The 144,179-nt window shown below is 37.7% G+C and overlaps 2 protein-coding genes across 5 annotated transcripts in view; both read right to left on the minus strand.

The window, feature by feature from the left end:
- Positions 1-12,529: 12,529 nt before the first annotated feature.
- Positions 12,530-103,481, minus strand: SYT14 (synaptotagmin 14). 4 transcript variants are annotated; one of them, XM_027714486.2, is made up of 10 exons: positions 103,364-103,475; positions 90,985-91,032; positions 76,430-76,594; positions 74,272-75,554; positions 69,950-70,168; positions 43,793-44,061; positions 41,342-41,791; positions 26,495-26,684; positions 23,354-23,410; positions 12,530-22,203 (listed from the first exon to the last, which is right to left on the minus strand). In XM_027714486.2, the coding sequence occupies exons 4-10, from the start codon at positions 75,215-75,217 to the stop codon at positions 21,890-21,892; spliced, it is 2,445 nt and encodes an 814-aa protein (XP_027570287.2). In that variant the 5' UTR covers positions 75,218-75,554; positions 76,430-76,594; positions 90,985-91,032; positions 103,364-103,475; the 3' UTR covers positions 12,530-21,889. The 4 variants fall into 4 exon arrangements, with proteins under 4 accessions (XP_027570287.2, XP_027570292.1, XP_039242891.1 ...); XM_027714491.2 differs by lacking the exon at positions 74,272-75,554 and having other exon boundaries at positions 103,364-103,480; XM_039386957.1 differs by lacking the exons at positions 23,354-23,410; positions 74,272-75,554 and having other exon boundaries at positions 103,364-103,481.
- Positions 103,482-139,919: 36,438 nt separating this feature from the next.
- The window catches only part of UTP25 (UTP25 small subunit processor component), a 15,492-nt gene continuing 11,232 nt past the window's right edge, over positions 139,920-144,179 (minus strand). The window contains exons 8-12 of the mRNA XM_027714494.2: positions 144,040-144,179; positions 142,669-142,851; positions 141,924-142,036; positions 141,272-141,517; positions 139,920-140,471 (exon numbers count right to left, since the gene is read on the minus strand). The exon at positions 144,040-144,179 is cut by the window's right edge and continues 63 nt beyond it. Of these exons, the coding sequence (XP_027570295.2) occupies positions 140,225-140,471; positions 141,272-141,517; positions 141,924-142,036; positions 142,669-142,851; positions 144,040-144,179 (929 nt within the window). The 3' untranslated portion in view covers positions 139,920-140,224. The remainder of the gene's footprint in view (positions 140,472-141,271; positions 141,518-141,923; positions 142,037-142,668; positions 142,852-144,039) is intronic.

Below are 144,179 nucleotides of genomic sequence, written 5' to 3' on the forward strand. Positions count from 1 at the left end.
GGTGTCTGTGAAGCAGACCTAGAGCAGGTTACTATACTGACAGAAAAGGTGCTTCCTCTCTTATTTCTTTGTAGGTATATGTCACCTATCAGAACCCCTGGTAGACAATATGCAATGAACTTTTAAATGGTAGTTCTAATAGTTAAATTTTGCACCAGAATTTGTGCAAATATATAAAAATACAAGCAGAATTGCTTTTTTTTTTTTTTTTTTTTTGCCACAGGGTTCTGGCAGATAAGAGAAAAGATGCGAATAAGTTTACTGCAGCCATCCTCCAAAGGCTGCTTTGCCTGCCTGGTCTGGGAGAACAATAAAGCTCCATGGTATTCATTTCAGTAAGCATAAATATTTTTTCCAGTGTTCTTAGCCAAAATGTCTCATATGCTCTCTGCCTCCACCCCGCTGGTGGCTGCGTGGCCCTGCTCGACATACAAAGCTCCGTCCAGGATCCACTTAGCTCAGTAGGAGTTTAGTTTGCAAAATGCTTCAACATCCTGAGGGCAAAAGGATCCTATCGCTGTAAACTGTAACAGACAGTATTTCAGATTAGTTAACCTTTGTGATGGGTTTTGACACTGAATAGGTGCTCAGTGTTGTTATTGGGACTGAAGTCAGAGGGAAAAAGGAGTCCCAGCACTCAGACGGGGCTGAGAAAAAGCAAAGCCCTGCTGTTACATAAGACTTCCCAAATCACCAGGCAGTTCTCATCACTTGTTCTGTATGAGAGGTACCAATTAAAACCGCTTCCCCACTTAACTTTAGCTCCGGTACAGCAGCACATGCATGTCACTGGCACTGTAAATGAGATGGTTTATGGAGTTAATTATATTGCCTTCTTCACTTTTTGTCTGCTGAAGAAAGTAAACAAAACTAATACAAAAGTGTTTTGGAACAAAGAGCGAGTTGTCTCCCACTTTGCTGTGTGCTACTTTCCACGAAGAATGAGCGCTATTATTATTCTTTTACAAGTTTCCTTCTAAGGGAAATAAACACCAAAGGTAGGATTCCAAGGAAATGACTCACAAATATTGGCAACAGGCTCTGAAAATTGGAACCAGTCTTTGCAAAAGCCTTTAGCAAAATACTAAACCCTCTTATTGCAAAATAAACTTTTCCCAGATGAGCTGCACATCAGCTCTGCGCGTATGTGTGTGCATGTGAGAGAGAGTGTGTGTATGTGTGTGTGTTAGGACTCAGGAACAGAACCCATTTCTCACGTCTCCCCTTCTTCCCTCTGGGGCACCGCTGCTGATGCCATTTTTAGCTGGAAGCTGGAAATCTTTAATAACCGACTGAGTCATCCTTGGGAGAGGGAGGGAAAGGGATGTGCCTCGCCTTGCTGAGGAGCGTGCTGCCCGCCGGCCGTCCCCACCCGCAGAGACCCCCCGGGAGAGCTGGGCCGGGCAGACGATCTGCTACAAGCCGATCTACAAGAACTGGCAGGAACCTTTATCCTACAGCTCTAAAAATGAAGGGCAGAGTGGAGAAGGGATTTTTTTTCCAATCCCCTGACACTGCATCGAATTCAGCAGGGCAAGATCAGCCTCCAATAATCTGTTTTCAGTCACCGAGTTAGCCTTTCAGATGCACAGAAGGTAACCATGCACCGTGACTCATATTTTATTTCTTAATCAGGAATCCCAGAAACCAGAAATGCAGACATTGAAAAATCAGGCAGCTGAGCAAAATCAGTGCGGCAGGATTACCATCTGCAAACAGAACAATCTACTTTGCATATTTATTTCTCAGCTGTTTAAAATTTTGAATCATAAATGCATATTCTGTTTCACTTGTAATACACACACTCTAAATCGCTCATGCTCTCTCATGTTGGTTTGGGGAATTTGTTTGTTTGTTTTGTTTTTGATGATGTAAATCTGGTTAGACAAGAGTGACAAAAATTGCAAACCTTACACAGAGTTCCTTTGTTGCTTGGTTCTACTTAGACAAGTCTTTTAAATGAAAGAAGCTGGTCCCCTTATTCATTTCCTTTGCAAATTCCTATTTAACCACTCCAAATCGAGATGAAACAAATGGGGATGCTGGTCTGGTCCAGAGTCAGATTTTTTTTTCAGAAAGTCCCTTTACAGTGTGCCTGAAAGCAACTGGCAGCCAAGTACCTACTTAAGACTCTAAAGGTTGCATTAGTGGAAGTTTTGTGTCTGGTTCAAGGTCTCCAGCATTGCCAGGTAGTTTCTAAAGCCTGTAACTCACTAAGTGTCCAACATACACAGCTTCCAACAGGACCTCTAAGTAAGGAAAGATGTTTGTACAGACTGTCTGAGATATTTGAATTGTGCTGAACTCCAGCCATCGCTCAACCAGTTATAACCAGCTGTCAGGGTTGGGAAGGAAACCAGGATAAACCAGTGTGGTGTCGCCTTACCGAATCTGCTGGCAGGGTGGCACAGCAGGCTGGGAGGTAGGAGCTCCTCGAACCCCACCTCACTGCAGTGTTAATGGATGAATTTTAATATTCATAATAGCACGGCTGCTCATTTTAGTGACAGGAAGGAGGGATCAGCTGGGATGTGGCGGCTGCTGCGGGGAAGGAGATGCATAGGGATAAAGCCAAGCACATGATAGAAAACATTTAGAGATCCACAAGTCAAAAATCACTGTAATCACTTTGTCTACACCCTTTCTCAGCCTCCTGTGGTTCTCAGCTTTTCATGCTTTCCAGAATGCTCACAAAGCAGCCAGAGCAGCTGCAGCCTCATGAGCATGGCCAGGATCTGATCCTGCTCAGGCACCACTGCTCTGCAAAACCTGGACAAGGGAAAATAGCCCAACCTGCTGCCTGGGTTGAGGTGTCTGCAGGAAGTACCTTCCAAGGGAGAGATACAGGATACCACTCTCACACATTTTGTAAAGGTTAGGAAGAATAAGTTTAGTTACAGGATAAAGGTCTCCCAGCCACAACAATGTGGCATGACTGTGGTGAAGAGCTGGGAAGAAAAGAGAATGGAGAGAGCCCATCTTTCTATGGGACATGGGGTGTTGATTTTAAACATGTTTAAAAATGTTTTCTTTCCATAATAAATACTCGCAATGCACATAAAATGCCTTAGAAAAAGAGAAATGTTTAAATAATGAAATTATTATAAAATTATGATAACAGTGCTGTTGAGCATCCTTTTTTTTATGCACGATGTAGCTCATGAGGCAACAGGGCAGCACACATGCCCTGTAATCAGTAGGAGATACTTTTGGCACGGATGGATTAGTCATTCCCCTCTGTGCTCCAGCAGTGTCTCCCCAGAGACAGGCTTTCTGGTGTAGCATCATAAGCTACAGTGTTAAGAGACCATATCATATTTTGATGCAGAACTTCATATTTGACTGAAATTTTTGTTGAGAATTTCAGCATTCGGATTAATTCTTACTTACATGACTTTGCCCATTCATTTCTCAGTCTCCTTGCCTGTGTCCCTGTTTTCAGACTTCAACACTTATGATCTATAAGAGGAAGCAAAAAAAAAAAAGATCAATTTTATCAACATTTAAAAGGCTTTATTTATGTTTCAGTTTACAACGCAGACCCTAAAATACTAAGTTTAAAAAAAAATAAAACTATTTAAATTCAGTTTTCAAGTCTAATTATGGATTTAATAGCTAAGGGAAAAGTAATCTCTAAATACTTATATAAAATAATTATGCAATCTCTGTCCTTGGACTGATAATATTCTGCTAAGCTCTGCATTCAGTTATTTAACTGGTGCTACAGAAAGTGATTATTCCTTTTACTTGAACAGTAGTTTAAAAAAGCTTGAGTTGTTCTGAGCATCAGTTTTCAATTAGAGACCTGTGGTGAGATGTGTGTCCTCATGGAGGCTGGGACTCGCAGCTCTCTGATCCACACAAGTGGCTCTTCCTCCACTGGCAGTTGGTTTTTGCTAACATTTCATTTTTCAGGAGTACTTCTACTACCACGAGCAGGGCCTGTTTATAAGGACAGTGCAGTCCAGTGTGGATGACACTCCCAGAGATCAAGAAGAACCATGTTTGCCCTGGCAGAGTCTCCTGTGCATGCTCCCGGCAGGAGGTGCAGCTCAAGGTGTGTGTGGAGAAGAGGAACACACAGGTGTACTTCAGTTAGAGCAACCCAGCTCCCTGCAGGAAATTTCCCCCTCCTCTACACAGGTAAAAGTAGCACAGGTAACAAAATGCTGGGCCCCACACTGATCAGGGCAGGGCCTGTCACAGACCTGGGTAGTCTCCAATGTCCAGAAAGGAAGATAGTGTCATGTGTGGGAGGGACAGCATTTTAAGAGCAGGATCTGGTGCAATGGCAATTACCCAAAGCCATTCCTGCTCGCCTGCTTCAAAACCTCCTCACAGCTACTGACTGCACAGCTGTGTCAACCCTCTTGTTTATCCATATGGTGTTTCCTGGACTATATCTAAGCTCCAGGGACTGGGGAAATGTCTAAGCTAAGTCCTGTGAAGTTTTTTAACTGGTATGAGTAATGGTTGGGGACAGGCAAGTGCTTTAGTTTAAACAAACCTGTGCAGCAAAACTCATGGTTTTGAAGAAATCACTATTCCCCAAATTCCAAAAAGCAGAAAAAGGACTATACAGAGAAGGACTTGTGTATTCCTTTATATTTTCAAGTTTTGTACAGTATATTGAGTGAGCTCCGATGTCCATATCCACCTTCATCTCCAGTAGCAATAGCAAAGACACTGTATAACCAACTCTTCTCAAGCATGCACTCTGGAGTGGAACAGTGAATTTTTTTGATAAAAGGAGAGAGGTTTTTAAACTTCAATATCACTTCATCCATCAAACCACCAAAAAACCCTGAATAATGATCATCTTTGGTTCAATTATTCAGTTGAATAATTTTTGTCATTGCAATAAAATTGCAATTTGAACTCTAAAATAAAATTTAGATCTCATCTTAAATCTCTGGAGTATTTTTTAGCTCCAGCTTAGCTGCTGTTCCATGGTAATGAATCAAAGAGTCTTTTCCTTCCCATGTCTACTTCTGCTTGACACATTCCTGTTCATGGTCCCTCTCAGTTACACATGCTCTCCGCTTTTCACAAAAGGAGGAAAAGACTTTCCTCTCTCTGCTTCCAACGACCAGATGGTGCCAGCCCAGCTCCCATTGAACAGTTCCTCAAGCTCACCTCACTCCATGAATAGTTTCACTGAGCGCAGTGGGACTGCTCAGCCTGAATAAAGCTGGCACAACCTGGCCTTAAGAAGAAAGATCCAATCAGTCCAAAGACAAAAACAAGCTCACAGCAACGGCGCAGGGTACGGCTCTGGGAGGCACCAGCCCAACTTGGGGACAGCCAGAAGCAAGGTGCCAAGTTTCTGGTACAGCCTGGGACAAGTTTGCACAAGGTAACTGGAGGATTACGCAGAACTCTGAGGGAGATTCGCTGGCAACAGTCTGCTTGAGCAATTCATTATTAGGAGCTTGGGAAATCCATCCTAGTCGTCTTTAATAGGAATACATCACAACCTCTGAAGGATATATCATCTTCAAAAAGAAATCCCAACTGCCAGAAATTTGGATGCTGGGAAAAGTATATTCAATTACAAAGCAAATTAAACGGGTCTCCTGTGTGTGGTTCTGCTCTCAGAAAGCATCAGCAGCTTCCTACTACTTTACAACCATGAGAGCAATTCCTTTACTTAGAAAAGCACACAGTAATAAATAAAATCAGAAATAAAAGGTCTTCAAGAAAAATATCTCAGCAGCAACTCCTAATCTGAGGGGCACAAAAGGAGTTAAAAAAACAGCAGAGCATAGCCAACAGTTGAGAAATAAATTGGTAGGAGAAGTTATTCTGGGAGCCAGAGAGGGTCACAGTAAGTTAAACCTTAGACTATGTTTGTTGTCTGAAATTATTCCAAAAGCAAAATTATTCCAAGAGAGAAGGATAAATATTCTTGAATAATCCAAACCAAAAATCAAATATAAAAGCAAGAATAATATTTAATTGGATTCCAAGTCCATGTCATCTTGAAGGAATTAACCACTTGCCCAGGTTTTGCTGTCTCTAAGTATAGAGACTGGAGAGGAAAGCATTAAGGGAATGCAGGGAATCTCAGGCAGGACACTAAAATTGAGTTATTTATTCAGTTTACATACTGTGTATGTTTTTAAATAAAGTTGATTTTACCTCCCAAAATCTAATCCGGTAATACACAACACATATTGTGTTTCAAAGCATGCTTGTGCAGAGGAAGTACTCACTTTAATAGAAGCCCAAAGTTAAATACATACCTTTTAATGGGGATTTTGAATCAGGGTTCACGCTCAGGCCCACTATACTCTGCAGCCTAAGTCTGATTCACCTGGTACCACTTTAGCCATTACACACACACACACACAGGTGTAAATGTTACAGCTTTTAATAATTCCAGAATCCCCAGAGATACCTGGTATGTCAGGTCCTTCTATGTCAGTGTGCTAGGAACTGCACACTCACTGTGAGATTAAAACCAAAAGTAAATGCATACTTAAAGAAGGAAAAAAACAAAGCGTTAGCTCTGCTAGCTTAGCAAGAATTTAGCTTTAACAGGTAGCATTACAAAACCTAAATGAAAGGATTTACTCTTTATTCATTCTCATCAGTGAAAGTGACCAAGATAATTACTTGTCCCTGCTGCTTTTGGGGGCTGTCCTGCTGCAAGGCAGCATAATGCATCACTGTTTCAAATCCCAAGGATTCAACAGTCATATAAAGTTTGACTTGCATATTTTTTCTTTAATCTGAAGTAAATACCTTCATATGCTTCATAATCTGAAGTAAATACCTTCATAGAGGCTGTTGCTTTTAAAGAGACTTCTATGATTCAGCTGATAAAGTATCACCCACTAAAGGTTGTTTAAAATAACAAAATGCAATCCCCTCTGTGCATACAGTAACTTACATTTGGGCTTCAGCTGGCTGACACAACACTTTTCACCTGGAGAGCTTCAAAGGCAAACAATTCCAGCATCTGCAAAGCATCAATTTCCCCTCATCTTTAGATTGCGAAGGACTCTTCCAGTCACATTTCTTTTTCCAACCATTAGCTATATTTAGAAATACATATATGTAAGAAATCCAAAAGAACTTATGGAAATGCAAATAGATATCTATGGAAACCAGCAAGTCTGGAGACCTTCCTGTCGTCCAGCCTATCTGAAGAGCTTAATAAGCTTGTTTGAAATTATTCTGCAAATCATCAGGATTCTTGAGACTAAAAAAAGAGAAAAAAAACAACTTAGCTGAATATAATGTAAGTCAATTCCATTTAGTTACGGATTTCTTTACTTGCTTAGCAGCTATTTCCCAGTACTGATGCGAGAGCTATTACTAAAATACATGAGCCAGCTACTCCTCCTACAGGTCAACACATTGAGATCTTTATGGGTAAGAAACTGGTCCTGGTGTATCAGAAGGTGGCATATTTTTTTCAATGTCCCAGCTCCATTACAGGCAGCAGAGTATTTCTGGAGGCAAACAAGCATTTTTTGCTGCCCCTTGCAGAAGAGAAGAGACTGTGATCTCAATTGTTTGTATTCATTACAACCCTTTAAAACATTTCATAACAGTAGGTTCTTTAACCCCAAGGCTTTGGCCAAATTCCAACTCAATTACTGTCTACCTGAAAATTCTCCCATTAAATTAGGATTGATGTATTTGTCTCCTCCCTTAAACTGGTGAGCAGCAGTGGCTTGAACTGTGAAGAGCTTTCTAGGCTTCATCTTCATCAGCTGGCTCATTTCGGGGTTAGGTTAGGAACATCAATACACTCCCTTGACACAGGACTATATACCAAAATTAGTATCTGTTAAATGTTTCAACATGCACTTACAAAAAGACAGTAATTAAAGTGAAAAGCAGAACTCCACATTGTATCCAGAAAATAATCCAGAAAAGATCACATGGAATAATAACTTGCTGAGAAATCCACTGACAAATGGAGTTAGTGGATACAAGTGAAGGCTGAAGATCTTAACTGCAGACCACCACAATGTGTTAGCATTTTTTCAGATCCACCCCGCACATAAATGACAGCATTTCCACTTTTGTACATGGCAGAAATGTTTGTCATCCAGTGGTTACATGGACTATAAATTCATTTAACCATTTTTGTTCCTTTGATTGCAGTATTTGCTGGGGATGCTTAATTTGGTTTGTCCGGAATGACAATGAACAGCTTAAGTGTATTTTGTATTTCAGGTTGTTGATACAGTAGATCTTACACCACGTCTGCCTTGTGAGAGTGAAATATTATGCATAATTAGAGAGAGTAGGATATGCACTTAGAGAAGAACAATTCCTTGAAACGTTTCTGGAAGGGAAAGGCTTGCCTAAGGGCAGATCGCCCCATTTCACGGAAAAGCCAAGAAGGAAGTGGAGGAGCAGATCTGTGTGCAAGATGTGCAGTGGTTTGGGTACCAGCATCCTTGGATCTTTATTTGTCTGGAAACACCTGTTTCTGAATTCCCTTCAGCAATTGCTCTTTCTCAGTTTCCTACTGGTGCTGATTGTCCCACATGTTCACGCGCAACCACCTTTCCTCTCGAAGGGCTCCCTGGGGTCCAAGAACCAGCAGTGGCAATCCTTCTACAGGGGCTCTTGTGTCAGATGACAAAGACAACCTATGACCTTGAAGGGGGTCCTGCTGTGGGACAAGTGTTCTGAGGGGTGTAAGATGGGAAAAAAAAAGAGGGAATGTGGTTGGGTGTTTAGGAGAACCCCCAAAATAACATCAACTGTATTAAAAGGACAGAATTTTAAATTATTACATTGCTATAAATTTTTCAATAGATTTGCTTAAACGATGAATTATTCCAGAATGAAGTAGTGATTTCTGTCCCACTAAAATGACTGTCCCTGGTGTTTCAAAAGTTTTTAGATTAATTTCTGCCTGCACCTATGGATTTCACATCTAGCAATTTTTAAAATATTTTTTTCAAAATAAGATGAGAAGTGGTTGGTTAGATTCCAACAGGCAACAGTCAGCAATATAAAATGCCTCCATGTTCAGAACAGCTTTCTCAGGTAGTGATTTCAGTGTCATATTTAGCTGAGCTAAGCGCAGATTGCCAGGGGATTGCCAGCTCCAGCTGTGCACTTCCACTCCCCTCCCTGCACTGGCACTCATTTAGCTTCCAATTCAGTCACATGGGGAAACTGATCCCACTGAAAACTTTAAAAAAAAAAAAAAATCTTCTTAGGCTTTATCCTGATCCTTCAGTGACTCTCGCTGATAGCAAGAATCACTGAAGTTCTGCATAACTAAGGTATTCAGCATACATATTTGGCACGTTTAAGCATAAAGAGAAAAGCATTCTTATGCATATAATACCACATATAGCAATTTCTATGTAGTAATGCTTTACAGAGTATTTCATACTATCTTTCAATGAAAGAAAAGATGTGCATCTGTTTTACTGATTAATTTACTAGCATTAATTTACAGGTCATTTAGTGCCTGGGTATATCAATGACGAGGAAGAAAGAGGCTCCCCAGGGAAGCGGTCACAGCACCAAGCCTTACAGAGTTCAAGAAGTGTTTGGGCAATACTCTCAGGCACATGGTGTGACTCTTGGGGATGGTCCTGTGCAGGGCTAAGAGCTGGACTCGATGATCTTGGTGGGTCCCTTCCAACTCAGCATATTCTGTGATTCTGTGAAAATGGAAATTTTGGCAATGAAAATAAGGGCCAAGTAAATCTCCTGGCTACAAAGCCAGTCTGCATCAAACATCCCGATGCCCAGTCCCACGCTTAGACCAACAAACAGCATCACACTCTTGCCTTGCTTTATTACCAAGTATGCTCAGGAGTCTGCAAACACCTGACTGTCATGTCCCAATCAATGCTGCCACTTGGCAGTGAGTGGTGGTGCTGTGGATGAGGGTAGTTTGTACTTGCTGGCAAGCCTTGTGTGAAGAAGTTCAGTCAAAAACCCCAGTGCCTGGAAATGAGGAGCCACATAGAATGACTCTACCCAAACTGCCTGCTTGGCTGTACGTGTAACAGATGGCACAGGCTGAATAGTTAATGCCATTACTTGGTCTACTGGTCTGGCTTGTGTGCTCCTGAGTGTTTTATATGGTCTCAGGAAACAGCAGCAAGCTTGTGTGATGATTTACCACTGAGGTTTACTAAGATCTAGCTACATATTCATGACCTTTAGCCTAGCTGACTGATTGGGAGCTTTTTAAAACAGCTGATTATATGGCTTTTCTTTTTTTTTTTTTAAATATAAATATGAATGAATTCTATATTCTGTATCTCCCTGATTTCCTATGAACGCCAGACATTTTCTGGTGAAGGCATTAATGAGCATAGGTTTGTGTGACTGACAGTTTAGTCTATTGGTACTTTAGGTCTCTGCAGATGAAAATGCTGTGATATCATAGGAAATGTGTACTTTAATAGACAAATAGAGTACAAATCTGGTCTCCTTTGGCATGTTTAAGCCTGCTCCCTTTCTGAACTGTTGAACTACTGCAACAAGAACTGATATGACAGGATATAAATTTAGATTTGATTACTGACTATTATTTTTAATATGCACATTCATTACATTTATAAAGCTCAGTTGGCCCAGTATTCTGAATTTCTGTTTACAGTTAACCTTTCATTGTAAACAGTGGGCTACAGCAATTGAACTATCCTTATCATAGGTCTTAAAACCAGGACTTTCTCAGGCAGGAATGAAAGATGAGTTGAAGTTTTCTAATTTCACAGTAGCAAAATTAAAAGCGGAACATAATTTTTGCATAATGCAATGAAATAATATGAAAGGCTACAATGGGAAATTTTATTCTGCCTCTAAAATATACATATTAGTTCAACATGATCTTACACAATTTGACAAGAGGATTTTCATTATTAATAAGATGAAATGTAAGGCTTCTAATTAAGTGGAAAACAAACCAGTGTAAACTACACTCAGAACACACAAACCTATTAGGTTTTAAATTTAATAATAAATCATTTATCTGATTTGTTGCATGATTTTACTTGACGAGAGTTTATTTCATTTCTGTGGTTTTCTTTCTTTCTTCTATCCTTACTATTCCTGATGCCAATGCAACAGTAAATTTGTTTTTTTGAATCCCTATGCTCAAATGTAGCTACTCTAAATGACTGGCAGGTAACAAAATGCAATGGTCTCATTCAGAATTTACGAGTAAAACGAAACATCTAATATGAACAAAACACTAAATTAGAACTGCACTGTTGGACTGTAAAAACAAAAATACCAGAGAAAAAAATTGCAAATTTCATCAGAAAAAATCTTGAATAGCCCTTACTCATGTGAACCTTTGGAACCAAGTGACTAGCAACTTCAAAATAATTTTAAATACTATTTGATATGTAATTTGCCACATGAAGACAATTCAGAGAAAACCTTTAACAAGTAAAATTGTACCTGCATAAAGGTGATGTAACTTGATTCTACCTGTCTGAAGCTATTACTGTTGCACAACAAACTATTTAACAACTATGAGTATTACACATCATTTTGCTCAGCTACTTGCATGAAACATGGGTGACTTACTGCAAGGTACCACACATGCAGCTGAAGCTGTGTAGTAACTCTTTGCTCTGTGATCTTTCAGTAGAAAATGACTGTTCATAAATGGTGAACAACTATCACCCTACAGATAACATATCTATTTCACTTATTCTGCCATGTTTTCACAATTTCATAAATCTTTAATTTTTAAGCAAATATTTTTCATGTTATCACCTTTTAATAGATTTTATATAATCTGGAGAAAAACATTCCTGGGTTGTTTTTTTTTCTGACAGACAAGGATACCAAATATCTTGCAACCTACTAAAGAATATGGACACAACACAAGTGTTGTATGGAGAAACTCTCAAAGCTTCTCAAATACCAAGTATGTACCAGTCTCCTTATGGAATGCGAGGTTATTTTTAAGTGTATAGCCTTTTGAAAATGCTACCCTTAACAGCAGCAAGTACCATTTCATCTTATTTGCAGAAGTCCTAGGATTTGTACATATGATGATGGGTCCAGATGATCAGGATCGTATAGCAAAGAAATGCACCCCTCTCTCCACTTTCATCTGCTAAAGGTCACTGGGTTATGCTCCTTTCATCTGCAGAAATGGGAAGAAACAATAAAAGCTTTTTACACTAAGTCTTCCTACCTTTAGGATAGGCAAACCTACTTAAATGGTTCTAACAATTCTTTTTTCATGCATGCTAATAGGTATGAAAACAGACACCTCCTGAAACTGAGCTGCCATGAAAGCCCAGAAAGCCTTTTTTCTAATAGGTACCACAAAAATCATCAGAGGATAGCACAGAAGACCTAAGACGGGTCACAGTAAAATTATAATTGTTACTTATAGAAAGTGTTCTTTCATGTTTAAGTCAAACCTCAATTATTTCAGCTTATTCCTTAGAAAGAAGTTAAACATAAGTATGTTAGATGAGATCTTTTCTGATAAATGCATGTGGGACAAAGAAGCGAAGAGAATCACAACAGATGACCCCAAAAGAAAACTGTATCAAGTCAAACAGAATGATCACCTGAGTGTGTCTTTATTTGCCAGTATACACATCATATTTTTTAGAACATTATCACACTGGTTAATTTAAAATTCTCTAAGTAGAAGATGACATCAACAAAGACTGTGAGGAACAAAAAGGGAATTGGGGTAACTTAGGAAATTTGTAAACAGAGCCAAAATGTGTGTAAGGGCTAGGATTAGCTTGCCAAAATTAAAAAAGATTTTATTTTTTTAATGCAGACAGCAGTTCCAATGGTTGAGCAAGCATTACTATCTTCTGAACAGTGAAATCTGTTTTTGTTTACAGTCTAATGAATTCCAAAGGAAAGTGACGACAACCAGTTTTAAAAGTGATTTTTCCTTTTTTTCAAATACTTTTCAGCAATTAAATTCACATGCAAAAAGCCGATTCCACATACAGAAAATACTTTGTAATATCCAAAGTCCTCAAACTGACAAAAATACATTTCACAGAGATAGAAGTAAACAAAATACAAATCCACAGCTGCAAAGTTTCAGATATGCAAAATGACTATTTTAATGCTGTGACAGATCCATGGTTTGAAAATGTACTATAGCATGTTTCACTCAAACTAACATGGGATTAAAGTTACCTGTGCCGTACAGGTAAATATAACTAAAACCAGCTGGTGGCATTCTGGCTCTCCCCAGAATAGGAATGGGATGTGTATGCTGAAAGTCCAGGGTTTCTTTACAGAAAGAGAACTGACAACATTAAACCGTTCTTGCGCACTGGAAACCCTCGAGATTAATATACAGTAGCACGAAAATGATAAAAGTTCTTTTTTGCTAGGTAGTAAGAAAGAAAACAAAACAACAAGAATCTGACAACACACAACTGGAGATACTGTAGATACAATGTGACACTTAATTATAAATCCCTCTGGGGATGTACAGTCTGACACCCAATGTGCAGATCTGCATGTTCATCGCCAGAGCTCCCGTTTTCACCTGCTGTGGACCCAAATGCCATGAAACGTATGTCTTCCTCTGGATTATAATGACAGCTTCAAACAAACTTCTAAGACTCTAATAAGCTGCATAAACAGCTGCAAACAGTCATTTGCTCTAATTATGTTACTGTCAAAATGAAAAAAAAAAAAGGGGGGGGGAAATTTTTTTTTTTTTTAGGGAAATTTTAATTACCACTTATTCAGTTTGAAAAAGGAACGGAGAGGAAAAGCAGCTCAAGGAATACTGAAAATAGGTGTGAATTCAGTCACGGGTATTAGTTAAGGGCACCATGGTTCTGTACAGAAATGGAAGTATGAAAACAAAATAAACAAATTCAAAAAAGGAAATGAGCACTGATATTTTACCTCTAAAACCTTTAGTAAAAATGCCCTTTTTTTTTTAATGCATATAAGTAGGAGCATGGTTGATAAGATGACTGCAATATACCCATTTTCTACAATCTTTGACTGATATATAAAAATAATTCTCTGACTTCTGTGTCAAACAGGACTTGCAAATATAACCTATTCCCATTAAAACTGTGCTTGGTGTCTTAAATATTTAAGGCTATACATGCACTGAAATTTAAGGAATTTCAGGTTGAAACAGTAGTTCAAAACTGTGTTATATTACATAAATTATACAACGAAGGGACACTGGTAGGAAAGGTACATACAATGCAGCATCAGTCTGTTCCTGTAAGACCAGCATACACAAGATAATTATTGTACAATATCAGGACTTCAGACACAGGAAAGCCAAATCTGTTCTCAAAATAGCACACTTCAGATATAACATGGGTAAACCAAGCTAATTTGACAGCACTGACTGACTTACATTTTTGTTTGTAATAGGATTTTGATTAAAATGCACCAAGAAATACAACCCAAACACTTTGCTACTGATACAACAATGCACATCCAGTCAGAAAAGAGGTATCTGGAATTCTCAGCTGGGAGTCACATTTACAGAAGCCTATTTTATATTTGTTAACAGAGATCCATCATATCATTTCTGTCTTTAAGTAATAGCAAGTGCAAACATTATTTGTCCAAATAATTAGAAACAGACTTGGTTCTTTGGTTAACACCATGTGACTTACATCAGACACAGGAATCAATTAAGAATAAACAGTCATATGAGGAAGTTTCTTGGACAGGGGGTGAGGAAGGAAATGGGAAAACTTCAAATTCAAAGAAATATAAAGCACTGTGTTTAACTGAACTGCCCTTTGAAACCTCCTGGACTAGAAATAATCAGTTTAAGACATCTCTTCAGTTGCAGTGACATTGCTTACACACCATAACTTTAGTTTCTCTACGTATTAGTTTTATACAAAAGAAGGAAGGCACCGAGTGCATCGGTGACATACAGGCAGTATAAAAGTATGCAAGAAAATGCTACATACTGTATATCCCATACTTTTTAGAAATGTGGTGAATGTGTGCTATCTCTACGCAATATAATGCTTCAAAATCCTTATATCCCAATGAAAGAATGAATTAAGATGTGAAATACATTTTAATAATCTTGCTGATAACAGCACAATTCAATATTTGTATTCACTAAGATCAGTTACTAGCTTATAGTCACCAGAAAAACAAGTTCAAAATCACTGAAGATCAAGGGAACTATAATCTATGACTACACTTTGGGACAGAGCCAGCAGCCTGTATTCATGACAGATGTCCCACTAAGAATGGAGAGGAGGCTCAGTTTTACCACTGTTATTCATGTTAGTAGTGCCTTTCTCTGAGACATCCCAAGAAATAGATGGAACTACTTACAGGGAAAGGTACCACACAACATGAAATACATCTGGTTAAACCAGGACCTGAGTAAAAGGCAGAAGGTTCAGGCCCTTAGTCGTTATAGTAGCACTTTTGATTGTGTTAACAGTGATATAGCTTGCTCATAGAGCATTTAATTTTACATTGTTAAATCTTATATAAAAATAGGTAAGAAAGCTCTGTAAGAAAGTATATATACTATATAAGGAGAAATCTCTCCTTAAAAAAAGCAAAGAAAGGGAAAAATTGAATAAAAGGTTTCACGAATTACACTTTGTCATGAAAATCACATTAAAAACAGTTATCGTAAACAAAACAGTACTGAGCACTAATGAACCTTGTGGTTTACTGGAAAGGACAGCAAACTAGCTGTATAGTAAAAAAAGATCATTGCTCTATCTCCTTTTTTGTAAATATTCCTTAATGCATTCAACTGCTTAGAAATTTTCTTAAAATGTCATAATAAGCCATTTGCAAAACTGACTATCAAAACTGGTTCAAAGCCCTGCTCCTTGCTTGCACTATGGCCTAGAGATTACATCTCAAAGCTGTGATAATGCTTCTAGTTAATTCTGTAATATCCTTCAAACTCATGCTTTGTAAATAAACCAGAAGTTAAAAAGCAATCCACTTTAGACCCTCAGCATGCAGTGAATGTCCACAGGATTTGCAAAACATAGCAAAAAAATTGTATTGATACAATGGGCAAGACTCTTGTCCTCAGATATAAGAGACAAAAGGATGACATTAATTACATCCCTGAATGTCCATGAGGTATTCCTTCAGTGATATGGTATTACTGCTTCTGCTCTCCTGAGTAGGGTCTTTATGCCAGCTCAACCAGTACATGCTTGCAAGGAAGTGAAATGATTCCTTCTTGCTATAAGCTAGCCTTGCCCATTTTCTGGGCATAGCTGTTTCTTGGTCTTCATTCCTACAGGAGCAATACTACCCACTTTCCTAACTCCTGGCACATTCCTCCACATAAGGATCTTATTTCTATATTGTACCAGTGTAAGCCTGAACAGTAAAACCTGATCCAGCATGTACCAGGCCCATTTATTAATTCAGTCACACCACCTAACGTAAGAACTAAGCTTGCCAGCATTAATATAATTGTGCCATATTCAGGTAGGCATAATATAAGCAGATACATTGGGTGCATAAAATTTCTGCATAGTCTGCAGAAAGGAAAAAACCCTGCTTGAACTTAAGGAGGGGCAGTGATAAGTTCTTAAGGCTAAACTAATCCATGTCACTACAGGCCAGTTGGCACTCGCCCTACTCACCCTGGGCAAAAAAAAAAAAAACCTACCTCTGTAAAATACACTAGTTTAGAAGCCACGTGATGCCCACACAGACCAGCGCTGCTTTGAATGTATGAAATTCCACAATTCCCATGTCACAGTTTCTCTGAGCAGGACCCTCCGAGGGCCACAAGGCTCCAAGAGTGGAATTTGAGTCACTGTCACCGCTACTGCATGAAGATCTCTCTTATTTTAATGCTCTCGCTCTCAGATGACATCTCTTCAACTGGCACTGTTGATTCAGTGACAAGGAAATGCTCCTGTGACTTTCCCCTCAAAATCAATCATCACAACAAAGTAGTCTGAAATCCAGCTGTGATGCACTACAAAATCTAGCAGTTGAGTTAGAGACCAAAACCACAGAACATTCTTGAAGGCTTGTTCTAACAATAAATTTTGCTGAATGTTCCAGTTAAAATCATCAAGATGTTCGGGAACTGCTTTAACATTTTTAATACTAAGTTTTAAAAATATTTCAAAATCTGAGAAAAGGAAGAAACAAATATAAGAGAGAATGATTAAATAACAAGTTTGTGACAATATCTGGACATTTGTTTTTCTACCTTCATTCATAACTGAAATCACATTTGGCTGTGCTGCAGGTTCCATGCTGCACCACTTCTCTAACCTACCAATCCTATTGTTCACACTTTCAGGGTGAGGTCTGCTCTCCTGTTGATGCCCATGGGCTCCTCTCACTAACAGTAACAGTAGGCAGGCAGGCACATCAGTCAGAGAATTAAATGGATGTTTAGTTGTCACTGAGAATTCAGCTTCAGGAGGAAGTCAGTCTGTCTTACAAGTGACAAGCCATAATTTAAAAGACTGTTTTAAACAGGACAGATTTTTTTCCTCCAGAGAAGTATGATAAGGAAGTAAAGGGCTCAGTACAATTATGAGTTCAACGAAAGGGCATTCTGCTGTTAGTTTCGAGTTGAAACAGCTCAGGCCAAAAGGCCTCCCCTCAACCCTCATTCCGATTTTACCTCAGAATTTTTGTTAGAATTGGTACGTGTAATAGTAATCTGTATTCAATTTCTACACTAAAATGTCTCCCTCAAAGAAGTTTTCTTCTTCTGCTTCACTACATTAAAACTGATGGTTTTCATTTCAGAAATCTTTGGGAGTTGGACAGGTCACAGAAATTTTGCACGAGTACCTTAAAGTAAGTGGTGCAGAATGTCCCTGACTTCTAAGGCCCAGTCACTGCCCCAGACAACTTCTCAGGGTGCTGGGGAGTTTGCAGGAGTGAGTCATTGAGGAGAAAAGAGAAAAAATCAACAACACAAATTTTAGACAACAAAAAAATTGCTCCAAAGGTGTGACAAATTGGAAGGTACTGATGCTGACACTACATCTGCCATCAAGAATCATTGCAAAAATTTACAGCGAAAAATATGTCCCACAGTAAATGCAATAAAATCTGTTTTCAGATCAAGCGTTTTCTTGATGAAAAAACAATGTTCAGCTCTAGTAAGAGTACATACATTCATTCTAAGGGCTCACCCATATTTCCATATCTAATTAATAATGAGCTTAGAGGACATTAATTGCATCTAGAAATAGTGTCATGTTTCTCCCGTAGCAGAACTTAACACCTTGCCTAACTTCTGCCTTTGCAGTCAGACCTCACAGTGTGATTACAATGCGGATGTTTTAAGTCCTGAGTGTGAGGAAGCACCACGGTGACAAAGGATTGAATCTTCCCAGTGCTATCCTCCTTCCCTGTGCCACCTGGCTGAACTGGAAGTGCAGCACGACTCTGCTGACTTCTTGCCTCCATGCATGTGGGAGACAGCGATGTCCTGCAGGTGCTGTACAACCTCTCATCTTTCTGCACAGTGATTTCATGCTTGGCTGTCCTGCCCTTCACAACCTTGCCCTTACCATAGAAAGGAACTAACCAACTTTTTCACATTCATAATATTTTAAGATGAGCTATGTGAAATGTTCTAAACATTAAATCAAATAGTTTATACACAGAAAGGATGCAATATTTTCAAGAATAGAATCTGCAAGAACGTCACTGTTCTATAATTATTTAAGGCTACACTGACAGGAAACAGATTCAATTCAAGATCTGCAATCTCTACATGGTATACTGGCACACAGAAAAGTAATTAGTTTGGTAATTTTTTCCAAGTGCTCACTGTACTTTTGAACAAAGGCAAACAACAAAAAGCTATGAAAAAAACCACAGCCAACTCTGAGGAAGACACAAGTGCCTCTAATTTGTTAGTGATACTTGGTTCTTTAGAAATTCTGTTCCAGGCTTATGATCTAACTGAATGCACAAAACCACACTGTATGTGTAAGCCCTTACGCAGGGTTCAAAAAATCCACAATATCTAAAGGCAGACTTCAAATACAAAAGTATAGGTTCACATAAGCAATAAGAAAAACAAAATTACAAACAAATCAAATAGTAAGAATGGATTCTAGGAAGAAAAAACAACATGACAGCTATTGGTACTATAATTAACTCACAAAAATCCCAAGACGAATCCAATTATTGGTGTGACTGGTTTTGCATGGCAAATCCATATTCTACTGCCTCAAAATTAAACATTCATTTACATTCTTTATACATTGAGTTCCTAGGCTTTGTACAGTATAAATCCAAGTAAACCAATCCTGCTTCTGTGAAACACAGACTGGTCCTGGATACTTTAGGAAAAGTCATGTGACCTAGAGAGAAATTCCTCTCCCCTAATGTGCCCAACACAGATGACTATAAATCTCCGCTGTGTCTAAATTAAGATTTCAGTGCCTTAGAAAACTAAAGGATTAGATGGAAAGCTGAAGCAAATCAACCTACAAACAGAAATGCACATCATGACACAGTTTAATTGAGTTTGGTTTTGTAAGAGGTTATTTGCTGCACCTTCCAAACTGACTTCTTCATTTGTTCAATAGTGACATTAAGTACATTCTCCACTAGAATTAACTGGCTCAGTTCTTGCTGTTAAATATTGTACATTATTTTATATAGCAAAACTTGTACAAAGAGACAACCATCAAGAGACAACTTTCAGCTTCGGGAAAGAGCGTCCAAATATACACAAAGAGAATGGATAAAAACACTTCCACATCCACTGAAAAACTGCTTTTGTACAGCTTCTAAGTCATTGTTTCTATTACATGGGAAACTGAAAGGATTGTGAAAATCTGAGCATTTTCCTTATGCATATAAAATTAATGTTGATTTTTTATTAAATTCTACACTCAACATTATATTTCACAAACTGATCAACAAAAAGGACTGAAAGAGTATTGCTGCAAGACCGTTCCTGTTTAAAGAAAGTTTTTTGCATTATTTGTATTTAGTAAATAAAGCTTCTGTAAATGAAGCAGCAGCGCAATATCAGGAGGAGAAAAACCCCAAAAAGGTCTGTAATAGTGTTTAAATCTTTAAATCCATAAAACCCGAAAGCCCGGCTCTGCAAATAAACCCATCAAAAGGCACCAAATAAACCAAGACGTGGAATTACAACATACTTTAAAAAGGACTTAATGCAATTGTGTGAGAATTTGAGAACCACGTGAAATATCTTTATTATAGCATACTCACCTTCACCAATCTCACTGTACTTGACAGTCTGTAAAATGCAAGGTCAGGATTGTTTGGAGACAGTATAAAGAAATTCAAGAGAAAAACATTTGTCCTAATGAGAACGCTCTAGACTAACACTAATTCTTTCAACAAAAGACAATAGTCTTCTACCCACCAGGTGCTACAACAGTCAGTGAGGTCCCGTATTAGTAAGACATCATTTATAAGAAAAAAAAAATCACTTGCTTTTCATACAGCAACAATTAAAAATAAATGGAGCTTATTCATTACTGGCAAAAAGAATATTTGAATTGGGAAGCTTTTTAAAAATAAATATGTTTACTCAATAACCCACAATTTCAGTAATATGAATTAGATTTGGCAGTCAATAAATTAGTGTGAGTCCAGCTAAAGCATTTGGGACAAATAGGAATCTCAGAAGCACTGATATTTCCCCAATTTTGGTGGATGCCACAAGTGTTTACCTGATGGCAAACCTTCTTGTAATACTGTGACTTCTCAACTGCGTCATTAGAAAGCTGCGTTTCCCAGCCTGAACACAAGCAAAGCAAACTTCTATTTTGCATGGGAACATTCATTCAACTGCTGAAAAATCACTAGAAATATAACTTACTGATGTTCTCTTCTTCAAGAAGAAATGTAAAAACTCCTTGTCTGCTCTCTAGTTCCAGCGAACAGCATATGGTAGTTCCTAAAAGAGCTCAGAAGAGACTCAAACGGATACCTGCTTCAAGCAAAGCCATAGTATTTCACATTCATTCAGAGCAGTTCAACTGCTGCCACTTCCTTCACAGTCTTTCAGCCTAACTTCGATCTGATGACATTTTAAAGAAATTTGTATCAATTTGTTTAATGATAATATATTTTAGTAAAGTCGTGCTCTATGAGCTTCCTACATTGGAATACATGAATACTGGAAGTGCTTTCAACAGAAAGTTACATAGTTTTACAGTACAACCTGTCTAAGGAGTTTTGGAAGGGACCAAACCAATGATCTGGTCTCTTTGGATTAGGCAGAAGTACAGGCAAGAGGGAAAAACCCAATTTATGCCATATATAGAGCTTGTTCCTGTCACAGATTGAAGAAACATTAGTTTGATGTCAAAGTTCACCTGACGCCCAAATGCTAGTATTTTTCAAACCAACTGCATATCAAAAAATGAAAACTTACTTGTACTAAGCTCCTGGAAAGAAACTCAGTGTAAAACAACAGTATATTTCTATTTGCTATATTACTAAGTGTTCTTTCACCAGTGGGTTGGTTTTTTTTTGCTTTTGCTAGACAGACCATTAACTTTTTCTCAAAGTGCAAACTGTTGACCTTTAATCTGAATGCAGGCAGGTCAGAAGCTACAGTATTAAAGCAATACAAAAAGTACACAAGGAGGAGCTTACATTAATTCAAAGAACCTTACACAAAATGTTTCTGAATTGAAAACCACAAAACAAACCCAAACAAATACAGCATCAGGTGGATGGGGAAGGGACTGCGAATATATCTGTGTACAGCACGGCTTCTCTGACACCAAGGAAGTTTATGACACTAAGTGAAGATTGTATATTAAGTCCGGCCATTTTGCATCTTGTGCATTCTTTATGATGGAATGTTGACCTCAATTTTTGTTTTTTTTACTCCCATAACAGATCTGTTGATTGTGACCAGGGATGATCATCTTCTCAGGAGAACAAACACCCTTTAAACCATGACCACACTTCCTACCATCCATTACGATTCTAGTAAAGTATGCCATCTACACACTTGCTGTCCTTTAGATTCTTTCATTTCAGTCCAGTGATTGAGTTCGTCTTCTCCTGAGCTGTTGAGACCTAAGGAAATCCACCCTATCATCTCTTTTCGTTTCATGCTGCGCTTATTATATACAGACAGGATGAGTGTCACGTCTGACAGCTGAAACAGAGCCACCTGGAAAACGAAGGTTTCTTTGTACACTGGATTTGGCTGTCCTCGCCGGATGGAAGTTTTGCATTTGGACATCTCTTGCCCCATCGAGTTCAGCAGTGTTAACTTAACATATGTATCTACAAAATAAATCGTATTTGGAATGTCAGATATCTTAGAACAAAAGTTTTGGAGAACAAGATATGTACAAGAAAGAAGGATATGGTGTATACCAGGACGACTGAACACAGCTTAGTTCAGACACATGGAAAGATGACAAGTAAGCAAAATATTACAAACACACTAACAAATTAACTAGCTTCAATACTATGTACATGGGTACATACCAAATTAAAGGTATACCTCATAATCCTCTTCCCGTTGATCCCCCTTATTTAGTCTAAAGAAACTTAAATTGCATTAACACTTAGCAAGCTCCAACTAGGCACAACACTGTAAAGCATACCACTGAATTTTCAAAGAATATGAATAAATGAAGTGGAATAAAGGCAACTAATGAAGAGGAAAAAAAAAATAACATTGATACGCAGTGACTATATCAAAACAGCCAGAATAAAATGCTTAAGAATAATCTCTGCATGGATGCGGTTCTCACTTTGGGCTTTTCAGTTTTATTTATTTTGAAGACCAAAATGTAGCAAAGTTCATTCAAAGATGGAAGTTTACACAATACAAAAACCCTATTAATTCCTAGATTCATGAAGGAATACATTAAATACATGTTTAAAGAGAAACAAGTTTTTGCATAATTCAAGATGATTGTTTAAAATATAGTTTGTACAGTACTCTTAAGCAGCACATTTAAGAAGCTGATGCAAGTAATGTAGGTAGCACAAATTAAGCGTTCACATTTTGGTATAAACCCTTATTTTTAAAGCTCTATTTTCCTTTGACCAGAAGCACCAAACCATGCTCCTGTAGAAGGATGCACATTTCATGAAGTTAACTGATGACAGGCAACATAAAACTGTATAAAACAATCTTGTGTTTCATTCTTTATTCCTATCTCATTCTTGTTAATGGATAACATTAACTAAAGATTGGAGTTTATGTAAAAAGAAACAAATTGAATATTTTCACTTCGCAGGTACACTGAAATCCCAACATCCATAATCAGAGATAAATGCAACTTTTGCATTAGAGATTGCCACAAAAAATAAACACATACATTTATAAACCAATATGCAGGCAGCCGTGGAAATTTTACTGCTGGCACATTTTCTTTTGCATGAAAAAGACAACATCCAATTAGTTTCTACAGGAACTCACCTCGGATTATATAAACCTGTCCACCTATCAAGTGTTTTAGACAACAGAACAGTCCGTCTGACAACAGGGGGTGGAAAGCAGTAAAAGAAATAATGACCAGATGTCAGTAGTTGGGTGAGAGAGGATCAAAGGTTAAAGTTTAAGAGGAAACACTATTCACTGGAGTGGAAGAACACAAAACCTTAGCAGCATAGATCAGAAAAAGGACTGAACAAAAGGATTGTCAGGTAAAATTTAATGAAATGAAAATTTTGTGCAGTTTTTGTGTAATCTTTAACAAAAATTACACCACTTACATAATGGGTTATCTTAGCACTAATAGCCACTGGGTTCTAAAACACACTCAACATAGCAAGAATCATGCAAATGATTAGATTGTAGCAAATTGGGTAAAAATCACTGTATCCTTTTTAACAAAACTTATTCTTTTTCATGCAAACTCCAGCATATTTAGAAAAACTGCACATAGTAATTATACTTCACCTATTAAAAGCAATAAAATGAAAAATCACTCAACTGAAAACTAAGCTGGTTTTGCCCTTAGCTTTTATAGTTACTGATATCTGATTCTTATACTTTAGTTCTTGAGTAGTGATGAACCTGGGCATGAGAATTACTCTGATCTAATCTCTAAAAATAGCTGAGGGACACTTATATCTGAAATTCAACTATGGCTCTCTATTTAGAATGTAAAGATCTCACTTGTTAAAATCCATGTATTTATGGATTTAATGTGTGTGTACATGCATACACACACATGCTTTTAATATGCAAAAGCTCATACCCTGTTTCAACAAAACTTTAAAGAATATTAAGAAGCATCTTTTTCTCACACAAAATATTAATTGTCACACAGAGAAACAAAGACACATTCCAACATCCACTGTTATCAGCTGCAGAATTTGGCCTATTTGCCTGTACTCAGTTGTTAAATTAGCTACTATATAACATATAAATATGCAGCAGAGGAGTTTGTACAACCAAGAAGTAGAAATTTAGTATTCAGTTTATATTTGCTGCAGAAGCACTTCACAAAAATTCACAGGTTCACAACCTTTAGACTACAGAAAGGATCACACGTGGGAAAGAATAATTGCTTCCATTTCTATCATTGTTTCTCCACACGTGAATGAAAACTGAACTGCACATGTACTTTCCAGCACTTCTCAGGATTTTGAACCACTGGTACTCTGAACAACAAATCTGACCAGAACATTTCATCATCATCCCTATGGGCCTTAGTTTTCATTTTGTGGAAATGATGGCACAGACTGAGGCTGGCAGGCGTCCACAATGGATTCAACAAGGAGTTAGGAAAGGGCAGCGGTATGCACCTGGGTCCAGGAGTTTAAAAGCAGGTGGCACCACTACTGGGGTGAGGGGAGAGGGATGGCACAAAACAGCCCACAGGGGAAATCTAGATTCCACAATATCCTCTGCATGGTTTTACCAGACCCAGAAAGTGCATTGGTTTCCAGCTTTCTAAGAAACAACAGAACTCCGAACCCACAGCGGCCTAAACAGAACTGGACTATTACTACTATGAATATCAAAACTTTCCCCTATCCTTCACAGGAGATGGTAAAAGACAACATGAAAAATCTTCCTTCCAAAAAGATTAGACAGAACAGGGCTATGTGCCATATTCTATGCTGCTTTCTTGCAATCTGAAACAGATTTTTGACCCCATTCACACACACAACTATTAGCTACACAGCATGGGCCCACAGAGCATATTTTGGGAATTAACATAGCAGGGAATGAACACCTCTGTTTACAAAACAAGTACTGAACCCCTCCTAACGTGTATATTCTAAATATTAAATAAAAATTGCCTATCTCTGAGATTCCAGAAAGATAAGCATCTGTTTTTGCTTTAAGGAAACACATGATCCCTCTCTCCAGGTCTTCTCTCCTTTTCATTCCTTCTCCCACCCCAGTGTCATAGGATCTCCTTGGCTTTCTCCATCTATTTCCATACCTTATCTCCAAATAGATGACTCTGGGGCAGCTACCTAATTATATAGAAGTGTTAGAGATCCGTCTTTTGCCTTCCTTCTCTGGCCATGCCAACAAAGTCTAGCTCCATCAGTGTGAAAAGTATAGAGAAAGCAAAGCAGAGTAAGGTGAACCCCAATTAATGAATAGAATAAACATGGGTGAAGAAAGCAGGAAAGATGAGTGAGCATCAGTATCAAGTTGTCTGGCTTACTTCCTGAACTCTGGAGACAAAAGGGAGATGTGCAAACCACTTACAAAATGTTGGCAGCCTGCTACATAATCCAGTCATGCCAGAAAATCTGCTAGTGCCATACTAATCTCGGGTTTAAGAAACAGAGTGGCTAAAGCCTGAGCCTCCAGACAAAATCAAAAAGAACAGGTAGCTAAGTCTCATTAGCACTTATGTAAATCAGACTCATCACCTTAAAAATAATAAAAAATATTTTTTAAAGAAATTCGTTACTGAACTTTCTCAAGCTGAAAAGAACTAGAGACAGTAATAACGTTCTCTGTGTGTGACATTCCATCTGGCCCCAGTTTAGAAGTATATAAAGTTCACAGATATTTCAGACAAATGTATTTTTGAGCAAGTGCTTCAACACACAGTTCAAGTCCTTTCTGATGGTGAACATTCCTTCTGTATAGTAAATATGTGAAAGATCTCAAGTGGTTTCTCTGTTGTCTTCACTGACATTCCAAAGTTACATCTATTACTACATATATACAGGCACATAAGCAATTAATGACTGCAGTATCAACCCCTCTAGGAACAGCAATAACTGTTCAGAGTGTTTATATTAATATTAACTGGCATGTACTTTCTCTTAAAACACTGACTTTTTATTCTTGGCCTGTGATGTGAGGCATTAGTAATTTAGCAATTAATCATTATGATAAAGGTAATTTATTAGTCAGTCATCATGAAAAATTAAAACAGGCTTGTCAACTTACAATTAATATTTTGAATTTTAGATTTTTGCTATTTCCCAACTGACTAGAAATATAAAACATGAAACAGATTAGTTGATGATTGCTCTATTTCATTTTGATTGGGTAAGACTAAGTGATAGGATTGAAGTCCTTGCTACCAAGAGCCCCATCAGTACAGAAGCATTAGGATGAAAAAAGATTTTCACTTACTGGGTGGTCTGTTCGCTGCCAAGTTTTTGAAGTGGCTGCCTTTTATCACTTCTGCTGATAATCTTCCAGTTGTAGCATTATAAAGGAGGCCAATGAGGATTTCTGGAGCTGAGCCATGTACCAGAGACTGACAAGAGGAGGTACTTTCACTGCAGGACACTTCTGACATGCTCATTTGAGAGTCACAGCCCTATAAAACAGATAAAAAGTTCTGTGTGCTTTATGGAACAATGTTACTGGGAAGTCAATTTTTAGAATAATGCATAGAAAATTATGAAAGCAACTTACTGACAATAACAGAAGTTCCATTCAATCACCCAATAAGAAATGTACATTCTTAATATATACTTAATTTGCACATGTTAGAGGTAACAAAGACTAAAGCGGTCTGAAACGAAAACAATTCTTCAGTGTTTTCACTGTTTCATAATTCAGGAAAAATAATAGCAGAAGATGAAGAACAGCCTTTATGGTCCCTATTTACTTCAATTGCTAAGGTAAGACCTGTAACATAATTTGTCAGCATCATGGAGAACATTAAACCTTGGATCTTTTACTTTCCAAAAAATGCAAAACACCAGTGGAAGTTTGAAGATAATAAAATGCAGAAAATTCTTATTCATCCTTTGTAAAGGTTTTTCTCTAGACTGAGAATTTATGAGTAGCAAAATGCACTCTGTCTAGAATAAATTACAAGGAATTTAATTGATACAGGGATACAGAACTGCAATAGATCCTTTGTCTTGGGTGGGAAAGGAGGAATGCCATCCAAAACGCAGCAAGTAATGCTTTAATTTCCATCTTGCAAGCTTCCAAAAAACTTGTATCTCTCATGCAGTCTCACCACATTGCATCTTTAAAGGGAGTTTCTAACACCAATTTTTATCACTTTAACCCCTCACTATTGGCTTTAGAAAAAAAAAAGACATACTTTCTTGACGCTGCCATGCTAATCATACCATGGTTGTTCCTACTTTCATTTGCACTGGCACATAGAGTTGTACTATTAAAAACAAGATACTAGATGGAATTTATCCAATAGCATGGCAATTTGCTTGGTAGCCAAGAAGAAACTTTTGGATTATCAGCACATCCCTTTATGATCCTCTCAGAAAAAATGTAAATTGGATCCACAGATTTTTTCAAATATGGCTTGACTCATTTGGGAACCTGGCATCACTGTTTCAAGGAGTCATGATGATTTTGTGAAGCCGATTCTTCCAGATTCCAAATGTCTTTATCATTTCCAGCAACAGCTGACATGGGCGTAAGACCAGATCTAAACCCTAAATAGCACAAATCCTCATCAAGACAAAAGTTAACTTTATAAGCAAGAAACTTCATCTGACATAGGTGAAGCCCAAATGCATACACATATAAATGCATGTAAAGGCCAAACACATTACAGAATCGCAAATTATAGAAGACATGATACCTACAAGAAATTATGAACCTACAATAATATTCTTCTTACTGACATTTTAACTAGTTCTTTTCAACAGAACATTTCCAAGACATCTGACAGAATTTTCAAGTAGCAATCCAATTCCTCATTAATAAACATTCACTGTTGTTAGAAAATGTATTTTTACTACTAAAGAAGGACCTCAACAAAACTTTCCGACTTCCATCTCCCAAACTGCAAATTCAAAATTTTAAATCTTTAGTTATTTCTCCAGAAGTCTTTTATTCAATGTCAAGAATAAATTTCAAATTGATTGCAAATTATAAACTGCTGAAAATTAAATACGAGTACACATTCATTCTCTGATTCTTGTCACTCATAGAAAAGGAAACTTTCGATTCCTAGCTTCAACAGTAGAACACAAAATGAAAAGTTTAAAACAAAGATGACTTGATTCAGCAGTCACAGTATGCACTGCACACTTGAAAGACTCAGCCTGTCACAACTGCAGCTATTACTTAAGTTTTCTGGTATTTTAAAATTGTGACACATTATCCCTATGGATATTATTCATCATATTATTTTGCTGAGCCAGGAATTTAAGTACAGTCAACCTGACACTGTTCACTTAGGTCTCAAATTTAATTGAGATCGTGCTGCAAGTCCACAAAAGAGATACAACACAAAGTGAGCAGCTGGGTAACACTTCCCCCAAATTCTCAAAGGGCTGTGACATACCAAGAGAAGGTGATGACAGCACATTTGTCCTAATTGTGACTTACCAGTTTACTGATGTTCTAAGAGGGACTCAGTCTAAATCAGTTTACAACAGAGTTAAACGGATTACAATGGGTATCAGAGTAAGGTTTAGCTTGTTGGAAATAGTGAATAGTAAATGACTGACAACTGAGTGGGAATAAGTCCTGAAGTACCATGAAAGGGAAAATAAGTAGCTTCTGTGTGGTATAACAGAGAAGGAGGAAAACAACTGAAAAATGAAATGTGTGATATTACAAAGGTACATAAGGATGGACTAGAAATATCATTCCTTTACAGCATAATCCTGAGTGGATGGGTGAAGGACAAGACTGCCTTTGTCAAGGCAAGGCAAAAGGATCTCACCAGCTCAATGCTGGGTTGAGAAGACCCAGGTGAAGTTTTAGATCTGTAAGTGGATGGAAATGCAGCTGACTGTACCTTAGAACTGTTGCATAGGAAGAACTGGTGCTGGATGCAAGCTTGATGAAAATCTGGACAGAGCATCTAACTTGAATGTTTTGCTATGATATTTTCTAAACCAAAATACTTTGCAGGTTTGAGACAAACAAAGGAATGTTGTTTAATCCTTATTATATAATAAACTTATGCATCTACTTCCTACAAAATGCTGTGGGGACATAAGTTTAAAGACATTAAAATAAAGCAACCAAATTCACTTAAGAAAAAAATCTAAACCATATTTTGTTTTCCATTTCACATTAAAAAAAACAAACTTCAAATCGTTTTGCTTCGTGCTGACCCAAACATATTTTTAAGAAATGCTTTTCAGTTACGAACTGGAAAATTCCAATTTAAGAGAAAATGAAATGTTAAGAAGGAAAATGAAGCAGTGAGGTGTGAAGCAGATTAGGAGACAAAATTACGATACTGGGTAAAAACAGTGTTCAACAATGTAAACCAAAATATACCTTCTGTGGCTATAATAAGGGAGAAAACAGAGGATTTGGGGACAACTATGTGAAAGACCTGAGAAGTGAGGAAGATGAGGTTGCATTTCATCAGTTGTCTTTTGAAAGAAGACAGAAAAGCCCTATGAGGAAGAGAAGGAGAAACTGGAATCAAGGATGGTAACAGACAGCTGAGATCGAAAGTAAACTGACTTTGTGTTAAATCCATAAACTGCACTAGAGTCGGAAATAACAGCTTTATTAAAGTTTCTGTTTAGAGGGGTTTTTCCATTTACACAAGTCAGAATTCCAGAAGAGTGCTAGCAAACTCATCAAGAAAAAGCAAGTCAACAAGTTACATATTTAGCTGCTCAAAATATAAGCTTCATGATCAAGTGCAAAACTGTAAAACAGTAACACTGAAATTACTAATTGGCACAACATGAATACAAACTTAGCTACAGTGAAGCTTTCATCTCATGATAACATTAGAATACTACCAGATGCTCTTCATCTCCATCTAGATCTGCATTCAATCTGTCTGTTAATCTATCTGTAGGCCACTTTGACACTGTTCCTTCACTGTGGGAAACTTAAGATTCAGACCAAAAGTTACTATTTGTTTGAAATCTGTCTACGTTAGTTTATTTTCATAACTCTTCTCTCTCTTCCTTTATAAACACTGTGTGTAATTTAACAAGTAGGAAAAAAAGGACTGAGGTTCCATAACAGAAAAGGCTTTTCAAGGTCAGTGAAGCACCAGAATAGCCTAGCAAGAACTGCTTTAAAACCTTATATGCAGATTTTTAAGAACTGAGTTGAACTGTCAAAGTGTTGATGATCTGACCACAGTGCTGGAAACTGTCTCTTGAGATTGAGGACATTAATACTAAATCCCGAACCTATTTTTGTCGCTTTAGCCATAATAAAAATACATTCTTAACAGTAAGCACAAGCAAAAAAATAAATGGCAAAGTCTATTCCAAGTAGTTGGTTCAAAGGTTGGTCTTACTACAGTAAATGAAAAAAATTCAGCTTTTCAATTTTTTAACAGAGAGCTGTGTGCAAAGGACCTAAACCTCTCCCATATACATCACGAAGTATTACTTTATTACAGTTAGTCTGATTTTATTTGACCAAGACTTACAAGAATCACTGCTTTCCACTGGATTGTAACAGTAATATGTGTTATATTCTACAAAAATTTAATTACTAATTCTCCAAACTATTGTCCTTGATGACTTCTTTGCATATATTATCTAGGGAAGAAACATCTCTTTTTAAGAAATATATAATAAAAACATTCCCATTAAGCAGTCTTTGTATTTCACATGTCCCTATTGTACAAAAGTTGTCAATCAAAAAAACCCCACTCTTCTCTCGTGCCAGTGGACATGAACACATATCATGCATTACATCAGACTTCAACCCCTAAGAGGCATTTTCAGTAGTATTTTTCTCTGCCCTCTTACAACAGAGAGAACCATCTATTTGCATCAATGGTAATATAAGTCAAATGTATTTATTTGTCTTCCTGCACCATAATTCCATGGAAACGCAGTATTTGTTACTTACATATTCATCTCCTACTGTTATTTTTCTATACCCTGGAGTTCTGCTTATAAATTTTGTTCTTAAGCCAAATGGAGTTAATGACAGGGAATAATGTGGCCATGCTCTGAAGGCAGTTAAAAGTTCATTTTCCTCAATGCACAGGTTAAAATCATGTCTCTGTAGGCTTACGAAACAAGAACATCTGATTCTCTTGGCTTTTCAAAATATACACAGGAAAGATGAAACCTTGCTGACAATCCTTCAGCAACAAAAATCTGATTCACAGCATGCTACTTGTCAAAATGTCTCTCTCCAATTTTAAATGTTAATGTTATACCACTAATCTCTTAAAGAACTTTTTTGCAACATTACTTTTTCTACCTCTAGGTCAATACAACTGAGAGGCTAGGGAAGGAAATTTGAATCTTAGTAGGCAAAAGAGGAACTCAAGCCAGGTCTCCAACAGTTTTTAGATAAAAGTCTAAAATCTCTCTTAATCACCACCCCAGTGTTGAATCCTGAAGCTACTGTTCCCCTTTGAGGCAAAAGCTTGCTGAGGTGATGAGAGCACCCAAGCACTACACAGGCTCCAGACCAGCTCTTAGGGAGGAGAAAACCAAACCTAGAGGCTCCACATCCTTCATTAGTGGCTGCAGCACCAGGTATTTCATAAAAACATGTTTCAAAGCTAAAATACTTTTGAAAAAAATATCCAGAACGTTCCCGGGAAAGAGAACTTAAACCACCTGAAGAATTCAGCCCTGAAAACACAGGGATGAAAAAGAATTAGGAATGTCGAGGTTTAAAGTCAGTTGTCCTGTACTGTAAAATTAAAAAAACCCAAATAGTTATTTTTGCCTTTAAACTAATAACCTGAACTTGCAAACATTGAAAATATAGTTTTAAGCATTTCACAAAGATTCAAGTTTAGGAAAGCATCATTATCTATGACAGGTAATTATTTTGGTTGTTTTTTTTTTTTAATAGCTTCCTTGAAGCACATTCCAATTAAGTATAATGTGAATTTTTATTTATGCACTTAACACTTTGCAGTATTACTAAATCAACTTAAATCACAAACATGAAAGTAAATATTCTAATATCTCCATTATGTGACCTGATTTTAGGAACAAAAAATACTTATTTTGGATAGAATGGCATGCTTCAAAAATTACCAGGACTTCTTAGTCAACAATTCCAATTTAGGATCTTTAGCAAATAAATACATTCAACATTAATGGTGTTCATGTCAAATATGGGTTGTCTTGTTTATTAAACTACTATTAATGTAGTTGAAAATCAGACTATCTGAAGTGATAATATTCATATTTCTCATCAAAAGCTTCTGTTCTACCCTGTTTTTGACTCTCAAGAGATAAAAGTTTTATGGATGCAGAATTCTACAAACATATTGTTTTCCCACAGATGGGACACTGAAAAATTGAGATCAAAGCAAAATTAATATTTTTTTATTTGCCTGATTCAAGGGACTAAAACCTTAAAAATTCTATGCACAGCTTTAATTTAGCAGAGATATTATAATGCACAGAGCTATCAAACTATCCTTAGCTATCCTTAGACACGACAGCACCCAAAATTCCATTTTAAAATAATTTAAAATTAATTAATTTTAATAAAAAATAAAATCTTTGTGGGTCTTCTAGTAAGAATACTATATTATTAAAATCAGGTTTGGTTTCAAACTTTAAGATACAATAATTTAGTCATAAAATTAAATTAGAATTTATATATTCTTAATAGTGGCAAATCAACATTCAGCTTTTCTGAAAGATTTTGAACAAGTTCACAGGGAGATTTCTATGTTGCTTTTCCTATTTCATGAGAATTTGCTATTAGTACTTTAAGTCTACATGTTTTTAAAATTATCAGCTCTGCAGAACAAAACATTAATTCTCTACCAAAAGGGAAACACTTAGAAATTTTCTATAACTTCTATTAGCTTGAATTTAAATTACACCTTTGGCTTCCTTGCCAGACGACAAAAGGTCACCAAGTTGTTCCACAGACATAATGGGCTTGAAATTTGCAGAGCAAATCGGAGCAGCAGTGGAGGCAACTGGAAATGAACGTACAATGGAATTTACAGCATTTGCAAAGTGCTGTTTTCACACTGCAGAAGTCTACCAGCTTTTTATACAGCCATGGGCTGGGAGGAAAAGAGGCAAAAGGCCTTTTGTTATTGAATTCTGTTTTCTGAGATAAGACACGTAGCATAAAGAAAGATTGAAGCACTAAAAGCTGTCAGATGTTTGTGTTAGCAATTTAGTTTAGAACATCTGACACAAAATGCAGACATTTTACCTGCACTCCTGATGAAGCTATGCTAACAGCTCCTACCCGGGCTCACTCACACCTCCCCCTCTCTTTACTCCTTGTCACACATATAAGAACATGGAGATGTTACTGTGGGACAGCTTCCAAGACTAGAGACTTCTTTAAATGACAATGCTCTGTCCAGATGCAGTTAGTCTATGCTCATTGAGGAGATCAATAGCAAATAATTTCATTTTTCTCTTTTTTTCTCTTGATTACACCCTTCAGACTGGGAAAAGAGAACGATTCAGTGATCAAACATTAAGCACAATTTATGAGTAATCAATCTATGGATTAGTATTTGATTGCATAAACATACATGCAACTGTTTTTCACAATGAACAAATCTGTAACATTACAAGTAAGTGCATTTGTCAGTTATTGTCAGAATTTGCGATTACACAGTTCACCCAGCTCTGATTTAACCTCCTAGTGGTACCCCTTTAGATTTGTTCAGGTCACATTTAATCCCATGATCAGAGGACCACCAGGTGTTTGCAGTTGGAAGGGATGTGCTTCAGTTTTCAGAGCTATCATACACATCACAAAGAAGCAAAGAGATAAGCTGGGTTCTCCCGGGGCCAGCTGACAGCTGATTAAGCCCAACAGAAAAGGCAGGAGCTGTGAAAGACTCAGCTCAAGGTCAAACAATACGGAAGCCAAACCAGACAAGATGTTGACACCCTAAGACTAAAAGGAACCCTCGCTAAAGGCACCCTATGAACAGAAATGCTTATCCGATACCAAATACAGGCTGCTTGAATATACAAAAAAAGTGATTACCTGAAGATGCTCAAGTCTGAAATGAAAAATGCTAATGATGAAGACTTACACTGCAAAGCCCAGGAGAAGAATAAGAATCACTGAGTAAGTAAGCTAAAAACTAAACTTGAAAGTTTCATAAACACATACATCAAGAATTTGCAGGTTAGGTGACTTCATCTGTTTGTGCAACATCTCTGATTAGGATTTCCCTCAATGGAAATAAATTGAAGGAAAACAGCACACGTGCTTTTGCTGAAAGGTACTCGAACCTGCAAAGAGAACTGATTCTGTGCTTTGACTTTTTCTAGTTTTCTTGAAAAACAGCAGCAAAAGTGAGAAGGCATTTGTGTGTACGCATACATGCAAACAAGAGAGAATTAAAATTATAAGAAAACAAAATATTCCAGAAATTCAGTATTTCTAAGGAAAACAAATTTCACTTAGACAGATAGGTTAAAGCGTACCTCCACTGAAAGAGTGGAGTTCTTGAGGAAGATTTAAGCAGCAGCTCCATAGTCTTCAAAAGTGGAAATTTCACGTGAGTGACAACCTTGATAATCTTAACTTGTAACTTCTAAAAAGTCACTTCTGGGAAATTTACAGCACGATTATTTTCCTTACTGCTGTTTGAAATTGCAATCCAGGTTGGAAGACCAGACTTCTGCTAAAGGGAGTGACAGTCTGAGAATCTCAGTTACCTGACTTTTTTAGCTTTATGTATTGATAAGCTTTCTCCATTTTATTTTTTTAAAGATGATCAAATCTACACATAGAATTCTAGATAATATGTTTGTCACTGAACGGACTGGCTTTTCTGAGTAAATAAGAGTATTGCTCAGGAGGATTACTTTGATTTAATCTAGAACAGTCATGCACAGCCTGTCATTTGACTGGGGGCATTTTAGAGGCTGAAAAGCATCATCATGCACTCAAAATAGTAATGCCATATCTGAAACATAGTTTCCATTATTTGCTGATGCAAATATCAAAGACTGTGGGGACCAAACTGAGTATATAACTTTCTTGACACAAGTCATTGATTAAAGGCAAAAGATATCAGTTTTAAAATTATTTTACTCTGTCTGTGACCAACTGATGATTTTGACAACTAGATGAAATTCTTTGCACTGCTGACTTCAAAATATTCTCTCGGTATCCTACATTCAGGGTTATGGTAATAGATCTGGTTACCAATGTAGGAACTTGCTCCCCATCTGGATGACAGTAAGGCAGCTGAAAGTTAACGTTAAATTCAAGTTCTGGTTTTGATAATGTGTTGAAGAAAGCTCCTGGTGTTCCATCAACCTAGCACCACCACCACATTTACCATTAAACCATGTTCTCAAATGCCATATCCACAGATTTCTCGAGCACTTCCAGTGATAGTAACTCCACCACATCCCTGGGCACTCTGTTCGAATGCTCTACAATCCTCTCTGTGAAATTTTTTTCCTAATATCTAATCTAAACCTCCCCCGGTGCAACTCGAGGCCATTTCCTCTTGTCCTGTCACTTGTTCCCTGGTAGGAGAGACTGATTCTCCCCTCACTGCAACCTCCTTTCCTGTAGTTTAGAGAGTGACAAGGTCCCCACTGAGCCTCCTTTTCTGCAGACTAAACAACCCCAGCTCCCTCAGCCACTCCTCATAAGCCTTATGCTCCAGACCCCTCATCAGGATTTCCCTGTTTTAATTAAAAACATATGGAGAATAAGACTAAGACATATTCCTTCACAGTTTTCAGGTACTTGCCAATTTTTTTAACCCTATCCATGACACTGAGAAAACAATAACTGCTGCTTGCTGATACTGCCATGAAATGTTGCACAAGCAGCCAAACACAGGGAGAATGCTTCATTTGCCAAGTACTGTCAAGTTCTCCCGCAGCCTCACTATCATGATAACCATTTTCTCATCACCTAATGACTTTCTTAAAAGAAATCACAAGTAATCTTTCTACTTGTGTCAAAGGATCAATTCTAATCTTCCGTGTTTTACACCAGTAACTCAAATGAATTGAGCAAGTTATTCCTGAGATAAGAATGTGCTCAGAGTTTAAAGATAATTGTCCCTTACTTTGAGGGACACAATTTTTACAAGGTAACTGAAAGCATTTTTCACCATCACATAGTAACTCTTCCTTTTGGGTAGAACTCTAGTTAAAACACTAAGAAGAAAATATTTGGTTTTTTTTTTTCTTTTTCTAGGTAAGTCTTAGTAATTTTTTTTATTACCAGTTTTAAGTATCATACTGGTATTTAATAAAGCTCTGTTTAAACACGTGAATTTTGGTATCTAGCTTTCAAAATACAATCCTGGATAGACTATGCCATAAGAACACAGTAACAGAGTCATCAGTAGTGACTTTTATACTTTTAAGAGTTTGCACAAAGCCTGACAGCTTGACTCTATAATGGACAAGAATTCCCAGGAAAGAAATGCCACTCTGAAAGCTTTTATTCCTGAAAAGATGATGAACTGATAAACATCCATTAAAAAGAATACTGAAGATATGCCACGCATAAAGGGCAACACGAAACATTGTGCCTTAATCATCATGCATAAACCAATGTACACTAGCTGATTAACCACTGTCCTCATAGTGGAGCCAGTGCATGTGTGTGTGCAAGAGCAAGCATCTTTATATGCTGCAAGCATAAATGCCTTCACTCAAAAAACCTGCAATTAAAATAATTATCCAGACGCTCTGGGTATTTATACTAAAGATATACAAAAATAATCTTTTAAGCACATACGATTGCCAACACCATTCATTCTTTGTTATGGAGATCACACCTGGGAGTTCAGTGTTAGAGAAGGCTAGACAGAAAGAAAAATAAACTGAATTCTCCCCAGTAAACACTTTGTAAATTGACGATACATAATGAATAATTACTACATTTGCTTAGCAGGAAGAGGTATGTTTTGGTTGCCCAGATGGTATTTCCCAAATCAATCACAAAATAAAAACCATGATTGATTGTTGTTATTCTACACCAAAAAGCAACCTATGGGATGGATTACGTTTGTTTCTTTGATCTTTTCCAAACAGATTTCACTCAATAAACTGCTTATATGTCTTTATAAGCACATTATACTGGAGGCTGTTGTTTACTGTCAGGAAAATTTTTGGGGGTGAGAAGAATGAAGAGCAACTAAAAACAGGTCCACAGGGATTTCCTGATAAATAAACAAAATTTCTAAACTCCAAGACGGGTCAACACAAATTTGTCTACTGTTGTACTAAAAGGAAAATTTATCTGAAAGCATCAACAAAGATCTTCCTACACAAGCTCTACTCTGACAAAACCACAATGTAAATATTAAACTTTTGATGCAATGGACAATTTCTATCAAATCTGAAAGGGACACAGTTAAGGTAACAGTGACAACTGCACTCTGCCTAGCTCATATTGGTTCCATTGCTTCCTCTTCACTCAAATATATGCTGAACTTGGAAGGAAACGTGATAAATAAGGGGGCTGAGGAGGAACTCCCTGTTACGTGGGAGAACTGCAGCAATACAGGACTGTTAAATGGCAACAGGACTGGGGATAATAGCTGCTAATGCAAGACATACACAATGTAGGAAGATGATGAACAGGGTGAAAACTTGGGTGAAAAAGATATTTTGTGAATATATTTGTAAATTTGGAGTCGTGTAGCTTTGAAACCTATTTAAGGAACATAACAGTATCATGTTCCCACCACGACGTACACTGGTTCACATTTTAACTATAACCAGAGACTTGCAGGCCCCAGTCATGTGAGTGTGTCACTATGTCTGAAGGCACTGAACTTGCTGATCTACCTTTAACCACATTCCCCGGTGTATAGCTTTAAGACATCACTGAAAAAAACCTGAACTTCACAGGATACAAAATGTTCTTACACAATCAGAAGGCAGATGATTAGCTAATAAAATACATTATTGTAATATCAGGCACAGACAGAAGCAAATAAAATACATTTCTGCAGAAGAGATTAGCATAGATGTTTCAATGGATTAGGGAGTTTCAGTGACAGAAGGTATATTTAATATATAAAATCCATATAATGAGAAGCAGTGGAAAAAATAGGACAACTGTCATCTGTCCAAGAAGTATCTTCATAAAAAAAGCTGTCAAACATAAACACTTCTCAGCAACAAAACACTCTGCAACTGAACAAGGCAAATTTAATTCAGAACGTACAATGTACCTCATCATGGATTTTGAAATTACAAATATCCTTGAGCAACTGGATATATCCAAATTGAAACAACCTTCTCCCATTAAATAACTCCTGCCTGACACTTATGATTAGTTGAACATAAATATTGTTGTTTTATTTTAGCAAAAGGACAGTTAAAAAGGAATACGACCAATGTGTATAAATATACCCAGAGGCAAACACCTGAGAAGGGTAAGAACTTACACTGGCATAAGACCAAATGGTAATAACTGAAATGAAATAACCTCATGTTTTCAGATGAAAATTCACAATTTTGTGATCAGGATGACCTGGTTGTTTCGAATAACAAAGGCTTGAAGTCAAGTGACCCAAGGATGTTCCCCATTTCCAGTCATACACCCTAAGAACACAATGAAATTTAACATTCTTGCAAAACAACTCTATGTTAAATCCTGTAAATCTGCTCTCTGGAAAAATATTATACTGGTTATAAATGATAAGAGAAAAATACCTGTAAAGTCAGATGTGAATGAATTTTGAAAGCTTTAAAAATTATTTACACGGTTCCAAAAAACCATGGATCCTCATTCAAGCTATCAAGACTCTGAAGGATCCTTTCCAGCAAGGGGTGGGGCTGCTTAAACCCTGTTAAAGCAACAAACTCTGGAATATACTTTAACTTCCTACCAATATTCCTTATTCCTGTTCCTTCCCGCAAAAACTGAAGAGAGAAAAATGATGACATGGCATGCCTTACCATTACAGAAAATAAATAACAGCCTTATCATCTTTGATGCCTCCTGGAATTTGTTTTAACACTCCCTGTCACAAAAAATCAAGAAAAAAATATTGAAGAATAACTAGTGCACATATGGGATATACTAATCAGTCACAGGCCTGGCTCCTTCATTGGCCTCTGTCACTGACTTTGGTAAATTTTATACAAGAACCTATTGAAAACACACACAAACATAGCAAACACATTTAGAATATTTAATGTTTTGTTTCACGGGGTGTTTTTTTCCAAGCTGTGAAACTAGCAAACTTTGCATTAGGAAAGTTTGCACTAGGTAGGTGAACCACTTCATAGAATCATAGAATCAGCTGGGTTGGAAAAGACCTTCAAGATCATCAAGTCCAACCCTTGATCCAACACCACCGTGGTTACCAGACCATGGCACTAAGTGCCACATTCAGTCTCATCTTAAAAACCTCCAGGGACAGTGAATCCACCACTTCCCTGGGCAGCCCATTCCAATGTCTGATTACCCTCTCTGGAAAGAATTTCTTCCTAATATCCAACCTAAACCTCCCCTGGCACAGCTTAAGATCGTGCCCTCTTGTCCTACTGCTGGTTACCTGGGAGAAAAGACTGATGCCTACCTGGCTGCAACCTCCTTTTTCAGGTTGTTGTAGAGAGTGATGAGGTCTCCCCTGAGCCTCCTCTTTCCCAGGCTGAACAGCCCCAGCTCCCTCAGCCTCTCCTCATAGGACTTGTACTCAAGTCCCTTCACCAGCCTTGTGGCTCTTCTCGGGACCTGCTCCAGCACCTCAATATCCTTCCTGAACTGAGAGGCCCAGAACTGGACACAGTTCTCAAGGTGTGGCCTCACCAGTGCTGAGTACAGGGGAAGAATCACTTCCCTGGTCCTGCTGGCCACACTGTTCCTGATCCAGGCCAGGATGCCATTGGCCTTCTTGGCCACCTGGGCACACTGCTGGCTCCTGTTCAACTTCCTTCATTCTTAGATTAGACTAATTTGTACTTCTTAAGGAATCATAAAAAATCTGTTCTATTGTCAGTTGATGCTCCATCAGGTCCATGTTTTAGTCTCAGCTTTTACTAATTAATATATTTTTAGTCATTAAATACAATGGTCTTTTATTTTGAGTGTCTTTTGCAATACTCATGTTGAACAGAAATAACATTTCAATTGAACCAAAGTTTTTTTCAAAATACAGAAGAAATTAATTGCATTGTTTCACCTGAAAAAATACTTTCTTTCTCTTCTCCTCCTCCTTTTCTTTTATTGATTTTTTAACCCCCCCCCCCCCAAAATACATACAGTGTATCATCTTTTTCCCAAAAAAGCCCATAATTAAGCACATATACAGCTCTTAAACAATGAGCATTCAAGCACTCCTAGTCTAGGAAGCCCAGACCACAACATGACAAACATTCTCTTTCTGGACAAATGCATACTTAAATACTTACAAAAATTAAAAAGAAGATGCTAATCACTGCCAATTTAGTGATCTTCTGTGTTTATTGAAAGTGATACCTAATGTTTACCCTTAATTACTGTTGCTTTGCTTTATTAAACATATTAAATTATTTGGGGGACAAAAAATTTTGTTCATCAGGTAAGTAGTTGTTTTTTCAGAAAAAAATCCTTTTCATTTTGAGCTACTATTCACTATTCCACTTCACATTGAATCAGAAATGAATTATTAACAAGATTCTAATCTGAAGTTATTAAAAATGGCTTTACACTCTCAAAATTCCTCTTTCCTATCTTTCTTTCTTGAAACGAAATAACCTATTGTAAGCAAGACTTAATTGCAACAGATGGAGGGCACTTGCTAGTATAGCTTCTTTTTTTTTTCTTTTTAAATTCAAGTGCTGAGGGTAGTAAGGAACATATATACATATATATATACATACATATATATATATATATTTGCATTTATACATGTATTCACCGCTGTACCCCTATTTGTAGACTGGAAATTTCTAAGTAATTAAAAGGAAAAATATGGGCAGCTTTTGTAGGTGGAGAGTGAATGTACTTATAGAAGCTCCAAGGAAATAATTGTTGTGCTAATACAGTGCTATGGCTGTTCAAAAAAAACAAGTGGATGTGATGACTCTATAAATATACACACTATTCTTACAGAATTCAGGACACTGTATATCACTGCATTCTTATTCTGCCTCATTTAATACTCACAGACAGACTGTAAGAAGGTTCCAGTATCACTGGCACTGACATCTTCCCTTGAAGATTCAATTTTGTTAAGTAAAAAATCTTTTCTCCCACAATCCTCTCTTTTTTCATGCGACGTACGCTGTACAGTCTAAAGCGAACTGCATAATTCCCAATCATCTCAGACTCAACGTGATTAAATTTGAATGTCTCTGTGAAGACAGGGCATGGTCCCCGCTGGATGCTGGTTTTTGCTCTCTGCTTCTTTATAGGGAGAAGAACTAGGTGTACTTGCCACGAGCTTCCACCTGTCCTGCTGTATGTGGGAATGTCTGTGACAGCTGTCACTGTCACCAAAAGCTTCTGTTCCTGTGAGTCATAGTCAAAAGTCACATCCAGTGTGCCATATTTAGCTACTGGCTCAGGATCAAAAGGTTTAGGAAGCTGTGAAGATGATCCTCGAGCTGACATATCCTGAAGAAGAAGAAGAAGAAAAGTCATTTATTTATTTATTTATTGTATTCTATTATTAAATCTAGTGTGGAAATACATAGCTTTCCTGAGACAATATGAAGGCACTATGATCCTTTTGTTCATTTCATAAACAAGGTTATCAAACACCAAAAGCCCAAGGAGAGGGCTGACTAGCAGACAAGAAGAAATCAAAAGACTTCACCTGGTCGATACCACCAAAAGCCAGGAGCCAATCAGACAGAGCTCAGACTGAATTAGGCTGTATTGATGATCTCTTCTTCAGTGCCCACATGTTAAAATGTATATACACATGTTAAAAGACAGAGTTACCTTATTTCAGTGTGAGTATACACACATTTTTAAGGTAATATATTACAGTGTTTGAAGAGCTGGCTAATGACTGAGAGCACAGTGAGATACCAGCAAAGAATATAGGAATTACAAACCTGCTTGCATGTGCAGCTCCTGCTGCAGTCCACAAGAGTTGTATGAATATGCCAAAAATTATCAGAGAATCACAGAACACCTTGGGTTGGAAGGGACCTTAAAGATCATCTAGTTCCAAACCCCCTGCCATGGGCAGGGATGTCACTATCATGGCTTTATTCATGTAATTTTACCGAAACTGTGCAAGATGCATCTCTTTTGAACACAACTTCTGAACTTTCTGTAAACTGCATCAGTCCTAAAACTGTAGTTTAAACTTAAAATTCAGGTTGTTTATTGTCGCTTCAAATTTTGAACAAAATATTGATCTCCTATATTTTTACAACAGTTAGTTTGATAGTGATACTGAAACACAAAATATTTACAAGTACAGAGCGACCTACTGCTCATGCAATAAGTTATCCCAAGTATGTAAAACAAATATATTTCAAGTGTATCTTCATATTATCAAAGATACACTTGTTCACATTAATGAATAGATGCCACAGCAAAGCCTTTTGGATTAAAAAATATCCTTGTTTTAACCTGGTTGCTACATAGCTATGGGAATTCATTCCTCTAAAAGCTTCACTCTTCAAGTTTTGAGTGGCTATAAAAAAAGTTGGCAGCATTCTCAGTTTTTATTGAGTATGCTTACACTAACAACTGGAGTGACACACTGGGAAGAACTAGGATTAGATTTCTTCCAGTATATCCAGGTTCAAGGACTATATGTACACACCATATCTTCATGAGCAATAAAGTTAATACAGATCACAGTTGATCATCAGATACATAAAGACAGCTCACCACTGGAGGACCTTGCAGCTGGGCCTTCCAGATCTAGTACCAACACCCCAGGTATGCAACATCAACTAACTAAAAGGTCTACTAAGGTACATCAGGACTGAGCTCTAATATGTACTTCAATACTTCAGGTAGCAACAAAAGACAAATTTGTACCAAAAGGAGCCTCTTCTGCACATGACATCACTAATTAGACTTACCCATGAATATCAGTGCAGTCTTAAATGTCTTTAACTGGTTGTTAAAGACATTTCAAGGAAATATGTGTCAGAAAAGATGATTTCTTCACAGAAAAAATACACAGATATCATCACAGTTATAGCAGAAAATAGGAAAATGAAGTGGACCAACCACTATACCACATCAACAATTAAAAGAAAAATCTTCATAGTTTTTTTTTTTTTTTTCATAAAAGTTGTTTTATATTATAGGGTGTTCGGTTTGAAAAGCATTTACAAAACTTTTATTTAGGTTGTTTGAAAAATTCTGTGGAAGAATTTTGACTACAGTCCTCATAGTGTGAAGAAGTTTTTTGACTGGTTTAAAAAATAATTCACACTTACTGGGAGCTTGTTTCAAAGTTAAGGTGCCATAAAGATAACTACAGTAATCTGAACAATCTGAAATCCTACCGTAACAAAATATTTTTTTTTAAATTAGTGAGATGCAATATCAGTGTCCATATAACGCTGCACAGATCTTCAGATTAAAAAGCCCTAAAAAGTTGCACTGAATGGCACTTCAGAACACTTAACTGTTTTCATTTACCTCTGGACTAAGAACCGCTGTGCTATCACTTGGCACATCCTCTTCGTATCCCTTGTTATGAAAGCTTTCTATTTCGTGCCCCGTGCTTCCCTCACTTGGGCACTTATATGAACATCTTGGACTGTTGCTACACTGGGAATATTCACATTTACTGTCTCCAACTTCAGAAGGCGTACAGGAAAGATGAGGAGAACCGCTGTCATCCTGGTATGGAGGCGGCTGCAGTTCATCTAGCGGAGGTGTTCTTCTCATCCTCTGTATGCAGTTTGCTGAGAATAAGTGAAAATTCTTTACTTACTTTCTGATTACTTACTGTTGAAACAGTTCTGTGGAAAATGTAAGTCTAAATGTCTGGAAAGAGTTTTTTAAAATCTATGTATGTCTTTTTTTTTACTTTACATTTCAAATCAGATGACGAACACTACAGAAAAAAAAATTGTTAAAAATGGAAATGAATTATCTCAGATGAAAGAAATTTAGATAAAAGCAAAGTTTTAAGTGTATAGTCAGAATGGATTGTGTAAACCATATAGAAATAAATATAGCACAAATATGACATGACAAAAATTCTAGGCTTGGACTTCAGTGATGCTTACCTTGCAAAAACCTTTGGATATCTTAAGTCAGATTCTGTGCAGGTGGAATGTAGACCAATTACAGAAGCAAAATGCACTCCCTAAAGCCACGATATCAAACTGATCACCTCCCATGCAGTTGCCCACCAGGGAGATATCAAATTGAACTCTGAAGACAAATAAGGTACTAATAAAGGCAGCCTTTCACACAAGTAAACTCTGCTCACTGGTGAATTTAAAAAGTGAAGCAGTGTCTCAGATCCTTTATTACTTGATAAGGACAGCTAAAGGGTCTGGAAGTTAGACACTAGATCGAGTGGCTAAAGACAGTGGAAAAAGGATCATGAGCAATCTTGTGCTTGGGATGAATACTTGATACTGACATCTTTGCTTCTCACACTAGATAGATAGATAGAAATGTGGTTATACATCTCCTCAGAAAATAAACCTGATACACGGCTACAGATATAGAAAGCTAATTCAAAATAATTACATTTCAAGTTTTCATCTCATATTTTACTATGCAGCATTACACAGTTGAACAGAATTGGGAAAAGACAGCAAGGTGTGCAGTAGCCGAAATAAAAGGAACATCAAGGATAGGTGATGACCTGTGTCACATTTTGTTTACATCTTCTGTAGAGGTTTTAACGAATATTTCAATGCTCCTCACACATAGAATTACCTTTTCCATAAAAATTTCAAAGCAAAAATGTTTTTTAGTGTCAGAAAATCTACTTTCGCTCACAGAAAAATCTACCACACCAGGAAGTTAACAAAAGTATTAACATTAGAATAACGTAAGCTTTGATTTCAGATTCATCTGAGAAAGAAACTGATCTTTCCCACATAACAAAGGTGGTACGTTTTAGTTTCATCATCAAATTTTTTATCCAGGATTGCCCTGACTGTGTCCTAAATTCTCCAACCTTTTAACTCCTTCAGAGGTAATCACCAGTTGTTCAACATATCATATAAACAGACTGAGTATGCATAAGAGTTACCTTTATGGAAAAGGCCAAGAACATAGTCACGCGGCTCTCCTAGGAAACAAAGAGTCTTAAGCAAAAGGCTCTCTTTAGCTCTCCTTTCCTTTGGAAGGCTGGGTTGCATGTGACTGTGGCATGCTGGAACACTTCACAGCATCTAAGACTTGATGTAAAGCCCAAACCACCATGGTTTGGGTGCACACTGCCCATGGGAAGCACTCCCAGACACACTGGCTACAGGGGAGACAATGTGCACTGCTGGGAACGGACAGGACAGCTCATTATGGAGCACACCTACTGCACATACAAATACAGGCCTCAGAGATAATGGGGGATGCAGGGCTCTTCTCTATTTCAATGGCTCTTAACAGAACACCTCTTAGCTTTAGCTAAGGGAAATGAGTAATTAAAACACTCCAACGAGATGAAACCACTGTCAGGAACCCCCTCTTCTCTGATAAACCCATCAGAGTCAGCCTGCCATTCAGACTGATTCCGAATTGCTGTTACAGTGCTCCTGCTCTTAGTTAGACCAGTGCCACTAACTCTTGAAACCTCAGTCCCATGGGGCTGGAAAGCAAAACAGCCAGCAGGGAATCCTATTCTCGAATTGCAGTCATCTGTCTAGCAGATAAACACAAAATCTTACCTACGAATATCAGATAACTTTTGCCCATGAAACTAGGTTGACATAATATTAGAATCTAAACTGGTGTTTTAATAATAATACAATAATAATACCTATCCATACCATGAAACCAGGGCTTCCTTCTCATAATTTATATAATTAAATATTCTAGCAAAATCAGAGTAACATTTCTGCTCATTGTTGTTAAAAGGCAACAAACAGCATTATATGAAACAGTAATTACCATGCAGCCCTGAATTTGATATCTTTCTTTTCACTTGAAGTCAATTCTGCAAAGACTTTTTACCTCCTAGCTTTTGCACAGTCTAACAATATGAAAGTGTGTCCAGGTAACTATCAACACCATTATTGTCTTACATGAGTAAATAAATGACTGTGTGACTCACTTTTTTCACTTTCATGAACTCCATTACATATCCCTATGGGAAAACTCTACAGGCTGTGTGACAGAAAGAGGTGCTTTTAATGTAGGCAGGAAAGAAGTGAAGAAAAGAAAATTCTTATTAACCAGATGTGATTCAAAAATCTCAGAAAAAACTAAAGCCCTGGGGCAGGTTTTAACTAATACATTTTTGAAAGTTTAGTCTATCAAACTGAAATAGCACATACATTCTTAAAACAAGGATCTGGGATTAAAAATCTAAGGACACCTCTGTCTAAACAGGTACAAACTGGTTTTGAACAAAAGCTTTATCTGCATAAAAAGATATCAAAGTTTACAAATTAATTTTTAAAATGAAAATGTCTCATTTTAAATTATTTTCCCCCTTCCCATAGTAAATGATGCAATAAAATGAATTTTTTGTTACAACTCTCTGTATATAATATATATTATATATATAATAAATATATATAAAAATACTGAAGATTTTAACTACATTAAGATATTCTAATGACTGATGATATCAAAGACAAATGATACCAGTGAATACAGCAACACGAAATATCTGATACTGGGTATTTCCTTAAAAATTACACAGAAGGAGTAACTAATTTCAACAATCAATCTGTCAACACAGTTTTGCATATGCATCAAAGTTTAACACAAAAAATCACTGCTAGTGCCTGCTGGCCTATCACTGATTGTCTGGAGGAAAACTTTTGGAGCCGAAAGAAAAGTATGATCTGAAGTGTTTGCATATTTACCTGTCAAAACCCTGTCTAAAACATACCTCATACCTTTCATTTAAGGCATAAACTTAAGACACAGGTACACTTGTGCATACTTTTGTACTGTGACAAAGCCAAAGAACACCCTCCAAAGACCACTGAGCGTGCCTAATAACATCTGCTAAAGAGTTACTCTTAACAAGCGAATGGTTACACTGAAAATCTAAAATTAATGGTTGAATTGTTTCTTTGCACATTTCCAAAAACACTTTCCGCTCTCAAATCAGATAGAAAATAATTTTTGCCAATTCCCCCAATGAAATAAATAATATTAAATTACCATAGCAGTTTGCACTAGACAGGATGAAAAACAAGCCACCATACATCCCAAAAGTGGAAGAAAGATACAACCACAAAGAAACCAAATCGGGTTTTGAGGTTCCTACCAGAAAATGCCAGAACAGAGAAAAGACAGAAAGAAAGATCTCATATCCAGCTTTCCAGCCAAAGTATGTGAAATGACTTTGCATTCTCATAATATGAGTGAAACTGAATTTGTTTAGTAACAAAGATTCGGTAAATTCTACCTTGAGAATTCAGCATATTGCTGCCAATAGGCAGATTTGAATAATCAATTTTTAAAGGGTTAGTTGCTTTAATAAAAATTTTCTTCCTTCCTTAGTAGGCTGGAAAAACACTCATATAGTGGTAATAGTAAAGGCCTTGCTTAATAGCTAAACAAATCTGAACTGTAAGTGAAACACCTGAGAAACACAGGCAGATTAGCATTTTGCTGGTACACTCAGAAATTGCAGCATGTAAACTGTCATTAGCACATTTAAGTCAAAAGTAAATAAATATCTTCTTTTTAGTGCTGTTTGTTAAACAATGAAGGGTAATCTCTTCCCGCATGTCCCTTCAGGACATACTGCAAGCCATCATACCTAATACATACCCTGCCATCAACCTCAAGAGACTGTCAGTAAAAACTGACACAGCAACAACCTAGGCCAAAGTGAGTATTCCTGGAATAGCTATGAGCCATGAGTCAATAGCTGTGAGAAAATACACAAACTTTTTTGCTGTGTGGAATCGAAGTTTAGAGATGCAAAAGTTTACCAGAAGAAATGCTTTCGGTTTGCAGCTACTATCTGAGCTTGCTAATTCCAAAGCTCCTCATTTCTCGTCTCTATCCTGGTCTCTTGTGGACCATGCTAGGCTGCACAACATTTTGGCACGCAGCTGGTCATGTTCTTTCTTTTCCATGTTTCTAGTGTTTAGTCTTTGCTATCTTAATAATTTTCCCAAAGGCTCTCAGCAGCAGCACAAACTTAGCCCTCCTTAGCCCATATTTCCTGAGTAATTCCAAGAACACCTATCTCTTAACATATGGGTAAAGAAATCATCCTTGTGCCTTTAATTCCCTTGTTTAATAAGCAGTCATTAACTACATTTTTGCAAGTTCGATTTTCTCAGATATATTACTTCTTTAAAAATTCCCACTAATGTGGGAGGCAACGTTACCCCAACAGTTCTTTTGGAATCTGTTTTCCAGTTTCTTTAAAACAAATAAGCACTATATAAATTAGTAATTTTGGCAAGTCAGATTTTGTAATTTTTAGAATATCTTCATATTCCAACAGTATCTTTTCTTTCTCTAATATATTTCCGCATACACTATGCTACATGATTATTTATTTTTTTAATCGAACGTAAATTTCAAGTTTTCAAGCCTTCAAGGGGTTCTATGTAAATGTTAAGACAATTTAAATAAAACATAAAATGAAATACATGTTTAAAAATTAAAGAAACCTTTCTTATTCTGAATGATTAAATACCCTTAGAGATTTCTGATAAGCAGCACAGACAGTCCAAATGGAATTTTCATGTTTGAACTTTTCTACCATCCAAAAAATTATGTTGACTGAATTACCCCATATTACAAGAAGTATAAAATATAAACATTAAATATTGAATAAAACCTCAAGCCTCTCCTTCCTTTAAAATGAAAAGCTTACATGCATCTTTGTGACGACAAACCCCTTATTATTTCACAATATAACAAATTATCTTGGCATTATTCTATTTCTCTTCCAAAACAGTTATGGCATGAGGCTTGCTTAGAGAAAAAAAGGGGAATATAAGAGTGGTATGGGGTCCTTATGGACAACAGAAAAAAATTCTTTATGAGATTTCCTTTTGCATTTGCCACATTTTAGACTTTTATTCACAGTTGAACTATCTTCTACATTAGGCAGGTGTTATCACCAGATAACAAAAAAAATAATCATATCTCTGGTTGGGTGGGGTTTTTTTCAATAAAAGATAATTCTGTTTCCTAATATTTAGAAAATTCCAGACACTATGAGCTTAATTGCTGACCTGTGGAAATCAAAACAACATTGCTGCCATTTACATCTGATGTCATGGGAAGTTCTTAGCACTTTTCCTCACCCTCTAAGGCTAATGCTACTAGTCACTGATGTAAGAAAAATGTTCTCTTTTGCTTTTTATATAAAAGTAATCAAAAAATACAGAATTATCTTTGTGTCCAGTCATTAAAGCTTCAATTTTCTTCCACAGGAAAGGTCTAAGAATGACTGAAATTACTGAAACATGCATAGTTTTTGTTTTGTTTTTTTTAATGTGTCTGTTTACATTTTTAGCCTGCGGAACCAGTTGGTTTTGTTTCCAGACAAAAGAAATTTGCTCTTTTCTGCACTTACTAGAGCACTGCTTATTTGTAAGAATTTATGGTCTGTTTTATAGAGCAATACTGAAAAGCCCTGCACTGGTGAAAAATTCTTTCTCTTTCCCGAATTAGCCCAATTTATAACATTTTAATTATAAATATATTCTTAAAAGCATTATAGTGAACCAGCTGTCAAAGACAGTCTTTTGTTTCCTTCCCAAATATTTTGGTCGGCTTTCAATGAAAATTATATATTAGCAACTATTGAATTAATTTGCTTTCAATTTAAGTATCATTTTCTGAGTCCTTATACAGTATTTCTATTATTTCAATAGGAAGGAGTTCTGCTACCTGATTTTGGATTTATAATTTTCACTTGTCCAAAATAATGCTTAAACCTAACGGTTCAATATTTTAATCTTTTATTGATGTGAATATCAATGCATCAAGCTTTCCAGAACCTCTTGCTTTCTGATACTACATCCAGCTCTTAAAGCTTTGTGATCTTTAAGAAGTGAAACTGTGAATTTGATTGCCTTCTTTTCCATAATTATATTTCCTTTGGTAAAGCATTTGTTCTAAGGATGCTCATGCTGGTAGAAAAACTTATTTTCTGTTCCATTTCAATGCCGGTTTCACTTATACTTTTATAATCAGCCAACTTTCCTTTGCACTACTTTTCAGATCACTACATTGGCTAACTTCTTAAACGAACAGGTGTTTCTGTGCACCTCTGTCCACTGTTCATTTCTTCCAAATTATCAAAATTTTAAGAAAAATATCACTTCTAAAAAGATAAGTTAAATGAATTCATAGAATCTTCCTTTTATTTTTTCTTCTCTCTTTTAGAATACACTAGAAGTCCTGCTTGCTGAGGGTGATTGACAACCGGCTTTGAAATCTTAAGAGTATCTTGGTGACAAGGAAATGCCTTTTATCATCTCTGTGAATTTTCTCCCAAATTTGGCTTTTTCACCAGCATTTACAAATGCTTAAGGGAAATTCAGAGCTTTACAGCTAAAAGCTTTGAAAACTCCACCCGCTGTAAACAATCTCAGGCCCCTGAGAATCCTCCTTTCTCACCAGTGTGTGCACACTGGCATCCCCCTCGTACCCCTAGATGGTAGCAGCTGGATGTGGGCTTCAGAAATATTTTCCTGTCATTGGTATACTTCATTTGAGTGCAATTACCACTTTAAATTATAGCTCAAAATCCAGTCCAGTTTTATACTACTACAGCTGCGGTATTAAGCACTGGAGCTGAGCAGCAGGATAAAGTGCTGAAAAGGTGAAAAAGATCCCACAGAGGTCTAAAATCAATTCCCAGTAAAGAACCGTAACACACAGCTAATATTCCTGTAATGTTCCTGCTCTCATTCATTCGGTCTCAAATGAGGAAACAAAGTGTGATTAGAAAGCAAGATTAATGTGTTGTGAGTATAATTTTCTTTAACATACTAATGTTTTTGTGGCTCATTTCAGGCATGTTCATTTTTATATTTGACAAAAAAAAAACCCCTAAAGTTTTCTAAGTGGTACAGAAAGCCCCTCGAAGACCTCAATAATTATTCATTTGCCAATACAAACAGATCCATTCAGCAGTATATACAGCACTTACATGGGTTCCTTAACCATCAGAATTCCATCACTCTTTTTTCCATACTTTTATTTTAAATAAGATACAACTACTCCCTTTAGTGAGAATTCTTTCTGCAAGTTCAAATGCAATAACTTTGTAGTATCTTAAAAACAGCTTCACCTTAGTATCTGTTTTGTAATTTTAAAAAAAAATCTGTAAAGTTCCTTACTATTCTAGCTTTCTATTTATTACTTAATCCTAACTGGGGAAAACAAACCACGAAAGATATTTTCCATCAAGACCTGCTTCTAGAATAGGAACACAAAGCTTGTTTTGATTGCTTTGCCTTATTTTCACAGCAATTTTGTGTGCAGAGGATGCTCTGCTAGAGAGAGTGCAGCAATACAATAATTCTGCATGAACCATTTCAGTAGAGCATGAGTTATATTTTTTGCCCATCCACTTAAGATACATATATGATCCCAATTTGGCTATCTTGCAGCTGTTAATATATTATGGTGGACAATAGTAGTACTACAATAGTAGAAGTTAACATTTGGCACTTTACAGATGAACAACTAAAGTACAGGGTAAATAAACAGGTAATAAAGATTGCTGTGAATCTAGCTCAGAAGTGCTCCTAATCACAGAAAGTTTCCAGTGAAGCGCAGAATTGAAATCAAATATTTTAAGACTAGTACTCTAGGCATTTATTCTGTTCGTTTTTGTGGTTTTGGTTTGGTTGGTTGTTTTAAAATTTTTATTTATTTTTACTTCAAGCTTTTTAAATTATTATTAATCTAAAGTTCACCTGAAATGTATAACACCAACAAGATGGAAACCTCCAAGCCACCAGCTTTTTAAGAGATATAACCCCCACAGAATTTTCCAATATCATCAGCTTTGTAGTGGGAAAGAAAGAAGAGAAAGGATGAGGAAAAAAGTACAGGGAATAAGAGAAAAAGGCAAAAGGAGAAAGTAGGAGCAAAGATTCAGAAAAAAAAAGTGATAGGTTGTTGGTAAATGAACAAAGAAAAGAAATAAAGGGAGAGAAGTTTAATAGATCTGTACAGAAAATGAGAAAAGGTGCAAAGAGAGAAATAAAAAAGATGATGCAAACAGGAATGAAAAATTACAAACGGGTAAAATAACAAAGCAAAATGACAGAGGAAGAAAGGTGAAGGAATGGGGAAAATAAAACAACATATGACATGCAAAAAAGTGGTTCAGATCTGAGAAAAAAGCAATGTCAACAGAGCAAAGAGATAAAAGAGAAATCAGTGATGTCTGATGGGTGGGAATATCCATATTTGTAGGTGAAAATCTGCACGACCTAAAGAACACAGCTAGTTACATTCCAGGAGCAGCAAGACATTTCCCACAATAAGCACTTATTTTTACATTTATATTTTAGATTTATCATTATTTTTCCTTTTAACTGGGGAGACAGTGGTAATTATTTATTCAGATCCTAAGATTCCAAAGCACCTTGATTTCTCTTATCTATTCAGGCACTTTTTTCCCCTCTCTCTTTGACACACTGGCTCAGTGACTTGCTGTAGTAAAATGGACTGTATTTCCTGCAGTATATCAGAGTATTTCTGTAAAAAGGATTTCAGAAAAAAACAGAATTTTTTTTTTTTTAAACATCTCTCATAACTTTATCAAATAAAAAGCAGCTAGAACCCAGAAGAAAAATCTACTATGATCTCAGTTTGGAGGAGTACCTAACAGGTCAACAACAGAAGAAAACTGTCTATGTATGCTCAAGAACTACTCTAAAACCTTTTACAAATTAGTACCTGTAGAAAGTATGCTTAGGAATGGCACTAGTACCACTTATGAGGCCAACTCTCCAGAAAAAGAAAGGCAAAACAGACACTGTGAAATCATAGGAAATGGAGATGTTTTGAAACCAAGGTATCTTTGCTTCACATACCCAGTAAGAGGGCTAAGAATTCACAGAAAAGGCACAGATTAAGCAGCGGGGAGCACATCAGTCTGTTCTACTCACTCCAGCAAGGCCTCAAACAAGTTTCTCCAGGTATAAAGAAACACAATTATTCAAAACTAAATTTCTTGCACTTTTTTGCGGCGCTTCCGAGACCTCCCACCGTCACAGCTGAGCTGCTTTACCAGGCTTATATGTAATATGTGATGTTGCTATGTTTCCATAGTTGTCATAAAATTCACAAAATCGGTAATTTTCTGCATTTTGACAGGACTAGATGAATATGAGTCTGGCTGGTAAAGATCCTTCCATTCAGGCATAGCACCAGCCATAAGAGGTAAGTAAGAGCTTCTGAGGATGAGAGAAGAGGGGCCAAGCTGCATATTGTGCACAAAGGTCTACTGAACGATGCTTCAGACCTCAGCAAATAGCAGGAGAGGAACAGGTCTTCCATGTCACCAACCCAAAGAAACAACAGAGCTGAACAATCAAGGATCAGTCATTCTCAACCCATTTACCTTCCCAAAACACTATCTGGAAAATTGTGTTGCCATGAATACGGTGGTGTAACTGTAAGTATTTACAACACCAACTTACTAGCCATTGAGACAGAGTGAAAACATGCATCTCCATCAAAACTCATTTCTTACAGATCTTTCTTATACTAGCAAAAAATTTATATACCTAATTTGAAATTACTGTTTGATGCTGCTTGTTGAATAAGAGACTTAAAGGTGGTGCACAGCAGTTAATTAGTAATCAAAGTCTGACAGCTACAGCTGCAAAATGTTTGTATGATAATTTCAAAATTGAAAATTATTTATTTCACTCTACATGAAATTAGTGTACGCTCATTAGAAAGTCAGTGATTATCTTGAAAAGTACTACAGGAACATTTCAGTAGCTTTGATACAACAGCAGAAAATATACAACATATGTCTCCAGACCAATTACTATCACACCCTTCCTCGTAATTTGGTGTCAGCAAAGTTTTTAGATCTCAGCATTACAACTGAAAACTATTCAGCAGAATGATGTTTAACATGGTTAACAATCAGAATGTTACATTGCTGCATCCTGCATTAATTACATATATCTACCAGCACAGTACTTTCATTGTTAGTAACAAACACAAACACCAACTAGCCAAAAACTACACAGAAACCCAAACCCACTGCTACCACCACCAAAAAACCAACCCCAAATCCAGTCCCAAAGAAACAATAATACAAGGAGCAAAAGAGGCTCAGAATACTTTGTTAACTGGTGACATGTTACTGTAGTATACTCGTTTTAGACAATGTAGTAACACTGAAAGTTTTACTTTGATAAAAAGAATATGTCAAGACTTACTTTTACGTTAAAAGCATCCTAACGATAGTTTACACACACAGAGAGACATATATTTAAACATACATATGCGCCCCCTCCTGAATGCCAAGTATCAGTTAAAGGAAAAATTTAAGGTTTATGAAATATTAAATATAATTAAGATTACAGTGAGGAAGTGATATGCATTACAAAATGCTGATGTTAGACAACAAATATTGACCTTTAAAATTTAACAAATTAAAGAGCCTTAATTTGCTTGTTATTCAAACTTTAACAATAAGTATGATAGCTTAGATAGGAAAAAGAAAAAAAATCACAATCCCACAGCATTTGCCGTCACTTTGCATTAACATTTTGACCAGTCAACAATTCAGCAGTGATGAAATGTGCAGTTTGATTCAAAGTAAGACAAGGCTATTTAAATAACTCAAAATAAGAAATGGGTATTGAAACATTAGAATTTTGATAAGCGATCACAGCTGCACTAGAATTAGTTTCTATAGCAACAGAGGAAATAATGTGGAGAATTGCACTGCAATACAAGATGGATCCCTTACAAACACTGCTGTTCAAATAGAAAACTTTGAAATTATTCACTGTATTAAAATATTTTTATTAAAATGATTATTCAAATATCCTATACCTTGTACTTCATATATTGTTCTATTTTTGTTCTCTGGGATTCAATTCTAGACCATTCTTTCAAGTTTTCACACTTTTCCCCACTGCTTACCTTCCTATTTTAAATTAATTAAAGTGACTTACTCTGAAAAATACTGTATCTTTGATCTCAAATTAACCTGTATTTTTAACCATTTTTTATTATCCCTACATAGAAGCACACATTACATTCATTTTTCAGCAGTGCACTTGCAAAACAGGAGAGAATGCTTTGCTTATGCTATTCATAAGAAGCTGCATCACAGCCATGAGAATTAACATCACTATGGAACTTCGGAAACTTACAGTCATACGAGACTTGCTCTAGCTTTTATCAGAGTGCACTCTCATGTCCTAAGCATGATTAAGAAACCACTGCAAGCCTATTAGTATTCATGGACCGAATACCTGTAAGATGGTAAGATAAAAGCCTTTCAGATTTCAAGTGTTGCTCATTTCTAATACTAAGAATTATTGTTTCATTGCATCATCTCTGATTCTAGCTATTTTTGGTAACTAATTAAAAGCATATGCCTGAATCTTTTATGTATTTTGCCCTTATAATGAGACCTATTACTCTGGCTTATTCTATCCTTTTGAGTTCCAAAGTATCTTTCGAGTTACCATGGATACAAGTGATATGCTTTCTCCCACAACTGCTTTGTGTGCCTTATCGAACACCAGAGAACTGGCACAGTAGGAATCTGAGAGATCTATACAGGATGAACATCTAACCACTTGAAGTGTTCCTCTTCCTCTACCCCCCAAAAAAAACCCCTGAGGTACGACATATACTACCATCTGTAATGAAATAAAAAGGCATGTTTGTTTCTATCTGAAATCTAGTACTTTTGCTCAAGGAAAACAAAATGAAAAAAGGTACAGACATAAATAAATTTAGTCTGACCAACACTGAAACAGTGTTAAAATGAAAATGGAAGTACACAGATTCATTCTGAGTTTGCTGTTTATTTTGAGTTGGTAGAGTTCGTGTGTTTCTAGATCAGTATAACCACGGGAGATGTAAACACTGCACATTTCGGCAAGTGTTTCTGAAAGGAGTTGCAGACACATTGTATGCAACTCCGAGATTATGCATAAACTAGAGTAAATAAAACTCCTTTAAACAGAAATTGTTAAGCCTCTTTATACCAATTTATTATGGGCATTTTCAAATGCAGACTGCTTTCCAACAAGCTGGGAATAATTTGTACTAATTCAGTGAGGAAGAGGGCAGTTAAACTGATTTTTCCCATTATGTTTTTGTATTCTGACCTCTTCTTAAAAACAAAAGACTCCCTCCCACTGAGGCAGCAAAATTTACACAGGATTCAAAAACCAAGTTCTGATAACATAATCTGAACTGATGTATGAAAAGTAAAGGGGAATAACCAGAAGGAAAAATAAATTATTGTAATATGAACTCGACATAGATTCAGAACTGTATCCCACCCTTCCATGCATTAAATCATCAGAAAGACATCAACTGCATAAACAAGTGTCATGGAGGCAACTAAGAGCAGGAGAGCCAGTGAAGAATGAGCAAACAACTGCTGCTCTTGTCTCTTTTCCTCAGCTACCTAAACTTCTCTAAGTACTACAACAAAACACTCAACAAAAAATGTATTTGACTTCTTCATATCCACAGGCTAAGATTTGCTTTAAAATACAGACATTTTAAAGTATAATATCTGAGGCAGAGACATTGATGCATAAAAACCAGACTCTTACCCTTGTTTGTAGTAACATTACAAAATAACTGTATCATTCTGTAAGTTTCCAACAATCACATACAGACTAAAGACATATTAAATATTTCCATTCTTCTAACAGTGTAGGTTGGACTTACATTTACCCAGATTTCATAAGATGCACTTATTTTAAGTTTTAAATTTAACTTTGTACTGTCTCAAACTTTCTTTGGGGTATGAAAAAATCCACATAATATTTTTACCATGAACGTTCAACTATAATTAAATCCCATTTCTATTTTTTCCCCTGAAAATGTCTTTTGAAAGTAACCAAAAGCTAGAGAATAAGGAAAATGAATTTAAAACTGACTGCTATATTGTGGCATTTATGCTGTCGCCTGTATTATCAAAATATTACAGTTCTGTAGTTTTATGTCAGAACCACTCAAAACAAAAAAAGAGCATTTGGAACAGTGGAGATATTTACACAATGGCTCTGTATTCAGGCCACTACATTCACTGTTACACATGCTATCATTTTTCCTCCGTATAATGTTCTCTCGCATTATCTTCACTGGGCACAAAAAACACACAGGAGATTCCCCCGTTCTTCTCCGAGAAGAATTAAAGTGCAAACTAGTCTCTTTTAAAGAAATAACTGCCATTGTTACCATCTCTCATAAAAAAGATTCATAAATTCTTCCTTCACAAAATATTGAAGTTGTCTGGAAGTTGCCACTGTTGTTCCCTACACCTCTGTGGCCAACAGATTGCCTTTAACACTAATGACAACTACTATTGCTATTTCAAAACATTTTCTTCTTTAAAAGCCCCTTCTTCTTAACAGGAAGGAAAAGCAGATGATTCAGAGCGGTGGTTCTCATTGACAGTGAAAGGAATTTTGTTCTGGTTACAGTCAAAGATAACAGCTGTTACCAAACAGGATGATGAGTTTCTCAAGTGCTAGTCTCATAACAAATTAACTAGTCCTCAGTTAAAAGGAAAAATGACCATCAATTCAAAACACCTTTTCAAATTTTACCAGTACTACCCAAGATTTATCTACTGGCCAAATTTTGTGTGAATATAAAATTCATGATCCAAGCTTTGAGAGGAAAAGAAAGAAATATATGAGAGCAGTATAATTAACTTCATCATCAGGAAGAGCTTTTAAGTCACACATTTGCTTGCAAATTTCCATGGATTTATTATTATATTAAGCAAATAAATGCTTTAAAGCCCAGGGAAAAGACATCATTATTCTCTCTCAATCTCATAATCTAGAAATAGTTCCAATCTGATATTATGTACAGCATTTAACATAGCCAAATATGAGGCACTCCAAGCAAAACAACTTTGAGAAGGTAGTATTAATTAATGCAAAATCAGACTAGTTTCCTGGTTTGTATCCATCAGATGTTGAAAATAAGTGCAAAAGATTTTTGTGATTTTCATTCAGCTCACCATATTGCGAAAAACTCTCCATATGCAACAGAAACATTTGGAAATATGATAAGTCTTTATAAATGTAACATAGATGACACTGTACTTTTCATTTCAGAGTTGTCTTTTTTTTCCTATTAAAATTCACAGGAACTTGGACAAAATTCTAAAAATATACTATCCGTTTTTAAATCTTACTAACACACTGTTTTTAGTGCTAAGGATTTGAAAACAAAGTTTCAGAAATCATTACTTGTACTTCCAAACTACAGACTGCTAAAATACAAACAAACAACTGATCAGATATAACATAAACAGGAACTATGAGATACTGGAAGCCACAGGAAGTTTGAGCAAAATCAAATAACATTCCAAAGCAGATTCCTTGAAGATACGGTGAAATTAGCCTAATCACTAGAGTTAATCTTGACCAATTTAAACAAGAACAGACACTGCCCCGCTTTTTTTGCCAAAAGTTGCAGGGTTGGCCTTGACCTTTTGGTTACGAGTGTGTTTTCCAGGATGCTTTGCAGCAGATAACAGCAATCGTGTCACCTGTTCAAGTCATATGTACAAGCTGTATTTGTTCAGGCCAAGCAGTTTCAAAGAAAAGAAAATCACACCTGAAGTCAGTCTCTTGAAGACACGACCCTTTTGTCGTTTTATTCTCCAAGATTTGGATTTTTCAGATACACATGCTCTTATCAGCTCTATTTTTAACCTGCCGCTCATATGCTCATATAGGATACTTAAAATTCTGAACATGTTTACATTATCCATCCAGCAGGCTAATGGAACTGCATACCAGACAGTCATGCATAATTCAAATCAATATCCTCAGGCTTGCAACTCTAAGTCAAAGCTGCCTTTAAATAAGCTGGGTGTGACTTTAACATGAATAAAATGTATCTAATTTTTAACCTTTATCTGACAAATTGATATATTTGCAAAGGAATGTCACAAATTTTCTTTTAAAATTAAAACAATTAGAAAATTGTGATAACTGAATATCTTTTGCAAAACACTTTTAAGGACAAAATTTAGAATGGTTCAACAAGACTGAAAGCAAAAAGGTCAAAATAGAGAGCTGGGTCACTTTTTTTTTCTCCCAAGCAAATTGTACAGGTATATACACAAAAACACACGCTGCCAGACTATTAAGTGGTGTGGAAGGTGAATGTAGCAAGATTTCCTATTTACAAATTTAAAGATCAAGCTTTAATTGAATTGGACATAGGTGACTCCACACAGAAAATCTTACACCCAGTTAAGCATGTCTGCTAGCTTCTCTCAAAGGACCAGATCAGAATTTCCATAATAAAATAATTTTCCCTTTGAGTTTTCCTATGTGCTTTCATGAGACCTGATGTGCTGCACTGGAGTGACCAGAAGCACAGCAATTACACTAGCTAAGGATCTATTTCCAGCTTGTCAGTAGAGTGGAGGAAAAGTAATTGCAAACAAACCAACCTCCCTGCCCCCAAAAACTCACCTCAAACCAAAAGGACACAAACAAAAAATATTACTTCAAGTTGTATAACATATCATGCTTTTCCTTTTCCCCGAGGAAAATATTCCAATAATTCCTAAAAGTTGGGGTAACTTTGTAACACAGAAGTGTTGCAAGCAGCACCTAAGAGCTTATTTTGCAAGAAAACAAATTACATATCTTTCCCTCCACACAAGCTACAGAAACAAATTCATATTGTTTAGTCAGATACTAAGTAGTCTCAATAAATAATGTACATAATAAAGTAGCTATGAAAATAGTTATCCTAACAATAAAATACATGTTATTAGATAAAAATGGTAACATTATTCTTCTTGTACAAGGACAAAACATTCATTAAATAATTCCAAGAGAACACTTACAATATAGTTAAAGAATGCCTATGAAATTGATATATATGCATAAGGAAAATAATCTACATTAGGTAACAAAACAAAAACAATAATTCAGTTACAAAAAAACCCCCTGTTGTTCTTCTTTTATCAAAGAGATGTGTTAAATGTAATGTGATCAGATTGTAAAAAAAAGGCCTAATGGTAACCTGTCCTTAACCTAGGGGGAAAAGGTACAACTAGAAGGCAAACATTAGTCTCAGATTAGAGTTAAAAATCTTTGGCTGTTAACCTTTAAAGGTAAGAAGAATGCTCCATTTATCCACACCTGCAACAGAGGAAGAACTCATAAGCCGTTCTTTTGTAATATTCTTATGTAAAGTTCAAGGCCTGGTTGGATGGGGCCCTGGGCAACCTGATCTAGTGGGTGGCATCCCTGCCCATGGCAGGGGTTTGGAACTAGATGATCTTTAAGGTCCCTTCCAACCCAAAACAGTCTATGATTCTATTCCAAAGCTGTAACAATTACTTTAGTTCTCATATTTACGTGAACTGCTTCACTCTGATGACCAAGTAGCATGACTGTTCTCGGCAGGTAAGTAGAGTACAGGGTAAAATCCCTTTTCCCCATGCATCTAATCAATGTCTACATTGGTTTCCGGTCTACTGTTCAATCCTGTTTCTTAGTCACTCTTTCCATGATAGAGCCATGAGATCTTTTGAATTAGGGTTAAGACTAATGAAAACTGTACCTCCTTCTGTCTGGTCCGTGAGAGTCTTTCAGAACAAGACTCATGCCCTGGTATACATGCATAAAGATCAAAGTAACTGCTACCCTATATCGCTGGATATTACCACAACACCAAGAAAAAAAGAATGCCCACTCTCAATAGCTTTTACATATTAGTACAAGAAATACCCAGTTTTCAATGTGAACTCTCAGAATCAGCAAAATCACGTGGTTCATCAAGGAAATGATCTTTTCTGCTGATACAATACTCTTGTGTTTTTATCGCAAAACAGCTCAACATTTTATGAACACAGAACATCTATTTTAAATAGGAACTATTTCAGTCACAAATACATATGTGAACTTTTCCAAGTTAACGACAGATCTTGATCCTTTCATAAATTCCAGATTCGAATAGATGAGAGACTTATTAAAATAATAAGTTTACAATAAAATGAAAACTTTCCTGTTATTATTAATGTATGATTTACATCATTTCAGAGATATCACATTGCTAAGGGTGACTTTCTTCAAAGCCTTCACATCAATGCAAAGGGTGGGTATTTCTTCAAAGACTTCAAAATGCTGGCAGGAGGAACCTAATTTGTGAGATTGCTTTCCTCACTTGTGCACATCAGGAAAAAAAGCCCTTTCCCATTGGTGGACAGTTTTTCCTCCTCTTTGGAGTTGGTCTAGCTGGAAAAGGAATTTTTCTGTTGAAAATCTTATCATCATCCCCGACTGAGTTTTGTTACTAGGTTTCTTCTCTCAGAAGTAGATGACATGCATACTTTAACAGCATCTTTTTTTCCCCAGCATCTCTGCTGCTAATCACAGGGTAAATTCATGGTTTCAGAATTATCCAAATTCATTCTATCCAGCACTTCCATGTGTTTCCTTTGGTTGAAAGACTGCACACAACTTTGATATCATCTATCTGGCTTTTAAACTCTCAAGTTCTCAATGTAAATCTGTTCTCTTCCAAACTGTGTTTCGACTCAGACACAGATCTCCTTTGCACTTAAATCCCATGTTTATATCTTGCCCCCTCCATAATATTCTTCAGGAAAATTACAGTAATAATACTGAATTACACATGTAATTTCTACCTCATCTGTGAATTCTGTCCATTCTAGGACACGAGACTTTCCTTGTCTGCTTTTCCTACAGGTAAAGAGTTGTAACCACAACATGATCATAGCCTAATACATGAATTACTTACATGAAAAGTTCCTTGCTATCAGGAACTTTTCACAAGACAAATGGTAACAGTTTCTTGGGAAGGATAAAAGATCTGAACTCTGTAAAACTGAATAAAAGACAGAGCAAGAGATAATCTTTAAATCACCTTAGTCTCTGCAATGTTCAGTTGAGTTTATTTTGGGGAAACATGCATCATAAATTCAAGTACTTAGGAGAACTATCTTCCAGTATTACAGAAGAATAATAGAGGTCTGTCATAATGCACTAGGAAGCTACTTTGGCATTTAAAATAAACCTAAAAACCCACACCAAAAAAAAACCTCACACCAAAAAAAACCCACAGAGAAGCCCAAAACCCAAAACCGCAGCATCAGAGATAGTAAGTAGAAAATCAAGTTAGTTCTGGACACTATTCTGCAAATCCTCAAATTACAAAAGTATCTTTTCTATGAAAGTATCCCTAAATATTCCCTTGATAGAGCTGATACAGCTATGGATTTAATGGCCACACTCCCCAGAAGCTTCCAAACCACAAAAAATTCGCTGTCTCCAATTTTTAAGGGCTTGAAGCCAATGAGGACTCATTCCAATTAACCAGAGGAGGCAGACACATACGATCAGGCATCAGACCTTTGTATCATTAGTACTGCATCACTGCACTTTCTCCTGTACTACACGAAGATTTTTAATTACTCTTAAAATAAAAAATGTCATGGGTAGATGTCCACATAATAAAAAACAAGCATAAGGAAGCTGTATCAACTAAAAATCAAAAAAAATCTCCAGAAAGTGCAACAAGAATGACTTCAGTTGTTAGTACACAAGCATTATCAGGTAGGATACACGAGTATGAATATCTGGAGTATTCACAGCTGTAACATGACTTGGCCTTCAAAATACACTCTGAAGCATTTATGAAACACTGCTTCGAAGGTTTCTTAAGACTTCTCTTAAATCTCTTGACTGAAGACCCTTTCAAAGTCTCTTGATGAACGTACTATTTGAAACCCTAAGTCTATCCAAAATAGCAGGACAAAAAGAGTATTTACTTTCTATAGGTAGGAAGAAATCTCACAGGTAATCTGATAAAGATGCATCAGAAAAAAGTGGTTGGCCACCTTCTTGCTAAATACTCTTTCCAATATTTCTAATTCATTTATTTGAGGCACATTGGAGGAAAAATAAAATAAATAACTATTTATGATCAAGTATTCGACTAAGCTTTCCAACTTCCAGTGTGAATACCAGTGCACAGTTCTTTTTCCATGTAAGCCATTGTCTTTGCCTGTAGTTCATAACATCTGAAGTGTACAGACAGACAGACCAATTTTGAGAGAACTGTGGCCTTATTCTGCCGAACACAATAGAACCATACTGAGGCCCTCACTCTATAATTTCAAAACAGTAAGTCTTCATTCACACTTGGCTTGAAAGTAGATCTACTAACATGCAAGGAATAATGATAGAAGATAAACTGGAAAATAAACTGGTTATCATGGGATTCACTGAGTAATCCATTTTTCCTCTCTCAGCCTGTTCAATGGGTTTCACCTCAGCTTGACAAGTCTGAATAAGTAGGATCCTACTTCACAGAATGTATTTACTGAGGAAAACTTCACGGGTTGCTTTAACAAACTGGGAAGATTCACCTGTATACCAGTTTTGAGGTGCTTATGAAGGACTTTTTGGTGCTCATGTTGAAAACATATTGAGAGAAAATCTCTACATATACTTGAATTCAGTGAGGAGACTTTTCCCAAATAGAAACTAACAAGAGAGAAGGAAAAGGCAAAAAGCTGCCTAAAGAATTAGATCCAACAGATTCCAGAAGAACAGTCACCTTCATGTGCAAAGATTGACACTGAGGAACAAGGCAAACATATGTCCACAGACACATCAACATAAAGTGCCGAAAGCCTAGAGAAGAATAGAAGAGGAGAAGATAAACTACAAAAATAACATCATATTCTACCTTCACAATATGGAAATGATGGATAAAATCCAGTAGCATATGTCTGCTAGAGCAGCAGATTCTCATTTAAGAGAACTTATGTTTTCTCACTGCAGTCTTTTAGTGCTTCCATATGTTTCAAAAAAACCTTGCGAAACGTAAGGCACTTGGGCCAATCCCAGAAATAGAGCCTCTGAACAAACATGTCTTCAGTCATGGGGTTTTACCAATTGAGAAGTTAGAAAAAGACTTTAAAACAGGCTGGAGATGGAACCTGTGGTTGTAATAGAACTGGTAAACTATAGCTAAATAAAGTACATCTAAGTGTGCTAAGTCAGCAAGTGAGCTTACTCCTTTTTTCCATCATGATGTCACTTACTTTGTCTCAAATTGGGATCAATCCCTCTTGCTTGCTCCCTAATCCGGAATTTTGCACAGCTGTTAAAGAGGTAATTTGGGCAAGACATGCTTTAAGAGTATCACAAATCAACTATGAAAAAATCCAAACTGCTTTCTTCCCCTCTTTTACCTTTCTCATCTCAAAGGATTCAGAGAATCTTGATTTCAAAACCAAAGAACCATCTATAGTTTTTGACATCTGCCTGCAAAACTGTAATTTCAATATATTTACCCTAACATTTCTAAGTTTAAAAACTTAAATATTTAGGAATTTAGGGAACCACCTCTTTAAAGAAAACATCTTGTACTTGCCTATGAGGCTTAGAGAGATAAGAAAGACACAACTTCTCGGTGTATTGCTTGGTTAAAGCTGAGGAAGCAGCCACTACTGGAAACAAAGAAGCTAATTTAATATCATATTTTACATTTTTTTGAATTTGAAGTAATTAAGAAAGCATGGTCCATTTAAGATCACAATATAGATATTAAAAAATATTTCCAAATACGAAGTACAAAGAATAATGCCAATGTGAAACATAAAATTTTTACACTTCCTTATTTAAATCCCTATTTGAAATTATAAACTCTTTGTTAGCAAAAATATCTCATGGTGGGTTTTTCCTTATTTTTGTTCTATATTTTCTGAAACAGACATGTAATATCACAGCCTATCTTAGTCCCCTCTTCCAAAATATTACAAATAGTTGGAGTACATAAAGGCAATACTACATATTCAACATATTGAAATGGTAGGAAATAACATAAGAAGTAGGATACTTGTTATAAAAACCTAAAATGAAGTTTTATCAGGATGTGTGTGCGGAAAAAGGAAAAGAGGTCACTTCAGGAAGTGATCATAATATCCATAATATCCATACTTTATTGGATAATATTAGAAATAACACAAATACTATTACTGGCAAAATTAAAATTTCAAACTTTGAGCTGACCCTGGAATTCTGGGCCCAAGCACAGAGATTAAGTCCACATACACTGTAGTTATACAGGTTTCTCTTTTCGGTGATTAAGTTTTTGGTCATTTGTGCAAGAGTTGAAAATTTCAGGTGCAAACCTCTACCACTTTCCTTTTAATGATGACATCTGTCATCCACTTGATTTTCTAATGAATTACATTTTCCTTTAGCGATATTATGGAATTAAGCCTGCCCATGAGAACCTCGCTGCAAAAGTTACATATTTACAGTAGCTTTGAGTCTGTAGAAATATTTGCATCTAAGGACAATAGCAATTTACTTTTCATTTTAAGTACGCACTATAAGTTATTAAAATCTAAATGTATCAAATGTGCAATACAAATATATAAAGTAGATCAGACACTGGTCATAAGCAGGTATTTGTGAATGAAAATTTAAAACCTTAAATTTCACAGAATTAACTAAAGTGCTACTAGAACATTCCACCATCAAAATAACTACCGAAACCCACAGAATATATTGCTTTCTTCATTCAACTATTACAAACATGATACAAAATGCCGCGCGAGTTCTATATAAATACGTTGAAAAGAAAGATTAATATGGCCATCTAGAGGAGAAAAGAATGATATGAAAACACAGCACACACATTTTCAGGCTTTGGAATGTAACATTTTTAGAGGCATGAAGCCAGAAAATGGATGTAATAAACTAATTATGTAATTGATAATAAGTGAACTTTAAAATAATGTGATCAGACATTTTGAAGGTCTTAGTGATGCAAACATATTAATATTATACATGCTTTTAGCAAATCTAACAGGGTGTATTAATAAAGACAAGATCATGTTTTTGTCTCATTGTTAAATTTTGTGTGTGCAGAGTTAGACACATCTAAACAAGTTTAAACAGTGAAGACAGAAGTTCAGAGTAAACAGTTATTAGTAAAACTGTTTATTGACTCCCTTGAAAACAGACGGCTTACTACTGCAAGATACAACACGTGATAGAGATTAACTGCTGAAGAGAAAATTCAGCAGACAAGAACAGTTTTTGAAAGTGAAATATTTGCATTGCTCTACCTCTGATAGAATTCACAGAATCATGGAATGGTTTGGGTTGGAGGGGACCTTATGGACCATTCCAACTCCCCTGCACGGGCAGGAACATCTTCCACTAAACCAGGTTACTCAGAGCCCCATCCAACCTGCCCTTGAATGCTTCCAGCTTCTCTGGACAACCTGTTCCAGTGCCTCACCATCCTCGCAGTAAAGAACTCCTTTCTAATATCTAATCTAAATCTACCTTCCTTCCGTTTAAGACCATTCCACCTTGTCCTTAATCTTAATGATCAGGGGCTGGTTTATTAGCAAGGAGCAGGAGGAAAACAGAGATGAGACAAAAACGAATTCTGTCCTCTCATCACTTCACTGTAACATTATCAAGTCCTGTTTAACATATGGACTAATCAGTGCCATAAGATGGAAATACAGCCAAAATGCTAAAGACTTAGAAGTAGAAATGGTAAAGTACATATGAAAAAACAGAAGCACATGAAGTCAAATGGAGTGACAACTTTTTCTCATATGAAATAAAGTACATAGGAAGACATAGCTTGCTCATCTTCCACTACAAAGAATCAAGAAATGGTTCTATTACCTGTCTTTACATTTCCTATAAAAATAATTTAACAGTCATGAAAACCAAGTATTTAATGAAATTATTTTCCAAATTTAAGGAAAACAGTAAAGCTTTACACCTAGTTACACTGAAACATCTGGAATGTTGATGCTCCCCCCCCTTGGAATCAGAGATTTTTAATGTCATCTGTTCAGTGGACTGTTCCTCTGAACACATATGAACTGTTTGGTAGCAATAGCCAGTCCCTCATTTATTTAAGACTGTAGGCTTTCTTCATGAGGTTTTCAGCTTTCTCTTTTCATCAAAGTTCTAGGTTTGGCAGCTTTCCCTCTGTAATGATCATAACATAACAAGGGACACTCTGCCTTTTCCTCTATTCTAAAACTTTTTAATCACTGTGCAAAGATTCTTTTTCATTTGAAATAATTTAGGAGGAGTGTGAAAAAGTACTAACACTATTCTAGTGTGCCACCTTCAGGTCACTGAAAAGTGAAAAACACTAGGTTGTTAATCTGTTGCCATGTCCAATACTAACCTTTTTTTTTTAATAATATTAAACATAATTTTGTTGAGATTAATACATTCCAAAAATGAGACAAACATCACTCCAATTTGCAAGCATCTTGCCAAACACTGTAGAATGACTGCAGGCTGTCAAATAAATAACACTGCTGACTCTCCACTTCTTGTAAAATGTGGAAAGAGAATGATGTCATAAGCAGCAGCAAAAGTAAAATACAGTCAGTATTAAAGATTTATGCAAGTAGAAGTATGTGGTTAAAATTTTCAAATTTTCTGAGTTACAATGTTTTGACAGTTTTTGCTTTAAAAGGGTTTTTTTCCAAACCCTGAATATGTCTGCATATATATAAATGGGGTTTATATCCAGCTTGTTCCCCGAATGAAAGAGCACTGAGAAGGAATAGCACCTGGTGACAGACTTCTTTAGCAATAGAAGAATAACAAAAAAGGAACAGAGGAGAAACAATTGTAACTTTCCTGATGCAAAACTTGGACTTGCCAAGAAGGTTATTTTGTCTTAGATTGTAAATACGATATAGATTTCTAGACTGGAATTTTCATTCCCCAGAAGAGGATAAAAATCAGTGACTATGAATCCTGATGACCTAAGAGAATGATAAAGAAGACAATTACAAAAAAGAAATAAAATACAACCAAAAGAAAAAAATAGATACAGGCTAGCACGATGTCTTTGAAGCTTAAATGTTACAGGGTCAAAGTAAAAAGCTCAGATGAACTGAGGACTTTTCACTGAGAAGATGAACTGAGGTGGATAAAAAAACTGAGCAACGATGAAACAGAAAGACAAATGTCATGACTATGACTATTTCAACAACCAGCCTCAGTGGTTTGAAAAGAAACAAATACATTATTTGGATATGTGAAAGTAGTCTTGTATAATTTGTACTATTTGCTGAAAAATACCATAATTTTTCCCTCTCCTGTTGATATACATCATCACTTTTTCCCAACAGTGACACAAGCCGTATAAAAAATTAGTATCTTGTCTTTCATGTTTTCCCCAACTAACACTGCTGAGAGATCTCAGCAGATATAAAACCCAAACATGATACTTTTATTATCCCTCTTCCTTGTCCTTCTCCATCACGGTGTCCATGGATCAGTTCTTACCACTTGATCTCACCTCTGCATCTCCTTCACTATTTGCTGGAACTCAGCCTTCCTACAATCTAACAGCAAAGGAAAGAATCGAATTTTCTGATGATCAAAAACGAATTCTCTTGCTCTGTAACTGAATTCAACTATGGCTTTCATGTGCTTTGGGTCTTAGCTTGGGATCACGAATGATCATACACTAATTAAAAACTTCAATGGCAAACAGACTTTTATATAATTTAATTACATTACACAGTAGAAAATATTTTTTTTCAAGCACTTCTGGACTATATAGAACATTTAAGGACAGATATCTTTCAATTACATGTATCCATGCTTATTAGAAAACATCAAACACTGAAAAACTTCTGCATTTTAATGTACTAAAGGGAGACCAACAAATATCTTACTATAGCGCAGTACCTGTATTAGAATCTGACTTTTATCTAACTTCCACAAAAGCTCACTTTTCACACTCGAAACTGGCTACAGACACGATTCTCACATACAGCTATTTTCAAATACAAAAAGCATATTGACAAAATACTGACAGCAGAATTCTCAGCCTCTAGGTCAAGTTGTCACCCTGACTTAAAGTCAAAAAATATACAGCACATAAGAGAATATCCATTGTTTACATCCAACTTTCAGCATCATGGAAAAAAACACATTAATCTAATCTTTGTAGTAATTTCTTTCAAGAGAAGAAAACATACAGAACATTCCAGTAATGTGCACTGCAATGACCATATGCACCATAGCCAACAACCTATTCCATTTACTTTGCTGTTATAACAGCTTATCAAGAGAGGAATAACATGTCTCCTTTGTATTTATAATACCACAAATTCAACAAGAGTTGCCATGCTTCCTTCCTAAATCAAACCAGTTTAAATTTCCCCCAAAATTAAATTTAAAGAAACTTAATATAACAAGGTATTATATCATTTGCAGTATTTCTGACAGAATGCACACAAGTCTGTGCTTTTTTTTTTTTTTTTTGAGCATGCACAAATATAAAAGGTGTCTGGATATTTCTTGCAGATCTTGACTATTTTCTAGTCAAGCTGCTCTTGTCTAGGACTTACTTATCCAGAACACAATTCTGAAATTTGGAGTAAAAGGAAGGCTTTTAAATCACTCTTACCTTCATCTATTGAGGCTTCACTACTGTATCCATCATATTCTGCAGACAGGGGACTATATTTTTGTCTGGTTTCCCATATATAGTTTTTTTGCTGTCTGCCATCCACCACTGGCAGCCTGGAACTCTGGGTTCTAGACAAGGCCTCATGATATTTACCCAGTGCTTCATCTTCACTCTCAGATGATGAACCATGCTGGTCTTTACTCATATAAGAATTGTCTGTTTGAATAAAATAAAGCAAATCGACTACAGCTCAAAATAGAATACAAGAAAATAACCATAAAAGGTTATCACTGAAGATATTTAAGATATTTCATTAAGAAATTTTCATTAAAATTTCTGCAATATTTTAAAAATATTTTATTGTAATTATAAGCATTATGTGATTTTGTAACTGGTGAGAGCTATTTTCATTTTCTAGAAAACCTGAAAGATCATTAAGCCTCAAATACCATTCTAATACTTATTCAACAGAAAACTGATCAATTCTTGTAAGGCAGCACGCACTGACACTCTTGAAACCCTTCATTAGGTAGGAAAATGCATTTGGATACCTAACATACAAAAAGGCAGCTCCTGATCCTACGTTCCCAGCTGATTCTTGCTGTGAGCATGTAGCATAGCATAGAAATGAAACTGATTTGCCAAGAGAAGCCTACAAAAAAATCATCTTAGGATATTTATGCCAGTAGTGCTTAAACTCATAATAACAAATGGGAAAGAAAATGCTAGTGAAAGATGTTTGCATGCACGATTTTATTTAACTTTAAATAAACAGCCTCTTGTTCAGTAACTGAAATTAATGCAGATTCTCACTACAGACATCTGGCAACAGCAAAAATTACATGGAAAAAAATCTATCTAGTCAATTCTTTTATGTCAGCTCTTCTACAGTGCCCACTCCTGTGGCTAACGTTTTCCAACTACATCTCAAGCATGACTTCCTCCCACAAATCAAAGATTCAGCTGCATATTTATCTCTGTAAAAGGAAAGTTTCCTCCTCCCTCTTCCAAACTTCAGATGGATTCCACCCAAATTTAACATGCTTTGCACAGGTTCTGTAAATCTCGGACTCCAATAAGCATTAAGAGATTTCGTGTAAACTCAGTAAAGGTCAGCATGACCACTACTCAGTGAGCAAGCCTACAGCATATGATTTGCCAGCGAAGTTCCATTACTAGAAGAGCTTTGAGATACCCAAAATGTTGTTTTTCAGCTCCTGATTCTGTGAGGGAATGTTCTCTAACATGCTATCCAGTCATACTCAACCTCTTCTCCCCTCCCTGCTTTTAAGACCTCTTCCCAGTCCCTGTCCTTAGCTCTAGTTCTGCATTTCCACTCCCATTAGTCTCTGCCTTCACACCCAGTCAGTCTCACTCCTTTGGCTGAGTATTCCTACTAAAGGAAGGATTCAGATTACTCAAAATGCAGCCATTTAAAATTAAAGTAACTCAACGTATTTCAATCATATAGGCCTCTTCTACAGTCAAGTCTTTGCCTAACAATAGAGGTCCATCCTTCCTACTTTTAGGTAAGCCTCTAGAGCATATGAATAAAACCACTTCCCATCAAGGTCTTTTTCTCCCTGGTACTCATACAAAAAAACCTATGCTACAAGTTTAGGTAAGACATCTTTTAGAAAGTTACATTTATATGAGTCGAGTCATACTCTAAGTTCCTGCTTTCCAGCCCCATTGTTGTCACCCATCCTACTTCAAATCCCAATCTACGGCATGCATCACATTATATTTGTTCAGGAAGTTTCTGTCCTCACAAAGGACACATTTATTCTCAATTTTTCTGTTCAAACTTCCACTGTCCCTCAGCAACCACAAACATTAAAGGCACGATAAGACCTGCTCTATTCTTCAACTCCTAAAATGAAGCATATGAGTGCAAATGGGATGGTCAGTGAATTTAACAAGCAAAGTATAAGAAGTGTTTACCATGTCTTTTCAAAAAGCAAACTTTCCAAAAATTTACAACTTCATCAAACTTTGGTGTCTTTTTCATAAAAGAACATGGGCCTCTCTGACACAGGAAAAGTGCTCTCCCACATTTCAAGTACAAATTCCAATATACAAAGGTGCCAAAATATCTTAATAAAGCTGATGTGAAATCTACTTATTTTGTTGCACAAATACCCAGCATGTTTTTCCCATAACATATTTTTGGAAACAGCTGAAGATTTTAAAGTATAACTTGAGGGGGAAAAAAAAAGAAAAACAAAACAAAAACAAAACAAAAAAACCCTAACATGATCTCCAACAGAAATAATGCCTAATTTCATCACAGATTTTTCAAATTTAGCACACAATTTTAGGGAACTGAAAATAAGGTCTTGAAATGGAAAAAGTCAGAAAACCTTAACTGGATATGGTGCTATCAGGTCTACATGCAATGTGTACATAATCTTAATTTAGTATTTACAGGAAAAATTGTGCCTTAATAGACTGCTAATGAGCAACTAGGTCTTTCAAGTCTAGGCTATCAATTTTAAACCAAGTCTAACAGATATGGTTCTTCCCATTTTATGGACGTCCATAAAGCAAGTTCAATTTCACTGATCACTTATTGAAAATATCACACCAAGCAGGATCTATTCTGGCTAACACATTCAGTGCAAGAGGCTGCCCAGAAAAGCCTCTGCTGGTACACAGAGTAAAATTTTATATCTCATACAGCCCTCGATAGGCTAAAACCTGTCAACTTGGAAACTTCTGCAGATTTCCACAACTATAATTAAAGCAGAGCATACAAGGACTAAAATATAGTGCCAGACAACAGTATTAGATGCATCCTTTAGCATTGCAAGAAATGTATTCACAAATTAGGGTCACTAATCAGCCTGCATAAAGAAGGGAATAGTATAAAGCATGATAGCAACGTTTTAAAGAAGATTAGAAAGTTATGTCTCTAATAATACACTGACTTTTGTAAGCATCCAGAAGTTCTCAGGGATACCAATTATTTTTTTCTCCAGTTCCTAGCATAAAAGACTGAGAATGTGTACTATTATTATAAGTCATGAAGCAAGACCTCTTCAGAGGACTTAAAAACCTCACTAAAGTAAAAACATAAGCTATCCATGCAAACACTTTTTAAAATTAACAATGGAAATCTGTTTCAGATTCTTGGGAAAAAATAGCTTCCTGTACATTAAAAAAAAAAAATCTCAGGGTTTTATGCCTCTCCTTGCCACTTCTTGTTTGACTTTCATAAATTCATGTTCTTATTAAAAATTTTGCTTTATTTGGCTAACACAGGTCATGAGCAATTAGTACACTATTGAAATCTATTAATTTGCTTATTACGGGACCTAAAATGCCATTTTTGAGAGAGAATATAGTTTACAAATATACTATTACATAAAGAAATAATAGATAAGATCACAGTTATCATACAAACATGGAAAACACCTCCTAAACCAAATTAAAAAAACCAACCAAACAAAACCAAAACCAAACCAAAACCCAAGAAAGCAGATAACTGAAGTTTTCAGATAAGGGAAAACACACACACTGAAGAAAAAAAATGTGTTTCTATTATGAAAGCATTCATTTCTCTGCAGAAACAGCACCTGTGGAAAAGCCTGTGTTGCTTTCTAAAACTTTCCTAGGCAGCTTGCAAAACAACTGTGTAAAAATGCAAGGTTTTAATTCTTACTTTTACTTCAACTGTTATTGCAACCCCTTTATCATATTGTTTAAGACTAGATGTTAAAGACGGCACACACAGTATCCATATCAACAACACGCAGATTTTCTTTGAAGACTACAACTTTAAGACAAGCCTCATTGACTTTTTCTATACTTAAAAGCACTTAATAGCCATTTCTCATTGAGTCTTGCGTCTTGAAATCATAATCTTACACATCCCAGAAATATTCTGAAGATCTACTGTAATGTAAATGCAAGAGAAGTTATTTCTTTTATCATCTTAGCACATTTTATGCAATGCTTTTAAAATAAACAAAATGAAAACGACATTCCAGAACAAGTATTAATTAATTAATTCATAGTTTTTAACAGAAACCACAGAAGATACTGCAGAGAAGGTAAGAAAAACCATGTAGAAAAGAAAGTAAAGTTAGAACATAGGAAAGCCATTTATTAATCAATTCCTTTAAGCAATAGTTTCAAAAGTAATTAACTTTCAAGAAATCAAGAAACATCATTAGAGAATGAAGCACTGAAAAAACAAACCTACTTTCATCCACAGGCAACACTATTATTAAATGTGCACATTACGTGAAAAAAGTAGGAATTATCATAAGTTTCAGGAAAGGTTGAAGAATACAGTTTGCTAATGGACTCCTCACCTTTTCCTGCTGTCTTCTTATTACATAGCTCTCTTTCTAATTTCTTTGAGTTTTTCTTTTTACCATCATTTGCAATTGTAGTTGACATGTCTTCATCCTTTGAGGTGAATTTTCCTTTTCTATCAAAAAAGGCTTCTGGTTTCTTTTCTTCGATTTCATTAAGGCAATTGGGATCATTGTGCATCTTCTTCAAGCTGGAGTCTGATAATTTTTGCTTCTGTACTTCAACAAGTTTTGTTTCTAAATCTTGGGGAACATTCATGCTATGCACTTGATCAGAATCCTTAAAATCAACTCCAGGTGACCGTGGTTTGATTTTTCTATGCAAGTGATTCTTAGAATTATCCGATACTGCATATAGACAATTATCTTGCTCCTCAATAGATTGCTCCATGGTAAATTTATTACTTTTCAGGTGACTATCCTTCAAGAACTTATCATTTACAATACACTCGTTTCCCCCTACTGCTTCCCTTTTAAAAGGTCCTCCTACGGACTTCAAAACCTGAGGTACTTCTGTATAACTGGATGGATTATCATTATCTGTGCCTTTTAACTGGCTCTGGTTTTTGTCCAAGACATGGTCAGATACTCCAACTTGACTTGTACCTTTTTTTACAAAATCTAATGAATTAGAATAATGAGTCTCTTTGTGTTCTGCAACACCTCTCTTCACTTTCATGCTAATTTCCTGAGAATGAGTTAATGGCGGGTTATGTTCCTCTCTCCCTTCCACAGGTTTATCGTTCTGCATTTTGGAGCTCTCATCTTCTGCACGAAGGCCATTTATCATGCTGGTTACTTGTTCTGTTACTGAGTCAGCTACAGTGTAGCTGACCTCTCCAACAACACTGGCCAGATCATCCACAGCACTGCTAAGCGTGTCCACCAGGGAAGACACAGAGGGGAGGCTCAGATTTTGGTGAAGGTTTTTGAAAAACGCCATTTGTCCAGCCTATTCAGCAACAATTTTTAATAATGAAAGGTCCTCTGCTTCACAAACAGATCATCTCTGTTTCTCCAAGTTCAATTTCAGAGCTATTTGCTTTTGCTATCTCAAAAATCAATATATTTACCAGGGGAAGTTGCAGCTTTCCTCTTTCCATTCAATGTGCATTGAAAATAATGAGAAAACAGCTAAGTAAATACCTTGAAATGAGGCCACAATCAACCAGCAAAACCATAGTCTTTCATCAACTGCAGCACCAACTAGCCATAAAAAAATTCATTATTTTCAAAAACCAGACAACTGTGTGAGGTGGAAATTTTTTTTTTATCCTAACCTGCAAAGAAGAAGTTGTGAGTTAAATTATGTCCTTTCATCAATGTCACACTGAAACAAATTTTTAACACAGCACAACCAACACGCATCATGGAGACTTCTTCACCCCAAAACATCTGCTGCCTTTTAAATAAGGTAAGGTATTTTGAAACATGAAGATTTGGTTTGTAGCAAAAAAGAAAGTTAATATGACAGACTTAATTTCAAGGGGAAGAAATTTTTTTGTCTCCAAGAAAATAAAAATTTAGCTCCATATTTTAAGAGGTAGAGGGGAAGAAGGCCTCTCCAATTTCCCATTCTCTTCCCTGGGGCCTTTCTCTTTCTATCACATCAGCTAACAAAGCCTGTTCAACTTCCATGGCACAAAAGTAGAAAGGGGTTGTTTTACCAACCCCAAAATCTTTTTCAAGGTCTAAGTTTCTTTGTCACACATGATCACTAAAGACCTTGTTGTATTAAAAGTATTCAGTAGTTTGCTAGTCAGAGATGTTTGTAATGTTTTAGTTCTTTAAAATTACTTTCCAGGTGAAAAATGCAAGACCTCCAAAAGTCTGGTGAAGGATTTTAATAAGCTGAGTGAAAACCCAATAATCCATTCACAAATTTACTTGAAAAGATTTAATTTTACACAATTATGGAATGTTTAAAATGAGTTCAAGAGTATTCTCAGAGTGCAAGAGAAGTATCTTCCCATAAGTAAAGGTCAACTCTTTGGTTATATAGCTGTTGAATTTCTGTAGCTCGTGGACACAAAGGTTTGTTCCTTTCCAAGTATTGCACAGTCACAGGAAAAGTCAACACTGTTGTGTTATTACATCCTTGTAAAAATGTGCATTTTTATAATTAAGTTTAGTACACTGTATCTCAAATACTTACAAAGTTTATCTTGTGAATTCTTTCTTGTAGTGTATCCTGAATCGAGATCTGGGAAACCACTAACATTTTCAAAACACATCTTCTTATTAATATATAGGAAAAGTAGCAACATGAGAATAATGAACACCCCAACTGCAGACAGGAATCCAATTGCTTCAGGAGATACTAAAAGAAACAGAAAAAAACACATTTTTCAAAATCTTGTAAAAGTTTATAAAGTTGTAACAGTACCAGAATTGATCATTATTAAATACCTCTAAAGTTGCAAATTGCAAGATATAACTAAAAAAACACCATTTAAATTTGAGTTAATGTTTAGTCATCTTTTCAAAGAACAGAAAAGCATCTGGTCCTAATCTAAGCGAGGACTGACCCTTTGAGGAAGAGGTTCTGCCAGAGTACTGGACTCCATAACAAGACAGAAAAATGGGGAGATTACCAGAAGACGTCAAGGCTGATGATTTCTGATGGAACGTCTGACAGAGTGAGCACTGGAAGGGAGCTAGCAGCAAGCCCTCTGGAAGGGAGTTAATAGCAAGCCCTCTTCCTGGAAGGGGATGGAGGTTTGGCTACCTGGGCTCAAGGACAACTCTCAGATAGTGCTGCTGAGGAGGGACTGAGGCCTTGCTTTGTCAGCCTGTTATGCTCAGCACCTGGCTCCTCTTCCCTTAGGGACCAGCTGGCCTGCGCTGCTCCCTGATAACCAGGATACCGTGTGAGCAAAGAAAGGAATGAGAAAAAGCACGTATGTTCACTTGCATATGAACCACAAAGAGCTACGTGGAATAGAGATAAAGCACACTTAATCCAAACCAGGTAGAAGTAAAAGAGACCAAAGTAGACTGACGTGGCTTAGCAACCATGTAAAATAAAGAATATGTAATTGCTATTAAGCAGGTAACTGAAAGGGAGCATTGGTGATATTTGACAGGGGTAGAATCTTACAAGTCCATCAGTATCTAACAACACCAATAAGACCATTTAAGGCCAAGATTATCAAGGAAAGGGTTTTAGAAATATGAAATCTGCAAGTGGATGTAGCAAATTGGAGCAATAGGGAAAGAGCAATTAAGGGGCAGCTTGTTTATTTGAAAGTAGAGTGGGTAGAGAAAGATATATAGAAGGGTAGGAAAAACAAACGTCTAGAAATGTAAGAGGTAAAGAACAACTCATAAAGGCAGTACAAGAACAAAAGTGGGCAGATCTTTTGAAAGGCATGCAGATGCCCACAGACTCTAATGAAGCTGAGCTGCTTCATTAATAAAGGGTCAGAGGGAAGACTCATGGGAAACCCAGTGGACTCTCCACAGGGTCCACATCCAAAACACTCCAAGTGAGAAGTTAAAAGGGTGACAGAATTGTAAATTTGTTACTAACTGGGGTGGGAGGTTAAAGTGAAGCTTATAGAACTGTAATTCCAAAATACTACAGTGTGATTGATAAGAAAAAAGTGTCAGAACTCAATAATTACATGCAATTAACAATGGTATAAGGCATTATAAAACTGTGATACCTAGTGGATTGCTGATTAATTATCTGTTAACTGGTTTATTAGTAGTGATCAATTAAGAAGCATTATAGCCTCAGTTATGTCTCAAACCTACATTCTAAAGAGAGAGAGTAAGATCTTGAGGTAACAGACACCTTAACACTTAAGAGTGGTTTTTGTCGCGGCAACACACAGACGTGCATCTTTCAGGATTGAACCCAACTGCATTCATTGGGATGAAAGCTAGGATTTCACATACCCCTTTATTCCTGTTGATTTTGCTAGACTCTCTACTCACCACCATAAATCACATTCGTGATTTTTTTTTCTATTTATTAAAGATTTACAAAGATTTATCGGATTTATGAATTCTGTTTGCCAAGATTTTGGCACTTCACTTTAGGACTATAATGCTGCATGGCAACATTTTCCATTGTGTAAAAAAGAGTAGGATTACAGAAAAGTTGGCAACACACCCTGCATTCTCAGAGATGCAATACAAAAGACAAGAGGCAAGAGTCTGAAATAACTACAAGAGAAATTCCAGTTGGAGGGGGGGAAAATCCAGAATAAGAGGGATTTATCACTGGAACAGATTGCCTAGATCAGTTATAGAATCCAACTTTAACGTTACCCCTGTTTTGAGGAGGGGCCTGAACTTCAAATTACTTTCCCAGAAGCCTTCCAAATTAAATCATTCTCTGATTCGACATATGCCCTTTGTAAATCTGGGCTCCTACATCTATGTAAAAGTGCTGACTGAGAAACACATGCAGTTCCACAAACTCTTCAGTTCATTCTGCAGGATGACAGGGAACATTTGGGTCTGTGGTGCTGTTCTTAAATTATTAAATACGTGTCTTTCAAAAACTGAAAGATCAAAAGAAATGTGCCTTCCACCATCCAAAATGGATTGGTCAGACTTGCACTTCTGTTTTGAGCTGGACATCCAGACCTATCTGAAACTGTGAAAATTATTTTTGCTTCACTTTTTAACTCTGACCAGAAGAGATCACATAACATTGTGTCTACAACCCTGAAAATTTTTCCATGAAAAGGAACTTGCCAACAACTTCAAGTGACACGTCCTGCTGCATCAAGCAGAGCAACAAGGTGAGAAAAGTGAAATTTTATTCTGGAACAGAGAGGAAAGGCAGCTAGTTTGTTGTTGTTTTGTGGGTTTTTTTTATATTTTCATTATCATGAACAAATAGAAACAAAAAAAAATTGGCATATGTCAGGCGTTGATTTATTGTTTGTCAGGCATTCCATTTTCATGGAATCTTACTACATATGGGAAAACTCTGAGACTTGACAAAAGCCTCAGCTCATTTTTGACCACAAAGTTTAACAGATGACATCTCCCAAGGTTCTGCTGGCAGTAGGCATGCTCCTACCCCTCCCAAGACTGCATATGGATAACTGAGAATGTCTGGGGCTATTGGAACAACACCTAGTTTTCTTTGAATTATTGGTCCTGACCCAAATGAGACTAGAGACTGGGCCAAGAGCAGAAAATCTTCATTCTTCAATGAGTTCCAGTCCCTAACACTTATCAAACATAGAGGCAGTGGCAGAAAAGGCAGGAAGAAGAAAATGTGATTCACCAGAACGCAGGGACCAACAGAAGTGAGAGTGAAGTAGAAGGTGGCAATTAGACACAAGTTAATGATGTCCAGTGAGGAAATGGGAAGCATGAGTTATGAAGATGGTGTAACACGGAGATGGAGTACACAGAACAAGCCAGAAACTGATGAGAAGGCAAGAAAAGAAGACAGATTAAGAAGGCTTGACAGATAAAGATCATAGGACCACAGAATTTATCTATGAGAATAACTGCTTTATTATTGGAGCAGGCTGTCCTAAGCAAGTTTATCTGAATTCAATGTCAACACTGATTTGAGCAGGAGACTGAACGAAATTCCAGTCATGGAATGGTTCACAATGAAGGACAGCAAATGTTTCCTTCTAATAGGACAAATTGTGCAACAACTTCAGGGAAAAATGCTCTTGTGTATTTCACATTCGATCTTTTAAAACTGTAGGTTTAAACTGTTATTTCTTCTTTTTTTATTTATGCTTACATTGCTCAGCTCATCAAAGCTGCTCTGATGCATCCAAATATGTGCTTAAGGAAGTTCACCACAACCTAAAAGTAACTTGAAAACCCAAAGCCTTTGAGTTTTTTTCTCCAGTACTTCATGGATACTAATTAGTAAAAAAAAAAAAAGCACTGTCTGCAAGCTTGATAGTTCTCTATGGAAACACAGTATCTGATGACATCTTTCTGGAGTGAAAAAAGAAACTTTGGCTGATACCTAACAAAAAGAATGAAACTTTAGCTGCAGCAAGACTAATTAATTATTAATGTAATTCAGTGTGAACACAGGACTTGAAAATTGTATTTCTGTATCAATTTGCAACCATGTAAAGAGTCTTAGAATACTTGTTCACAGATTAAGTATATTATCAAGTTGAAATCCTGTGATGTATTACCATTATAAAGCCAGGGAAAAAAAATTGTACTTCAATTTTCCACATGAAATGTGTACAAATTCCCATCTATGAATACAGGTTCTATACATCACATTAATCTTTCAATTAGTTTCTCACCGTTGAAGTGTCAAGCAGGTACGCTTCGTAGACAGAGAGAAAAAAAATTCTTTTTTGCATATAAAATACATCTGTGCTACATTCAGCACCAGAATTATTTTGATTCAACACACATTGTCATAAATTCTGACTTGTCTGGGCATTAATTGTACCATGAAATGCATTTTAAAAACTCTCAGAGGTTCCCAGTGGTTTCTTCTACTATCAGAAATGAGTTGAAAAGCATTACTTTCTCAAAGTCATATTTCAAATTCAAAAGTCTTACTTGTATGAACTTCATAATTATCCTCAGTTCTTAAGAAAAACAAAAATGAAAGTTTGAATTTATGAATTAATTTATGTTTGAAATTCATAATAATATAACACAGTTTTAAAAATACTAAAAGAACTAACATCTTCCTACAGTCATTAAGACTAATTGAACTGCTGGCTATGGAAATGGCACAGAAAGTTATACTCATTAGAGAAGCATTACATTAACATCACTTTATTTCACTTTTATTATTATCAACACTAGAATCAACATTATTAGAATACAGAAACTTACCATCTCTTCATCTTAAATATCAAATTAGCATGTCTTTCTCAAATAACTTCCCTGTTATGAAATAATTTTTCTTTTACAAAAGATGTTTCAAACTCTTCAGAAAATAACAGCATCTTTAAAATCACCAAAACAACATTCTCAGACATATTAAAAATAATTTAATATTTTTAATATTAAATTTAAAAGCATTTAATGTTTTTAATATAGATCTACCCCCAAATTGTATTTAATATCCAGTCTATTGGTTTTAGAGCTTCCACATTCCACATCACACTGCTCACTCAGTACTATGTACAAAGCCACGTAGTTATTTTAATGATGTTTCAATTATTCATTTACAAGTGCAACACTATCTCTTCTGCACACAAATCAAGGAACTAGGGGGTATGAGGTGAAGAACCTCATTACCTTTAAGATCCTAGTAAAAAAAACAAATTAAAATGTAAGTTTGTTTTTATTTATAACCTGTTTAATTTTTTTACAGTTTGATCCAAGATATTTTAGCCTATTAAATTCTTTTAAATAAATAGGACTGTTGTTTTGCATTTAGTCTTGAAGAAGAATTATTTTTATTGCTATTAATTTTTTACACCTTTGCATCTTAACATTACACAAAAATAACCTGTACTGTCCAGCTCAAAAATATTTTCATCCAAATGCTATTTACTGCTGCTTGTTACTTCTTTCCAACTTGCACAAGAAATTAACATATTCTCAGAAGGCTGCACAGATTATTGAACCAAAAAATGAAATTTGTGCCTTGACTGCCTTTTCTCTATGCTTGAACTATTTATCTCCAAGGAGGAGGTATTTATTTCTCACAGGCAACTCGTGTCATAACAGAAAAACACAAACAAAACCCACTATGCCTCCGTCTGCTCCCCAGTCTGCTGGTCTGACTGATTACTCGAACTGTACTTTCATATGTGTCAGTTTACAGGTAAATATTTTTTCCTTTTATAACTAATTACACAGGATGGTCTCTTCTCTAACAGTAAGTAATTGAACTTGAAGGTTACCTAAGGTTTTGTGCTCTTTCTAAACAGCTTTTCTTTGACAACGAAAACTCAATACATAATGTTTCATAACAATTTAGCAGCATTAGTAACTTCCTGTTTGCTGGAGTAGTTGAAGAAGCACTAACAAGTGAATAGAACCTCGTTTATCTGGACAAAATCATATACCTACAGAGGGCAATATTTTATCCAATGTTGTGTCAGAAGACTTAAACATTAAATTCTTGACTATCTGCACTTTTTGTAAACTTAAACTGTCTGGCAGCTGAGATCAGTATTAGAATACTTTCCCGTATAAAAAACAGGAGTAACATTTCCACAAAAATTGACTACCTGAAATTGCTGCTAAAAATCAATGACAATGAAATCAAAATTCTCTCTAAATATTTATATTAAACGTGTCAAAAGACAAAATTCCAAACATATTTCCTATGCTTCCTGTTTTAATCTTTCCTCTTTATCTCATATGAAACATTGGAACTATGTCATTCCCTTCTACGAACTTACCTATTTCTCTTATGTTTTGCCGAAACAATCTGGAAAAGTGTTTTAGCTCAACTTAAAACACACAATTACATCTCATTTATCAATGGTTTTAATTTTTTAGTTACATTAGACAACATTAAAACTGAAACTTTCCTGTATAAAGATGCTGCCCCTCCAAAACTTACATTTTGGCTTTGTTCTGCAGCACAGACTTTGTACCTTGGCCCACTACTAAAGGCTACATCTGTCAGTATATTATGTTAAATACACTTTATACTGCTGGTCTTATGACATTCCTTCATTTGTGCCTGTTGCTCATGCATCTTGCACTTTTTTGTGCAGCAAGTTTACACACTCTCCAGTACAAATTAAAAGCACCTGCAACATGAGCTACCTATATTTCAACACTTTAAATACCTATATCCGGTATACTACCTTGAGTGACATGCAATTTCAAACGAATGTAAACTTGAAATGATAACTGAATTTCAATCCAGAACTGAAAAGAGCATTGTATTTCCTAAATGAGAAAATTATTAACAATTTTAGCGGCGTGAACCTTTCAGGAGTTTTTAGGACTGATAGAATGAAATCAGGATGAAAGTGCTTATTTAACTTTCTATTTAGAATAATAATGCCCTTTAAATAGACCTTTCAAAGTAATACTGAGGAAAACAGAAAACTTACATTATCTGAAGTGATACACGATGCTACTTATGGGTTAATTTCTAAAAAATTTCATACACCTACTATTAAGCAAAACATAAATGTGCTTGTTTACATGAGAGGTTCACTAGAATTAGTGTATTGTGACAGCTACACTGCTCTAACTCCACTGTCACTTTTATTCCAGTGGAAACTTATCAGTAATAATAGAAATTTTTTTTACCATTTGGTTTATGTCACTTCACACTGGCTGAAGGATAATATGCACTTCTACAGAGAGAAATCAGAACTTCTTCTCCTCTTCATTCTAATCACAAGGACTAATAAGAAAAATACATTTTAACATCTAGATTCCAGGAATTCTTTCACATAGGAAGAAAGTCTAGAATTTATTTTAATTAAAAAATTCAGTTTATTTGATTTTATGATTAGCAATTAAATTACTTGACTAAATAAACATCAAATAGAGTTCATTTACTTCATAAAATACAATCACAGAATCATAGAATATGCTGAGTTGGAAGAGACCCACAAGGATCATAAAAGTCCAACTGCTGGCCCCAAGAGCCACACTGTGTGCCTGAGAGCATTTTCCAAACACTTCTTGAACTCTGTCAGGCTTGAAGCTGTGACCACTTGCCTGGGGAGCCTGTTCCAGTGCCCAACCACCCTCTGGGTGAAGAACCTTTTCCTAATATCCAACCTAAACCTTCCCTGACACAACTTCAGGCCATTCCCTCGAGTCCTGCCACTGCTCACCACAGAGAAGAGATCAGTGCCTGCCCCTCCACCTTGTGAAGAAGTTGTAGACTGTGATGAGGTTTCCCCTCCATCTCCTGTTCTCCAGGCTGAACAAGCCAAGTGACCTCAGCTGCTCACAGGCTTTGATAAAAATGGCTGGGTTCATTAAGTTAACTAATCACATACATAAGTGCATGAAAATACTTGTAGCAACTCTAGTATTGCCTCTGCAGATTTTCATTTTCAGGATCCTTTTCCCTTTCTTTTAAAATACCATGCTGAAACTGTCTTTTGGAAATAAATTTCATTACAGGAAAAAGAGGACTCTGGTCTCCAAAATACCACTGATCTACGAAAGAATTTAGGAATAACTAAAGTCATAGTCGGAGAAGGAGATTTAAACTTTTGACAGAAATCTTTTAATTCCTAAATCCTTATGGGCTGAGGAAGTTGTCAGCCTGCCATCCCTGCTGATTTACCAGTCCCTCAATGCCTTTTCTCTCTAACATGGAATTCATCTCCTATTGAGTAATATCTCACAACAGAAATCTCTGAAAAGAAACAGCAAAGGAAGCATCACATTGCTACTTGGAATAGACACTGATCATGGAATCATGTTGATTACCTGCAAATCCCAATAATCTGTTGCAATTACATAGCATATTACATGACTATTATCCACGCAGTGGGTAAGAGAACAGCAGTGGTTATAAATTTTTTAATGGCATTCTCAAATAATCCTCCCAAAGCAAAAGTATTTAAGACCCGCAGGGGTCTAGAGACTTGTGGTTTAGAAGTTCATACCTATTACAAAGTAGGTCTCCACTATGGGGGGAGGAGGAAATCTATGTACTAAAAATCTTCTAAAACCACATTTTTCCCTATCAGACACTACAATTAATATCAAAGCATGAGACAATCCAGCACAGTAATTAACTAGGATATACAGCAAAGCACTGTGAGGTAAAAATGATTATATGAACATGCAAACTTCTTGAGTGAGGAAATACCAGGGTTTAGATATAGCAAAGTTCTTACACAGAAAACTTGCTATGAAAGAAGAGGTACTGCCATGGGTGGAGTTAAGTGACCTCAGCAGCTGCTGCTTTCCAGAAGACTCCCAACACAGGGGAACATACAGAAGCAATACTCTGCTTCAGTAACCTCAAAGAAAAGTATTTATTTCATAATAAATTTTCTCTAATCCAAAACATATACATACAGATTACCTTTCCAACAGAGTGCAGAATTCAGTATATATTCCAGTGACGTTAATTTTAACATTATAACTTCCATTTTTATAACATGTAGCCATATTTCTAAAATATCTCCCAGGTCTATTAAGTTTAGCATTCACGGAATAAAGGACATAAAATTTTTTCAAGCCTTCAGAAAAAAAAAGTATTCGTCTATTTTAAACTAATTAGTGTACAATTATGAACTGACTAATTACTATTTTCTGCCTATATTATAAAAGTAGCTTTAGTTGTGTATACCTTTTTAATGAAGAGGTTTTATTCCTATCTTTAAAAAGAGAAAATGCACTTTACTTTTTACTGTCCAAATCTGAACCTCTAAATGAGCATAGAAATTACACATATTTAAAATCATAGAATCACAGATTATCCTGGGTTGGAATGTGAGGTTTCCTAATTTAAAGAAATTTGCTACCGTCTGTGGCATCACCTTTCTCTTTATGAAGCACAAGGAGTTCTATCAACTAGATGACAGCAGGGAGAAAGGGGAAAAAATATTTTATTTCTTTTTCAGAAGCAACTATTTAGTGTAGACTATCATAAAAATTGTAAGATAACTTGAGTATCAGATGCAGTTGATTTGCAGTAAAATAATGTTTCTACTTGTAAAATGAAACTCATGAATAAATACTATTTTTTTCCATTAGGATTAAATGCAGTTGGCAACTTAACATTCAGACACATGCAAATGGATAAGAATAGTTGACCAGAACATTAAAGAGGAATAGTTCTACTTAAAACATACTTCTGACAAAGCAAAAATTCATACCTTATCTTTTCAAAATTATTATTACAAGTGACATTTTTCATTGTCAGCCAAAGACATTGTCTTTTTGCAACTTCTCTTTTGCATATTAAAGAGAGCACTTCTGTTCCATTATTAGTCACAAAGTCAGTTTGCTGAACAGTTTCCTTTGTTTGCAAGGCTGCCACAACAATAGACAGAAAAGAACATCTTGCAAAAGAAAAAAGAGCTTAAAATAATTTTTAAATATCTGTGCAACTCAGCCCTTACTCAGATACTCAATCTACAATTCCATGAATTAAATACAGAATACATTGCTGAGTTAGAAGTATCACTTTGCATTACTTTGAGAATAAACAAATGAACAAGGGTGAGAAACCTGAAAGTAATATGGCCACGTATTTTCTCCTTTAATGTCACTTCCATGCCATACAGTGAATATCATACATACCAGAATATATTTAAGAGAATACCAGAATATATTTAATATTTCTTCAGTAACACCTTAACATCATAAGCACTCATCACAAGTTTGATTTGTCTGTACAAACAGAACTTGAAAACAGCCTTAAATAAAATATTACTGCATCTAACAACTGCCAATTCCAAGTTGGACTTGCAGCTACAGCGCACTACACAATCAAAAAAGATACATTTTTCTCAAGTGTGATCTCAAGTTCCCTGAATTCTTTTATGTCAGTAGCAAATAACCAAAGGAACACCTTACATAACTCTCATGACTCTCTCAAAAACAAGTGTGTACTAGGAAAACAACCAGCAAAAAGGCAAACCATTAACTGAGTAGTTTCAGAAAAACTGTCAACTGCTGTCAAAAACTAAGCAAGACTCTTCTTTCCACAGCCAAGTCTTCGATTTGTATTGTCAGACATTGAATATGTGTATGTACACAAAACAAACTTGCATTAAATAACAGAAGTAAACAAGATGTTAATTTATAATAAAACTAGAAATATGTTTTTCTTTTCTTTTCAATTTTCAGAGTTCAACAATGTGTAAATACAAGCCCATGCAAACAATTCAACCACTTAACTATGGAGACACAAATTTTAGTGCCTCCCTAATAGGTGATCATACATCTTTAAAGTTATTTTTGATAGCTGGAAAGTGACTTGTTCAGGATTTTGTGGCTATTAGATGTTACGTCATGGCCACAAAATACATTTTCAGGACACACATTCTCTGTATTTATGCATTTAGAAGAAGCCTCTTTAAAAATACATATGAATTAGATTTTAAGGCTTTCCAGAAAAGCCTATCAGTCTCCTTACTCCTGATCAGCTCTCTGCAGGTTCTTCTCAAAAATGTATGAATATGCTTAAAGGAAACCAAATAACCAAACACTATAAACGTACTGGAATCCTTGTGCAGACCAGAAGTGGATGCAACACAGTCTCCCCTTGGGCAAAAATGAAGCTGTAACTGTATGAGACATGGGAGCAGCCCTGTGCCAGACCACTGCTACACCTTTGGGTAGCAAATCCGAGTTGTGTATCAATACCATACTGAGATCATATTTACACTAAAATTCAGATAACCTCAGATATTCGATGAGCATTAGAACTGGTACTTGCAAATCTTTGAATCTTAAAAAACTAAAAATAAATCTACCAACCAAGTTAGGTTTATTTCAGTGGAAGCATTGTTAATATAAAAAAAAAGCTTTAATGATGCTTTTAAATGAAAATACAAACAAAAATGCAACTATTTGCAGTCTCGGCTAGTGAGCCTAGAGTACATAAAAATTTGAAAATAACAAATGTAAATAAAAAAACCTCCATGGATTTGACTAACCTGAGAAATAAAAAAAAATTTAAAAAAAGAAGAAAAATTATGTTTCAGGTTATTTTAACAGCTGAATAGTCTTAGAGCATTCATTTCTTTTTTAAGGCTTGGGTTTTGGTTTTACAGCCTTCACATGAAGGTAAGAAGTTTTTATGATGCTATTTGAGCTAAATGGTCTGGTCACACATAGCCTTTCAGACCTTTCTGGTCACTTGCCACATTTTATCATATGACACTCCAAAGTTCCTATTTTCCTAGCAAAAAATTAATAGGCAGTCAAGAAAAAGACAATTTAAGAATGTGTTACTTTGACAACTAGAAAAAAACCTGATCACAGCAACAGGTGTTCTTCAAGTCATATAATCCCCTATAAATTGTAATTACACTCCACCACTTGAAACCGGAAAGTTTTCCCCTGCATTATTCATAGAAGACACATGCTTGCTTGCTTGCTAACTTTTCCCTTTTCCTGCTAACTTTTCCCTTTTCCCTATTCAGTGCAGGAAAAATAAGATGGAACTTATCCTACTAGTTGTTTCTCAACATGGACAGATAAGCAAAGCACAAATGTACACGGTCGTCTCTAAGAACTTTAGTTACTTAACACTGGCTATTTACGGCTAATGTTTCGTTCAGGGGTTCCACAAGGGCACTCTAACTACAGTCACAGGGCAGTCACAGTTGCCCACCATCCCCTGGCAGAAAACATCAGAGGCCTTCAGGCAGCTAGAGAACCATTTTGTCAAACACTGCACCAGCTCTCGTAGCCTCACTGACCGTATTCGATGAAAATGAGGGAATGTATGAATGCCCAGAGTGCTGGAGTGTACTCTCCTGGTGCCACAGTCACACAGACACCAGTGAAAAAGGAGAGGGGCACACTGTAAACTTACTCAGCACCAGACAGGACTGCAAGACTACCTATGTGTTGATGTGAACACTTAATTTGTCCATCCAACTTCTACAGTGTGCTCACAGACCAAAAAAAGGCTTGGCTTTCATGGCACAGCCAAGAGATGGTGAACTACATCCTGTGTAAGCTTAACATGAGTATTCAGTGGTATTAATGACAAAGCTGGAAAGCCTGATTTGACCAGCTCGAGACTGCTGGCAGCGAGGAGTTCTCAGTTTGGAAATGCCTTCCTATTCTGAGGAGGTCAGTAGAGATGTTGAGTCTGCACCCTTATCCTGGCAAGCAGGCAGGCCTGGACAACTGGCAAATAAAGCAATCCTTAGGAGCCTGGCCTTGGTCAGAAAATAAAAGCATCTTGGATGTGTATCAGATGATGTAAAGTCTTAGATAAAGTAACCAAAACTCTGTACAACTGGAAGATTCTTAGTACAATGGCAAGCACCTTCTTCTTTATACATACACATCAAGTAGGGAGCAAAGACTGACAAGAACGCACCCAATCCATGCACTACAAGGAACACAGCTGGGCATAGGGACACACAAGGTTAGAATACACATGGAAACTCCTATGACCTAAAAAGGAACCCAACATAATGTGGGTATAAATGGCACTAGGAGGATATTTCTCTTTTAATCACACTTAGGCTAATTTATTAGCACTAATGCTAAAACACAGGTTCTATGCATCTGTTATTTAAAAAAAAAAAAAAGTGTATCATATCAATGGCAAATGGAGCTTAGAATCTAATGTTCAAATTTAACTTAGAACCTTAAAAAGGTACATCTTTTCAATTTAACTTCCCAGCAATTAACATTAAAGCCATAGAGCACTGCCTCCAAGAACTCAGAAGAATTGTTTTTCTTAAAATCACTACAGTATCCTAAAATAAATCGGGATTAAGAAGATTAATAGATTTTAAAATTTTATCAGTAGGTTTCCTGAAATTCCAATGAGTTTCTCAATTCAGGAAGAAAAACAGGGCCTATTATAGAAGGAATACAGGGCACTGTGTGTACCGACATCCATCAACAGAAAACCAGAGACAGCAATAAAGATGCTTTTTAAAAAACAAAACCAAAGCCTAAGAAAACATTAAAAGAAAAAAAATTCACCTCCCCTCCAAAATACAAACGAAGTAACAAAAAAAAGCAAGATCTAAATGATTCACAGTTTAGAAAAGCAGAGAAATGTTTTTAATTACAGTACTGTCAAACCACACACAACATTCAGTAATTCTTTTAATAGATATTTGGAAAAGATGACTTCTGATCATAAAGCTGTTTTTACCTTAACTGGTAAACTTAATTCTGAGGTTAGGCGATGTTAAATAAATGTTTCAAAAAAACCCCAAAATGTTACTAAAACCTCTAAGTGAATGCAATGGAAACTAAGAGGACAAACAAAATTTCTTCCCACGAAGTATGATGTGGTTTGACAATACTATTGAGCCAGTCTAACACTTAGTTGTTGTCAAAAGAGTCTTGTAGACTTCCTCCTCTCCCAGCACACTTTCTTACTCCTTTCCTTTTGAAAGCACCGAGACTCTTCTGACCTAACTGTGACTCAGTTCAAGCAACTAATCTTTGAAGAAACTGGTTTTTTTCATCCAAGGGCAGCTTTCAGATCAGAAGACAGAGATTCAACAGCAATGCTGCAGGAGGGAGTGCAGGGCTCCCAAAAGGGACAGAAAACAGAACTGTATCTAGTCTTTATATCAGCTGAGCTGTTCTGTCAAGCTCCAACTTCAATCACTGCAGCTCAGCTTTAAGCCTGCAACAGTTTTCTCTTGAGCACAGCTCTGCTCCGTGCTGTCAATTACTGGTTTCACTACTGATATAGTCGTTGTCAAAGAAGTTTGAGTTATTAGGATCTCACCTGAAATCAGAGGCAGATATTGCCAGTCCATTACAACAGTTATTTAAAACATCCTCACAACTTTCTATTACTACTAAAAATCAAATCATCCTACAAATATGTAGACAAGGTAAAGATCAAAATTTTCGTGGTTACCCAACACAGTTGAACAACATCAACAAATTCCATGTAACTTGGTGAATATTGCAGGAGTACCTTTATCCTTCTTGCAAAAAATCAAATTTTATTTTGTAATTTCACTTTTTTTTTCCTTTTTTCATTGACACTGTCAGCATCAAAAGATTCTGCAACACAAAGATGCAACACTAAGACCCAGAAAAGGTGAGATCATAACATTAGGCAGCAGATTTCTCACCAGTACTATTCACAAGCTAAGAACTACACTTTCACAAATCAATGCTTACCTTTCCTAATGCAGATCAGCTCATGTACACCACAAGTTCGTTCTCCACCTATGTGGAAATACATAATTAGAAAACAGTAACAAATAAAATATATTTGGTTTCTTAATAAGATTTATAAACAGTGTAAAGGAAAGTACCAAAACTGTCATTTAATGAAAATGCAAAAGACTGACCTAACAAATTTTCCATTTATACATTAAATCCTTTGGAGAAAACCATAAATGTACCTTTGGCTTAGTATTGTTAATGGTGGTACAGTTTGAAGAGCTTTACACTGAATTTACACAGATAAAATTACAAAAGCAAGCACTTTAACTCAAGCCATACTAATGTTTCCCAAGTACAAAACATAATTTCCTGTTTGGAGGGAACTACCCTACAGAAGGGTATCTACAAAAGAATTGCCAAAATATCAAAAATATTTGTGACATAACGTAATGCCAAAATAACATTATTATTATCTTCCATGGTAAAAAAAAAAAAAAGAGAGAAATCCTGTTACCAAAGGCTGGGTTTGCCTGGAATTTCTCCTTTAAAGATTTCTTTCATAAAAAAAACCAGCAGTACAGAATTTAAGATACTTACACAAGAATAATAAAATTGTTGCTAGAAACAGCTTTCGTTTACATTTTAATGTTAGAATTACAGCTCGTAAACAAAATGCCAGCACATAATATACCCAGTGAGAACAATGAAGGAACCCACAAAGGAAGGAGAATACATTTGGTCACAGAGAAAGGTGTGATCCAGGAACTGGACAGGAAACAAGCTATTGCTAAGCCTTGCAGAAGGAGGAATGGGCAGTGGCAAACTGTCGAAGAGATTCTTTTAATGGTTTGTAGAAATTCTTGGAAGAGTTGATTTTTTTATTGTGATCACTTTATATTGAATACATTTACAGTATTCACGATCTTCTTCTCTTTTAAATATATATCTAAAATAAAAACATTTTGGAATTATATGCCCCGTGGTCGAACCTTAGAATTCAAACTACGTCAAGCTATGGCTTCTCTTAATTATGCCCTAACACCCACTAAGCCTTCTTCCCCTGACAACAAAAGACTACAGCATATGAATATAGAAGTGAGGGGAACTGCTGAGGTTTTCATACCCAGTTCTCTGCAATCTCATAAAAATACAAAGCAAGAGATACAAAAACTCACAAAGCATCTATTCCATATGCATTAATCACTACTAGGCTCCAAATGCTTCACGACACACTAAAACAAGCTTTAGGTAACAAAATTCTTTCCATCTCAAAAATATGGAAATACATTATATAGCACTTATTACTCTCCTTTATTCCATAATAAATGAATTTTGACATACAATAAAGCATACTATGATATAATATCAACTAATACTTAAAACTCTTAATTGGTAACACTAGCAGATGGTGGTGTATAAGTTTTAAAGAGATCTGTATTTGTAGTTAAGTTTACACTTTAAAGAAATAACTGTAGGAAATGCAGATATTGGAAGGAAAAAAGGATAAAAGGGATCAAATAAATGTAGTAAAACATAACTCTTCTAAAATAAAATCAAATGTCTATGAAATTAAAAAGAATCCTCATTTTATGTCAATATATTTTTTTCATATTCAGTAATGTGAAATACAAGCTTCAAAGATAGCCTTGAATAGGAACTCAAGAGTCAGTAAGCCCGAGGATTCCATGAGTTTTGTATAGTCATCACCATTACAAAAGCCAGTTATAACAGCAATATGATTCCCTCTTTTCAGTGCATTCTAGAAGCTGGACAACATCATTTTCATTCAAAAAACAGAAGAAAAACTAAATTAAAAAATAATAATCTGCTTTTATGACAACAAGGCATTAAAAAAAACAAAACAAAAAAAGACTTAAGGAGAAGATTACAATCTTCTTTTATGTCATTGCAATCATCTTCAGGGTACAAAAGAAAAACCAGAATAGAGACAGAAAAGTCACTCTCTAGTCTTCTCCCTAGAATTTCTTCTCCTGATAGTCTTAAATTCAGCAGTAAGGAAATAATAAAAACTACTGAAAAAAATTAAAGAATTTTTCATTACGCAGATGCCAGACAGTTAAAAATAAAGATTCACCTAGAAATGACTAAGAGAAGAGAGCAGCAGTAGATTTAAATTATATTCACTTCCCTCAGTGAAATCAACCAGCTTGAAATCATATCATAAAATACTAATTTTAGGTTTGGATTCTGCATTGCTACCTATTGTTTTCTAAAAAAGAGATCTTTATTCAATCATTTAGATGCTAAAATATGATGGTGTTCCACTAAATAAAGCCTTTGCATTAATCTGCATGCTACTTTTTATTGACTACAAAACTATAAAAAAATTTATACCATTTAATATGCATTCAGTCAGGATTTTATTCCTCTTATTTTGCTAGAAAATGCTGAATGTTATTTCTTATTTAATAGGTGAGTGATCCATCACTTTTTCCCCAAACTTTGCTTTGGGATGAAAATCAACTATTAAATGAAAACACAAGTGATCTACATGTTTTGAAAATGAAGTTGAAGAAAGTATCTTTTATATTTTAAGCTAACCAGTGTATTGAACACATATTTTATCCTCAATTGATCTGGGCAGATACTTCTTTTCCCCAGTGCTCCTCAAAACTGTGGAACTCATACACTAATACACAACTAATATTGACACTTTGTTTTTACTCATAGATTAACAAATGAACACAAGTTTTTCTGTCTCTCCAACTCCCAAAAATTCTTTCAGCTTTGAACAACCTAGACACTGAAAGAAACTAAACTGAAAATATTTGGACGACAGCAAATATTTGGATGACTGCTAATTTAGCACTTCAGTCTGAAAAAACTGAGTTTGTGTCACTTAGCCCACAAATCCCAAATGTTCAGTGGTATGACCGTCTTAAATTTTACTCTTTAAATACTATTTTTAAGTAATTGATCCTAATATAGTGTTAGTTCACCATAATTTTATAGGTAATTAAAATTTAAGTTTGATTTAGACACAAATTATTATTAATTTTACTTCATCTTGACTATGAATGTGATCTCATATTTAAGATTTTAAAATTTTAAGTGAGTTTGCATATAAAACTACATAATATTTTGTCCAAGATGTAATCTGAGAATAGAAACACACCCACCTGGGGATACAGAACTTTTCTTAATTTCAGACAATAGAAGTAAAATGAAAAATAATGAAAGATTTAGTGATTTTAGAATTGCACATTCAACAAAACATTTTCATTTTCTTGAGCAAGAAAAACCACCTAAAAAACCATCCTAAAAATCTGAAACATTCAAACATTTAGCACAAACAGAACGGCCAGATGGTTTTCAGAGGCAGCTGAAACACCTGATGAAGTTTCATTTTCTCAATTTAAGACTAAGATTTTGTATACCAAGTCACTATTCGCCAAGATGACTATTACACCAAAGAGATGAAAAGGTGTACATCAAAGAAGACAAAGTATCTCCTGAATTTTGTATTAATTGAAAATTTTATGTCTTTCTAAAATGAGTCCACTTCCAAATTCAAAGTTCTACTATGTTTGGACTTCAGGGGAAACTTCCCTACTGGACACTGAAAATAATTGTCTAGGAAATGTAACACTGGCATTATCATAGAGGGATTTAGGTTGGGAATGACTTCAGAACAGGACTAGGACCAGCTTTGCAGGAGATTCCTCTGGGTCTCAACCAACCAAGTTCTGCAACGCCCAAGATTCCATGACCTCTCCAGACGGCACTGGTTCCCTCTCACTGTGAGCACTTCCTCCTCACAGCCAGCCAGGACTTCCCTTGATGTAGCTCACACCCACTGCCTCATGTGCTTTCACTGCACAGCTTAGGACCTCATCTCCATCTCTGAGACCCCCTTATATAGTAAAAGGCTGCAGTAAGAGTCTCCTCCACAAATGTATTGCCTAAGTCTCTCCTCATGTGCCATGTACTCTGTTCCCTCCCAACTTAGTGGCACTCTGCTGACAAACTCCAGTTTGTCATCCTCTCATGCTGGGTTATCACAACCGGATACAGGCCAGAGGCACCTGGCTGGTCCCTGAACTTGCTGTTCACCTCAGGGTCTTTTGTACAGGGTTTCTTCTGGCCAGCCTGTCTGCAGCATCTAGTGCTGCACGGGCTTAGGCTTCATTTGTCCTTGTTTAAGTTTCTGAGGTTCCTTCAGGCCGCTTTTTATCTTGCCGAGTACCTGCCAGACAGCAGCCCTGCCCTCCAGCTTATTAAATGCCCCCTACCTGCCATCACCCACAAACTCAGAGGCTACATTCCATCCCTTCAATAAACATGTCGTACAGTCTCAGTTCCAGTACCAAAACTGTGGTGCGTAAAAAATTCATTATTCTTCAGCTCAGCAACAAATCCATATTAGCAGCTGCAGAGGAACATTACATTGTATCACAAAAGCCTTTATCATCAGGTGTAATTTTGGGGATGTATTTTTTATACGATAAATTGCTTTCCTGCTGAGGATTGTATTTTAATTAGCATTTTCATAAGTTTGGACCACATTCAACAAATGTTTACTTAACATTTTATTCAACATTAGACAACTATTTTTTCCCTTGGCAAATCCACAAAACTCCAGGGCAGAACAACAACACTGCGCAGGTTGAGTCGCACGAAGAGGGTGAGGGGCACAGTGTTCATCACAGCCCTTGAGAGTCCATCTTGCTGAATTACAGAGGAGTAATTGCTGCTGCCCACGCACAGCAATGGCAAGGGACGTGCATTTCAGCAGAGCTCCTTCCCTCCAGCTCTGGGACCCCTCGTCAGACACGGTCATAGTTAAAACTACAACTCACAGGTAAGGCTTGAGTGTGCAGGACTGTCAAATGAGAAAGAAACAACAAGGCTGTGCAGCAAGTGCACGAAATAGAAGTGTTACAGCGCAGAAACATAAAATGGGATACAAGCGAATAAAGCCTAACACCATTAATGTTACCGTGTCTGAAACATGTGGAAATACTAATGCTTCTGCTGTGAATACAAGATACTCAGAAAACCCATTCTTATGCTAAGCTGTTTCATGTAACATACTACAAATTTATCGAAAGAGACAACCGTAATGAAAGTGTTCTGGGTTACATACATCAACAAATCTGCTCCTTGAGAAACTGTCTCATACCATGAACTGAATTTAAGGAAGAATCTGGTTTTAGATGAACAGACAGCTTACAGCAATGGAAAATAAAGTTGAAAAGACTTTGAAAGAACAGCAACTCTACAGCTGGCATCAGTATGGTGTTTGTCCTAAAAAGGTTACATATATTTATTAGCCTATCCTTGCTTGTGGTGTAAAATCACCTCTGCAACCTCTTCACAATTTTAGTCTACAAATAATATTGGTTATGTAAAAAATGAAATGTTTAAAGTTGAATGCTTAGAACTAGTCAAAAAGCAAACTAAAAAGCAAACAATGTCTGAGTTTATAAGGAAAGAGAGAGTAAGTTAAAAAAAAATAAAATTTTCTACTTTATATACTGATTTATATGCCCGCATCTTGTATGTTTTATGCAGTTTTGGTCTCCTCTTGGTCCTTCCACCTCAAAGAATAAAATGGAACCACAGAACACACAAAGAAATGGAAAAAAAAAAAAAAAGTCAGTGAAAACAGTTAAAACACAAATGGTTTTCACATGAGGAATAACTTAATAGACTAAGACTCTAGAATAAAGACAATTATTCACAGTCTAACTCACTAATAAGAGAAATAAGTATCAGATTAAATTAGCAGCAGACATGTTCAAGACCAGAAGTTTTCAAGAGTAAAAGTCAGAAATCAACGTTCTGGTTTTAAAATGCAAACTCCTATGGTAAAGGTTGTCTTCTTTACTAGCACCATTTAAAATGATCACTGTCCAGTAATTTCTTAGCCTAAGGATAAGGTCATCTACCTTTCCCAAGAATATTTTGTTTGCTGTTATGCAACCATAAAAGTATTGACAAACATTAAACCAGTTTTCTCATGGAAGATATTTACTTCTGAATTATATTTGTAATCAACAAAACCAATGGCACTGATCAATGAATTAGCAATCAATGACAATTAATCACGACTAGCATAGCCGTTTCTGGAGACAGAACGGATTTTCTAAGCTGACCAAGTAATAAAGTAAAGAGGTTATTTGGGACTTTCTCTCCCATCATGAAAATAGTATTATCTCACCTTCCTTCCTACCCAGAACGACCAGACACTTTTCTTTCCCTCCTCTTCTGACAACTGAAATAGAATTAGCACTTAAAAAAAACCAAAAAAGTTCTTTATTTTACCTAGCTCTCAGTCAAGTACTTCTTCAGGTAAGTCTTACTGATGGAAATAAAGAAATACAGTAAATCTAACTCACACAGAAACATCCATCCAGTATAAATGGTTCAAATCTGATGACCTAATATAAAACCTTTAAATTTTTTTTCAAAAGAACTGAAAGCCACAAAAGGAACTTCATTGCAAATGCCAAAATTATTAAATATGCATTGCCAAGCAATGTACACTGTTATCAAATGTTCTGGAAATAAAAAGGAAGATGTCAACAAAAAAAGTTGATAGCAGAAAAAGGATGAAAAATTAGCACGACTTTTAGCTAATTCTTGCATTTTTTAGTTACCCCCACTAATCACTACTCTAGAGCAGAGTTTCAAAACAGAAAGTAAGCTGAGAAATATTTCTATTTTTAAAATGATTCTATGGTCTATGGAGAAAAATATACTCACAGAAATAGTATCAGTAACTGGACTTCTCACATTTCACACAATGCAGTAAGTTTGTGATACAAACGGAAATTACTACAAAGAATTTGTATTTAAAAAGATTCCAATTAGTAGGAAAACTGCTTGTGTCAGCCATACTGAACCTACCCCTTTTCACACTGAAGACTATGCTTCTCTACAGAATGCAACCTATTAGTTCACAAACTCAACACTCATTTGCTGTCTTAAAATTAACTTTCAAAATCCTCCCAAAGTTTCCCCCTCTCACTCTAGAGACAGAATTACTCAGAAATCAGAAAACACCTAACACCTCCAAGAGTTAAATATGCAAAAATCAGGAGGTGCAAGGATTAACTGATGACTTGAAATCCATTTCAACTTTTACATACAACATAGGCCCATGGCCTCATGCAGTTCAAAACCTGACAATATTCAGGAAAAAATTTGTATCAGCTGTGAATAATTCCTTGCATTATTCATTACAAAAGCTGGAAGAATTATAATTGAATTAGGTTGAAGAGAAAATATGACCTAATAGTTAAAACAGTTGAAAGTTCTCCAAAAGACAGCAAGACTCTTTCTTCTCTTAGAGATCTCCTGTATTTTGATGAGCAGCAATATAAGCCAACATCTTTAATCAAGTAGTGGCTGTGTGTTTGCTTTCCTGCACACCCATCTGAACGTCAAGAGTTCCAATTTGCAAAAGTGCTAAGCACTAAAAATGAACAGAATTCAAGAAGAATTTCACCCTGAACACATCACCTGTTCTTATATTAACTATGATAGTTACATCTCAGCCCACAGGGAACTTATCAAAAAGAAGTCTGTAGAGCATTAGAGGATAGATGTCTTTTTTAAAAAAAAAAATAGCCCCCTCTATGATCTGAAAGGTGATAGAGGCCTAATGGCTTTCCTTATTTCAACAGATTCAACACTACAGCGATGATGGTGTAAGACAAATCCAACCAGGAAAGTGGTGATTTTGCATATGGCACAAGGTTTTACTGTCATCAGCAAATAATGCAGAGAATCATCCTTACAATGACAATACCAAGCATTCACTGAATAGTTTCCACTACAGACAGTGAACAAGCACAAGGTAGCATTAAAACGATTCTCCGTGGCTGATCAAATCTGATACCCTGACATATGATCCACTCCACAATAAGCAAATGTGTTTAAAAGTGGGCCTAAGCACAAAATATGTCCTCTTATGTTTAGGCTTTATTTAATACTGATGCTGCTGCTCAACCCCTGTCCTGGCTGCACCAGCTTGGATTTGGAAGCACTACTGCCAATTCAGATCAGCACTAGCTCGAGGATCTCCATGTCATCTTACACCCTTCTAGTACATGCTGCAGTGATACCTCAATATCCCAGGTAACTAGGAAGTCAAGATAAAACTGTTCCCCAAGCCAGATTCAACCTACAAGCCACTTATGATACTCCTACCTAACTGTAAGCAGCTAATTGTTCCGTTGTTTCCTTTTCTGGATTCTGGAAATTTACAACTAGGTATAGTTTTCACGTAACCTATATGAAGCAGTGTTTTAAATCCCCTCTCTTTTTGTATACATAAACAAAAAGTAGGTTCATTCAGTAATTTTTATCTTTGTTTCCCAAGGAAATGAGGGTTATATAATTAATCGGCTCACTTCCTGCCCCATCCTTCTATTGTTTACTATTTTGTCTTAGATTCGCTGGCTAATTTAAGACAAAATTGACAGAAAGTTTTAAGAACTTCATACATTTAGTATTCACTGTTTTATAAACATTACCAGTCAAATACAACACAAACACAGACCCCATTAAACATGAGGACAGCCCACTGGCCAAAAAAACACCTGCACAGCACACAAGAGCTGCAGATGCCTCCTCCAAACCAAACAGCTGGCAGATGAGGAAAGAGAAGGGGACAATTTTTTCAGAAGCATCAAAGAGATCAAGACACTTAAGAGACGCTCAGGAGATGCAAGAACAAAATGATCAAAAACCTAGACACATGGCAAGGACCTTGGCCTCTACATCAGGAAGAAGTGTTAAACTGAAAGGATCACAGGGGAAAAATATGGGAAGCCATGTTCATTAGTCTCACTACCAATAACATATCAGATGACAGCACCAAGGTGTAATTCTTTCTTCTCTACTAGATTCCTCTTATCTGGCTGGTTCATTATTCTCTTTAATACAGCTTCTCAGTTCTTAACACTAAACTCCTTACAATGTAAACCATAGGAAAGAGTTTAAATTTGAAAATAATTAAGTTGTTCTGAAAAGATTAATCTCCAGATGTATTCCCCTCCTTCAGCAACATAAACTTTTGTATAGCCTGTACTACATTAGAGCATGTTCAAGTGCAGCCCAAAAATCTGGTAAAAGTAGATTCAAGAGGCTATGCAAGAGATGCAATTCTGCCTTAGATTATAAAGTATCCCACCTGCAACCTTTTACATTTCCTTTCCCTCCTCCATGCAATGCAGTGTGGTTTCCATTGCTAGCTCCTCACCTAGACCTCAATTCAACAGACCTCTCTTAAGATGCCAAAGCGTTGCTATTGCTCAAGAGAGGAAAAGCAGCATAGAGAAATCAAGTTAATGCTGCCATAAGGATCATTGCCACAGTGATGCTGAAGGGTTCTCAGAAGTGACTCCTCAACCTTCTCCCCAGTCCCAGCAAACTGCCACAGGACTCCAGGACTGGGCAGCTGTAGGTGGGAGCATTTTAACCTCGGACTGCCTACCAGTCTGGTCGTACTACTGCTTTCAGTTTGGTCTTACTCTCTACCATATTTGTCACCTTCCTGTTCTGATACTCTACTTATTAATTTAATCTTTCCCTGTGAAAAAGTGGAAAAGTTAAGCAATAAATTACCTTGCATGATAAAACAGAGCTCCTAGCTAATACTAATTTTGTTTTGGGAGATAGCTACACAGAAATAACAACTGCAAATACAATCCTTTAATCTCATTTGTGCCAAAACTTTTCCAATTGGGTTGTTCTTTGTTGTTTCCTCATAAATCTGAGACTGCCTGACCTATGCAAACTGTAACCTGATGTCTTTATAAAGGAATACAAAAGGAACATGTTTTAACATGACATTAACTTTCTAAAGAAAAAGATGTAATTGCTCCTGCAATCACTAGATGAGGGCTTTGAACCATGATCACATGAAGAATACTCATCTTTTAGAAATCTCTTACAGTGATTGTAACAAAGCATTGACACTGACCAAAAGGGTAATGGCCACTGACCAAAAGGGTAATGGCCACTGGCCATGGCCAGTGGCTCCGTGGTTCTCTATAACACTTGATACAAAAAGCCTCACTTTTATAAAAACTTTGGAGTTCACTGTCAGCTGGTATACCGACAAAGTGACACAGGATATGGTACTTAGAGATTTTTGAGAACAGCCAAAAGCAGCTAACAAATTCTATTTTAACTTGAGCTCTTTTAATTTTGTGCACTCTTCACATCTATGTCCTGCATTGAAGGGGTTTTGAACTATTTTATATTAATTCTTCAAACAGAAGTCTTCAATCTTGCTTATTTCCTGTGCCTCTACCAAAAAAAAAAAATTAAAGAATCTGTCCAAATTCTGTGTCTTTAAAACTGAGCAAAGTATTTTCTCTGTTTACTTAAATACATTTACAAATTTACTTGGAAACAATGCAAATTCTGTATTTTGACAGTTTAGACTAGAAATCCCATGGTTTGATGCCAACTTCAAGAGTTAGTATTCAACCAAATCAAACTCATATGTTTTAGCACTGCTGGTCAGAACACAGTACTGCTAAACAGTACAGCCAAGGCAAGGTACTGTTGCACAAACAGGAGGGAGAGAACATCAATATAGTCAGCTATTCAGCTGAAAACAAAGAGGAGGATGCATTCCTGCTACAGACTACAGCAGAAAAATACATTGCATTTTCTGTCTTCAGGAAGAGTACTAAATCAAAACCCAGCAGACCACTTTCGTGATTGGATTTTTTTTTTATTCTGCCTCTGCATTTAACTGTAAACTATGCACCCAATTTTCTCAAGAGCCTAAGCCCCATTTTGAATATTTCATATAAGTACAAGAGTTGGGCTATTTCTAAAGTCTGGCCATAATGAGAAGTGTTGCATTCTTTTCAAAGGCTAGATTGCTTTATTCATCCATGATTATTTGCTTTAACTTTTAAGAAGTAATACCCTAAATCCTCTGAAAATATTACACATGAATTTCACATACTGTGAATATTTTCGGATCTAACAGATTCCCACAGATTTCTGGGATAATGCTGCTTAAATTGAAAACAGAGACAGATTTTGAAGGACTGATAATTTTTTTCTTTCTGAGCTCGAATTATGTAAAAAGTCCAGACCCAGTAGAAATTTTTTGCTATCTTCTTGATAATATTAAGAGGAGTTTTCAGCAGAAAAGAACCCGGCCAACTTAAAGCTGGCCAGCTCAGACTCCTGGTGTGCACAGCTTCCAAGACAGGGTGAACATGCAGCTCTGCTTGCGCAGTGCAACTTCTCTTTACAGAGGCCTGAATTACTAATCCAGGGAAAGTGACAGCAGAGGAACATCCCACATGCGAAACAAACGAGAACAGTTTGTTTTTTCCCCTCCCTCACTGTTTTCCTAGGTTCTTTAAGTTATAACAACAGACGTTTTCAGAAAGAAACACCTCAGTCGGGGAAGCTGCATACCTTAGGATCTTCTCTGGCTGGAAATAAAGTTCTGGGATTTATTGTTTTTTAAAAGGATTTTTATGGAGGTGTAAAATTACTCTCAGAATCGAGAGGAGAGGTTTCAGAGCAAAGCTCAGAAGTCTTGCCTTTGAGGATGATCATCTCCAAACAAACCCAACAAGTGTCTCGAACATCTCGCTCCTTTGTTGCTGTTTCTAAGTGATGACTAGAAAGATCTGCGGACACCAGGCTCCTGTGCAGCCTGTTAGCTCCCAGCAACCGGCGGAGAGCCGGGAGCATCCCTCGCCTGGGGACTCAGTTTTCAGAGACTCAGGGGCCAGGAGAGGGCCAACGAGTTTTAAAGCAGTTGACAAAGTCCCTGCGGGGAGGGTGGAAAGGGCTGCGCACCTCCAGCATCCACATTTTCATCCCGGGCGCGGGTCTGGGACCCAGCGGCGGGCAGGGGCGGCAAAGCCCCGGCCGCGGGGGTTGCACTGCCCGCCCCCGCCTCCCCGACAGAGCAAGGGCGGCTCAAGGCACGGGGGGATGGATGGCTTCGTCCTCCTCGGGTCCTCGCACGCCCGGCATCCCCGGGGTAGGAGGCGGCGGCGGAGGAGGAGGAAGAGGAGGAGGAGGAAGGATGCCGGCCACCGTGCCAAGGATTTATTTACCCCTGCCCGGCTCCTGGGCGCGGAGACGGGAGGAGGGAACACCACACTCACCTCTCCCCCACCATCAAACAGCCCCGGCACTGTACCCCCGTAGCCGGGCCGAGGGGGACGGGGAGCAGAGGAGGTGCCCCCCGCCGCCCTCCCCGGCTGGGGGACCACTCGCTTCGGTGCGCCCCCACCTCCCGCCGCGGTGGGAGCCCTCCCTCCCCCCGGAGCCGCCCCCCTGCCCGTGCCCGGGGGAGGAGAGGGAGAGGAGGGGGCTGGGGGAGGGGAGCGGTTCGGGGCGAGAGAGAGGAGCCCGTTATTGGCCTACTTACCATCAATCGCCATGATCCCCGGCGGGGTGGGCCGTACCAAGCGGAGGGAGCGCACGCAGGAGAGGCGCTGCCGGGCGCCGCGGATGCCAGGCGGGAGCGGCGGGAGGGGCAGGAGCGGCGGGCGGGGCGGGGCGGGCCGGGGAGGTGAGCGGGGCGGGGCGGGGCGGGGCGGCCTCCGGAGCGCGCCCGGTGCGTCACCGCTCCCGCCGCCGCCGTCCGGCCCCGCCCGGCCCCGGTGCGGGGAGTCCCGGGAGCCTCACGGCTGCGGGGCGGAAACGCTGCTGTCCGTCAAGGGAAGCTCCCGGCGCTTCCCGCCGTTCTGTTCCGTGGGTTTCCTTTCCAAAAGCGATTGGCTAGAACAGAAGCCAAGGCTCCGGGGGCACTAGTGTCAGCCAAGCCATGCTTCTCAGAATCACTCAGGCTGTCCTGAGTTGGAAGGAACCCACAACCCACATCGAGTCCAACCCCTGACCCTGCGCAGGACAGCGTCAAGAGTCACACCATGTGCCTGAGAGCGCTGTCCAAACGCTTCTTGAACTCTGTCAGGCTTGAAGCTGTGACCACTTGCCTGAGCAGCCTGTTCCAGTGCCCAACCACCCTCTGGGTGAAGAACCTTTTCCTAATATCCAACCTAAATCTCCCCTGACACAACTTCAGGCCATTCCCTCGAGTCTTGTCACTGCTCACCACAGAGAAGAGATCAGTGCCTGCCCCTCCTCTTCTCCTTGTGAGGAAGTTGCAGACTGCAATGAGGTTTCCCCTCAGTCTCCTCTCCTCCAGGCTGAACAGACCAAGTGACCTCAGCCACCTCTCCTATGGTTTCCCCTCAAGGCCCTTCACCATCTTTGTTGCCCTCCTTTGGACACTCTCCAATAGTTTAATATCTTTCTTATATTGTGGTGCCCAAAAGTGCACACAGTATTCAATGTGAGGCTGCACCAGTGCTTCCATCAACAAGCCCAGAATGTCGCTCCCCCAGCACCTGCAGTCACATGCATGTGGCTTCCCTGTGTGCACATATATTTGGCCACACCAAGGGCCTGTACAACCCTGTAAAAACATTGAAAAAAGTCTTGCTAAGTAAAACCACTGAAATAGCAGCATTGAAATTACACATGCAACCTTCATGTGCTCCAGATCTCCTGTAATACATAGCAGCGTGGTGACAGACTCTTTATTCCTCCCATCACACCTCTGACTGACTTGGTGCACCAGGAAGATGACATTTGAGCATGGTTGGGTCTTCTGTTTCTAAACCATAACGTTCTGTAACTGTAGTCTCAATTTCCTATAGTTTTTGGGGACATAAAACTGAGAGAACACTCTCATGTGGAGCCACATTCACAAGGACTTGCTTGGTTGACAAAAAGATGGACATGACCTGGCAAGGTGCACTTGCAGCCCAGAAAGCCAATTGTATCCTGGGCTGCACCCAAAGGAGTGTGGCCAACAGGTCAAAGGAGGGGATTCTCCCCCTCTACTCTGCTCTCATGAGAACCCACCTAGAATACAGTGTCCAGCTCTGGGGCCCCCAACATAAGAAGGATGTGGACCTGTTGGAGCAGGTCAACAGGAGTTGCTGGAGCCTCTGGTGCTACTCCTTCCTCTGTCCTACCTGCCACAGGTTCTTCCTCTCCCTTCCATGACTTTTCCTCAGCTCTCTTGAACTTGAACCATCCTCTCTTTCCCTGAGGGTCTGCAGTTGTTGTCCCACGCAGGACTTCATTCTGCTGTACTCTTCTCCTTGCCTGCCAGAGGCTCCATTCAAAAGGACCATCACAGTGTGCAAGGAGGACAGGGTTTCACAAGGCCCTGCAGCATTTACCACAAGGATCTTGGGATCCAGAAGGACATCTGAGCCAGGCTATGCATGGCTCCTGTGACTAACAGAGAAAACAGCCAAACAGATAGCTTATATTATGGACTTTATATTGTAATCTTTTATGGGATGTAGGTTGTGTATAAAACTCTGTTACTGGGTCAGAAAGTCTCACTAGCATTTGGAGCTATAAAGAAACATGTTAGTACATGCAAACAGGTTTTTCAGACACGTATGAGCTGGCCAAACACAGGAAAATTTTCACAACATGGTAAGAAGGAATGTCTTTGGTCCCAATGTCATCTTTCTGCCTAGTGTTAAGTCACCATTCAAATCCTGGAAGCATTAATCTCCTTCAGCCTAGCAGCCTTCAGAAATGTTTTGTCATATGAAAAAATCAATGTGTTTTCTCGATTTTGTTCTTCACCTCAGTTAGGAAAAGAAAACTTAAAAGTGGGGCATTTAAAAGCAAAGTCAGTTTGAGCAAAATCACCATCTTGGAAAACACAAGTCCCAAATGACAGACATTTGTCCAGACCAAAACCAACTGTAAAAAGGATCTTAGAAGAGAAAATGTCAGCAGAGCTTAATGGCAAATATATTTCTCTGTACCAGCACTGACATTTACCTCAGATACCCTGATGATTTTCTATTCATTCCTAGAAAGTGTTCCAACCCTGAAGTTTTCTGTACAATTTGTGCTAATGGCCGTTTTTCTGATGAAATTACTGTATTGAGCACAGGGATGAAGATTCCTGTGGGATCAAGTATGTAGCTGGGGTTGTTATTCTCCTCTACTGCTTTTTTTATTTCTCCCCCTGCTTTTGGCAGCATCCTCATATGAAAGAACTACCAGTTAGATGTCAGCAAAACTTCCCAGGGCACAGACATCCACCCATACAGAATCCAGCATGCAGTTCGTTAGATGTTTAAAAAGTCATCTGAAATTTTTGGACTGCCTCACATATCATCACATTTCTGTGATTCATGTATGCAATTAACATAATGGAATGCAGAACTTTGTATCATTGGACAAACTGTTTTTGAGGGTGAAGAATTGAAGAATGAATATATGTTTGAGAGTTAGTGACACTGCACCTGGAATTCTTAGTCCAAGCTTTTGGTTTTCAAAATGCAAAAGAAACGCATAATTTCTTCCAAAGTAATGATGTGCTCCATTTGGAAAACCAGTTTCAGGACACAGCAAAACAAACATGATTCCACATCAACAAAGAGATGGTGTGAAAAGTATGTGTAAGGAACCAAAACACGACTTTTCAGAGCTATGCTGAATGAAATCAGTTCTATTTGTGCTTTTCACAAGTACATGTTTAAAATTTCTAAGCTGTATTCAAACAGCAGATACTCCTGCCCACCACCATAAGGGTCTCATTTTTTTTCAGTGTTACCAGGAAGGACAAATCTTGAACAAACTTACAAAATTCAACTATTTTTATTTTGTTCCTGTGGTGTAATTGCAACAGTATAAGCTATAGCTTCATCCATTCCCTGCATAAAAGGAGTGCAACTGGTCAGTTTGGATGTGTCAGAGGCTTTCTACTGAATCCAATGGTCAATTCATTCTGCTGGAAGCATTTAACGTGTGATCCCACAAGTCTGCCCTTTGCAGAAAAGCACAGCTGGACACAAACATGACTACAGCTCAACGCCAGACCTTAAGTAATGGTGATAAATCTGTAATGTATAAACAATTCACATATTATCAAGATTTTCCTGCCAAAGGGAAGAACTATCACCTAATGTGACAACAAATTTGCCAACAGCAAGACAAGTAACTGACACATACAGGATAATTTTTTTCCCGTAAGGCCTAAACTTTTCAACAAACACAGGAGAAACTTCTCCTGCTGCACTGATATGAAGCCACTTTGGCAATTAAAACTAAAAGCTGCTAGAAACTTATGGATGAGTGTCATAGGAAGAAAAATACATTAAAGAACATGAAGGTCTCAGTTACTAGGAAAACAAGTACAGCAATAGAATATTATGTAAGTATATGTATGAGATAAAGTATATTTGTATGTTTATTAGCATACAAATATATACAGCTGAGAAACCTGATATAGGGAATGGCATCCCTGCCCATGGCAGGAGGGTTGGAACTACATGATCTCTAAGGTCCCCTCCAAACCAATGCATTTATGATACATAGCATACATGATAATTAAATTATAACACCAAGTCTGTTTAACGTAGTACCATTGTCTATATACATGTTGCATGTGTGTGTTCATTATATTAAAACATTTGCTTTTTCTGAGTAGAATTCTGCACTGATTTTTCTTTAAGTGAGCAAATATTTTATGTGCAATTACCTCAGAATTCTAAATTATCTGATCCTTGTTAGAAGCTGATTCTTTGCCCATTTAAGGTATAATCCTCACCCAACCTTTTGAATTTTGTCTTCCACTTTAGCCATAATCCTAGTACTAAACCAGATAGGATTAAAGAGTCTGTGCTTCATTAAGACTTAGAATATATGAAAACCGTAGCTTGTATGAATGAAAAGACTAACTGAAGGGTTAGGAAACACAGGCTATCAGTAACCAGAAAGGTTGAAGCCCTAGATTAGTAATCTTCTAATTAAGATGCCAGACGGATAAGCTATCTATAGTTGTCATGATGTGAACAAAGTGAGTTCACAATTGAACAAAGAGTGGAAGAAAATTTCCAACAGCTGGATGTAAATTTTCCAGTGGAATGTTGCCAGTCATTTCACTGAAATGCCACTGGGGAGGAAGGCAAAATATGCAATGTCTTGCATTTCAGAAAAAACCTTTTAATCACAAGACTTTTTACTTTATTATATCTTAACATAATATTGACATTAAAATAAACCATCTTGATTTTATCAATATAAAATCTTTCAGCTAATGTCACTTAATAGGGTGCTCCAATGCTGTGTGTGCACATGTACCTGCACCTCCCTGTGTGTGTGCGTGTGTGCGCATCTTTTCTCTGGTTGTATTTCAATCTGGAATAAAAACAGGTTTTGAAAGAAGATATCAAAACTCCCACAAAACTGAAATTCTGTTTTTCTAACCAGGAGACTTATGAAAGTCCCAGCAAGAAGCACAAGGATATGCAGCTCCGGGGTATTCTATCCTTGTGGTTCATTTATGGGAATGCAAAAAAATTGGTGTGGCAATGTTGAAGTGAAGAGACAAACTAAAAATCTCTAACCCGTAATGTTGAAGTTAAAACACAACCTCTGAAACATCTTCAAGAAAGATCTCCCAAAGATATTACTGCTCCAGCCGATGAAAAGATGGCTAAGAATTTTAATACAGTGCTGTGCCCTAATTGATTTGGGATATCAGTTTACAACTTCCCGTAAGAATTTTTGGCAGCAATTTTGTGAACACTGCCAGTCAGATTTGCAATCAGATTAGTTTTGCATGCAAAGTGTTCTTTATTGGGACATTAAACACCTGACCTTTCAGTATTAAGGTTTGCATTATCAAGTTGTTGGCACTAAGTAAATAACCTGTGACTCTTACTTAGCTTCTTATAGTTTTCGAAAGCTAGGAAAGACAGCCTGAGCCCTCTGGCAAAAATTGCATAGCTAGACATGGTGAGAGTGACATACCAGATACCCTCAAGTCTCCACTTTTTGGAAAAGAATCATAAACCTGACTCTTGAGGCAAATGATTTGCCCAAATAATACTCAGTGTGTAACTTCGAATTCATGAATAAATGATTAAGAAACTGGAAAATAGTGTTTCCAGCAGCACCTTCCTTCTGCCAAATTTGGGACTCCACAAGGTCGGATTTCCAACTGGGATACAGTTGGAAAAGGTCCTGTGAGCTAAATCAAAAAGCAAAGACTTTTGTTTGGTTTCACATTGTTAATCCATGGGTAATGCATCTGCTACAGAAATAAAAACTTAAAACATAAATAAAAATGTGGTTTTTGAGACCTAATTATTCTAGCAGATGTTCAGTTAGCCAAAAGTCACATGCAAACTTCAGAGCTGGATAAATGACATAATGACTCTTATTGGTGGACTTGTAAAAAACTTAACTGGCTCAAGTGACCAAAGTAAACATTATTCTACTTTGTTGCCTTTCACTGTTCCAAAACAAAAGCCTCATGAAGATACAGCCAGGACTATTAACTGCAATTCCAAAAAATGTGCCAATCAACAAGCACGTGCCCGCACAAACTACAGAAATGATAAACCAAAACTGTGCAAAAAAATCATTCACCAAATTCATCCACAATCCATGCAGACATGCCAGTTTTTCCATGAGAAGATAAGCTAATGAAGTGGGTGCCCTGCACCTGCCTACCATTTATCTCTATCCCTCCTCAGTGGATCATCCCTGACTTATCCCCACCATATCCTCTGTTACATCCCCAGCAATAACAGGACATGTCGCAATTATTCCAGAGCTTTGCACATGCTGTTTGAACAGTCAAGAACCTGCCAAACAAAAGGTATAAATGATGAATTGTCATAATTGCTTAATTCTCCTGGCCTTTTCTTCAATGTGAGCGCTAATTTCATTCTATTTCCTCTACACAGAAGTTAGTTTCCATAAAACTAGAGGGAACCTAACTGTTTCTGAGTTCTTGATGAACTCCACCAGCCGTGTCGAAGCTGAGGCTTTCCTCAACTTTCACAGGTAGAAGCATTTGACAAAGAGAACATGTTCACATAAGCCTCATTTGCTTGGGAAATCAGATTAAAAATCTTGAAGCCCAGTAAATGGCTCTCACAAGTCTTGCAAAATATGAAAAATGAGCTGTTCAGCTACTGTTAAATAGCAAAACATTTTAATGCAGATTAACAACAAAGAAACTCTGTGCTCTTTCAAAGACAAGTATCGCATATGAATATCCCAGCACACAAGTGGATGGGAATTACCGTGCCTTCTAATAGAAGAGTTATGTGAACATATAACTAGAGAAGCCATAGCATATAAGTGATATGAAAACAGGCAGATACATAAGTATGAACAAACAGCCAGTCAGAAAGCCATGTCTATTTTTTTAATGGAAAAAATCTTCTTCATCAAAAAGCCATCAAAGGTAATACCATGGAACAAAATCAAATTCAATTTCCATTATTCATACTTAAAACATTAAAAGGGGATGGAAAGATATCATCCAGTTCTCCTGGAGGGCTATTTTTAGAAAGAACAAGATCCTGGATGCTAACAGAGACTACTGGTCTGGTTTGCGCCAGCACGAAATGAATGACCTTGCTCTCACAACCTGATCTAATAGAGATGAGAGACTGCAAATGGTGTGAACAGAGACTCAGCTGCAACAAGCTGTAAAACCACAGCATACACAGAGCTGTCACAGTGTTGGTTATTAAAATATTTTAATCTCAGCTTGCTTGAATGATACAAAAGTTTTTCTGTCAGGGTGGTCTTAAAGCTGATTGCTCATCAGCTGGCACTGAGAATTCGAGAGTGGGAGAGATTCACTTCCCTGTGGCCCAGGTAGCTCGTAAAAGTGATGTATACACAGGTGGTGGTGGCAGCACAGGGAGTTAATTGTCCTCCCAAGGAAGGGGAAATGATAACAGATTTGTGAGTTGGTAAGTGTTAGTTACTTACAGCATGTATGCCTGTCCTGTTTTATTGACTAGCCCTGGCCAAATCTACCCACAGTTGCTGTTCTTGGCTAACCTTGTCAAAGTCACTGCCGTTGCCATGAAACAGCGTCCTTCGCTCTCACTCTTCATCTCCCTCTAATTGCCTTTAGTGCACTCTCTGATCCTCTGCTTTGCTTCTCTGCCCTCCCACCTGTAACCTGGTTAGCTCAAGCCGCCACTCCTGGATTGCACAGAGTACTTCTGTGTAGCTGCTCTGCATGTAAAGGAGGAGAAACTGATCTCTGTAGAGAAGGATGACAGTATCTAGTAACAAAAGAAAGTGCTTGACAAACACTGTCCCCTTAGCAACGGGATAAGGCTGTACCTGCAGCCAGACCTCTTAGGGTCTCTCTGGAATTAACTGGTATCCTTAACCGTTCCTACTGGGAGGCTTATGCAAAGTATATAATTTGCATTTTATTTCTTTCTAATTGCAGTGACTTATTGTGCGTATATTCCTGCATAGCTGAGAGCTCAAGCCTGTGGAGTACTCATTACTTCCCTTTCCCATTGAACTTAGTCCCTAGAAACAGTATTGTAAAAATATTTTAAAAAGTAATAAGGGTTCAAAGCGCTTGCATCAATCTAATTTCATGTTTCTTTTTACTGATAAAAGCTTTAGCATGCCTTTTAATTATTTCGAATATTTCAAAATTATACAGCAACATATGATCTACTCTGATTTTTGGACTTAGCAGAGCTGTTCCTTATGCTGTTTCTGAACATATGCTCTGTTCTTACTTTTAAAATAACTACCAGAATATGTCATTTATTCTGATGCCACCACAAATATTCTATTGATGCATTAATGACACTACTGAATCTACAGAAACATTTTTAGTAAAAATGTATGCAACCTGCAGAATTGTTAAAATCACTGTTAAATGCAAGAACCTATTTAAATACATTTTTTTAATTAACATTTCTATTGCCTTATTGAAAGGCTTCTTTCAGTGAAAAGCATCACACTATATGTAAACTGGAAGTATAGTCCTGGTTCTTTTAAATATTGCTTCTTTGTACAACTACATCAAGATAAAGAATTCTGCAGAAGAGCTGTAGAATCACAAAGTTAAAGTAGTATTTGTATGAAGTACTAAGGCTTTATGTACATTTTTAAGGTAATTAATAAAAAGCTACTGAATTAATTCATTAAAACCATTTTATATTTACTAGCTTAAGCATGTGATTCCCAGAATTGCCCAACTTCCACTCTGGCTATTATTTAGCAGAAACTTCCACAAAGGTTTCTGAAATACAAATACTCATCAATGGGGAACTTTGCAGGCAGAAATTATTATAAAAAAAAAAGGAAAACTTGGTAACAAATGAATCTGAGGTCAGTTTGCCACTCAAATATGTAAAACAAGCTGTTTTAAAGCCAATCAACCTGCTTTCTTCCTTTTTAAGACCCATCTTCTTCCATTAGAATAACCAAAATCGTATATATTCTACTCTGACTTCCTTAATTCCCTTCCAGCCTGAATTATCCTCTGATCCTACTGATACCCCAAGGTAATAAAGGATTTGAATACTGCAAACTTACATTTAGATGAGGAGCTTGTCTACAGAGAAATAGGTCCAACCCTAGAAGAGCAGATAAGTAAACATGATTCCTCCAGGGCAGGATTGGTTTGGTAGGGGAATGGATGAGTTTGGTTTGTAATATATGGAACTGTATGAAGGGGCAGTAAAGTATTAGTCATATGGCTTTAAAACTTTTATTTCTGTTTGATGTGACTTTGACTTAGGCATAAATTTACTTTAGCTAACTAAATGTTTTTCCCAAAAAGATACATCTTAATTTCTCTGCTTTTCAAAAAGCTTAAGGCAGACAATAAAAGAAACTGTTTTATTTCAGATGTATTAAATGACCGTCTAGTACTCATGTCTTTTCTAAGAGAGGTACATACACAAGTACCTTTGGGAAAAAAATGTAATAGAAAATTCAAAGGATATGTGAAAAATATTCACAAACCTACTGCAAAGTGTAAAGAAAATCTATCCTAAAAACCAAGTTACTGTGCTGGATTCATCATTATAATATTGTTAAAACTGTGAGGTAACAGCTGTCTGAAGGGTGCTTTCTAACTTTCTGCCTTTTTTGTCCCTTTTCACTATTAAACTTATTTTTCATTCTTTCCAGCTACATGTTACCCGCATCTGGAACCCCTCCACTGCTGATCTCAATCTATAGAATTACTTTCCCTTGGCAGTTCTTGTTGGCTCCCAAAATTGTTTTCAGTCCAGAAGGTGGTCCAAGTGAAAACTGTATTCTTCACCACTATTTTCTTTGCCAATTATCCTAAAGTCATTGGGCCTTGTTGCTGGTTATCATCTGTGTGCTCCATTCCCTCTCCTCTACACACACTTGTGCCCTTGGTAGGTCATTCTTTGTGTTTCATTTGAACCTGCTCCCACGCCTCGCCTTTGATATTCTTCCAACTTCAGCCCATGTGCCTCTCCAACAGAGAAAAGCACTCCACTGGAATTATATCACTGTAGTTTAAGGTCTGTCCCTCCTTTAAGTTATTTAATGAGATTAATCACTTGTTGCATAATAGAATATTTTAAATAATTTCAGAGAGAAATCAAGTTCCTTTTGTTACATCTTCATTATATCAATCAATGCAGTAATACTGCAAGGTAAGGAAATGAAATTTCTTTTATTTTACAGAAAAAGAATAGCGATATAGAAGTGGTAACCACATTGCTCAATAAAACAGGACCAGGGACCATTCCATGGCTCTGGAGTCAGTTGGCACAGCCCGGATGTCTCTACATTTGTGCATGGTCCTGGGTTCTTTTTTTGGTCTCATCAAGTGCCTCTGTGGTCTTAAGATGTTATTATGGTATCCATTTTTTTTTCCTACTCAGAATGTCTCAAATAATGCAAGAGCTACATGGAATCCATCTAAGTGTATATTAATGGCATTTATTGATATGTAGGTAGGTGTTGCGTACCACTGAGCATGGTATGATGGTATAAAGTAGTTAAGGGTGAAAAGTCTGCTGGGAATGTGTTGGAAAATTATGCAGGGTACCAGGACACAGTATGGGTTTTTCTGTACCACCCAGTGGCAATTCTGGTGTGACAAATGTCTTACATGAATTTTGTGAGGCTAAGGAGCAGTCTTCCCTGAAGCAGATCTCTATGTTTATTGGGTAGGCTAAATGTATTATGACCACTTTGCCAAGCCATGAAAATCCAATGGAGTAGGTTTTTCTTACACTAATTAATGATGTAAAGTTACACATTACAAGTTGTATTTCAGGGTATGGATAACACAATGATACTGATACTAGGCAATTCATAACATGGAAGATGACACAACTGTAAAACAATTTGGCTTTGTTAATTCTCTGTGGAAAAGTTGCTTCCATAAGCCATTAGGGAATTTATTTTCAAGCAGATGTCATGTTCAGCAATTTTTCTCTAGTGGCTGAGTTCCCTTGGGGTTAGTATTTTTTTTATGAAAAGTAAGCTGGTATTTCTGTAGCATGTCTCTAGCCTAAAGTATGGTCTGAAGCAAGTGATTAGTCATTTAGCTATTAAAGTAAGTTGATAAGATTCACAATTTATGAACTGTGAATTAATAAACAAAGTGAATTAATGAACTTAAACAAATTCATAGACTTACATTAAATGAATACAGACTGTAAGAGGAGATAACATATGGGGCCTGATGTTGCATGGAAATAATTTGCCACTAAACCCTAAGTTAATCTTGCTATCAGACACAGACAAACAGAAATCCAGCATTTCCATCTAGCAGACCTGTGCCATCATTTAATCCACCCAAATGGCTAGTACTACTGGACCTTTTCCTTGGCACAGTTCTCTTTGTCAAGGCAAATCTGCCCAAGTCTAGACAGCCAGCATTCGAGTGGAAGTTTTTTGCTGCCATGACAGCACAGCAAACAGAGTTTAGAGCTTATGTTCTAACAACGTGATGGGTTACAGACCAAAAATATTCTTGGTTGATGAAAAAAATAGTATGTAGCTAGGGTACCTGATGATTATTGAACTATACAACCAGTGAGGGTTTTTTGTCTTCTCATCCTCCCTCAGTTATAAAACATGCCCATTTCTTCCCATTGTCACCAGCTTTATAAAACTACCCTGCTTTGTTTTATCAGCTTACTAAAGCTGCATCTCATTGAAGGCAATGCTGTTGCACCAAATGAGAATTAAGAAACTAATTGTCTTTTGCAAAAGTGACACAATAGAGGACAAATGGTCACAACAAAATCACGACATACACTCCTGCGACTCATAATTAACTTTTTCTTGGAATGAGAGGAACATGCTGTCCTGTTTCAAAAATAACACTGTGCTTGGTTGTAAGCCAGAGTCAGTGATAAATACATTTCTGATTACAGTCAGCAACTTAATTTACAAGCATCTGATTAGGAAAAAAAAATTAAAAAACAACCTTTCAGAAAATACAGTGATATAAACAAGACAACTATGATCTAATGCACTGAGCACAAGGTTGGAGTCATAAGACTTGGTGTTCCCACTGCTGCCACTAATCTGCTGTATGACCATGTGCAAGACATTGGATGTCTCTATCTCATTTTGTTGGAGCTGGTGATTTAACTACTTGTGGTCACAGCTTACAGATTAAGGTTTCAACTATGATCCCTGGATAAAGTGTTGTGTTTATATAGAAAAAGGTTCCATAATTTTAAGGAGAGGTTTCCACTTTCATCAGTTGAAAGTCCTTAACTGAACTATACCTTGTCTGCAGGTATTTATATTGGGGCATTTTAGCAGAATTATATTCCCACATATGATTAAGGCCAGAGGAGTAGAGATAATCTAGCTTTATGCAAAATAAGAGCCATGTTGTACATGGCCCACTCATAAGTTTTGCCCACAAAATATACTGGTCTTCTAAAAGTCTGCATTTGTTCTGAGCCAGCATATTATAGCTGTATCAAACCAGTTAGGTCAGAAAAATGACCATCATTTATCTTCCAAGCTAATGATCAGACATTTATATTTAAAGATAATATACTGCCCTGTGTCCCAAATGAGACAGCAATATGTGACTGAACAGAAAGTATGCAATTACATGTGGATGTTCAGTAGTCAGGGAATAGTCTTGAGTGACTCCAGTGACAAATGTATCATTGTATTAAATAATACACTGAGCCATAATATCAAAGTTAATTTCCAACCCTCTAAAACATCCTGCTTCTGGAAAGAAAATAAAAAAACATTTGCCATTGCTGCCTGAGAATGACTGTGTAGCCTTCTTAGTAATAACTGTAAAGGGGTGAACCTTTCAGCACTCCATTATTTTGGTTGCCTAGTTTTACCGATAACATCTTGTTTTCAATTGACTATAGAGCTGCCAAATTTAAAAACATTTGCCCAACATTTCCCATCTTTAGCCGCAGTTTTAAGCATAACATTTTGGAAAATTTAGACAAAACTTTTGCTGTTTGCGAGAGCACTCTTAGGGGAAAAGATAATTATCATTATGTTTACTTATTAACGTTTACATTTCCTCTCTCTATTGGCTCTGTTATTTTCCTGGTTCAGTACTGGGATTTGTAACAAGTCAAGGTCTAAATTCAACCTACTTTTGTATGTGCAGCAGAATCTGGAAGTTTGCTCTGAAATTTAAATATGTCTACATTGTTCTGAAGTAACCAAAGGCACCAAAGCACATGACAAATGAATCTTTTATTTCCTGGTGCATGCTTATTTTCATTGGAGCTTTCTCCAAGGCAGAGCACAGACTGAACACAGCTCTTAAATCAGAATCACACTTTTTTTACAGAAAGTCTTCTCTGTAAAACTCATAACTTTTATTTTAGAAACTGTAAGGTGTGTATTGTAATAAATGAGGAGCTGTAGGGAGAGAAAGAGTAGTTTCCTCAATAAAGAACCAGTCAGGCATTAGAGAGCTGTGGTTTTTTGCCAGCTCTAGTGCACACCGCTTATGCTGTGCTAGACAAATCAAACTATTTTAGACAGATATTCTTATACAGCTGATAAGGGAAACAAAAAATAAAACTCATGGTTTGTTTTACAATTGTTTGCTGGAACAGTTTTTCATGGGTTATCTTTCCAAATTTTCTCAATTTCAAGAACAATTTTTAAAATATTATTTGAAAAGACTTGTTTTGGGTTTTTATGTTTTGGACAGTAAAGAGACAAGGAGAGAGAAAAAAAGCCATGCTTCACTTTCATATGTGCATAAATTAAGATCATAAAGCAAAAAAAATTCAAAGGATCTGACTTTCAAGCTTTCAGATGCATTATCCCATCTGGCTTACAATTTGCCCAGAGAAATAGATTCTGCTCTCTGGGGACAGGGAGAAAACAACACTTAAGAAGCATGTTCAGCAGAGTCTAACCAGGCTTTGACCTGTGAAGCTGTGCTTCTACACTGATCTGTGGTGACAGTACAAAAGAGTGCGTAGGAAGCAATAGGAGGCGTGTGGTTGATGAATCCATGCCAGTGCCATTCCACTGGCAAAATCCCCTCCTGGGGACGGGAAGCTGTTGCAGGAGCTCCTGCACGCTGAAGCCGCAGCTGTGTGCATGGAGTACTTATGCTAATTTTGCCCAACCTGGGAAAAGACTGGGGGCGGCTTCATCACCGACACCACATACCTCTGCTGAACACTCTCATTTTTGCTCAGGGCAGTGATCAGAATTAAGATCTGAGAACAGAATCTATTAATATGAATGGAGAGAAGTAATCAGGTTATTTTCTACCACACAACTTGGAGATATCTGAGTTTTTCCACTGCATTTTAAGGTCCTGTTGCCATAGTAGGCATAGAAGTTCAGAACAATGAGCTGCTGTTCAAAGAAGGGACTGAGGAGTTACAGAACAGCAGTTCAGAAAAGGACACAAAGGCAATTACAGAAGCTGCAGAGAAATGAAATAATTTTTCTTTAATCACAATCCTTGCAGTTTCTGTTTTGACACTGGTGGCACAAGAATAAATGTCAAGAAAAGAAATTTCATCTACATTCAAAGAAATGTGATTTTTAAAAAGACAGATCAAACCATACTCTCAATACATAGTGACAGTGTTCTCAAAATCAAGGGCTGCTTCATGTAAAAATAGTCATGGATTAGACCTACCCGTCTCCTGAATTTATCTTAGGATCAATATTTTTTTAGAACTACTACAACGTATATATCTTCATCTAAAAAAAGAAAAAAAATATCTGGTTTATATTTACCTGATTCTCAGTTCCTGTTGGAGGTAATTATTGCACATAACAAAATAATATATCTTTAGATACTGATTTCTTTTGAATCGTCTGTTACGTAGCTTTCTAGAGTTAAGTTCAATGCCTGGCAAGCAAAGAGAAATGGCTATTATGGGATCCAAAGTTAACAAACTTATAACTTCCCAGTACTTATGCAGGGAGTCCATTTGTCAAAGAATTACATAATGCTCCACTTGACTGCAGTGATTCTTAATAACATGTATTTTATAGACAGTGGTGCACTTCTGGAGCCCAGGCCAAAGGATCTTGTTGATCCATTGCTCATTAAAATATTGAATCTTTAGTAGAAATAGGATGGGATAATTGCTATAAAACTATGTAAAAATGTACAGAGGTTTGATTATGGATTTATTCCATTTTGCATCACTGAAAGGTAAATCTGTTTTGCAAACGCAGGAGGATGAAAATGTCTTTATATTTCTGCCAACTCCCACCTTACTTTACTGCTGCTAACAGAGAGGTGATCACAAACTCTGGGTTTGTAACATAGGAATAAAAACCTCCTGGGTCCCTGGGGTGGGAACTACAGTAACAATTACCAGCTTCCAATCTGTGTTCTCATGAATTGATGCAGTGACACACATTTGCATTTCTCTGATAGCAAATGATAGGGCATGCTAATAGCTATTTTAATAGCTTAACAATTATTTAAATTAAGGTTAACCCTAATTACATTTTCTGTTAAATCCAGGGAGTGATTTCTCCACCTCCAGTGGAAAGAACCACATGGTGAGCCTTACATGCAAAGAAGAATCTCTCAAGCTTTTCTCATACTGGTTCCTGGTGGGGAAGACCTGAGGAAGCTGTGGCTCTTGAGTTTTTGCCTCTCTCCTCTGAAAGAAAGGAAGCTGAAGGATCAGAAAGCATGAAGATAGGAACTGCCCTGAACCAACAATATTTAGCTTTGCTTATCCTCTTTGGCCTGAGAGCCTGCTGGATGTATCCACCTGATCTATCCTATAAAATCGACCCAGGGCCCAAACTCTGCTGTCAAAGCTGGGTGCCAGGTAATTAGTAAGGCTACAGGAGAGGGCACACCACTCTCCATTTTTTCTGAAAAAAAAGATAGGACCCTTCAGTAAAGGGAACACCAGGTTCATATGTGCAGAAGACACCCCAAGGGACATTATCTCCTCAACAGTATGAAGAAGCCAACAAACCCAGAAGACCACTCTTGCTGAGCACAGGTGAGGGGGATGTGCTCTTCAGATTCATCTGCTTATTTTTGTCCAGCAAAGAAGAAGTAAAAGTGTATAAGTAAACCCAAATTCATAGAATCATAGAATCATAGAATCGATTGGGTTGGAAAAGACCTCCGAGATCATCGAGTCCAACCCTTGGTCCAAATCCAGTCCATTTACTAGATCATGGCACTCAGTGCCACGTCCAATCTGCGTTTAAAAATCTCCAGGGATGGTGAATCCACCACCTCTCTGGGCAGCCCATTCCCATGCCTGATTACTCTCTCTGTAAAGAATTTTCTCCTGATATCCAACTTAAATTTCCCCTGGCGGAGCTTAAGCCCGTGCCCCCTTGTCCTATTGCTGAGTGCCTGAGAGAAGAGACCAACCCCCACCTGGCTAGAACTTCCCTTCAGGTAGTTATAGACGGTGATGAGGTCACCTCTGAGCCTCCTCTTCTCCAGGCTAAACAACCCCAGCTCCCTCAGCCTCTCCCCATAGGACTTATGCTCCAGTCCCTTCACCAGCCTTGTTGCTCTTCTCTGGACCCGCTCCAGCACCTCAATATCCTTTCTGAACTGAGGGGCCCAGAACTGAACACAATACTCAAGGTGTGGCCTCACCAACGCAGAGTACAGGGGAAGGATCACTTCCCTGCTCCTGCTGGCCACGCTATTTTTGATACAGGACAAGATCCCATTGGCCTTCTTGGCCACCTGGGCACACTGTTGGCTCATGTTGAGCTTCCTGTCAATTAGTACCCCCAGGTCCCTTTCTGCCTGGCTGCTTTCCAGCCACTCTGTGCCCAGCCTGTAGCGCTGCAGGGGGTTGTTGTGGCCAAAGTGCAGGACCCGGCACTTGGCTTTATTGAACTTCATCCCATTGGAATCAGCCCATCTCTCAAGTCTATCCAGATTCCTGCTGCATCCCCAAAAAAGATTAAGTGATTCCCTTGCATCTTCTGGAATATCAACCCTGGTTCTTCTTTAACCTCTAATTAGTTAATTGCTTATGGGCAGTTATTGAAACACACACATGGTCCATCTGTATTATGTTAGTGAAGGTTTTATTTGAGAAACCTTCAGACAGTGAAATCAGAAGCATCGCCATTGTTCATTCTTGCTGTTGACTGATTCAATTTAGCTTTAAATGTGTAATTAATTTTACCACTGTGGGAAATTAATTATGTTTTTGTTATAATGATCAGTATTAACCCAATTAGTGACCATGAAAATCCCCAAGCAAAGTATTTAATTATATTAGAATTAAGATGGTAAATATTTTCCTAATGGAAAACTTCCAGTAAAACACTAATGCGCTCAAAGGCTACAAGCCCAAGAAGGATGTAGCATTTGTAAAATACCTTCCATGAGTTTCTGATTGCTAACTCTGCTACACAGGGTAATTGTGTTTGTAATATGATGTTAGAAACATAACCATACATCACAAGTAAGCTATGCAATACCTAAATCGATGCTTTCAAGCTTTAGTTCACCAGATATAGCAGAAATAATTTTCAATAATCTCTTTCTCTAATTTCCAGACAGAAGTGGTACCCTGTCCTTGCAACTGTTTCTGCAAATAAAAGGATAAGGTCCAAAGAAACAGCATTATCTTCTGTCTTCTAGGAAACATATGGCCTTAGTAACCTAAGCTGAAGTCTATTGTAAAAAGCTTGTATTATGGTGCCCACAGAAAACATCTGAAGTCCATCTTGTTTTGTTAAAACAAAAGTTATGCTCTGCTGTGTTATTCTACACAGTCCTTCTTGTAATTAAATGACACCAAATAACCAAAAGAGTCGTTACAGTTCCCCTGGGATAATATAGTTATTCATACCTCAATCTGACCCTTCTTTCACTTACTTTGTTAGAAAGAGCTGTCTTTCACATAACTTGTTGCAAGCACTGTCCCAGATTTAAGGTGCTTTGTAATACAAGGGACATATTTGTCAGTGTGATCCCCCACAGGCCACCTAACATGGCAATTAAAGTATTTATTTAAGATAAAAGCTTTGTGTTGAATTAGACATCGATCTTCCACTTGACCTGATATTATTGTTTTATGTATTCATATACAGGTCTCTTTAGAAACCTCTTCCATCTGTGTGCTGCTCAAAGTGAGTGACCAAATCTTACCCAGACACGCAGAAATAATACCTGGAAACATAATTCCCAGCTTTTGTGGGGTTGAGGGTGAATGGGGCAGGCAGGCACCAATTCTCTTGCCACCTCCCAGCTCTCGGTTAAAAAATTTATCTCAGTTTTCAACTGTATACAAACACTGCCAGTAATTTATCAAGTCAGTATTACATCTTATCAATTATGCATTGCTTCCAAACATGATACAGTTCATGAAGTCTAACACACAAACCAGAAAAATAGAGAATATGTTCCTCCAGAACTGTACCATATAATTTATGCACAAGAGATATCACATAAAGATCTTCAACTGAATTCCTCTCCTTCCTTGCAACTTTCCTCCTTTTTATCTTATCCTATATTTTCTAATATGAGTTATATGTTAAAGACACAGGAACAATTAATCCATTAAAGAATTGATGGAGGTAAGATCCTGAGGAGATGCTGGCTCCAGTAAACTGATGGTTTACCCTATAAAAGAATTTGTGAGAAAGATTTTTAGTTTCCTACTTCTTTACATCTACATTATTTGTGTTACATATGAATTTGTGCTTGAGCTCCTATCTCCTGCATCTTCCAGTGTTACTGAAGGTGTGTGTATATATATATATATATATATATATATATATGTGGATTCATTAACATATGGCTGCTTTCCAGTGTAGGCCATGGGCTATTTACTGTTTTGTCTTTCACTCTGCCGGCTTCACTATGTTGTGACAGCATATCATTAATGGTAACATTAATAATAGAACTGTCCCAAGCTGAAAAGATGTCTAGCAAATGCATCATGCAGAAAAAGAAATACACAAGTCTTAAAATATACTCCAGTATTGATTTTGGTAGACTGATGTCTTAAAAATCCATATTAATTTTCAATATCTCAAAGTATCCTGCAAAATATACCTTTTCCCAGAGACCTGTATTTCACTAATCTCTACATGGAGTTTCTTTCAGTCACCTTTAGGTACTAATGGTTGAGATCCATGGTTTGGTAGTCAATTTACCCTGACATGGAAAGTCTGGGTTGGTTTGTTTCAAACATGCACAACACAAAAAGCTGCAGGCAATTCTTTCACGCAATAATTATGTTTGCTATCCTGGCTTTTTAAAAATCAGCAGGTTAGGTCATTAATCATTTTTAAAACTCATTATCATGATGAGAAATAAAGCAAATCCAACTTTTTTTGATTGATGGAGATTTACTAATGGAAAGCTTTTATTGCTACATGCAAGATGAAGATATTGACATGAAATGTTATAAGTACGATATATGACTGAATTAAAATTTCATTTTAGATAGTGCCAGTACCCAAGACCTCAGCCTATCTCCTTTAATCACACTCTACAAGTTCAAACATCAGTTTGGCACTAGCACAGCATTTGTATCAAGTCCCATTCACAAGTCTAAAACCAAAATCCTCTAAACTCATGTAAGAAATGGTTTCATGTCTGTGACACAACGTATACAATTGATTAAGACTGCATTGAAGATATTACTAATAAATTCATAAGTACACCTTGGAAAAGTAACAATGGCATATCAATTTTGATATTATTTATCATTATTAAGCACTTCTCAATTAATTTTTCACAGCCACAAAGTGTGGCTATGCTAATATCTAGGCTTTAGATATTTTAATTCAACTTATATGTCCAAAAAAATGGATGAACACCACATGAATAAATTAAATGCACAACAGAAAATGGGAGGGCTGAAGGCATTACCAAACAAAGCAAACACAAAGTACAACTATGACAAGGGACCTGACCTGCCATCTTCTGTCAAGCAAATTTTCCAGAGGGAAAGAGAGTTAATTCACTGAATGCAAAATGGCCTCTGGACATCAGTGTGTTTACTCTGATATACTAAAATAAACCTCTGCTTGCTACTGAACTCAAATTGAGCACGAATATGCAAAGGAATATACAAAGAAAGCCTTTTGTTCACCTGCTAGCAGAGAGGGAACGAATGGAGACACATACGGGGATACAGCTGGGGTATTTTTGGGCCCCACCAGATCGACTAACTGTTTTCCTTTTCAAGGCCATTTGTAATGAGAGTAACTTAAAACATCTCTAAATTATTCAGAGAGACTAGACCTGCATGCAGCTGACAAACAACCAGGGAGCATTAAGTTTATCTTTAGAGGCTTTCCAAAGCTGTCCAGGGGGTGTCTAGCAGGGCTGGATCACCAGGACCATCAACCTGCTTCTCTTCTTGTGCAGTCCATGGGCTTGTTGAGAGAGGAAGATGAATACTTTCCTGCACAGAAATAGTTTCAAGCTTAGTTTTGCACAGCACCAATTAAAACACAGTGAAGTTACATATTTCTAATTATTAAAAAAAAGAAAATAGTATTTGCCAATGCAAAAAAAAGACAACAAGTTGAAGAGTGTTTTGAATATTTTTGTCCTTTCCTCCAGATAGAGAGAGCAGCTCTTAAAATTCATTTCAGTGTTATTTGGAACAAACCCAAAGAAATATAATGGTATATATAAATTCACCTTTGAGTCAGCATCTCGTGTTTCAGCACTTCTAGTCACAGCCTCTTTCAGAACAGTACATCATCCATATGCTTCATCCTCATCTTTTACCTTCTCAGTAAATCAGAAGATGGATGCTAAAATCCAGAAAGCAACCTTAAAAATTCTCTTGTTTTTTTTAGCAGATTTTATTGATACCACTGGTAGAGCATATTTTGTAATTGGAGATGGCAACATCTCCTTTATGATTCAGACAAACAAACAATTGGAAATAAGGAGGTTATGAAGCAAGGAACATTTGCAGCAGCTAAACAGTAATATTCCAAACTAATGTTGAAAAAAATATATGCGGATACAATAAAGAAGAAAAAACTCCTTTTCACTATAATTTGTAGGAAGTATGGGAGATGTATAAAAGTATCATGTAGGTCCCAGTCTCACAGGAACCTCAAAATGGTGCCTTTGTTTTAAGGAAAAGGGGGAGGGGGAGGTTTTTTTGTTTGGTTGGGCTTTTTGCCAGGATTTTTACCACTGAGAAATAATTTCAGAATCAGGTGTCCAATAAAAAAGATTTACTTAGCTAAAGGAAAATAGAGACTGGCCAGGAATCATTATGAATGTACACAGGAACTGGTATCTTTGTGAGCTATTTAATCAACCTCATCCTTTGAACTTTTCTTTAGATCAATTCTTCAGATTAGAGGAGCATAACTGACAAAGTTTGCTAAATGTCATATGGTGCGTGATCATGCTTCTTCTGTACACTCAAATAGCAAACTTTTTTTAGGCCTGTTGCTGCCATTTTACCTGTGTGGATTATGATCCACAGATATTAATAATGTTTAATAACTGTGTTATTGCTTGTCTCAGGGGTCCCCCAAACCAAGCTGATGACCTTAAGTCCTAAAACACCCCCACATCCCACTAGTATGATGACATCTCACTTTTATTATAAGAACACAGTTAACTGCTAAAGCAAAATTTAGAGAATGAGAGCAGAGTGTCATTTGCATCTGGAGCTTGATAAGAATGTTGTGCTAGGTTGGGGTTTTGTTACAAAATTGAGATGAGCATCACCAGCTAAATTCAAGTGTGCTAATCATGCTGCCACTCCCACTGACTTCCAACTGAATTTACATAATATCCACTGCACTCCCAGACCTTTAGAATTACAGCTTAATACCATAAACATACTTTTCCAATGGTACTCTTACTCAAAAATCATCTGCTTTGTACCCACAGCTTGTTCTCTCCACTATGTGCATCTAAGCACCCTGGTACAAACCTGACCATTTCTGTTCATGTTTTATGGATAGCAAATTTTCAAGACTTCCAGAGGTCAAGAAGGAAAGAGAATTTACTGTTATTTCTAAACAATCCCTCTCATGACAGTTATAAATATTAATAACTAAGCGAAGAGCTATACCTGTTCTTGTTGAGGATTCTGAATGTAATGGGATTTCTTCCTTCCATTAGGTTAGGGAGAAAATTAACCCTATAACTTATATGGTGAATAAGAACTTTAGGATCACTGTGAGTTTGCAGCTTGTGACTGAGCTAAAGGGGTGCCAGTCTTGGAATGTTTGTTCTTGTCCAGTCTCCTTTATTTGTCTTTGAGCTTTTACATTAAGCAAATATGTTTTTCAAGGTGCATTTTATAAATTAAACAAGTAAATGAATGTGAGCTTTGTGATCTAAATAAATTTATCTTACATTTTGAAATGCAACTGTGGGTCTCAGTACTTGAGTAAGAGAGTTTGTTCATCATGTCATTCCTTCAGTTCAAGAGGGGGGAGGGCATAAATTAGCAATGGTTTCAACCTCCTGGCCTGGTTATATTAATAAGCTACTTAAAAAATAACAATAGCAGTAATTACCCAAAGACCCTAAAATAATGCATTTATTAAGCTATGTAGTATTTTGTAAGATAAACAGGGGTATACTGTTATAATTTCTCATAGCAGTGGAATTTAATAATTTAGAAGAACAAAACAACTGCTTAGCACAAGAGGCAAGTATTATACTAAAGTTTAGGACAGGAATCAAAGAATTTCCAAATAAAATTTCACCCAGAAATCTGGGAGGCAGAAGGTGTCTTCAGTAGTAGCATCTGGTCTTTATACCACAGACCTGAGCAGCCAATGGTTCTGCAGACTTTAGGAGGAGGCAAATCAGTCCCAAGCTGAGCTGTAAGTTGCAGACTGGAAAGCTCATTTGTATTAAAATACCTTCCAAGAACTTAATGTAAATTTACTGGATTGGTCACAACAAGCACAGCTTCATGAGAAGAAACTTCTGCTTCTCAAACCTGATTTCTTTTTATGACAAGGTAACCTACCTAGCTGATCAAGGGAAGCCAGTTGATGTCATCTTCTTGGATTTCAGTGAAACTTTTAATACTGTCTCTCACAGGATCCTTCTGGTCAAAATGTCGAGCACACATCTGGATAAACACATCATACAGTGGGCTCACGAGTCGAACACAGAGGGTAATAGTGAATGGGGTGACATCAGACTGGTGACCTGTCACTACTGGGGTTCCACAGGGCTCCATCCTGGGCCCTGTGCTCTTCAACACCTTCATAAATGACTTGGACGCAGGACTGGAAGAGATACTAAGCAAGTTTGCAGATGACACAAAACTCAGAGGAGCTGTTGACTCCCTCAAAGGCAAGGAGGCCCTGCGAGGTACCTCAATAAATCAGAGGACTGGGCAATCACCAACCATGAGAAGTTCAACAAGGAAAAGTGCCAGATTCTGCACCTGGGATGGGGCAACCCAGGATGTACTTACAGGCTGGGGAATGAGATGCTGAAAAGCAGTCTCACGGAAAGGGATCTGGGAGTCCTGGTGGATGGCAAGTTGAATATGAGTCAGCAGTGCCCTGGCAGCCAGGAGGGACAACCGTGTCCTGGGGCACATGAGGCACAGCATCGCCAGCCAGGGGAGGGAGGGGATTGTTCCACTCTTCTCTGCACTGAGGCAGCCTCACCTTGAATATTGTGTGCAGTTTTAGGCACCACAATGTAAGAAAGATATTAAGCTCTTAGAGAGCACCCAAAGGAGGGCAATGAAGATGGTGAAGGGCTTTGAGGGGAAGCCATATGAGGAGCGCCTGAGGTCACTTGTTCTGTTCAGCTTGGAGGAGACTGAGGGGAGACCTCATTGCAGTCTACAACTTCCTCAGAAGGGGAGGTGGAGGGGCAGGTACTGATCTCTTCTCTGTGGTGACCAGTGACAGGACCCAAGGGAATGGCCTGAAGTTGTGTTAGGGGAGGTTTAGGTTGGATATTAGGAAAAGGTTCTTCACCCAGAGGGTGGTTGGGCACTGGAACTGGCTCCTCAGGGCAGTTGTCACAGAGTTCAAGAAGCTTTTGGACAATAGTCTCAGGCACATGGTGTGGCTCTTGGGGATGGTCCTATGCAGGGCTAAGAGCTGATGATCCTTGTAGGTCCCTCCCAACTCAGCATAATCTGTGACTCTATTTTACTATCACTGTTGAACATTTGTCCTCTAAAGTAGCAAAAGAACATTGAGAAATTTGATTTCCAACTGTGATCTCTGAGGGAACCTATTGGCATGAGTATTTCTTGTATAGTTTGTCTTTGCAGCACTTTGACACAGAAATACTGAACTCTTTTCTTCAGATAGATGCTGGGGTGAGAGCATACATCCTCTCCAGCTGCTCCAGGAGCACTGCGTCCCTTTCTTCACAGTGTCAGCCCGCCCTAGCAGAAGCTGTGAACCACCTCACCTGGCCAATTTTACCATGATTGTTCTTAAACATGAAATTTTAATCCTTGCCTTAACATTGATTTCATAGCAAAACAAAAAGAAGGAAATGTACCAGCTTTGTAAAGGACAGGTTTGTCGGGGACTCTTCCTGGATGTTTTAAGACACTGAAGCCTGCAGCACTGGGGACATCTAGTAGATTACTGTGGAGACAGCAGTAACACTTACAGGGTAGCAGATAATTTTTTCCACTACTTGCATTTTTATTTCTAGCGAAGTACACCACCATCCAAGGCCTCAGACCCCCAAATCTGCGAGGTACTACAGCAACTCTTCCTCTACATCCTGGCTAGTGGTTACATGGCAGCCAAAGATACTGCTCTCTTTTTAGTCAACACTAACATTTTATAGGATAATGATTTCTTAGTGGGACAGCTTCTTTCATTTTTATTCACAGAAAATCTCTGAAAATCTGGTATAGATAGCAGGACTTAGAGAGGATGAGTAATTCAGTGGGTTGTATTTAGTTAGGGAATAATGATATCCTTGCTGAGAGAAGCGTGTTTTCTATGTTTATGCTTTGGCTGACAACAAACTGCCTGTAACTATTGTTATTGTACCATTACAGAGTAGGGGGACAGGAAGCAGTAGAGTTGATAAGATTAGCTCATTAGGCTTCTGGTGGATATGCAAACAAACTGAAGGCAAAGAGCTGTTCAGATGGACGTGGAGACTGAAAATCAGGCTTCAGTCCTCCTGCTAGTCCTCATTGCCCTGACTTCCCAAGATCATCCATTTTGTCCTGAACACTGATCTGTGCCACATATTAAGCTGCAACGATGCTTGAGTGGATCCCACACTGGGTATGATGGGTTGCCAGGCAACTTAAATTCATTTAGCAAAATTTAATTTCCTTTATATTATTATTTTTATTCTGTAACATGCAGAGCTGAGTAACAAATTCGTATGTTGTGCTACCAAGAAATGATTTGATTTCTCTTAAAACTTTGCTTTGGAGAGAACACAAAAGCAACCAGAAGAAAGAAAGAAGGGAGGGAGTTGCAATATAGACCAGCATTTTGACCTAGCTTTAAGTTAGAGTGAAGCAATAGAATGTCACAGTATGCTAATTATTTAATCAACCCACATCTTCTCTGCTGTTCATGTATTATTCTGACTACCAATCGAACACCATCTGCCCTCACAGAAAAATGTTCCTGCAACATACAGAATATTTAGCTGGCAAGCAACTATCACCATGTTCACACTAGAAATCCTGAACCTGAGAAAGCTTGAGGAACTTTGGGACATTCAAAACATCTCCTTCTATCTCTTGGCCTTCTTCCGGAGAAAAGGACGATTTCCATTTAAATTTCAAATAATGAAATAGTTTCATTAAGGGTTTTGAATACAAATATGAAGCCAAGCTGTGGAATCCAGCATTCCTTTTAATGAAAAATTTCTGTTACTTGGAGGAGCGTGGGAAGCAGCAGTGAGAGGGAGAGGAAAGGAGAGGGAGAGGAGGCGGCTCCAGCTCCTCTTGTCCTCTCTGCTCCAGTGACACTTCCCTCAGGGGTCTCCTGGCTGCCCACCTAGATGGGCCCTGGCTGAACTCAGGCTGGCACCCAGTGTTCTCTCTTCTCCAAACCCAGGAAGGGTCCCTTTGGGAACCTGCCTCATATACTCTGGGAAAAGGACCCCCTGGCTTTATTAATTCTCATCTTTTACCTGGATATCAAGTCTTGTCAGGGTATACATTTTATAAGACAAAGAGATAATTCCTGTCTCAAACAGAGGAACAACTGGCTTTGTCCATGAGATCCTGGTAAAATACTCTAGGGAGAGGATTTTGGAAAGGTTGTTTAGTAAGTGTAGATTCTAAGGGGCTGTTTACCCTGAACAGATAAAATTAAGTATGAAACCTTGCTAAGTACAAGTAGCATAAAACCTGTGCCAACAGAGGATAGTATAATTTAGTTACATTTTATTTTTAACTACTAAAACAGATAGACAATTGCGACACTTAATCCTGAATTGTTCAAGTTGCAAATGCAGCACAGTTGGCCTCTTCATCCTTTTCCAATCAAGCTCTGCCTCTTAAGAAATCCCAGCCAGCTCTCCAAATAATCACTCCAAAAGTACAAGGTACTCCAAAGGTACAAGGATTGCATGTGCTATGAGAAATACCAAGTGCAGAGGCAGCCAAAACATCCTCAGGTGCTATTTAGAAACAGGTTTTGGAAACAGTCCCACCATATTTATTTAACAGATCAGTTAGCAGGCTGATGTTGAGTCTCCCTCATGCCCTTCTGTCTCACAGCTTGGCATGGAGCACATAAGTCCATACCTTACCCACCAGAACAGCCAACAGAGGTTTAGAGCAATGTCCCCTATACCAGTGAAGAGCTGTTGATAAGGTATTGATGGATCCACCTATCAGAATAAAAACCTGGGCCCCGACATCCCTGTTGTCCTTAACCTGAATTCCTTGGAGCAGGCCCAAGGATTTCCAGTGGAACTGGAATTTGGCCCAGTGTGCCATACTCCCATACAACACAACTGTCTGTTGGTTAAACAATGCCAAGCACGTCTCAGCCAGATGTCTGTTTACTGACTACTGAAAGAGAAAAGAAGCTCTCAGATGCTATTGCTTGGGTTTGCAGGATGTAGGACATTAATTATGAACAAATGAAATGATCACAAAACAGAGATGAGCCACATCACTTGGTTTGGCTGCAATTCTCAGTATATGAAAAAACAATGACAGCACAGGGCTTGGTGAACATTCACTCTGCATTAAAAAATAAATTATTTTCTTATCTATTTGCTTAAGATAGTTCTTTGCTTTCTTCTGCTCCAAGGGATAATGGACCATAAAATTGGTTAAATTATTGTCCATTTAGCACAAATGCTCTCTGCAGTAAAGGAAGAATCCCGGTTCGCTTGGCCAAGAAAACGCTGTTCTGTTAAAAATGTTTTTTCTTTCCTAGAAACAGGGAAGTCCAAAAACGTGAGACGGCATTTGCTGGGAAAGCACTGCTGAGGGAATTGCAGCAGGATAGTGGGTTGGTGAGCACCTTAAAGCATGGTCTTCCATGGAGCGTCCATGTAGGAGAGCAACAGGATGGGGGGGAGGCAGAAGTAGCAGAGCCTGGTGGTGCGCTTGGGGCCCTGGCTCCTATATCGACACAAACACACCTCCCTCCCCATTTCTCCCATCCCCGGCACAGATGTGCAGGCTTTTCTTCCTGCAGCAATGCGCAGCAGCAGTTTTGCTTCCATTTATACCAAGAAGGTGGCAAAGTTCACACAAACAGCACTTTCTTGAGCAATCAGTTCCCGTGCCCTCATGCAATATCCGTTAAAACATTTCTTCTAATTTCAAACTTTAATATTCCTTCGTTTTACCTTATCCACCATAAAGGGCAGATGTTGCTGCTCTCTGCACAGGATTTTATGCATTTAAGGACCTAAATGTTTCACCTCTCAGACTTCTCTTCTGTTTTCCAGTCTTCCTTAGACTAATTGGCCCACACCTGCTCTGAATGCAGTGTTCCAAATTAGATGAATACTCCAGGTCAGACAAGGTCTGATGTTTTTGAGTAGAAGGGATTATACTCCTATAAAGGTAAGGAACTCTGAAATATAGTTATTTTTACCAGTATCATCATGTTGTGGATTCCTGTTTAACATGTGACAATACTACATTGTGGTTTTGCAGATCTGTTTGTTAAGCAGCATATTTTATTACCTTGTATTGTGCATTTGTTTATTCCAATCCAACACCATGATCTTGATCTTGTCCTAGTTGCATTTCTTTTTTTTGTTTTTCTTTCCCAGGCCATTTTTCCTATTTGTTGATAACATCTTGAATTCAAACCCCGCCCTTCAAAGACCCTGAACCTTCTTATCATTTGCAGATGTAGTAAGCATAGGCCTTTGCCCAGCAGTGGCTATTAACAAACCCATTAAAAGACCTGCTACAGAACAGATGATAATGGAAAGCTTCTAATGTAATGTCTGCTGCCACTGCTGCCCTCCAGGGATGCTTCTCATCCAGCTAGGCATCAAACCCCATCCTCAGGCCTTTCACTGTTTTTCTAGCTTTTCTAACCAGAATGTTGTGCCACACTGCCATAGCCTCGCAAATCAAGATCGAGAGCATCTATGTGTTCTTCTCTGGATACTCTTTTCTAGAACTAAATGACCTCGGTGTGGTGTAGTTTTGGTTTTGGTTTGGTTTTTTGTAATCACTCACTTCTCTGGGAGGTGCTGTCATACTTTTGGGAGTTTGTCCTAAAAATTTTGATCTGATGCAAAGGCTTTAAAATTCCCTAACTTTGCTCTACTCCCTACAGATGATCTTTAAGACTGGCACTGTTCTAGCCTTCTCCCAGTCTGCTTGTCTGTCCACAACAGGTTTTCAGAAATCCTGCATCACATCTGTGTATTCAGAGATGCAGTCCACGAGGCCTGGTTAATCTTCGAACATTCTACTTAAGTCTTCACTTGCATTTTCCCTGCCCTAAGCTCATCTTATGTCTTTGCCACTAGCATTAGCTGCATGAGCTGTCTGCCTGCTGTAAATCTTTCAGTAAGCACAAATGCAGAATAAGCATCAAACACCCAGTTCCTGAGGGTCATCTGTAGACAGCACTTTTCCATGAGAAACAGGCCAAGCCTTTTTTTCTGGTCTTCCTACGACTAATGATATAATGATTTTTTCTTGTAGCAGGTAGCCTTTAATAATTGCAAGGGATGAAATATGACCTCCAAAAGACCTTATGAAAGCCTTCATGTGAGCTGATTTCAAGGGAGACTGTCTCTTGAACCCCTTAGCTCAAGAATGTAGCATACTAAGAGAAAGAGAGCAAGGGAAGAGCAAAACAATTATGTAAAACTCTGATGCTGTTGAGCATCTCCCTCTCACCAAATGCACGCAAGAGGTGAAAGAAGAAAGTGCTCAGTGTAGCCATTCCCCTGCTCTCAAGACGCTGACTAGAGGCCAGAAAAGTCTCCAGGACACATAGGCTGAGCCACAAGAAAATATGAAAGAAAGAGTTTGTTTTAAAGATAGTAGAAGGGGAAATAAAAAACAAACCCACACCCCCCCTTTCTTGAACTTTCCTTAATGACAGTGAGATGTTTCTTTCCCAGCAAAAGCTAACTGCTACTCTTGACACGCCTGATGTCAGCTGGAGGAACAGATGGCCCAATGGTTCATTTCAAACTGTTCACTCAGCCAAACAGCACAAATTGCATTAATTGCCTCACAGTACGAGCAGGGAAAGGAGCGCTCCGCGTGTCCTCACCGTGAATCACTGAGACTTCTCATAATTATTTGCATTTGACAGGCCAGTCAGGAACTTACCCTCATACTGGAAGGGGTGGGGGTAGAGGGAGCACAACACAGCAAAATGCCTGAGCCAAGCACTCTGCAGGTAACAGAGGATGCCCAAGGGCTGACATGTCCTTTGACTTTTGCCTTGGCTTTAGAATGGGTTCCTCAGCACAGTGCTACTTTCTAAAGTGTAATTTCTTAGCATGAGAATGTACACAGTAACACACCTACTGACCAGCCCCAGGGAGCAGGAAGAACAAGATTCAATTACTGACCTTCTTCTCTCTGTTCACACTGAGACCAAGAACACCTTAAATGCACCGGAGGCCCTTCTTAGTGCCCCTCCCTTGCTTTGTCCCTTCCTTCATCAAAGGTAGCTTACACACCATTGGAGGTCTTGGTTGGCCTCCCAAGAGAAAGCAAGTGTCCCAGAACCTCCCAATCAGAGCACCTGGGAAGGGAAACCACAAGGGGAGACTCTCCATACCTGCCTTCAATGAGCACAGGTATCCAAGAATTGAAAAACCTGACGGAGCCAAAGAATTTGAAAAAAGTTATTCCAGATACGTCTTTTGTTTGTTTGTTTCTATAACCTGGGAGCCTTGTATTTGTTTAATTTACTAGTACATATGTGCACAAGCATCTGAAAAGGTCATGCAGAAGGGGTGCCCAGATGAAAAGCTCTTCTTTAGGTTTGATTGCTCTAAACCTTGTTTAGTGAAGTGATTTATTAGATGCTACATATCCTCCTGAAAAGTCCTGACCTTTTGCTCATCATTTGCAAGTGAAATATATTAGCTTTTTGCCCACTGAAGACACTACATTTCTTTTGACCAAATTGCTAAATTACCATGAGACCAGAAGTTTAAGGATACAGTTTCCCAGCTAATGTAATCACTAATGCTTCTCCATTATCCACTGAGTATATTTTCTTTATTTCAGCAACTTTAGTAAAATACAATACCAGGAAAAGACTAACCTTACTCTCCAACAGGCTGTTGAGATTCCTGCTGCAAAATGTACAGGCAAGTCCTGCTGCTCTTTCCTCCTCTCTGCTTTAGAAGAAACAGAACCACTGTGGTTTTAACACTGTGGGCACAAGTTCTGTGCACACCTGTGTGCATTGCTAAACTCTGCTTGAGCCTCTCCTCCAAGAAAAAAGCAGAGAAAGACTGGGAGAAATCAAACAAAAGAGCAAAACACGTGCAAACCCAGACCTACAGTGACCTACTGTGGTACAACTCTCCCCAAATTGGCAGCAGTTCTGTTTATTGTAAATGAGTGACAGCTGAGGAGTGGCTCTTTTGCTCCACCCCTGCTTGGTGGAGGCTCTGTCTGCACCCTCCTTCGCAGATCCTTCTGTGCTGGCCTCAGATCTCACAGGTTGGTAGAGGAAAGAGGTTCTTCACTGTTTCTCTCCCTTAAGCAGAAGTTGCTATGTTTTACCCCTCAAAAGCAGCTTTTGTGGTGCTTTCAGGTGCTCGAATTTTGAGCACTATCATTTGGACTTCCTTCTCTGGAAACAGGGCCTTACTGCGCTTCTGACTTCTGCTTTACTTCTTATCATCCATGCAGACAAGGTGGCCTTCTTTGTGTCCACAGCCTCTCCATTTCCCTTGGACTAATTCCACCAAACATTCCCATGCCCACATTTCAGGTGAGCTGTTTCACAAAGCACTCCAAGAGCTTCTGCATTGCACCACCATCTCTGAATGATCTCTCCTTCCTTTGGACTCAAGCAAGAAGCTTCTGAAGTTACTGGAGAGCTTCCAGCTTGTAGCAGGAATTAATTCAGACATTAATTTATTCCTTTGGGGCTCTTTCCTGGTTTAGCTGCATTTTACCAGCATTTAACTGCATTCTACCGAGCTCCACTGACAATATCAGTGTAGGAGAAAGAGAGGGAGAAATGAAGTGCAAAGCAGCCTGGAAGATCTGGAATGGCAGAAGAGGCGGTCATTACCACTGGATCTTCCCCTACTCTGGGAGAGGGCAATAGGCAGCAGAGCAGAAGTAAGCCAAGCTACAGACCTGCAACCTCAACTGTCATTTTTTTAGTGAATCGTGTCCTTTAATTTACCAGGGAAAGAGTGAGACCATGCTTAGGAGCAGATAATTTTAATGGTGCTGTGTTCAGTGATGTCTAAGAAACATGAGTTGTCAGAAAATCTGGCTTATTCTCCAGTTACTCAGCACTGGTTGTGCCAGAAGAACCCACGAGGTCTCTTTAAACCAAGGCACCTCCTCACTGATCATCCATTTCTTGATGCTCCCGTGGTCTTTTCTGAACAGGTCTTCCATGTCGAACCAAGCCCCAAAAAGGTACAAGGCCAAGTATGCTGCCCACCTTTCAAATGACTTCCCAGACTAAAAGAGTATTAATTATGTGATTAAGCTAATGAATGGGGCCAAGTGCCCAGGCCAACACACAGAATAATGTTGGAGAGGGAAACATAATAGTTCATGCTACAGAGATGGTCAGCAGAGGATATGCCATGGAAGTAACTTAGAGCTTTTTGTTGGGATGAGCTGCTATTATTCTTCTAGCCTCACCCAATACTTGCTTTCTTTAGAAGACCCCTATCAAAGAACTTCTCAAAAACCTTGTAAAAGTACAAATAAATTGTATTAACTGCTTCCTATTTATCCATGCTAATATCTATGCTCATGACTTGGTACACAACCAATTCAACTTTTCCTGCTTTGATTAAAATAATATACATTATTAAAGCTAAATATTACTGACCTATTAATTAAATGACAATGAGGGCTTTTGAAACCTGACACTAAGGGTGTGTAAATAACATGGAGATTTCTGCTTCTTAGCTAGTCATAACAAGGTCCTGTTTTTCAGGTATGGCCCCAGCTACCAAGTTCCCCTTTGTAAGAGTGTAAAGGAGGGGCTAATAAGAGATCTTACAGCATTATGATAAGCCTCTCTTTTAGCAATTATGGTAAAGTCTATTTATATTTATACCAATATCAGTGATTTGACCCTGGAAATGTAATGTCATGTACAGCATGTAAGACTTCAGTGTGATTTTGCTGTTTTGTGTGGAAGACCAAGGTCAAATTTGTTTTCAGTTGCAGAGACATAATTATGTTGTCAACTGCTCCACATTTACTGTCCTGTTTTTGTCCTGTGTGGTGTTGTTTTTTTGTACCTTACCTTGATCTCACTTATGTCCTTTACTGAAGATTGCTGCACCTCTCTTACATAATCAAATATTTATTCCTTAAGTACCGCTCAATGTTATGGCCATTTCAACATCTCCATTTCAGGTAACTAATTCCCATTACCAGCTCATACCTGTTAGCTGTTTATTCATCCCAGAGGTGGTGGTCTCAGCACAACTCCCAGTCCACCTGACAAAACAAGCAATGCCGGAGCACCACTGAAGCTAATGGTTAATTAAAATGCAACCAGCCCTGGGCTAATTAATTACCCTGTACTATCAAGGTCGGCACAGAAGATGAGATTTAAAGCCACAGGGACTGAACTACATCTTGGATCTAGTGTGGGCAAAAGCACCCTCTTGGCCAGGATGAGAGCTGGCTACAGTAATACACATGTCTAATAAACCCTGTGTGGTGTTTTGCAGTCAGGTTTCTTCTGTCTTTGTGCCCTCCTCGTGCCAGGCTGTTGCATGGCACAGCTCTGCCAGCATACCAGCAGAACCTTCACCTTCCCTATGGGATTAAGGGTCACCTGGCATCTCTGGGGAGGGGAAATGAAGGCGGCTCACTCCAGTGACCTTCCCTTGGGCACCTGCTTCCTTCCTGGTGCAGAAACTGTGGGAGGTTTCTGATCAGATCCATATGATAAAGAGAGGAGCCCTCTCTGCTGTGCAGGTGGGTCCCCAGGCAGGACAGCAGTGGGACAGCCCAGCCAGCTGGGTGACAGTAAGGACTGCATCCTCCACTTGCTCTCATCCCTCTCCCTCTCTGCACAGGGTCCTCATACATCCCCATATGCTTTTGTGGATGGGCTTTCTGAACTGCCCCCATGCAAACTGTTTCATCAGACACGCTTGGATACCAAGCCCAAAAAAAACCCAAACCCTGGAGGGTAATTCCTAGGGCTGAGGCCACAGAGCATGACTAACACGGAGCTGAGAAGCCCTGGCAGCCTGTGACAGCACAGCTGTAAAGTAATTGTTAATTCTGCTGTTGTTAACAGCAATGCTCCAGTTTCTCTCTCATGTGATTCATCCCATGTTTCCCAATAACTGCTGCAAAACTAACAACCTGCCTCGTCACAGGAGGCAGCTCTCCAGCGCCGGAGACAGACTGTCCCGAAGTCACCTTTCCCTCCCTCCTCCACATTAATACAGGCAGCAGCAGAAGGCTGGCTCTTATCCTGCAAACACATTTTCAGAAAAAAAAATATTGCCTTTTTGTCATCTTTGAAAGGAGCAACAAATTGTAACAAACCTCTTATCTTGATTAGGTTTTGCTAGCGAAAAAACGATCCACTATAACACGAGCTCATTAGCTGGAAGAACAGTCTTCCTATAGAGACAAGTATGTTTTTCTCTTGGTCATCCATTAGTAGATTTTCCTTAGAAATTTCCTGAGACAGAAGATACTGAAAAGAATTTCTTGTTTACCGTCTCCATCCCAGTTTATCTTTACCCTTGGGTTTGAATTCACAAACGCTAGATGCTATAGTTTTGGCACTACTGTACATTAGCAGCCAGTGCCTGGAACAGGCCATCAGCTTTCACTTCATTACAGCACCTTCCACAGAGAATACAGGATTAATTTTCAGTACACCGAGATCCTCTTGAAACAATGAAAACAAAATGGATTCTTAAGAACATCATCACCCCCTTAGAGTTTTGACCCCTACTGAGGTCAAAATGAACAGGATTTTGTTTTACATTTGTTTCCTCAAGATGAGTAGTTACTCATCACTGGTACATTCTTGTGAAAAAGTGGCAAAATACCATGCAGAGACTGCATGCTGTCAAGTAAAAGGAGGTAAAATATTGTATTTGATAACGTCTTTTCTTATTCCATTTGTGTCAAAACTTGAACAATTCTTGAACAATTAAAAAAGAGACTCAGATATACATATTTCTAAAAATTCAGATATACTGATTTCTAAAATTGACTTTGTGTCCCCACACTAATGCGTTAAGTTCAGCCACCTCTCTGAAAGCCACATTAAAAGTCAGGAAAATGCATTACAAGGTGGGCTTTAAAGTAACTCCTTTGGAGCCAGCATTTGTCCCAGCAAGCAGAGCATTGGTGCCCATGAATATGCGTCCAGGATGGGCAAAACTATGACCTTGGCACTCATCATGTTCCAGTAACTCACTGTCTTTGGAGCCACTCTTGGACAAATACCTCTGCAAAGTCCTGCTGTGAACTGCAAGAGGGAATTATTTAAAATTATAGAAAGGGGACAAAGGAGGAATTTTAAGCTAGACCAAATCCAGTTCCCCAGTTCACTGCAATTCCACTGTCAAGTGGGAGAACAGCCAAAGTGTGGGAACAACATAGCACAGGGGTAGGAGGAAGCACCTGGGAACAGAAACACCCTCACACCAGTACAGAGAAGGGCTCCCTGTATCACCAAATCCATCCGACCCACTAGCACAGCCTCCTAGACAAGATTCCTAGTGCTGGCTTATGAGGGTCCTTACTAAAGTAAGAATTTGTCACGGCACAAAAATCTCATATGTGAGCTCTCTAAGGGCAGTCACACACCAACTTTGTGCCAGCAGCTCCGAGCACCAGCTGAAGGCAGTGAAGAGGCATTTACACACAGCTTTGGCAATCAGTGAGTTATAGTTAATAATCAAAATTAGAAATGTGGCACTGGTATATACATTTCACATTTCCAAGTATACTTGTCTTAGGAACAAACCCAGGTAGTTGATATAAAAATCATGAGGGCCTCTGACTTCAGTTTGGCCATACTCCTAACAAAGCACTTTGCTATTAACCTCAGTGGAGGCAGAAGAATCCTTGCAGTTAAGGCTTTGGCACAAAACTCTTGCTGCTTCTTTAAACAGTAGCTGCACTGCACCACGTTATCTCCCTAAGCAGCTATCCCACTTTAGCCTCCTCAGAGGTCAGCCATTCATCTCTGCTAAGTACATCCGGTGTAGAAAGAAAATTCCTTAATCCTATTTCATGTGCTTGTTTTCATATGCACAGCCACAATTCTCCCACATCCAGCCTGGGCCATACAAGAAAAATCCTTGTTTGCTGCTACTGCCGTCTGTGCTGTACAGATGTTCACAAGAAAAACTTCACTTGGGCTGGCTCTTAATTCTTGTGTGTTACAGCAGAGGTATGTAAAATTAATAATCATCATTATTTACAATGCAAAGAAAGAAACTGCATCGATTTTCATGTCTACTAAATGATTACTAGCCTCTGAGAAATACAGGACTCAAGCATATGACAAAAATTGGCAAAAATCATGTGCCTCGTTTACTCAAGGAGTTTATTTCCCTTTGTTATATTTACTTCAAGCCTCCTAGACAAGAACTCCCTCAAGCTTATTACAGGATGGTTGTTTCCTTCCAGCATGTGGGCTGATGCAGGGCTCACCTGCCCCTACAGAGAACAATTTTCCCACTGTCCTAGCACGTGCTCACAAGAACTAATCTCTCTGCTTTTAGCTCCTTTTAAATTAGGCTTAGCTTCTTGGAAGAAGAAAAGAAAATACAGGCAGCACCGTGACACTTCCATGCTGTCCATAAGCAACCAAGCACATTCATGAATTCTCAAAAGTGTCAACTTGAAGCAAGTCCACCTCTCATTCAGCAACACATCTGTGTTGAAGAGGCTTTGCCTGCACCTCCCTCGTGTAGGCTTACAGAATAGTGACTCATTAAATACTTGGGCATATTTCTTACCCTAGATTAGAGGAAAATGTTTCCTTTGATAAAAGAAAGTGAGTTTGCTACACCTGAAAATGAAGGAAAACAGTCAAAATCTTATTTATCACAGCATGATTCTTTATTGACCAGTGAGTTTTTCAATATACAAGAAGAATAGTTCTGGACTGATTTTGTTTCTGTACAGAGAGTACTTCCTAGCCCCTGCTTTTTTGAATGCCATCCTTCGTTTTTTGTTGTTGCAGAGTACTGAAATACAAAATTTAATACTATGTGAACAATTTCAACAGAATATTTAATAAAAAGGGAGTAAAAAGTTTAACACTTTTAAAAAAAGCAATATAAAAAACTGCATTAGGAGTAAAATGCAGGTCCATCCAATTGTCCAGTCTGTAGTATGAGTTATTCATTTTCTCCTGTAACAAAGAGGTGCACGTTTTTCTTGGACTGTAGCATTTGAGCTGTGCGATCTATGCCAACCACTGCAGCCAATTTCTGAGCATCATACTTGGAGTAGAGCACAGTACAAGTCCAAGTAGCATCCACTCCATTGTCTGTGGCCTTCATCATGTTACAAATCTCACTGTAGAAGTGGGAGTATGTTGGTAGCTCATAGAAAATGAGGTTCCTAATGCCTTTTATTGTATACCTGTATTAGGAAAAAGCAAAGAAGTAAATTTGTTGCCAATTTTTACAAAATGTGAATGTTAAACCACCAATCTTGTACAGTTCTTCCGATTTCCATCAACTTCAGTGCTCATCAGTTGTAACTCAACTCTACAAACCCTCTGTCATGGACTGAAGACTAAATAGAGAAGTGGAATTTACCGGGGAAATCTACCACTGTCAGGCACAGTGACTTCCTCTAAAGTACTGATCACCACCAACTTATGTAGTAGCCAGCCTCTTTAGCCTGGATTTTAAGACAGTGAAGCCTGATCAGACTAAGACTCATGAAACTTTTTGTACTTGCCCAAACATCTTCTGCTAATAGAAAAAATCCTCTTCCATTAGGAACTTGTAAACAGCTCCAGTCAGGACGTAGCAAATTTTCCAAGTGGCCTCAGTTTGCTGTACTGCATTATTGAATCAATTACACACCCTTTTCCAAAATTTTATGCAACTACTGTGGCACAGATGAACACAAATAAAAGGCCCAATGAACCCCATTTGCAAGCTATATCATCCTGTCCCGACATCAGTGGAACATGGCAGCACTTACCTTCCTGAATAAAGCCTTGCGCATACCCAAGTATTAAAGTCTCTGCAAAGGGACTGCTGACAACATGCAAAATCTTTAAACTCAACAGATCTTACTTCAGTCAAAGATGTCCTCAGAGAGATCCAACAGATTCAAAAAGCAGTACAGTCCATCTATGATCAAGGTCAGACTCAGCCTTCAAAACAGCACACATGCAACTCAGAGGGAAAACTCGGTCCACAATTTACCTTTTGTAAAAGTGGAAGCGCTCAGTGAACAATAAAAACTGCTTCTCTCCCTTGAGAAAGAACCGCCTTGCTCTGCAGACAGCAGCTTTCTTAGTGTATTCACAAATGTGAGTAAAATTCAGGTCCTCTTTCTTGAAGTAATTTCGAAGACGCACGTAGTCAAAGTATGATGGGACATAAATGAGCGTGTGTGACATGATGGCATCGCGGTACTCGGGCAAGACTTTGTCGATGAAAAACTGAAACCTCAGTTAAGAAAACAAGTATGTTGTAACCAGAGCTAAGATTTAGCTTTCTGATACTGACATGACCTCAAACATAAATACCATCCTACAACAGACTACAGAAGATTTTCTAAACATTTTTCTTTTTTTTAACTTCATAGGATTTCTACATGCATAGAGGATAAAAGGCTTCATCAGTACTATGCAATCATGGCAGAGACTGATATTCCTTTCCCAGACTTTATTCTCATGCGCCTTTGGGAAGGAGAAGGCCAGTATTCCCCTCCATGTGTGCAGAGCCCAGCCTACACCTGAGGACTAATAAAGGCATCCTACTTGTGGTGAAAACACAGTGTGCTCTGCAGGGAACAGTATGCAAAAAACTGCAGTCATTAGGGCACAGCAAAACAGTCTGAAACACACAGTACCTTGCATCTATTACAGAAGTTACACTTTCAGCTTCTAATCTCCGAAAAACATGAGGAAGTTGGACCACAACGTGGCTAATGGAGCCAACGAGTGGCACGTTGCGGACGGCCACCTGCGAGAAGAAAGTAGGATGTTAAGGGAAGCAGCATGCCAAAGGCAGCCAGCTTTCTGCTTGGAACTCACATCTGCCAGAGGTGCACAGGGCTGTTTTTAGGAAAGTTCCAATACAAAACTACTGTCATGTATACACATACTGGATCTGCTAAATACACAATGACTACTAATGCCCTGACTTCGATATATTTGAGATGATCTACTAAGGTTTTTACTTTTCCTGTTTCTTTCAAAGTACTAACAATTCATGCTTCTTATACAGTAGGAAATTTAAAAAAAAAAGGAAGCAGGTGAACCCTCCACTTAACAACAACATAAATAAAACAAGATAACTTCTGTGTGTCAAATTAAGAAGAAAAAAAAAAGTCCGATTTCTGACATAAAACAGCAGTTATCCATGAAAGAAAAGGATCAAACAAGAATGGCTGCATAAAGAGTAGTTCTTCATGCCTCTGGCACAGCATGTAGCGTCATGGAGAATCAGACTGCATTACTTGGGTAAGTGAAATGATTGGCACAGTCTTTAAGCAACTGAGTTATGGAATTTTTCTGCACGTTGGGTTTTCTGTTCCTCTCCCCCTCCCTTCTGTCAGCATTAGAAGAAATCTCTCAGCTCATCTGTGAGCTCACCTGCCCAACGTAATTGAAGCAGTGTTTGTTGAAGACAGAGTTGATCTGGGGGTCCAGAAGGGCACTGAACAGCAGCGTCTGCCGGTAGTATTTGGACCAGTTGTTGAGGTTCAGCATTCGCACTCGGGAAAAGTCTACCCCGTGGGAATCCAGAGGCAGCAGGTTAATGTGCTTCATCAGGTGCTACACAGACAGATGGAAACACATGACTACTGACATCCCTGCACCCTGCATGCAAAAGCCTGAACTGCATCGAGAAAGAGGGCAGGGACCAGCAAGACAGCAGAGCATATAAAACAACAGTATCTCCCAAGACACAACTGTCTGGAATTTATTGACCAAAGCAAGAGTAATTTACTTGATTTTCTGCCACAGAACTGAAAGCTACCATCTCTTTAGTCACCAGTAACAGTAACCTTTGCTTCCAATCTTCTCCTCGGGGCAAGTATAATGGATTTGTTTGTATTAAAGCCAATGGGCCCAAGGTTTCTGAGCTAAAAGAAGCCCAAGTGCAGTTCAGCTCCCATCCCAAATTCAGGGAGAATTTGGGTGCGTGTGAAGAAATTCACCTCATTTTTCCCTTTAGTTGCACCTAAAGGGAAAAACAGGAAACAGGCTCCAGGACTCATTCTTTGCACATCATGTAGACTCATATGCCCTTCCTTGGACTCATGAGGAAAGAAGACACCTTCTGGATTCATTCAAAATGCACAGTAACATCATGCAGTCAAAATGCCTGGTCCAGGTACTTCAAAGGTGTTTCTGTGTGGGAAGAAAATCCCCGCCCTTTCTGTCCTGAAAACTTTTATTAACCAAAAGCCAAAAAGCACAGGTACTACCACATACTAGCCACAATCCAAAAGCTCTGTTTTCATTAAATGTACACAAAACCGTTCATACTGTTTAACTATGGACATGACTAAGGTTTAGTATCTTGGCAGTCAATGGAGACATGCAGCAGCTCTTATTGCTTTCTGGGGGAACCTGAATTAGGTTGTAGAGATTCCTCACATGGTTGCAATCTGACTGAGACACTGGGCAGTCAGACAGCTGGCATATTTTCTCTTAGATGTGATTAAAAGAATCATCACTATCTCATCCTGCAAGATAATTAAAACTGTCCAAAAAATATCTCTGATGAAATATACCACTAAGATTTATAAAGAACAGGTGCTGAATACTACCAAAATCTGTAGAAAGAATATTCTTAGTATAAGGAAAATATCAGGGTGGTGGGAGAAAAAGGAACAAACATACATGTCTGGAATCAAGTCAATAAAAAACAGCAATACTGCTCCCTGCCAAAAGCGAGTTACACCAGACTAATGAGACACAGTACAACACAAAAATGAATACATACGGAAGACGCACCAGAACGTGTTCCCAGTTCTGCATCAGGTAAATATCTGCTTGGTCAATTATGAGAATTTCTATTGACGACAGAAAATCAAAATCTCTCTTCTTCTCCCCCTCTGCGCCAATAACAGTCCTCATCCCCAGGGGAGAGGCAA

This window comes from Pipra filicauda, unplaced genomic scaffold, assembly GCF_003945595.2.
Source record: "Pipra filicauda isolate LSUMZ 115617 unplaced genomic scaffold, ASM394559v2 scaffold51_size4534324_pilon, whole genome shotgun sequence".
Taxonomy (NCBI): domain Eukaryota; kingdom Metazoa; phylum Chordata; class Aves; order Passeriformes; family Pipridae; genus Pipra; species Pipra filicauda.

Coding starts and splice junctions, on each gene's coding strand:
- SYT14 (XM_027714486.2), bottom strand. CDS start 75,217: ATGGCGTTTTTCAAAAACCTTCACCAAAATCTGAGCCTCCCCTCTGTG. Junction 41,792..43,792: donor CAGCGGTTCTTAGTCCAGAG/GTAAATGAAAAC, acceptor CTTCTTCTTCAG/GATATGTCAGCTCGAGGATC. Junction 22,204..23,353: donor ACAGGTTTATATAATCCGAG/GTGAGTTCCTGT, acceptor TTTATTTTGTAG/ATACATATGTTAAGTTAACA.